The sequence below is a fragment of the Silurus meridionalis genome, chromosome 7 (genome assembly GCF_014805685.1).
Source record: "Silurus meridionalis isolate SWU-2019-XX chromosome 7, ASM1480568v1, whole genome shotgun sequence".
Classification (NCBI taxonomy): Eukaryota; Metazoa; Chordata; class Actinopteri; order Siluriformes; family Siluridae; genus Silurus; species Silurus meridionalis.
Genome location: NC_060890.1, coordinates 14009397 through 14131619, shown reverse-complemented (window position 1 = coordinate 14131619; position 122223 = coordinate 14009397). Strand labels below are relative to the sequence as shown.

At 37.2% G+C, this 122223-nt stretch overlaps 8 protein-coding genes across 12 annotated transcripts; 6 read left to right on the top strand and 2 right to left on the bottom strand.

Moving 5' to 3' along the window:
* Positions 1-936: 936 nt before the first annotated feature.
* On the top strand, positions 937-26155 carry sema4gb (sema domain, immunoglobulin domain (Ig), transmembrane domain (TM) and short cytoplasmic domain, (semaphorin) 4Gb). Its single transcript, XM_046854853.1, has 15 exons — positions 937-1080; positions 3923-4169; positions 15169-15320; positions 15421-15483; positions 15655-15753; positions 15862-15952; positions 16111-16224; positions 17207-17361; positions 22196-22371; positions 23348-23486; positions 23979-24201; positions 24312-24427; positions 24558-24712; positions 24913-24974; positions 25086-26155. Exons 2-15 carry the CDS (start codon positions 4031-4033, stop codon positions 26048-26050), a joined length of 2649 nt encoding a protein of 882 aa, XP_046710809.1. The 5' UTR covers positions 937-1080; positions 3923-4030; the 3' UTR covers positions 26051-26155.
* Positions 26156-28800: 2645 nt separating this feature from the next.
* Positions 28801-31895, bottom strand: mrpl43 (mitochondrial ribosomal protein L43). Of its 2 annotated transcripts, none has more exons than XM_046853891.1 (4): positions 31777-31895; positions 30759-30909; positions 29553-29659; positions 28801-29425 (listed from the first exon to the last, which is right to left on the bottom strand). In XM_046853891.1, exons 2-4 carry the CDS (start codon positions 30887-30889, stop codon positions 29217-29219), a joined length of 447 nt encoding a protein of 148 aa, XP_046709847.1. In that variant the 5' UTR covers positions 30890-30909; positions 31777-31895; the 3' UTR covers positions 28801-29216. The 2 variants fall into 2 exon arrangements, with proteins under 2 accessions (XP_046709847.1, XP_046709846.1); XM_046853890.1 differs by lacking the exon at positions 31777-31895 and adding an exon at positions 31197-31313.
* twnk (twinkle mtDNA helicase) lies at positions 31758-35355 on the top strand. The gene is made up of 5 exons (XM_046853905.1): positions 31758-33114; positions 33202-33442; positions 33574-33681; positions 33815-33956; positions 34102-35355. The coding sequence occupies exons 1-5, from the start codon at positions 31758-31760 to the stop codon at positions 34453-34455; spliced, it is 2202 nt and encodes a 733-aa protein (XP_046709861.1). The 3' UTR covers positions 34456-35355.
* Positions 35356-35479: 124 nt separating this feature from the next.
* On the top strand, positions 35480-38555 carry galk1 (galactokinase 1). The gene is made up of 8 exons (XM_046853887.1): positions 35480-35787; positions 36210-36399; positions 36704-36823; positions 36993-37128; positions 37268-37449; positions 37537-37687; positions 37936-38098; positions 38192-38555. Exons 1-8 carry the CDS (start codon positions 35620-35622, stop codon positions 38279-38281), a joined length of 1200 nt encoding a protein of 399 aa, XP_046709843.1. The 5' UTR covers positions 35480-35619; the 3' UTR covers positions 38282-38555.
* A 1953-nt stretch (positions 38556-40508) lies between these two features.
* On the top strand, positions 40509-58708 carry llgl2 (LLGL scribble cell polarity complex component 2). 2 transcript variants are annotated; one of them, XM_046853885.1, is made up of 26 exons: positions 40509-40766; positions 46822-46970; positions 47564-47661; positions 48183-48264; positions 48951-49066; positions 49452-49610; positions 50144-50306; positions 50569-50701; positions 50900-50954; positions 51538-51692; positions 51822-52033; positions 52348-52415; positions 52912-53065; positions 53164-53268; positions 53600-53892; positions 54354-54501; positions 54624-54774; positions 54900-55016; positions 55159-55325; positions 55709-55973; positions 56071-56233; positions 56382-56410; positions 57052-57099; positions 57443-57485; positions 57573-57646; positions 57740-58708. In XM_046853885.1, exons 2-25 carry the CDS (start codon positions 46896-46898, stop codon positions 57625-57627), a joined length of 3054 nt encoding a protein of 1017 aa, XP_046709841.1. In that variant the 5' UTR covers positions 40509-40766; positions 46822-46895; the 3' UTR covers positions 57628-57646; positions 57740-58708. The 2 variants fall into 2 exon arrangements, with proteins under 2 accessions (XP_046709841.1, XP_046709842.1); XM_046853886.1 differs by lacking the exon at positions 57052-57099.
* An 858-nt stretch (positions 58709-59566) lies between these two features.
* Positions 59567-61342, top strand: chac2 (ChaC, cation transport regulator homolog 2 (E. coli)). The gene is made up of 3 exons (XM_046853889.1): positions 59567-59868; positions 59998-60033; positions 60566-61342. The coding sequence occupies exons 1-3, from the start codon at positions 59734-59736 to the stop codon at positions 60938-60940; spliced, it is 546 nt and encodes a 181-aa protein (XP_046709845.1). The 5' UTR covers positions 59567-59733; the 3' UTR covers positions 60941-61342.
* A 43-nt stretch (positions 61343-61385) lies between these two features.
* Positions 61386-80255, bottom strand: psme4b (proteasome activator subunit 4b). 2 transcript variants are annotated; one of them, XM_046853883.1, is made up of 46 exons: positions 79769-80255; positions 78226-78366; positions 78003-78119; positions 77505-77558; positions 76317-76361; positions 75938-76087; positions 75677-75740; positions 75513-75587; positions 75312-75434; positions 75060-75152; positions 74306-74571; positions 73927-74113; positions 73563-73652; positions 73405-73469; positions 73129-73279; positions 72923-73021; positions 72765-72834; positions 72611-72678; positions 72305-72520; positions 71685-71842; positions 71383-71478; positions 71213-71268; positions 71016-71072; positions 69998-70053; positions 69786-69884; positions 69614-69676; positions 69290-69385; positions 69073-69204; positions 68420-68629; positions 68158-68294; positions 67998-68051; positions 67766-67895; positions 67584-67665; positions 67004-67157; positions 66823-66889; positions 66597-66722; positions 66334-66486; positions 66119-66223; positions 65928-66019; positions 65289-65420; positions 64680-64974; positions 64081-64209; positions 63771-63926; positions 63525-63687; positions 63303-63436; positions 61386-63219 (listed from the first exon to the last, which is right to left on the bottom strand). In XM_046853883.1, the coding sequence occupies exons 1-46, from the start codon at positions 79963-79965 to the stop codon at positions 63085-63087; spliced, it is 5538 nt and encodes a 1845-aa protein (XP_046709839.1). In that variant the 5' UTR covers positions 79966-80255; the 3' UTR covers positions 61386-63084. The 2 variants fall into 2 exon arrangements, with proteins under 2 accessions (XP_046709839.1, XP_046709840.1); XM_046853884.1 differs by lacking the exon at positions 77505-77558.
* Positions 80256-104447: 24192 nt separating this feature from the next.
* On the top strand, positions 104448-119144 carry thbs2b (thrombospondin 2b). 2 transcript variants are annotated; one of them, XM_046854492.1, is made up of 21 exons: positions 104448-104806; positions 105038-105109; positions 105350-105906; positions 106671-106755; positions 109610-109818; positions 110190-110424; positions 110519-110689; positions 110788-110964; positions 111823-111996; positions 112110-112237; positions 112337-112489; positions 112603-112821; positions 113391-113498; positions 113610-113769; positions 114011-114129; positions 114215-114449; positions 115300-115527; positions 115615-115886; positions 116216-116313; positions 116557-116696; positions 116789-119144. In XM_046854492.1, the coding sequence occupies exons 2-21, from the start codon at positions 105043-105045 to the stop codon at positions 116794-116796; spliced, it is 3543 nt and encodes a 1180-aa protein (XP_046710448.1). In that variant the 5' UTR covers positions 104448-104806; positions 105038-105042; the 3' UTR covers positions 116797-119144. The 2 variants fall into 2 exon arrangements, with proteins under 2 accessions (XP_046710448.1, XP_046710447.1); XM_046854491.1 differs by having other exon boundaries at positions 109607-109818.
* The last annotated feature ends 3079 nt before the right edge of the window (positions 119145-122223 follow it).

Here is a 122223-nt window from a genome sequence, read left to right as displayed (position 1 = left end):
GGTTGGGAAAGTGATGAGGTTAGAAGTTAGTTGGGGCTGGGAGTGAGGTGGGGCTGGGAGTGAGTTGGGGTTGGGAGAGGGATGGGAATGAGGTGGGGGCTGGGAGAGGTTTGGTAATGAAGTGGGGTTCGGAGTAAAATGGGTCTTGGATTGGGTTAGAAATGAGTTAGGGTTGGTATAGGGTTAGGAGTTAGTTATGTCTGGTACCAAGCATGATGCAAATCATCTGCAAAATTCCATAAATATAAATGTAAAAGATAAGAGTTATTATCTAAAAGGAAAATATAAATCTATTACTGGTTACCCAGACACGTGGTCGTATACAGAACATTACAAATATTCGTGACTGAATTCAGGACAGTTTAAATAGGTATTTTATCTAAAAGGAGTCAAAAAACAGATGACAGAAGTGGTAATAATGCTGCATCGCCTTTTGGTGGCGCCAGAGTCACGAATGGCACCTAAGTCTATATGTTGTATTCTATACTTCTTCCTCTTCTTCCGGCTTCTCCCATTAGGGGACGCCACAGCGGTTCATATGTTGTATGCAATACGAGAATTAAAAAAATATAATTTAATTGACGAATTGGCTACATGAAAAGTTCATACATGAATTTGCCCAGCATTTACTAAGCATTTAAATATCATTGCACAGCTCAAAATCGGTCCTTAATAGATTGCTGGACAAACTTATCCTTATTCAGGCAATAAAAGACTACATTAACATATACGACTTGGGGTATCCAAACTTATTTAAGTTCGGCTCTAAATAACAAAATACGTGTATATTTGTGGCGTTTTTGTTCGTCTGTGTGCCTCAAATGCTCCTGCAGATGCTTTTTCAGAAAATTAATGCACTGGGGGCGTGGTTTATGGCTGATGTAATGAATATTAACACGTAGGCGTGTCTTCACCTTGGACATTGAACCGCGCGCGTTTGCAGTGTGTGTTAAATCGCGCGCAGCTACTGTGGGTCACACATATACGCGCGCACACGCACACACGCACACACAAGAGCTCCGGGTTTCTACGGTAACGCACTGCATTGGCTATTTCTGTTCCGAGGATGCAGGCTGAGAGGTACAGTACCTGGAAACCTATTCTAGTCTTTTATTTGAAGTTGCACATTCTATTAAACTTGTATTAGACGCTACGAATCAATCTACATATGCAATCCCTTGCATATGTCAGTGCAGATGAAACAAGCAGGTGAAGGTGACTTTTAAAGTGTGCCAGAAGTGTCCTTTAAAAATGCCGCAGTGGTGTGCAATCATGCCTGTTCTCTGTGGAGTACTCATAAGGTATTTTACACGAGAGCCTTAAGTTGTTTTTATCTTGTAGATTCAGGTAAGCAGTAAGTGATGTACTGTATTTGAAATGTATTACAAATTCTACGTTATAACTGCACCACTGTTGAATAAAAAAACAATGTGTTGCCTATATGCAAATAAATGAGGGTGAGCAGTGCTCTGGATTCCTGTTTGTTCATTTGCTGATAGCATCTGATATGTCACTGTTAGAAAAACAAAAATGATAGCCAAGTAACTCACCTTGACCATTTGATCAATTCAGTTCTTTTAAAACTATCCATGTTCACCATCTCATAATCTCATCTCATCACTAGTCTACTACAGTAATGCATAGTGAACTTTTATGTGAGTTGAGTAGCCTGTGTTACTGGCTGTAATCTGTTTTATTTATTTTTTAATACAATCACCGAATGAGGCATCACCATTAATTATAGAGTCTCCTGTTTGGAGATTATGTGCATGCAATTTAGTAAACAATACTGATAAATTAGACCATGATTTAATCAGATTGTCTTTTATATACTGTATATTTTATAAGACTATATATAATTAAGTAAAATATTACAGCATCCACTAACAATAAATAAATCTTTACTTTATAAATATTAAAGTGTTTACATCATATATTTGTCTAAATTTATTTCCACATATAAATATTCCTGGCACTTAATAATTATGCATTTTAGGCAATTTATTATTAAGCATACTTATAAACCATTAATTATAACATGAATAAATATGTTTTTAGAGGGAAAGGCAGGATAAAATTGTGGTTTTATGAGTTTTATTTTTTACTTGGGATGCTAATGCTGAAATTAGGTTTTCTCATACTGATTGAGAAAAGGATTAAACATAAGACAGATTTAGAAATGATCAAAAGCATGCATGATGTATACTATATTGAAAGCTTGAACATTAAAAAAAAACTGCTTCTTTTATTTTGTTGCCAATAGACTTGTGTCTCTTGGCTTATTTGAATTGTGGGGGTGATGTTCTGCACTGGTGCATTTCTTCTAGAAAAATCCACTTGTGTCAGTTTACATAGAGCCTGTAACACATGAGATTATATTTTGGAATACCAGCATTTGGATTGTATTGACAACAGCCCACACTTGCGCTGGTATTATGTTGCACATGATATGGACTTGTTTCATTCCTGTTTTTCTTTGTACTTATGACAGCAAATCATAAGTGCATTAGTTCTGAAGTTTTATTCAGGGACTTGCAACCGTTTCATAAAGTGTTATATTTGTCCGGTCATTTTATATACTTAATCTCTATAGGATCAGTCAGAGGTCAGGATATACTGTTGACAGTAGCAATTAATTATGTATTTTACCAAATAAATTATATTCAGGAAATACTGGACAGTAAGGTTTATTTAAAATTTTCAGTTCAACAAATGTTTTGTTAATGATTAGTTATAGAAGCTCGATATGCTTAAAATTGTCATGCAGCCGTTTAGCACGTTTCAGGTAGATTACCAGGATTTAAACAGACAGCACATTAAAGCACAGATTTGGGTGATTTTATTGGATTTCAATGCCATCTGTGGAAATGTCAAACTAAATTTTAAGCATGGATTATAGATTGGCTGACAGATGGTCTTATCAGTAATGACTCCATTTCTAAGACCAATTTTAGCTATGGAAAAGGATTTGTAATTATTATTTTTTTTAATTTAAGGATAAATGTAGAATGCCAATAAATGTTATATGAACATAACAGCTCTAATATTGTACAATATACTTTTTTGTCAGTAATTGTCAATTCCTTTAAAAGGTTTTGAAGGAAATATTGGGACAGAGATTTCATAATGATATAATGATATGTGGGGCTGATGAGTCTCAATTGATAATAATAATCATTAATTTGCTATTCTAGATGTTTTTTATATTATACCTAAGATAACTGCAGAGAGTGTTCAATGCAGTACAAAATGAAAGAAGTGGAGCTTGTAACACAACATCCAACATCATCTACATGATAACAGTACATGGTCTGTGTCAGATATATTATAAATAATTTTCATGTACATCCTTTGTTATTTTACTTAAGTCAAAATGTTAAGCAGGGCCAATACGACTGAAATGAACCAGCTATGTACACATCTAAGTAAAGTAATTTGACTAACTTTCCACAATGAATTATCTATCTATCTATTTATGGGTTATTTAAAAAAAAAGTAATTAATCATTAGGAAATTGAGTATGATTTATACAATGTCCAAATTATAAGATTTAAGATTCAGGTAGATACAGTAGAGTGCTTCTCTGTTACTACTTGACCTAACAACATGGCATACGATGGATCACTAGATACTCACAAGGTCCTAAAAGTATTAAAATTATAAGCATAACTACATTTTATGACGTGCCACCTTTGAATAACCCTGATATTTGATTGTCTCTTTTTCTGCATTGTTATGTAATTGCTGAAGGTACCCCTTTGTGAGCTTTATGTACAGCAGGGAGCATATGACGTTCACTAATTTGATCCCTCTTGTATGCATGGAAAAAGTTTCAGTGACAGTAAATGCATGCAATATTAATTATTTTGCCTGTGAGAATATCTGACGGGGAAAGTCATTATTCTCTTATTTTTCTGTGCAGAGGGAAACTATTAACAGCAGGAGGATGAGTTAGGAATCTCTTAAGAGTCTAGACAAAGTGGTCTCTCAAGGATCTGGAAGGATTCTATCTGCCATCTGTACTAATATCATGTTGGTCATGACACATCCTAAGCTGCCTGCCATCACGCTGATGCTTCTCTGCAGCTCAGCATCCGTGCTGTGGGGCTTCCCATTCGGACCCGTGCTTGATCTGGATGTTATTCCTAGAACCACTGTGCCTTTTAATGGTAAGATTATTCTGATAAAATATTAAATTCATTAATGTCTGAAACAATTATTCTGAAAACTTACCAAACCTTGCCACATTAGTAATGCAACTTTTCTGTAACTCATGATTGAGTAATAAAAATGTTGCAGCAAATAATACTTACAGGAAAGAATTGATCAAATGTAAATTATACTCAATTAAAAGTGACATACAGTGGTGTGAAAAAGTGTTCCTGATTTCTTTTTTTTTTGCATGTTTGTCACAATTTAAAGTTGCAGATCATTAAACTAATTTAAATATTTGTAAAAGTTAACAAAAGTGAACACAACATTTAAATGAAGGTTTTTATTATTGAGGGTAAACAAAATCCAAACAGTATAGTGTTTTTTTTTTTTATCCAGAGCAACGTACAAAAGTGCTTTGAGTCTCTATTAATGAATAAATCAACACTGGTTCTTTAGATTACACACTTATATATATTAGCCTACAACTCAGGATTTTGTTAGGTTTTTTTTTTAAACAATGACAAAGCAAACCGGGAAAAGTGCTAGTTTAAGTGTTTTAGGAAGAGGTAGGTCTTTACCCATCACTTGAAGATAGCCAGTGACTCCGCTGACTTCTATGGGAAGTTTATTCCACCACCTCGGTCCCAGAACAGAGAAGAGCCTTGAAATATACTTGTCTCTCATCCTGAGAGAAGGTAGGACCACTCGAGCAACGCTAGAAGATCCCAGGCAGCATGGTGGAGTGTGAGGAGGGATGTGGTCTCTGAGGTAAGGAGGTGCTGGTCCATTTTTAGCTTTGTAGGCAAGCATCAGTGTTTTGAATCTAATGTGTGCAGCTACTGGAAGCCAGTGGAGGAAGCTCAGCAGTGGGGTGGGGTGGGAGAACTTGGGCAGGCTCAACACAAGTCACGCAGCTGCATTTTGAATTTGCACTGGACGAATAGCGTTCAGAGGTACAATAGACCTGCCAGCAGAGAGTTGCAGTAGTCCAGCCTCGAAATGACAAGAGACTGAAAAAGCACCTGAGCAGCCAAAGTGTATAGATATGGTCTAATCCTTCTGATGTTGTAGAGAAGGAACTGACAAGCGAATCACATTAGCAACATGTGAGGCATAGGACAGTGGATTGTTCATGGTTACCCCAGGGTTGCGAGCAGTGGCTGAAGGGGAGTTGTGTAGAGCTATTCTGAGATTCTGACTTAGAGATGAATCACTTGGGATGACCAACAGTTCAGTTTTGCTGGGGTTGAGTTTCAGGTGATGAGCACTCATCCATGAAGATATGTCTACCAGGCATGCTGTGGTATTTGAGGGAGGGAAGGAGAAGATGAGTTGAGTATCATCAGCATTCCTGTGGTAAAAAAAAAACAATATGAAAATATGACTTAACATGAGAGTGGGTAAGGGCTGTCAAAATTAACCAATTACAGTATCTCACAAAAGTGAGTAGACCCCTCACATTTATCTAGGGACAATACTATAGAAATAAAACTTGGATATATATTTTAGAGTAGTCAATGTGCAGCTTGTATAGCAGTACAGATTTACCTCTAGAAACAACTCAACATACAGCCCTTAGTGTCAAAATAGCTGTCAACAAAAGTGAGTACACCCCAAGTGAACATGTCAAAACTGTGTGCAAAGTGTCAATATTTTGTGTGAGCACCATTTTTATTTAGCACTGCCTAAATCCTTCCTTGTCATGGAATTCACCAGAGCTGTTGCTGGGATCCTCTTCCACTCCTCCAAAATAAAATCACAGAGCTGCTGGATGTAAGACACATGGTGCATCTCCACCTTCCGGTTGAGGATGCCCCACAGGTCCTTAATAGGGTTTAGACCTGGAGACATACTTGGCCACTCCATCATCTTCACCTTCAGCAATGAGTTGTCATCTTGGCTGTGTGTTTGGGGTCATTAATATTTTGGAAAACTGCTGTTTGGCCCTGTTTCTGAAGGAAGGGTGTCATGTTATGTTTCATAATGTCACAGTACATGTTGAAATCCATGCTTTCCTCAATGAACCGCTGCTCCCCAGTACCAGCAGCACTCATGCAGCCCTAAACCATGATGCTACCACCACCATGCTTGACTGTAGGCAAGGTTGTTGCCACACATCCTGGACACCATCTGAGCCAAAAGAGTTTATCTTAGTCTCATCAGACCACAGGACACTGTTCCAGAAATTCATGCTCTTGGACAGGTTGTCTTCATCAAACTGTTTGCGAGCTTTCTTGTGGGCCAGCCTCAGAAGAGGCTTCCTTCTGTGATGGTGGCCATGCAAACCGACTTGTTGCAGTGTTCGGCGTATGGTCTGACTACTAACAAGCGGACCTCCCGCTTCTGCAATCTCTAAAGCAATGCTGGCAGCACTCATGCAACTGTTGAGCACCTTTGTAATTGTGTACATAGATGATATATGAAAATATTCCAAGAATGTCATTATGTCTGCACCGTTCTCCACTGCCTGCTCCAGCACCAGCTAATTGTCAAGGGAGAGAAATGTGAATTTAACAACCACCTTCTTGGGATATGTCATTAGCTGCCAGGGGGTGGAAATGGACTCCGGAAAGGTGGAGGCGGTAACGGCCTGGCCCAAGCCATTGAGCATCAAAGAACTGCAACGATTCCTGCCATTCACTGTTTGGCCTGGTGGCCTGCTCTAGGAAGAGTCCCAGTGGTTCCAAACTTCTTCCATTTATGGATGTGCTCATTGGGACCTTCAATGCTGCAGAAATGTTTCTGTACCTTCACTAGATTTGTGCCTCGTAACAATCCTGTCTTGGAGGTCTACAGACAATTTCTTGGACTTCTTGGCATAGTTTGTGCTTTGACATGCACTGTTAACGATGGGGCCTTATATAGACAGATTTTCAAATTATGTCCAATTAACTGAATTTACCACAGGTAGACTCCAACCAAGTTGTAGAAACATCTCAAGGATGATTTAAAGTGTCATGGCAAAGGTTGTGAATTTTATTTAATTTTTTCATTTTTTTCAGACAAACTTGTTTTATGTTGTCATTATTGGGTATTGTTTGTAGAATTTTGAGTTGGGCAGTTACTGCAAAAGTGATAAGGGAGACAGCTAGGAATGTGTAGTGTGTAGTAGTGGAAGCCAGGCTGAGAGAAGAGGTGACAATCTGTGAGCAACAGTATGGTTTCATGCCCAGCAAGAGCCCTACAGATGCATTATTTGCATTGAGACTGTTGATGGAGAAGTATAGAAAAAGTCAGAAGGAGTTGCACTGTGTTTGTGGATTTAGAGAAAGCGTACGACAGGCTGTCGAGAGAGGAGTTGTGGTATTGTATAAGGAAGGTGTGTCAGAAAAGTATGTGAGGATGGTGCAGGACATGTATGAGGATATTACATGTCCTACATGTGAGGATATTGGCGATAGTAGGGAGCAGGTTAAGAAAAGCCTTGCAAGGTGGAGGTACGTGCTGCAGAGAAGGGGAATAAAAGTCAGTAGTAGTAAGACATACATGTGTGTGAATGAGAGGGAGGGCAGTGGAGTGGTGCGGTTGCAGGGAGAAGAGGTGGAGACGGGGTAGAAGTTTAGGTCACCTGGGGTTTAACAGTGCAAAGTAATGGTGATTGTGTTTGAGAAGTGAAGAAAAGAGTGCAGGCAGGGTGGAGTGGGTGGAGAAGAGTGACAGGAGTGATTTGTGATAGTAGGGTATCTGCAAGAGTGAAAGGGAAAGTTTATAAGACTGTGATGAGACCTGCGATGTTGTATGGATTAGAGACAGTGGCATTAAGTAAAAGACAGGAGGTGGAGCTGGAGGTAGTACAACTGAAGATGCTGAGATTTTCATTGGGAGTGACGAGGATGGACAGGATTAGAAATGAGCTTATTAGATGGACCGCACATGCAGGAGGTTTATGGATGTAGTGAAGGAAGACATGCATGTTGGTTTGAAAGAGGCAGGTGTAGAGGACAGGGGGGTATGGATATATATATATATATATATATATATATATATATATATATATATATATATATGAGAACAGTCAATCAGTTTATGCTATCAGCGTTAACGAGTAATTCTATACAGTTATTGTGGTTTTATGGTAATATTTAGTTCCATTTTTGTTTCATGGCTGAATATGTATAACATTTGCACAACAGTAAACTAATCTTTGGCACACACAAATGGCTGTACAGTTGAAATTTAGGCAAATAATGATTGCTCATAGCTTGGAATAAAGCCTACCGTTTTGCTGAATCACGTCACCCAAACCTTCTTTTTGAGCAGAGAACACTGCAAATAAAAACTTTAACAAAATTTATGCTGGGGGGAGAAATCCATGGGTAATTGTTTGTGTTTTAAATTATTATGCAGTCAGCTTGAGGCCAAAGGCAAAATACACACCACATGGCTCAGTGCAGTGCATATTATAGTGCAGCCATAGTGCATTATAAAAATATCTCCCACAATAGTAATGATTTGTAAAACATCATTCAGTAAAAATACAGAAATTAAAAAATATTTGATCAATGTTATTTATTATTTGTGGTTTTTGCAGTAAAAGTGCACATGGTTTTAAAAAAATCCAGGATGTTTGATGTTTTTTCTGAGCATGCCTGTGTTTTCAGATCATCTAATTTTCCTCCTTGCTTCAACTGTCCTTGACCTACATTTTTATTCTTCATGGGTGCGTGTGTATGTGTGTGTTAGTGCATGTGTGTCAGATCTCTGTTCTTGAGCTCTCTGGGTTTTATGGTCTTCTGTGAGCAGTTTTTCCTTCTGTAGGCATGATACACTTTAATTTCAGTGAAATATAACAGGGAGGTGAAAGGTACATGACAAGTCCAAGGAGATAAGCACATTGTATTTCTTTATTAATGAGAAATTCTTTCTTTTTATTGTTGCTGAATAAATGCTATATACACATTTAGACCATTACACTCATAATTAATCTAAACTGCTTTAGAATTTTTGTAGTGTCCAAATTGAAATATAATGGCAAATAACTTTTTCCTTTTGACTTTTCTAATTAAAATCTGCTTTACATATCATTAATATATAGTGTTAATAATGTTTTTAATATATTCTATACGTTGGCAATTAGCATTGCTATTGCAATTCTAGACAACTGCCTTTTCATCTGCAAAACTGATAATATATACTGATATATTCTGTTCATTCTCTGCTTTCTGTGCTTGTCACGATGTCATAAGCCTTCTCTGGGAATAGAAAGAATGTGGTCACAGAAGTAGAGATCTGTGTGTGGTGGTGGAAGGATCTGAGAAATGTACCATCTTCTGTCTTCTGGACTAAAATAGCAGCAGACCGTAGTTGTGGTTTTGGCTCCTAAATCTTTATACAGTCTTCTCCCCTTTGTTTAATTTGATTTTGGTTTTAATTTGAAGTATGTATTGCAAGTAACATTTTCATGTATAGACATTAGCTTAGCATAGAGAAAATAGTTCTAGTGTGAAGTACAATAATAGTGAAATGATTTGTTTACTTTTGCTTCCACATTTTTTTTTATCTGTAGTACATGTGCATTAATGATGTAGCTTGCTAACATCCTTCTGCTAGTTTACCTCTACACAGTACCAGTCTGTCTTTAATCCATACAACATCGCAGGTCTCACCACAGTCCTATAAACTTTCCATTTCATTTTGCAGATACCCTACTATCACAAATCACTCCTGTCACTCTTCTCCACCCACTCCACCCTGCCTGCACTCTTTTCTTCACTTCCCTAACACACTCCCCATTACTTTGCACTGTTGACCCCAGGTACCTAAACTCCACCTCTTCTTTTTGCAACCGCACCACTCCACTGCCCTTCCTCTCATTCACAAACATGTACTCTGTCTTACTCCTACTGACTTTCATTCCCCTTCTCTCCAGCGCATACCTCCACCTCTCCAGGCTCTTCTCAACCTGCTCACTACTCTCACCACAAATCACAATATCATCCGTAAACATCATAGTCTAGGGAGACTCCTGTCTGACCTCGTCCGTCAACCTGTCCATCACCACTGCAAACAGGAAAGGGCTCAGGGCCGATCCTTGATGCAGTCCAACCTTCACTTTGAAACAGTCTGTCGTTCCTACTGCACACTTCACTGCTGTCACACTGTCCTCATACATGTCCTGCACCACCCTCACATACTTCTCTGACACACCTGACTTCCTCATACAATACCACAACTCCTCTCTTGGCTTTCTGTCGTACGTTTTCTCTAAATCCACAAATACGCAATGCAATTCCTTCTGTCCTTCTCTATACTTCTCCATCAACATTCTCAAAGCAAATAATGCATCTGTGGTGCTCTTCCTTGGCATGAAACCATACTGCTGCTCACAGATGGTCACCTCTTCTCTCAGCCTGGCTTCCACTACTCTTTCCCATAACTTCATGGTGTGACTGATCAACTTAATTCCCCTGTAGTTACTGCAGGTCTGCACATCTCCCTTATTCTTAAAGATCGGTACCAGTACACCCCTTCTCCATTCCTCAGGCATCTTCTCACCTTCCAGAATCTTGTTAAACAATCTGGTTAAAAACTCCACTGCCATCTCTCCTAAACATCTCCATGCTTCTACCGGTATGTCATCTGGTCCAACCGACTTTCCACTCTTCATCCTCTTAATCGCTGCTCTTACTTCCTCCTTACTAATCCTATCCACTTCCTTCTTCACCATCTCAACACCATCCAACCTCTCTCTCTCTGATTTGCTTTATTCATCAGCTGCTCAAAATACTCCCTCCACCTTCTTAACACACCTTTCTCACTAGTCAACACATTTCCATCTCCATCCTTTATTGCTCTAACTTGCAGCACATCCTTCCCAGCTCGGTCCCTCTGCCTGGCCAATCGGTACAAATCCTTTTCTCCTTCCTTAATGTCTAACCTCTCATACAGCTCCTCATATGCCTTTTCCTTGGCTTTCGCCACATCCCTCTTTACCTGCTGCCGCATCTCCTTGTACTCCTGCCTACTTTTTTCATCTCTCTGTCGATCCCACTTCTGTTTTGCCAACCTCTTTCCCCTTATGGTCTCCTGCACTTCCTCATTCCACCACCACATCTCTTTGTCTACCTTTTTATCTCCAGATGTCACACCAAGTACTTTTCTAGCTGCCTCCCTCATCACTCCTGCAGTAGTTACCCAATCATCCAGCACCTATTCACCACCACAGAGCCCCTGTCTGACCTCTTCCCTGAACCTCACACTACAGTCTTCCTCCTTCAGTTTCCACCATCTTATTCTTATCTCGGTCCTCACTCTCCTCCTCTTCTTCATCACCTCCAAAACCATCCTACAGACCACCATCCGATGCTGTCTAGCTACACTGTCCCCTGCCAACTCTTTACAGTCTCCAATCTCCTTCAGGTTGCATCTCCTACATAGAACATAGTCCACCTGTGTGCACCTTCCTCCACTCTTATATGTCACCCTATGATCCTCCTTCTTCTTAAAATACGTATTCACCACTGCCATTTCCATCCTTTTAGCAAAAACCACACCTCCTTAAAACCATACCTACCCATCACTTCCTCATCACCTCTGTTCCCTTCACCTAAATGCCCATTAAAGTCTGCCCCAATCACTAATCGTTCATTCCTAGGTACACCATCTACCACTTCATCTAATTCACTCCAGAATCTTTCCTTCTCCTCCATCTCACAACCCACTTGTGGAGCATAGGCACTGATGACATTTATTATCACCCCTTCAACTTCCAGCTTCATGTTCATCACCCTATCAGAAACTCTCTTCACCTCCACTACACTCTTACTGTACTCTTTCTTCAGAGTCACCCCTACACCATTTCTCTTTCCATCCACACCATGATAGAACAGTTAATACCCCCCTCCAATGTTCCTGGCCTTACTCCCTTTCCACTTGGTCTCCTGAACACACAACATATCTACCTTTCTCCTCTCCATCATATCAGCTACCTCTCTCCATTTACCAGTCATAGTACCAACATTTAAAGTACCAACCCTAACCTCCACTCTCCTAAACTTCTCCTTTCCCTGCCGTCTCTGTAGACGTCTTCCTCCTCTCCTTCTCCTCCTTTGGCCAACAGTAGCCCAATTTCCACCGGTACCCTGTTGGCCAACGATACCTCGACCGATCCGGTATGAAATTCTTATTTGTGATCCGCATATTCGATTTGGCACGTTTTAGGCTGGATGCCCTTCCTAATGCAACCCTCCCCATTTATCCGGGCTTGGGAGCGGCACTAAGAGTGCACTGGCTTGTGCCTCCCTAATGGCTGGGTTAGTATTGCTAGCTTTCTTGCTTTTGCTATTTTAGCTTGCTTTGTTTGAAACAGGACCTTTGTTAGTTTTGTTGCTGTAGTTCCAGTAAGTAACCTAGCTAGCAAGTTAACCCTACAGATAACATCACAAACAGAATATAATGATTATTTATTCAGAAGAATGGCTTTGTTGGCCATTCATCTGTGACTTTATGAAATTGTACAAACTAACTTCACTGATTGCATTATTTGTTCATTAGAACTGAAGCTATATCCATATCATTTGCTGATGCATGCAACAAAGTTTTTAGATGTACTGTTTTTTTTAATTATTTTATTGTCATTACAGTTTTGGAGTTTTTTCCGTCCATAGGAAAAGCATCTGGTGCTGTTGTGTGCATATTTCTGGATCTGTGATGGACTGGTATTTGATACTTTGACCTAATACTAGTAATAATACTGTACCATTATTATAATACAATACAGTGTTTGATTACAAAATCTAGCAACTATACAGTTCACTCACTGGGAAGTGAAAGCATTAAACCTATTTGGAAGGAGTATATAAGTATAAGTATAAAATAAGAGTAGTAAGTTGCTAAAGTGAAAACTGACAACCACATAGTTTAGGGGTAAAATACTGCTTGGTACAACCAGAATATCTAACAATAAAATCTTTGATCTTTGGGTTTATAGAGTTCAGTTAATACTTTCATATCACTTTTTTTTTTTAATATGAGTGAACATACATAGCCAGAGATAGGTTTCCTTTGCTGTTGGTGAAGTGTCCGTGTGGTTATCTTATTTCAGCACCCATGTCACTAGTGTCCCTTTATATACACACGTGCCTACTCAGCCTGCTAGACACTGTTTTGACCAGAGGGAAAAAGTGAGTCAACATTGGCAGAACACACACACACACACACACACACACACACACACACACACACACACAGTATACCAAACAGAGTATTGTACACATTTTGCTTTTCTACATGATGGAACAAAGGTTATGTTTAAGCCTGAATGCTTGAGTCAACATTCAGTGTGAACTACACACACACATTTGATATCTGGGTTAACTTTGTCCATGCATTTTTAATGATGTGACATTCAGTGGTTTTACTCTTTTATTATTTCGCCTTAAAACAGTATTGTATTTGATAACACAAGCATTAAGATGTGCCAGTGTGTACTGTAGCAGTATTCCAGCACAGTGTGACTCCAAGCACATTCTGTGCAATTGCCTAGGGACAATCACTGGATAATAGAATTCAAGAGACTTTTTACGTTTATATCATAACTGCTGTATGGGCATGAGATATTTGCAAAACATACAGACACACACTGACATCAAGTGCCTTAAGACACTCTCTCTCTCTCTCTCTCTCTCTCTCTCTCTCTCTCTCTCTCTCACACACACACACACACACATGCACACTCACACACACACATGCACACTCACACACACACACACACACACACACACACACACACACACACACACACACACACACATCCTCAGGCCTGTTCTGACCTTTCTTGATTCACAGTGGTGGTCTGTTAGCTTTATTAGGGTGTTCCATGATTGGTTAATGCATGAAGATAATAAATGGAATGCTTTGGGGGAATTATATATGGTTCACACTGAGGCTCAATGCCTTTCTGGGACTTATGTCACTCATTTATATATGACACCACCAACTTTCTCACACACACCCACAATTCAGTTGCATTTCAGTTGTTCAACTGTTAAGCTTACATAGCAATGCATTCAATTTACATTCATGAATAAACTTATATGTTATACGATATATGTCCTATGATTTTCTTGTGAAAACTGTTTAGTTATTGTAATTTGGAATTTCTGATATGGCAGTCTGTGTAATAGTTTGGCAAGTTGGAGACATGAATGATGAATAAATAAGGTGTTGACAGAAAAGGGAAATAAGAGGATGTAGGGTGCCATTGTGTTTGAAAGGTAACTTGATCTTTTCAACACATATTAAAACAAGCACCCCCCTAAAAATGCAAGCAGGGAGAGGGTTTGTTTTTTAAAGTCAGCACACATTCAATGGCTGTAATTTAGGGGGAAAAGAGTCTCATGCTTTATGAATATTTCAGAGTAACTGCTGTTGGTCTCAGCACATTGCGTTCTATTCTGGTGGTAATAAAGAAATATATTTTAAGAAGTGGGAGTCAGTGGTAAATGATTTGTGACACTAAATATTCGTTTTATTACAAATTCTTCTCATATTAATCTTACAAAAATATATATCGCCAGATTTTTTATATTTTTAATAAAGGTGTATACTGTATATCAATCACTGAATATATCAAAATTCTCAACGTTTTTATTGTGGATCTTAGTGACTACATGCATTAATTGTTTGTTCTTATTATTCAAGTGGCACATGAAGTATGAGCATATAATTAACATATCGGATTCAGCTTTAAACAGTAAAGGTGCCTAAAAGATTTCAGGTTGCTCATGAGTCAGCTTAATGCAGATTAGTGCTCTTTTCTCTGCATTATCTCTTCTTCCACCCCTCCTGGTTATGCTTTTGGAGCAATGCCCAGCTTTTTCTTTCTTGGAGAATTCCATTTAATCCTCTTTCATGAATTCATTGTTTGATCAGCTGTAGCATCGATTGCAGTCCTTTTGTTCATTCTTGAGTTCTGACCACAGTCGATCGAGCTGATGCAACTATGCTAATGTGTTGATACTATGTGGCCATGCGTGTCCTTGTTTTTCTAATTGGGTCTCTGACTTTTTGCAGGGCTTCTAGGATGTAATCATTTTCATGGTCAGACTGTAAACTACAGTACTCTACTGCTAGAGGATGGATCTGGTGTGTTGTATGTAGGGGCCAGAGAGGCCCTTTATGCCCTGGACACAGCCAATATCTCAGCTATCCGCAATAACAGTTCTGTGAGTAGTTTCATCATTCACTCACATTATATACAGCTTCTTCAGTGGTCTTTGCTTCTTGGTTATGGCTTAATAAGGCTGTTTTTTTACTTCATAACAGATCGATTGGGCTGCATCTGCTGAGCAGAAGAAGCAGTGCTTAAGCAAAGGAAGAGACGATGAGGTATAACCTCTCTGACTCATGAAACTGTATTAAAGGCATTCTCTTGAGCCTGTACTTATTTTTTATTTTCTTACTTCTATAGTTTTGAGACTGATCGGCTTCATATGCTTCCCACTCACTGACTGCATTCTGTATTTGTTGAGTAATTGTGTCAATGTTGTTCTGCCACAGACAGAATGCTACAATTATGTTCGGTTTCTTGACCGTTATAATGAGACCCATCTCTACACCTGTGGGACACATGCCTTCCGACCTCGCTGTGCATACATAGTAAGGATCACAGCTCACCATTTTGTGCTGAAATTAACTTTGATTCTATTCAGCAGAATGGAACAACATATGATGTTTCAGCAGCATTTTCTATGATGTGCTTGACAGGATGTGGAACGATTCAGCTTTGTGCGTTTTGAGGAAGGCAAAGAAAAATGCCCCTATGACCCATTCAAAGGCTATACTGGGTTTATTGTGGGTAAGCACTAAATTATGGTCTACCTACAATATGCATCAAGAGAAACAGAATAAATACCTCATCCAGTCAAATACAGAATTTAAAGTCTAATCTAAATAAGAGGATACTGTATATATGTTACATCTTCTAAATAATGAGATATCTTTCTCTTTCTCTAGACAGTGAGATGTACTCTGCCTCACAGTATGATTTTCGTAGTTCCCCTGACATTCGTCGTAACTTTCCTTTCCCCAACCTGAGGACAGAAGAGGCTCCAACTAAATGGCTCCTGGGTATGTACAAGACTTATGATGACAGTGGGTGAAGGGATCCTTATTCCAGTAGAATTGTAAAGTGTATTTTGAAATACCCAACATATAGTACTGTGCAAAAAATACAAGTGTAAATAGTTTATTCTTATCAATTAACAAATTGGAAAGAAAATTAACAGAAGACAAATACAAATAAAATCAATATTTAGTGTAACTGCCCTTTTATTTGCAAAACACGACTTCTAGTTACAGTTTTAGAAGGAACTCAGCAGGTAGGTTGTTTCAAACATCTTGAAGAACTTAATTTAGTTGCAGAGTGTGGCTGTTCCTCACGAGATTTTTTAAGTCTCTTGCAGGTAATGACTTTGACTTTTCTGACTTGCAAAGTGTGCAAAAGTTAAAATTAAAAGCCAACGTGTGGTCACACCAAATATTGATTTGATTTAAATTTCTCTTCTGTACAGTTTTATTTTTGAAAGCATTCTCACTTTACAGCATTTTTTGACAACTGACAAAAGCTTTTGCCCAGTACTATATATCAACTCAGTTATTATTCAATGCCTCTTCTATGGAGAGTCCTACTGATGAAAGGTTTGTGGGTTTGTAGATGTGTAAATAAGAAATTATGATTAAATAGAACAACAGTCATATTTTGGTTTCATATTTAGAAGCAAACATGTTTTAAACACTATAGAAATTTGTAAACATAAAAGTATTTTAGAAATAAAAAAATCCTACTGAAAAAATACTATTGTTCCATTTGATGTAAAATTAAATATTTATGATTTAATAAATATTGTACAATTATAAAAAGAAATTTGAATGGCAGACCCGCTTCACAATTCTGCTTCTTACAATTTAAATGATCTTTTGAATTAGAAGCCTTCTTAAACACTTTCAACAGTTTCAGTGCTTTTGTCCTACAGATGCAGTAAATTTTCTTTAAGGCCCATAAGTTTTCCTTTATTGCCCATATGGTTGTTAAGATCACTGTTCTTTGCAGAGGCGGACTTTGTTGGCTCAGCACTATTGAGAGAGAGCATCAACAGCTCCATTGGGGATGATGACAAAGTTTACTTCTTTTTTACTGAGAGAAATCTGGAGCAGAAACCTTACTCAAGCCAGACCAGAGTGGCCAGAGTGGCCAGGGTCTGTAAGGTAAGGACAAAAATAACTATAACGGTAATTATAACTTTGCTTTTTTTTCCAGAATATTTTTTAAAGGTTATTAAGATAATTGTGGCAGTCATTCACAGTACTTCCACTTTACTAGGCCTTATTTTCTGTTTTTTAGTCTGCAAGCATTTAAACATCTACAGTGGTGTGAAAAAGTGTTTCAGTAGTCCTGATTTCTAATTTTTTTGCATGTTTGTCACACTTTAGATCATCCAACTAATTTCAATATTAGTAAAAGATAACAAGTGAACACAACATGCAGTTTTTAAATGAAGGTTTTTATTATTTTTTTTATTATCTTTCTCATTTGTTTCTGAATTTCTTTGGCTCTCTGACTGCTGTCCAGCTTTTGAGGATCTGTTGATCCACTTCACAGTTTCAGACCTATTAAGTCCTATTTAAGAGATTTCTTGATTGCGAACAGGTGTGACAGTAATCAGGCCTGGGTGTGGCTAGAGAAATTGAACTCAGGTGTGATAAACCAGGGGGGCAAACACTTTTTCACACAGGGCCATGTAGTTTTGGATTTTGTTTTCCCTCAATAATAAAAACCTTCATTTAAAAACTGCATGTTGTGTTCACTTGTGTTATATTTTACTAATATTCAAATGAGTTTGATGATCTGAAAGTTTGACAAACATAAAAAAATGAAATCAGAAAGAAGGCCATATAAATCATATTAATATAAGATATAAGTCAGTGCTCATAGGATTTTTAAAATGTGTTAAATCTTGCATGGTGTGATAAATACAAAGTTTGATTCTTTAAATGAAAGTGAGATGACTTTATTATTATTATTATTATTATTATTATTATTATTATTATTATTAAAGTTATATTGTTTGGAAATTGTGTAAGTGTACTTTTTCACAAGTGACAATCGACATACAAACATGGAGCTTCTAGACATTTTTAATTAAATATTATAAAGACTTAAAAAATATAGCCTTCAAAGAAATTCTGATTTATTTTGAAAATGTGGCACAGTGTGTAACTATGTGAGTAATTATGTGAGTAACCTTAACCTGACATTTGGGGGACTCAAAATTTTTCCACCATTATCCTCCTACTCTAGTGCTATTTAGCTATTTTACACTTAATCAGACTTCCTAATTCAGCAGCTTGATTTGCTCGGCCTGTGCTTTGTTAATGCATATAATTTCACATTTATACCCCCATTACTGTTTAGACTTCATATCTCAGGAAAGCAGGTCAGGTCCCTTACTGGCTGATTTGGCAAGTAAGGAGAACAGAGGAGCTCCAGAAAAGAAGTAGGCCACTCTATAGCTCTGATTTGTTTTACACTTTTCCGGTCAGTGAACTATGAAATGTATACAGTGGTGTGAAAAACTGTTTGTTGTGTTCACTTGTGTTATCTTTTACTAATATTTAAATTTGTTTGATGATCTGAAACATTAAAGTGTGACAAACATGCAAAGAAATAAGAAGGCAGGACACTTTGTCCAACACTTTGTCACACTGCTGTATTAGGTCGTAGCTTATATAGTTTTGTATTAACTATTATCCTAAAATTAGGTCAATTAGGAGTCCATGTTTTCAAACTATTAAATTCGTACTGTACACACACACACACACACACACACACACACACACACACACACACACATTTCCTCAATTAAATGAAGTTAATATAGGGGTTATTTTTTTCTCCTATGACTTTGTTAAACACTGCCAGTAGCAATAGTTAACAATAGCTAAACTATTTTAATAAATAAAAATGAAAGAGGTGTAAGTAAACACACTGAATCCACACTGAGTAAACAACTTCTATTTGTCTTATTTCTGCTTTTGAATTCTTCTTTTTACATCAAATTCACATCACGTGATGGTGTGAGTTCTCTTGAAGTAATACAATGTGAAAGATGGAGTGTTACACTCAAGTTTTTGGAGTAGACAGTTGTAGCTCATTTAGGACAGACCACTATAGATCCATAACTGTGCCATGTCGAGTATAATATTTAATTTAGAAGAACTTAACTTGGCAGGAGACCTACTTGGTGCTTTATGTTATTCATAGAGGATTATGTGTGAACTGTGGAAAAAGCTGATGGATGAGAAAAATGTGGTAGGGGGAGTAAATCTGGGAGTAAATTAAAATAAAAAACTGTTGCAGCAAGCTCCTTCCATGCACTGCTAATTAAGAAGACGACCTCAATATGTGAAAGCTGGTAGTAAATTCAAAACAAATGAAAGTGCATAAAATGTCTTATTTGTGGTTTTTGTTGTGTAAATATATAGTACGTTTAATATTATTTACTGGGAACGGACTGTAATGCGGTGAAGGAATTTCCCACTGGGAAGTGAAATGCAGGCAATCAAAATGATGGACTACTGGTGCAGTTTCTATTTACTTACATATTCTATTCTTTACATCAAACTTGCATTGTGTTTGTGTGGCAAAAAAGTAGAACGATTCACATATTTTAAAGAAATTACTATTCTGACCATTAATAGCAATAATAATAATAATAATAATAATAATAATAATAATGAGAATAATAATGTTTTATTATATGTGTGAAACATACAGACAAAAGAGGGGGTATTTGAGATGTTATCAAATGGATTTTTGTTTACAACAAAGCATGAAATGTCTGAGACATACTGAATTATCAACTGAAGCAGTGGAGTTTTATGCAGGTATTTATGCAGATTCTAGGATTTGTGATCAGCTAAAATGTGTTTGGATCTGGCTGGTTTTCCAGATCAATATTGTTATCCAAACCAACTTTGGGACCTGAAGTCAGCCTAACTGCATGAGCCCAGTGAGAGGCTAATGACACTTGCTCCTGATTATTCCCACTGCTACAATGCAACTGTGCTGATGGTGTCAAACTTCCTTTTTGGCATTAAATTCTAAATGAAAAACCTTCATCTGAAACTCAGCCATGACAAAAAAGAGAACTGATCCAGTTCCAGTAGTTAATAACTTTCCTACTAGGCATTTCAGTTACCATACACAACCAGGTGTCACTCCTCTGGCTTTTTGTTGCAGCTAAAATGAAATCGTATTTTAGGTGTCAGGTCAGATGTCTATACACCACATTATCGATGTACTCTGATTGAGAAATTCAGAGAGCATGGCATGCCCTTCTTCATCTGAAACTCAGATTTTTAGGGTTATAAGTGTGCATAAACGGCAAAGATCGCTGCTTAAGTGTTTTGGCATTTTAGCGATGCAATAAGCTTTTCCTCCACTTCCAAGTTTCTAGTGCTTTCGCATGAACTAAAGACTAGATTTTCTTAGACAATATCATACAGCTTCATTTAAAGTTTATTCTTATTAGTATTTATGCTGGAAACTTTTGTTGTTGTCTAATGTCTCATTTTGCAGTCTATAAATCTCTTTACAAGTTACTGTTGATAAGAGCCAGACAAAAATATTTAAATTAACTTCAAGGTCTATAGACAAATTTGACAAAAAAACCCAAAAAAAACCCCCTACACTTCTTATTAAGCCTAGAAAGCGATATGTTCAGAAAAATCGTGAAACTAGGTTAACAGTGAGTTTGGCTGATCAAAACCTATTGTAAGGGTGACAGAGCAATAATGTGTCAAATAACCATGTGGCAGAAGCTTTGTTTGAGGAGCATGAGCTGATAACCCGTTTGCCTAGCCATGTCCTCTCACAGCTGTGGGAGTATTGGACAGCTCAAATCAGCTATAAGACAGGCTTAGTCTTATGAAAATGTCCCAGATGGTATACTGTCATGACTACTGAAAGAACAGAGCCTGCCCACTTTCAGAAGCAGTCCACAGAGCTAATGCTGTAGGAGTTTACTGTGGTTTATTGTGGTTGGCAATGTGTAGTATTCCAGACAGAAACTTCAATATTCATCTCAATTACCTGGAATATTTTGATTGTAGTTTAAATAGTAGTAAAGCACTGTGCTTTCTGCACAAGCACAACTTTAGACAGTTTGTTGTATTAAATCTTCAGATTGCTCTTTACAGCTAAAATGATGAGGAAGATCATTGTGCACCCACTAAACACATATGCACTGAAATTATGTTAAAGTAAATGTTGTTTTTTGTTTAAAATACAAATAGGTGACAAATAATAATAAAAAGAAAACATTTGTGTCTCTTGGCATGAATTCTATTCTCTGAGAAAATACTAGAGGAATCAACTAAAGGCATTGTGTTTTGGTGATACTAGTGGAAAGTGCTGATGTTGCTTTAAAATGTCTAGGAAGAACAATGTTCTATTGGGTTGTTGTCTTGTTTTTGATTCATTAAACTGCTCAGTGAGCACTCTTGGTTGTCAGATGAGGAATTTATCATCCTGGATTAGATAGCAATTTAATAGAAATGTTTGATCATATGGTAAAATTGATCATTCACTATATTTGAAGTGATTTGCAGTGACGTTTCCCTCCAAGAATGCAAATTGATTGAAACCATGTGAGCAAGCTATCCACACTAAAGCAGACGCCTTTTTGTTTTTAATTTGTCATGTATCTGTATGTGCTATGTTCTCTATCCAGCTCCTGACCATAGATTATTTTTTTTTTTTTTTGTGGAGCAGGATGAGGCAGGACTTAAACAAAGCCTTAAACAAAATGAACAGAGAGGCTACACCACTTGTTATGTTTTCATCTTAACCACTAGGTGTAATAACTATTCTGTATAGAAGCTAAATTGTTTACACAACAATTTACTAAGAGTTTGGAATGTTAGCATTTTGTTAGCAGTATAATACCAATTCTGTATGTTTGTATGCATTTCTTTTAAGTAATGTATTTTGTAGGTTTTTTTTAATAATTTGCAAAACATTATTTTGTTTATATTTTAGGGTGACATTGGAGGTCAAAGGACTCTTCAGAGAAAGTGGACATCTTTTTTGAAGGCCCGACTTGTGTGTTCTTTTCCTGAGTATGAGTTGCAGTTTAACATCTTGCACGGTGTGTATGTTCTGGAAGGACCTAATGTTCAGGACAGCCTCATTTTTGCTATCTTCGGACTTGAATGGTGAGTGAAGTAATTCAAAAATATTGTATGGTAATAAAAATGAAAAGTTAAATTTTGAAAGTTCTTATTAAATCTTGTCAAAATCTCAGAAAAACTATTTTCAGCCAGATTCTGCATTCTGCATTAGGATATAGTCTAGATGTTTTTATGAAAGTGTTCCCTACTGTATTAAATCTTCTAAATGTGAATTAAACAGTAAGAATCATTAATTTGTTAGCATAAGACTCACTGTTGAATTTCAAACAAAGGTTATTTTAAATGGATTGAGGGAGACATTAGCTATGTGATTACTTTACTATGAAAAATCGCAGACAAACTGGATGGCAAAGGGCCAGGACTAAATCTACCAGGTGTGCATTTGAAAGAGGCAAGAATGAGCTCATGAAAATTCATGTTTTGTAGACTTGTACTATAAACCTCTAAATCAAACTCCATATAGCATTCTTTTATTTTCTTTACACATGTTGTCTATTAGACAGTAAACCAGTTAGATATTATACTTTTCTTATTTCACAGTGTTATCACAAGAAAATAAGTTGTCTGCCCAGAGTACACATTAATCATGTGGTCGAAACTCCTAAGACAAACCATATTATTGTGCTCTTTCAAGAATGGACAGTGTTGCTCTGTTGACTTGAGAAATTGAAAATGCCAGAGTCACTTTAGCTACAAAGTGGAGAAATCGTATGTAAAGGAAATTATAAAGTACAGGGTATTAAAATTTTTCCATCTTTAACATTCAATTTGAACTTCTTTTCACAAAAACACCTAAGCGAAAATATTGGCATTACTGTACATTTTAAATCAAATGATTTTGGTTCAATCACTCATGATTACATGAGTACATGAAAGATATTGAAAGAATTTGTTTACTGATAAATTAAAGTGTTTCTCTGAATACACTGTTACCCCCCTCTATCTATCTCTCTCTCTATCTCTCTCTCTATCTATCTATCTATCTATTGCTTTCTCTCAGGAAAAATGTTAAAACATCTGCAGTTTGTCAATACTCTATCAGAGATGTCCAAGCTGCATTTGATGGCCCGTACATGGAACTCCAAGACTCAAAATGGAGGGAATACACTGGAAAAAGTCCAGGCCTGAGGCCTGGCTCAGTAAGAATGATTTCTATTTGTGATATATCTTAATGATTATATTGCAAACTTTCAATCGGGAAATGTAAAGAGCACAGCACACTGTTCATTTTTTAAACATTGTTTCTTCATTCTGCCCATTTCTGTCAGGTATTTGCAGTATTTTAGTAGATATTTTTTAATTTGTTCCGTTCCCTCAATCTCTGCAGTTATATAAGATAATAAGATAACAAGCTCATACATTTTTATAGAAAATGGATGAGCTTCACTGGAAAAATAAATAAATAAAACATTATTCAGCTGAATTTGAAATTTGATGATAGTGGCACCAACAGTTATTGTGACAACCTGAAGGTGTTCACTGTTAAATGATTAATCACTTGCTTGCTACTCTGCCACCTACCCCTCTCTCTCTCCCTCCCTCTCTCTCTCTCTCTCTCTCTCTCCTTCTCTCTCTCTCTCTCTCCCTCTCTCTCTCTCTCTCTCTCTCTCTCTCTCTCTCTGCATCTCAAGTGCATAACTGATCAGCACCGGGCTCAGCTCATAAATTCATCACGGGATCTGCCAGATAACGTGCTCATGTTTGTTCGGAGACACCCTTTGATGGCCAGAGAAATCCAGCCAATAGGAGGGCGTCCCCTACTGTTCAAAAAAAACGCTGACTACACCAATATAGCTGTTCATAAGGTCACTGCCTTGGATGGGAATACCTATAACATGATCTTCACTGGAACAGGTACTTTCGCTAATTTTATTATTAGTCCTTATAAAAAGACATAAAAAAGGTCCAAATCTTAAAGTTACAGCTTCTGGAAAATATGTGTATGTGCATTGTTGCAAGAAAAGATGATGGATGGATGCATAAGGCTGTGCAGCTGGGAGATCGGGTACACATGATTGAGGAGCTACAATTGTTTAAGGAGTCACAGCCTATAAATAACATGGTTATTTCATATAAACAGGTACACTTTACCTTTATTGTCACCTGCCAGTTGTTGCATGTTTATTTTTTTTAGGTTTTAACTTTGCTTACAAATATCCTTAAAATGCATTTAGATGAACACATTAATGAATTTCTCTTGTAATAAACAGAAAAGTATATATGTAAGCGCCGCGTCTGGAGTGGTGCAAGTGCCCCTGTCTTCCTGTATGCGTTACACCTCATGTTATAGCTGTGTGTTTGCACGAGACCCTCTATGTGGCTGGGATGGGCGACAATGTGTTGATATATCAACATACCCTGTCAGGTAAGGGATAATTATTTTGACAAAATATGAACATAACTCATATCAAATAAGTCACTTAGAATACACAGCTTATTTCTAAAACTAGGTCATAGTTTCAGATATAGAGGTCATATTTTAAGAAAGCCATACATCTTTCACATACTCTGTACCTATTAAAAAAAAGAAGAAAAAAGCACAGTAACCACTGTACCCTTAATCAGGTCCAACTTAACTCAGGACATCCAGATGGGTAGCAGGGGGTGTGACAACATCACAGAGGATGGTGTGTAATTTCTTTAAAACATAGTCCATTTACATTATTTGACATAACATTTACCATACAGTTCATCTGCAAACATTTCTGCTTTCTTAATTTTAATGTTTTATGTGTCAGGTTTTGTGACCCATCGCACTCGGTCAGTGATGGTGGGACATGACTTGCTCTTGCTTTGTGAGCTTCGCTCTAATCTGGCAGTTCCACATTGGACCCTGAATGGTGAAGAGATGCAAGGTTACGCTGTGGACACTGGCTACCGAATTGGCACTGACGGTCTCCTTATAATCGGGGCTCAGACACGGCACGGTGGCCATTACAGCTGTTATGCTGTGGAGAACAATGTTTGGATTCCCATATGCAGCTACATGGTTAGGGTGCAGCCTGTTCCTCCACCTTCACCCCATCTACCCACAGATCCAACTGCCTTAGCAGAGAGGTTTTTCACCACTAGCACACTGTCTATTAGCCCCTCTAGTGAATCCAATGAGCAGCCCCTGTACCCACTACCCTCCAGGCCTGAGTTCCACACCAACCTTCACATGGAGGCTATGTATATTTCCATGGTGGCTGTTTTAGGTGGACTCTGTCTTGTGCTGACCGTGGTGCTGCTGTATGTAAGCTTTTGTGCACATAGTGCCCCTAGTCACAGGAAGTACACCCAGCAAGAGCTGTCCATTACCCCAACTACAGAGAGGAAACAAAGCTCTCATGTTGAGCTGAAGACAATCTCGAGCCACTGCAATGGGAGGACCGATGGGCTTTATGCAGCAGCATCAACAGATGAAGAATTCCTGCAAATTATTTCTGGTGATGGGCAGGTCAGTCCTAACAAGGAGCCTCCTCCAGCTCCTCCACTTCCGATGCCACCTCCACTACCAGCCACAGAGTACGCAAATGGCTTGTCGGCTTCGCTACCCACTGTTTTAAGAAAAATAAACGGGAACAGCTACATGCTCCTGAGTCAGATGGACTCAGATATGACCTCACCTCTTTACCATTCTTTCACAGAGGAGCTGAACAGGATCCTAGAGAAGAGAAAACACACACAGCTGGATATGCAGCCAGATGAAAGTTCAGTGTAGCCTGATCTCTTACTAATAAGGGTTGTGGCACCTATTGGAGGGAATCTTAACTGTTGTTAAAGCTGTATTTTATTACCTAAAATAAATGTGGTGTATTATGCTGTATTTGCACTGTATCCTGATGTACACCTCAAGTCCTTTAGATATTATGAACCGTGATTTAAATGTTCTTTTTGTTTTTGAGGACTTCGCATTAATAATAGTATTGTTTGATAGCATAGTGTTGTAAAACAAATATTTATTTTATCTGAAGTGATAAGGGAAAGACCAAATACAGATCATGTACTCAGAGGACTTTGAGAGCATAAACACGCAGAGGAAAGAACTACATAAAAAGGTATATACATTAACTGGGGTAAAAAAAAGTAAATTAAGTAAATACATGATCAGTGTATGTACATTATATTTGCTATAATTGCAAGCATTCTTGGCCTACAATCATTAAACCCCCAACCTTGCACACATTTACAAAATGCTAATACACTTGATCCAAGAAGAATCTTTAAACTGTCCTTAGCAGTTAAAGAAAAATTGCACCCACTGATATTTAATTGTAAAATTTAATCTCATTGATGGTAGTTATTTAAATTGAATTTAGAGCTTTTATAACAGCTTTTGTAAAAAAAGAGAGATAAATTCAGTGCAGGATCTAAGACAAAAGACAAAGCCTGGATGCTGAAGGTCAGAACAAACTTAGTAAATGGTAAACATGCTATGAACAAAGGAACCTATTGCAGTCTTGACAGTGCTTAAGCCTATTTTCACCACCCAATGAAATACATTGTATTTTCATTTATAGCATACACATATACTTATACATAAGTATATATATATATATATATATATATATATATATATATATATATATATATATATATATCCAAGTGTTGTCCAGAGGGGATAAAGCCAAGTTTGTTTCACACAGACTAACAAAAGAAATCAATGTTGTTAAAAGGAGTTGTTATTAGAATAGTGACAACACAGCAAAATGTAGAGAAACTGGGGGTTGCATTCAAATGCTCTCCAGAGGACATTGCAGCATTGTTAAAATGCGGCATCTTGGCCCTGAGCCACTTGAAGTGAAATTGTCATCATTATAACAAAATTTTCATTGATTAATGCATGATGCTCTTGGCAAAGTCAGTATCACTTTCCAGCTATTACAGTACTTGTTCAGATGAAGGATTAAAAATAAAAATATAAAAATACAGAGCTGCACTGACACATGACCCACATAACCTAGACATTATTAAATCTATTATTTTATATAATATCGTCCTCTCTTCTACCTTTAACAAAATGTTTGCTCACCTTGAGAGACGTATACACCAAAAACAAACATTTGCGAAATTAGGAACCGTATCAGTTTAAATTAAGGTCTAACTAATTGAATTTGTTTTTTATTAGATCAATGACTGAGCTTAAGTGGTGTTAACTGATGTGAATCATTTTTCTTTACATTAGCAGACTAGTCTGGAAGGCTGTAATATTTCTGAACATAATGTATAGTACAGTATGACCTTTGTATAACAGTGTTTGTACTGATCAGTGGCATAAAGCTTGGCCTTTCGTTACACTTGTCATTAATGGCTTTCTGCACTTGACTGGTGTTTTTGTCAATGAGCAGCTTACAAAAAACAGACAATTAAATAGATTGCTTATTCATCCCAGAGGGAATATCACAATAGTATCTGTGATGTTTTATTTATTTTTATCATAAAATAGAGTGCACCAGAGCATATTACTTTCCATTTTACCTTCAAACATTATGACTTTATGACAAAACTGACCGTCATACATCCATCATGCAAGTGAATTACAGTAAATTGCAATATAAATATAAATCACTTGCACTAGGAGTAATAACATACTGAAACACTTCCTGTGATAAACACATCACATGACTGATCTACTGTGTAAGTATTTTTATGATAAACATTTGGGTTATGTTTAAGTCTTGTACTAAACCTTATATTTATATATACATTTCCATTGTTCTCTGAAAGCTTTACCACCATTTGTTCACTGCAGAAAGCTCACTCCTGATATCTACTAATGAACATGCTGGAATCATGGACAGTAGATGAAGGGCTGAAAATGTGGGGGTCACTGTACAAAATTTTTCCCACATTAAGGAATTTACTGATATTTATTGCACTAATTTTCATACTCGGAAAATTCTCTTTCTACATGTTTGACAGAATTTGAGTATCTGTCAATTCTTTCCGTTTACAGAAAGTTGTGATTTTTGTGAACCTGTTTTTTAGTGAGAAAATATTATCTAATATAATAACATTAAAAGAAACAAAAGGCCCATTCTGTGCTGTTTTGCATCTGCAAATTCAATCAAGTGTATCAGGCCCATTTATATGTCCTATATGTAGCTGTCACCTAGCAACAGCGCCATATTTAGATCATGCTGTAATCCACAGAATAGGTCAAGCGAGTCTTCACAGAGGAAAGATAATGTGACTGGAGCACACTTGTCTAATCCAACTGTAATATGTTGAATGTATTAATAGATACACCACCACGAGGGAAAACTTTCAATCTTTAGCTGTGTTTTGTTTTATACCCCACATCACTAGTGTTTTCTCCTTCAACCCAAAGCCACTGTAAGGCACAGTGATTATTTTCTTTTATTCTAGTATATCAGAAAGGCTAGAGATAAGATTTTCCAAAGTGTTCATGTATCATTAGTGCCAGAATGGCTTGCTTTGATACAACTATTTAATATAAATACTAAACCATTTACATCGACAACATGGTTTATTTTGTTCGAAACTGTGTCCACTTTTCATTTTCACATTTTATGGGAAGAGACAGAATAATGAAAAACAATGTTTTATCACTTGCATATCTTTTCTCCCAGTCACTGTAAAGATTTTGGATTACCTATTTCCAATATTAAGCATGCAATGTACAATATTAATAGCGTGCTCTAATATCCAATGTTTCTTTTCCAATGTATCCAATAAATTAATTTTCTACAGTGGCCATATGTTTTTTTTTTATTATTATTTATTGCTTCAGTACATCATTTCAGAATACAATCTACACAATACAATGTTGATCCAATTTCCAAGAACAGGCTGATAGAAGAGTTAACCAGTCTATATTCAGTGCTCAGTAAAGTTTAGCAGAAGTAGAAATTGAGGTCAAGTGGTCATTGAGCCTGTGGTCCAACTGGTTTTGTGCTGGGAGGCCGGTTGGTGAACGGATGCCACTGGCCTTGGATACTTGGGCTGTCTGTGTGGAAAGGCTTTCGGATGCGAATGATGTCCAGGCCAGACTGGTTGGCCATTTTAGTAACCAACTCTGCAATCTGTTGTGACGTTTTATTGGTGACAAGCTCACTCTTCACATTGCCATTGACTGTGCAGACAAAATAGAAAAAGTAATTTAACTTTCTCCACATTATTTGTATTTGTTTTTTGTTAAGTACATTAATGTCAGTAATCTAATACTTACATTTTATAAGTAAAAATTAAAGCCTACTTACGATATTCAGCAACTATTTTTGGAATTCTGCATGACTGAGGAGAGGCATAGACGACAATTCCCGGGTTCTTTTTGGCAAAGTCAACCACACCTTCCTCAATGAACTCCCTGTCGAAAAAAAAAAAAACTGCAAGAACTTTTCGTATTTACACTTTATTAGAAAAAACCTACCAACCATGGGTTTATACTCAATGGCAGTTTTAATAGGTATATAATTATATTATAACTATATATTAACTATAGCCTATCTACTGCTATACACTAATTTTTAGTCCCTTTCTTACTGCTCATCAGAGGTAAAGAACCCTAAAGTAGCACCACTGACTACTAAAACACTAAAAGTGTATTAGATACAGCAGCAAATAAAATGTTTTAATTTACTGCTTTATTAGGTCTCTAGGTTTGGATGTAAAAAAATGATGTAGTTTGTTCTTTTTCTGTGTACATTTAGTATTAGCCAGGGGGTAGAGACGGGGACTTTTAATTTCTTAAAATCTATTGCAGTAGCGGTTATACAATCTATAAATGTAAACATTTTATATTCACTACTAAATTTTGGTTGGCTAATGACAGCTACATGACAGATATTCAGTAACTGTACACCTGCAATAGATAGATAGATAGATAAAACTTTATTGTCATTGCATAGTACAGGTACACTGCATGTACAGTGAAGCCTATAGCAGTGCAGAGATGTGTGGACATTGTCGAAAATTACAAGTAAATGGTTCTATGGCTATGGCATTGGAAAAGAAACGTGCAGACAGTGTTTTAAAGGAACAACAAGTAGAAGGTTATAAATTTATGGCATTGAAATAAATGTGCAAGCTGAATAAACAAGTCCACTATATCTATATCGAATGTGCAATATTAGGCAGAATGTACAGTAAGGTATATATAGATACACATGAAAATAGTAGTGCTGATGTATGTAAGGCACAATATGTGTAGACAATAATATGTACATTGTATGTATAATTGTACAGAAGTTATATACAGTGTTTATACAGTGATCTAACAGTGTAGAGTTCAGTAGGGTGAAGGTGGATGGAAAAAAGCTTTTCCCTGAACTTACTGGTTCTGGTGATTATGTTCCTGTATCTCCTTCAATATGCATCTATATTGTATGCGTGCCTAATATAACAGTCAGTGAGTATAGATACAGGGTGGAATAATCTGAATACACCGTTTGTATTAAATCACTTACCTGACCCCTAAGGAGCTCTGTCCGTTTTTAGAGAAAATAAGAGACACGCGTTTCAGCTGACACACGTACCGACCGACTCCGTTCTGCAGAACGCTTTGTAAAAAACGACTCGGAGTGCCTCGAGCTGTCATGACCGGCGTCTAATAAAACACTGAGCATTCAAAGATTAAACTCAGAAGCTTTATATGCAAAAAAATTATAGATTTCAGGTATATGGTTAGAACTGGTGTTCAGGACACCGTCAACAGACACACGAGCACTTTTGGTGCGCCGGTCCGACGGTTATTATCACCCGAGAAGAAATCGCACAATTGCCAATTCGTGGTTAAAATGTACGTTTTTAAATAGATTAAATATGACCTAAACAAAACACTATTTATAGCACAATTATATTACCTCTGCTACATCAATGTATCAAATACAAAGAGAGTAATTTACCATTGCATAAGAGGAACCCTAACGCCAGACGCCGAATATCACACGGACTTATTTTGGAACGTGAAGACCAAGGTCGTATGGAGGCGTCACTTTTTTGTCAACCCGTATTCTGTCCAAATCCCGCCTTCTGCGATAAGATTGGCTACTGACTTTTGGATGCGGCTTGAGTTCACCCAATGATCTCTGTGATGCTTGACCAAATTGAGCCTGGATTTGTGTGAATACGGGTGGGAAACGTGTAAAGTTCAGCAACGTGCGTCTGCGAAGCGTTTGGCGCGCGCCATGCAGTGCTTTACTTTAGTGTTGTTGTTGCAGGATTTTTTTTAACGTGAAGCGATTTAATGCTGTTTAACACAAGTATGTGTTACATTTTCTGCAATTATTTTTTTTTAAATTACTTGCATCTTTTAGTATTCCTGGAAGACTTTACTGGTCCGTTAATTAGCGGACTACAGGATAAACAGGTATGTTAGGAGTCTATCAGCACTGTATCATGCTCGTAGTGTTTCTCATGTCAAAAAGCACTTCTTCCGTTAGTCCGCTTTAGTGAAGTAGCAGTAAATGTGGGCAAGGCACTTACTGAGGAGGACAGCCTGCCTCTTAGGGCTGCCTCGTGGACTTCACCATCGTCCGGTCCTGAGATACATCACCGTTGCCCCGGTGAACAGCTCTCTGTTGCAGGATCCTGGTCAGAGATCTTCTTGGTGTCGCCTCCATGCAGGATCCAAACCTACAGCGCTGTTCAGTCCCTGCAGAACATTAAAAAGAGATGCGAAGTCTTCAATAGACGTTCCTGTCCACCCCATTACAGTGACGGACATTAAGCAGTACCTGCGGTCTAAGGGAATTTCCTTTCACGATGGTTATAGCTGTTTACATGCAAGCAGTATTTTTGTAGAGCCAAAATCACAATCACAGGAAGGAGCTGGGAAAGACAGCTATACAATGTTTATTGACAAAATGACTGGACAGTTTCTCTGTAAAGAGACTCTAGTAGAAGGAAGCTGGGAAGACCTGCAGGACTGTCTAGAGGTGATTCAAAAAGAGGGACAAGCTTCAATTAACCCGGAGGTTTTGTTGAGCTACTCCGAGAGCGTGGAGGAACAGGGGCAGAGGGAGATGGAACTGAAGGAGGTTCACAGGATTTGGAGCAGCTCCGTGGCATTCTCAGATCTCTTCGATGAGGAATTGCAGCTCATCAAAACTATGTTCCAGATCACTAAGCTTAACAACACAACTCTGAAGAAGTTTGGAGTGAGATTCTTTAAGCCGACTAAAAGTCTTGTTTTTCCCTGGTTTAGTGGAAGAGACTTGAGCCTGCGTGGCATAAAACTGTTATCTGCTGCTACTAAAGATAATGGCCAAGTGATGTATACAGAAGCTAGTATTCCTAAATTATCCAATTACTACAACCTTTTTGGCCTTCCATTGGTAGGACGGAAGGAAACAGAGATGGTCCTCACGGGAAGTGAGATCGACAGTATGGCAGTGAGTCAGGCCACTGGCCTGCCTGCTTTGGCCCTGCCACGTGGAGTCAGTTGTCTGCCACCGGTACTTCTTCCTTACCTTGAACAATTCAGGAAGATCACACTGTGGTTGGGTGGGGATATGCGGGCTTGGGAGGCTTCAAAGATCTTCTCAAAGAAACTAGGATTGAAGCGCTGTTCTCTTGTGCGGCCAGGCGACTTTCATCCATGTCCTAATTCGGCTCTGGTGCAAGGCAGGAACCTTGCACGTATAGTTAAGGCTTCCATTCCTGCTGCCCACAAGTCTATTGTGTCCTTCAAGCAGCTCAGGGACGATGTTTTTGGAGAGCTAGCTAACGTTGAGCAGGTGGCAGGTATAAAATGGGCCCGGTTTCCTGAGCTCAATCGAATCTTAAAAGGCCATCGGACAGGCGAGCTAACAGTGTTCACAGGTATGGCATCAAATTAATTACAATTGCAATTGATGTACAAAAATATAGTGTAAATAACCACATATTATTTTCTTTAAATATTTGCAGGTCCCACTGGCAGTGGGAAGACCACCTTCATCAGTGAATACGCTCTTGATTTGTGTATGCAAGGTGTGAACACATTGTGGGGCAGCTTTGAGATTAAGAACGTACGTTTGGCAAAAATCATCCTGACCCAGTTCGCTATGCAGAGACTGGAGGAAAACTTGGAGCAGTACGACTACTGGGCTGATAAGTTTGAGGAACTTCCACTTTACTTTATGACCTTCCATGGACAACAGAATCTTAAGTAAGTGAGTATTTGATTAAACAGAAATAATGATCCAAGTTTTCTGGAACATTAAATAACTGGTTTCTCTCATGGAAAGCTGCTCTTTTTACTGTTCACAATTTGAGCTGAATTCTGACATTCCACTATAGAACAGTGCTCGACACCATGCAGCATGCTGTTTACCTCTACGACATCAGTCATGTGATCATCGACAACTTACAGTTTATGATGGGGCAGGAGAACCTGTCTGTGGACAAGTGAGACAAATCAGTGAATCTCCTTATACATGTATAATGTGTAATAAAAATGTATTCTAATAGGCATTTATTAAAGCCATGACCTGTGCTTTAAGACAGTTTGTGATATTTATGTAATTTTTTACTTTACCAGGTTTGCAGTGCAGGACAACATTATTGCAGCTTTCAGAAAGTTTGCAACAAACAGTAGCTGTCATGTGACCATAATTATTCATCCTAGAAAAGAGGAAGATGACAAAGATCTTCAGACAGCATCCATTTTTGGCACAGCTAAGGTTAGTACATCAGCATGAATGTCCCTTTTATTACACAATATTGTCACTATTCTGTATTTCTATTAAACTTTAAAAGATTACATGCATAGATACGATGCTTTTTGATACATAATTGTGTTTTTTTTTTTTCTATTTCTACTCACAGGCCAGTCAGGAGGCTGATAACGTGCTTATCCTTCAGGAGAAAAAGCTTGTTACCTGTCCTGGACGCAGATCCCTACAGGTGGCCAAGAATCGCTTCGATGGGGATGTGGGGATTTTCCCTCTGGAGTTCAACAAGTCTTCACTTACCTTCTCTGCCCCAGTCAAGAGCAAGCAGAAACTGCGTAAGGTCAAAGGAGACAAGACTGAAAACTCAGAGACTGAGGTCAAGGAGAGAAATGAGAAAGACGCAAAGCCTGCAAAAGAGCCTAAAACTCCAAAGGTGCTGAAAGAGCCATTAACCAGAAAGATTGAAACTACACAAGAAGGAAGACGCAATAGTAAAGAGGATGGTTAAATATTTAGAGAAATTGAATGTTGCAACTCAAGAATTTTGCCATTTGGTGTAACTACAGGACATCAGGTAAAGTTTGCTTTTTTTTATATCGAATAAGTAAATTATTAAGTAAGTGAATTATGCATTATCCTCAGCATAGATCACTGTTAAAAATAAACAGTCATGTTTGTTATGATCTAACTATCAGAAAAGTAAATATTGAAACTGACATTCTACATGTGTAGAATATTAATATACGCTCTGTCCACTGTTAATGTAGATCATCTCTGCTTTGTCAGTTTTGCCAAATCAAAAATGCAATCTAAATTATTTCAAGAATCAGGTAGAAAATCTGATCTGATACCAGTCCAACATTTCATGTGTTTTAGTCATTAATTTATACAAGTATTATATCTGTGATAAAACATTCACAAAGGCACTGACCATATTTTTTTTTTATTAAATTCATTTTATTACATATGCAACTGATATTGAAATATTGTGTATAGTTTTTTTTTTTAAATAAAATATTTGTGTATGGTATTTTGAATCAATTTCTATTTAAATCCAGTTATTTTCAAGCCGTGTGTGTGTGTGTGTGTGTGTGTGTGTGTGTGTGTGTGTGGTAAACCTCCTTTAAATCAATCTAACAACCAAACAAGCCTTTTTTTTTTTTTTTTTTAAAGAATGCATCCATTTACAGCTTTCTGAGTTCCTCCTGATCTTGTCGGCGTTTTATTCAGGTGAAGCAAATACTCTGACCTGCTGTGCAGAATCTAAGGAGCACTGAATCTCTCCATTAAGGATGCAATCTATTCCTTAAAGTTTTAGACACAAATCCACCGGCTTTGCGTTTGTTTGACGTATGTAACAGTTACGAAATAACTAAAACCGTATTAAAAAAGGAACCTACAATCTTTTCATGTGGGAAAAGCTTTTTGTGTTTTTTTTGCTTAACACCACGTGATCTGTTTACACCAATCACTGAAATACAGGAAATAATGCAATCCATTGCATGTGACCTTACCCTTATTCTAAAGTGTCAGGAAGGCTTTGGGTGTGACGTCCTAGATGTATTCATGTAGTTGTGTGTTAATTGTAACCCTTACAGACTCTTAATCGTTAAATTCGTTTTGAAGTCGAGTTTGTCGTCTAACAGATTGCAGCCGGTGACGTGACCACGTCATGAGAGGAAGGAAGCGTGTTGAGAATGTCGGGGATTTGGTGGCCGAGGCGCGCCGTGTTTATCAACAAAACTTCGTCGAAGATCCAGAAGTAGCGGTGTGCGCTCCGGGTCGCGTCAATCTAATCGGAGAGCACACCGATTATAACCAAGGATATGTTCTGCCCATGGTGATGTTTAAACTGTTAGCAATGTTAACTTGGTTTAAGTCATTAAGACCATGTGCACAACTTAGGCAGTTGTTAAGAATAATTAGGTAAAAGACAACCAAAGAGTTGCACAACAATATTTTATTAAAATGAATAAATCTGCTTTTGAATTACTATTGATGGGGAAAGGGGGTCAGTGGTAAAGATGTTAGACTTCTCGATCTGTTGTGAGTTCAAATCCCAGCACCACCAAGTTACCACTGTTGGGCCCCTGAGCAAGGCCCTTAAACTTTAAGTGCTTGGTTGTATAAATAATATAATTGTGAGTCACTGTGTATGTGCTTCTCTCAAATGCCATAAATGTACAGTATAACTGTCTAGGTTAGCTATAAGGTCAAGATACTCAGCTCATCTGATCGTAAACATTTCTTCCTAATGATCAGGCTTTGCACCTGTCGACAGTAATGGTGGGCAGCAGAACCTCTGGCCAGAGCTGTTCTGTTGTAACCATTGCAGAATCTGCAGATGAGCCAAAGAAAGTGGACTTTGATATACCATCTGAGAGCATACCTCTGGCAGGAGGACAGCCCATGTGGGCCAATTATGTTAAAGGAGTAGTACAACACTACAGAGGTATCCGATCAGATTCTGTACAGCTTTGATAAACTCCACTGTGAAGGTGTAGCTAATTCGACATGTAATAATGCAAAAGCAATCATGCAACAAGGAATTCCTGAGGCATCATTTACTTTATCTCGTCTTCAGCCGTTGCATGAAGATCAATAGTTTTGTATTTCTTACTTTTTAGTCTGCAGTCATATTAATAACGCAGTGGAGTATTTAATTTTGCATTTCCTGACAAGTCAAGCCCTCTTTAAAGAAAAAGTTACTGCAAATCTAAAAGAAGCTTATCATGTGAGCATATCCTTGTGCACAGCTAAGCCCCTGCCTGCATTTAAAGCTGTAATAGCCAGCAGTGTGCCACTCGGGGGTGGACTATCCAGCTCAGCTTCACTTGAAGTGGCAGTGTACACCTTCCTCCAGCAGCTGTGTCCAGGTAAGAAGTTGTTATATTTGAGTGAGTTAAATGGCCGACACACACTAATAACGCATAATGGCTTTTAGAGTTTTGTTCATTAACACCAGATTTGTGCTTTTGGTTGAATGTAATGCGGATGCTACTTGTAGAAAAACTAATGCAAAACCTATTTTTTCTTCTCTAACAGATGATGGGGATAAGGTCGCAAAGGCACTGGCATGCCAGAAGGCAGAGCATACTCATGCTGGAGTGCCCTGTGGTATTATGGATCAGTTTATTTCAGTTCTAGGCAAAGAAGGCCATGCATTGCTTATTGACTGCAGGTAGATTTGTCCAGATGATGTTCTTTGTTTTAGTCAAAACAAAAAAATAGGCAATATTCAGTTTGTGTTAGCATTCGGATCCAGGTGTTTTATTTATTTATTAATATTTGATAAATGCATGGTTTGTGATCCATGTTAGATCATTGGAGGCCACTGCTGTCCCCTTGGTTGATCCTGGTCTGGTCATTCTTATTACAAATTCCAATGTGAAGCATGCACTGACAGGAAGTGAGTATCCCAGCAGGCGAAAACAATGTGAGGAGGCAGCAGCCGTTATGGGCAAGAGCAGTCTAAGAGATGCCACTATGCAAGATTTGGAGGGTAAGAATTATTGAGAGAGCCACAGAAGCTTAAATTTTCTCCTCAAGTTTGGTTTCAAAGGTTATCCACCTGTTTGCCTATTTGTAGATGCCAAAGACTGCCTAGACAGTGTAACCTATAGGCGAGTATGCCACGTGATTAATGAGATTGAACGTACAGCAAAGGCAGCTGAGGCTCTTAAAAGAGGAGATTATGAAGAGTTTGGAAAGCTAATGGTGGAGAGTCACAATTCACTTAGGTAAAGTAATGGCTAAGCACACATTAAAGTCTAACTACATATCAGTGAGAATGATTTCAGCTTAGTAACATGAATGCTCTTTTTCAAGAAAAATCATCTCTGATCTTTAATAGTTTACTTAGTAAAAATAATTTCTTTCCACTTTACTATAATTATAACACAGCAAACTTCTATTTGGTTTGAAAATACAGAACACAAATATTTAAACTCTACAGCATTGTTTGAATCAAAATAATGTCTCTTGCCAGAGATCTTTATGAAGTGAGCTGTCCAGAGCTAGATGTGCTGGTACTTGCAGCAATGGAGGTTGATGGAGTCTTTGGTAGTCGGATGACAGGTGGAGGATTTGGTGGATGTACAGTTTCACTGCTTCGGGCTGATGCCACTGAGAGAACTATGAAGCATATAAAGGTATATGTCAATTCAGATTGTATTTACAATATGACAATATCTTGTTTTGAAGTGACATCCTATTTTTTTTGACCAATTTCTTTCTTTTAACAGGAGCGATATAGTGGCTGCCCAACTTTTTACATAACTACCCCATCGGATGGAGCTCGCGTCCTCAGTGTATTTGAGGAGAATCAACAATGAAGGCAAAGGGCCATTTCAACATTTAGGCATGTGATTATGCAATGATATCTCTTAATCAGCGAATATTCCACATTAAAGTCCTGATTACTGTTCCAAAATGTAGGAAAAGCCTTCCAAAAAGGGTGGACATTATTAAGAAAAGATAAAACATTTTGTGTATTTCAAAGTCCGATTAAAGCAATGCAGACTGCAAAACACTCTGCAAAAACATGGGGAGCTGTCACATCTTTTTACTTAACAAATAATCTGAATAAAAAAAAACCCATCAAACTCAGTATAACTACTTTTATTGTGCTGTAGTCATTACATAGTATGATTATTAGGTAGAATATTTTAACTTCTATTCAACAGTTATTTTATTTAGTTGTGCTTGTGTTTAAGAGCAACAGAATTATTCAATTTAATATTATTTTTTGCTAAAAGATTCTGAAACAAGTTTTTGTACTAAATGCACATCACCATTTTCATGTATTGTATACAAAATATAGGATTTGTCCACAAGATGGAGACAAACACTGTGTAGACGAGGCAAAAAAAAAAAAAAAAGAATAAGGAAAAAAATACGTAACCACAGAAATGATAGATACATAGATAACTATCATATGGCCCAAGTGGCCACTTTCTCCAAGAAGATGCCGAGTATAATTTCATTTCATTTGCAATTTAAGCTTGAATCAAAATGACTTGCACAATTTAAAAACAGATACACACTGAAAATAAAAAGCCCATCTTCCTGGTACATCACAAAGGCACCAGGAAGAGGATACAAGAATAGTTCTGGCAGCTATAGTAATGATGCAGAATTAAAAATTATTATTATTAAAAACAGATATCTAGCAGATTAATCTAGAAAGAATATAACCTTAACTATTGTTACATTTTAGTAACCCTCATAATCTTAATCAGTGAACATCACATGGAGCAACATTAATTCCTTTATTTAAAATGAAAACACTGGCTAACCTGTGACTTGCATGCATTGAAATCAGACATTTTTAGTAGTTTCAAAACAATGCCTAACTCATGTTGATTGATGCCAACATATATATATTTTCTTTCTTTTTTTTTTTTCTTTTTTTTTTACTATTTTCATCTTTTCAGCCCTAGCCAATATAAATTACACATTTGCCCTAATCCCCAAACTCTTTAATAATAACTTTTATGCCAGTGGTTCTCTAAGTAAGCTCCATGGTCCCACAAGGGCCTGAAGCCTAACTAAAGAGATTGTAATTTTCAATTTTATCATCCAACCCTAACAAGTGTATATTTTATTGAGTTAATGTAATTAGCCTGTTTTAGAGCTTAAAATTATATGTCTGGAGAAAGTGTAGAATAAGAAACAATAAAAACATTTTAACACTTAATATTTCATATAGTTCATATGTAATCAAATTTAATATGTAAGAAGGTCCACTAAGTTTATTTTAAAGTAAAAGAGATTTCAGGCTTCAAAGTTTTATATTATATTACATTTTTCTTACCGGCTCGCCTTTTTTTACTTGCTCCCTTGCGCCCCCTGTTGGACACACTGGATAGCCCAAAACAAGACGCTACTGTTCAACATTTTGAATGTAATCTTGAAGGTCATTAAAGATTGTGAACCTCTTGGCGAGTCCTTGCTTTGGTTTAAAGACCTGCATAGACTTTTCAGTCCCGCTCCCGCCCGCAGGTAAAATGTACAAGAGGTTTATTTTTCAATTATTGCTTCTTCCCGCTACGCTGCTTGTGCCTGTAAATCGTAGTTTATTCGAGTGCAGGTCACTACTTTGAAACCTTTGAAATGAAGTTGGAAAAAGTAGCAGAATTAATATTTGTTAGGATCACTCGACGATGGCTTTATGACAGAAAGTGTCATCTTATAGGCAGAAATGAGCACAGTGTTTTTTCACACGATGCATATGCTGTTTCTACACCAGTCAAAATAAGATAGAAAGAGCTTCTGTACTCTATTACAGCTGAGTTACTATATTATACTATTATACTACTTATGGATTATACTATTATAGTATAGTGATGTATAATATCTATCTGGAAAGGAATGAAATGACAGTCCTGTACATAAATGTGATTATTTTCAGTGCTGGGTCTTTTCTGCACACTGGATTAGTGAGCTGAACAGCACAGTCAGTACACCTGCTCTGTTGTAGCAGCTCGCACTAAGCTTACTGTTTAGTAGAGTAGTGTGCATACTGGCATACTAGTGAGCGCCCTTTCCCGGAAGTAGAAGCTCTTCAGGGCGGAGCCAGAGGTGGAGGCAGTTAGCTGGCTGGCTTTGGCCGGAGCAGCGGTAGTTTGGTGAAATCTGGATGAACATTTCACTGTTGTGTTCTAACATCGGGGGAACTATCAGAGATTATAGCGTTAAATAACTGTTAACTAGTCTCCAAGACGCACTAAGTTTGTTGGCGAGTTTTTTTAAGAAGAGAAGCCTCTGGAAACTGGCTCGACATCCGTAAACAGTGGACATCGCCGGGACAGGAATCAGGTGAGTTGTGTATGGGGCCCGTACTGTTGCCTAGTTTAGCATGCTGTTAGCTAACTTGGCCCTGGATCTACAGGTGCTTCCTACCGCTGGAATGTTGATAGTTAACAGGGCGACGCGGTTGGCCATGCGCTTTTATGTATTGCTTTATAAAACTGAGCTTTACATCGAATTAGTTTTGGTGGAAATGTTTTTTTTCTGTGTTCTCTGATGATCCAGTCCATTCAGCCCATTCGTAGCTGCTAGCATATTTAGCTAACTTTCGGTAACGCTTTTATATAACACTGTCTATTTGAGCATATAGCTAGCTACTAGTTTAGCTGTCTGATCGAGCTTGTCATGGTTAGCCAAGTAATAGTGAGAACAACCTGGGGAAATATCAAATCCTCATTCTGATCTAGAAATCAGAGCTTCCTGACTGTACAGTTGCCCTGTTTCAGACAGCTACAGTAAATCACCCATGTGTGTGTATGGAAAGTTGTATTATTGCAAACTCCTTGATTCGTCATGTGGTTTGTTTGACATTAGCTAGCTCACTAGATTAGTGACACCTAGCAGTGGTGGGAATAGATAATTAGATTACTCATTTATGTGTAATTGGCATTATGGAGACACGCCGTTAGTCTGCGCCTACACAGTGTTAAATTGAGCAACAGTTCTGTGTAAACGAGGTGTGTCCTTGTCAGCAGGTGAATCTCCAGCAGTGTGAGTTACAAGCTCTGGCCGGTGTGTGTGTGTGGGTAGTGCAAGTGTGTGTGTGTGGGGATGGGGGCGGAGTACTGTGCTGTGTTTCTGTTCCACCGGTCGGTCAGGTTTTCAGCAAAGATGACGATCACATCCGCCTGCTCGTGTTACTTGGTGCCTTGTGGTCGCCCTTCGTTTTCTTATGGCTCGTTCGTTATGCAAACCAGAACACGTTGATCATACGATGGAGACATACGGAGTGGATTTAAATGCTGTGATATTACTCAGTCCCCTACACTGAGATATACCCGTGATTAAACACCATATATCTAGGGTTGATAGTCTTGACCTTACAGCTCTTATCTCCCAGTCATTTCAGTTTTGTAAACAAAGGGACATTCATATGTATGTAATCAAATCTACTTGTCCTTCATGCCAAGCTGGTGTTTAAGCCCAATCCAGTGATTGTGCACTGTATTACAAACCTCTGTGTAGGTACAATTAGACTGACCCCAGCTATGCAAGAATTGGACAACTTTGTGAAACCTGTTGTTGGGTAATATCTCAAATCACCTACTTATTTATTGTAACACAGGTAATTTACTTAGTTTGTTATTGACTGTGTCTAGTGAAGCCTTTGGAACTGTTTATTAATTCATTTACCAGATCCAAAAACAGTTCAGTTGTGTTAGAATATAGGCACATTTCTGTGAACATATTAACATCACTTTTTTGTTTTCTTTGGAAAGATTATCTGGTTAGAGATAATTTGACATAATCAATACATTTTAATCCTTTTATTCTCTTAAACCAGTAATTAAAACGATTTCAAATCTAAAACAGCTAAAACGTAATTGCTCAAAATACCGCTAAATTGAATGATTCTGTTTAGAGGTAAGCTATTTGTGTGTGTCTGTGTGTTAGTGTGTGTCTGTGTGTATGCCCTCACAGTTCACAAATCAAGTGACTGACTGCTGATATATAAACAAAACTAGACAGCTGCTCTACCTGAGTGAATACATCATTTGTACAGTGTGTTGTACAGTGTCAAATCTTAGGGCTTAATTATAACAATTATCCTAGTAGTTGATCTTTACCTCTGTTTATGCAGCTTCATTAAAGTTAGATAATGAGTATTTGTTAGGATCATTCGACAATGTCTTTAAGATAGAAGGTGTTGCAGCCATCATATAGGCAGAAATGAGCACAGAATGCTTTTTTCACACTCTGCATACGCTTTTTCTACACCAGTCAAAGCTAAATATGCCCCCTGAAAGCCCAGGCCAACTTAATGATGCCAGTAAGATCTGTTTTCTTTTTATTACATTTTAAAATATTTAGCCAGACGGTAATTAAATTGTTTTTATTATTATGTTTAGCCAAAAAAAACAAATTGCTAGCGTATGTTTCGTGCTAAGTCTATGCATAGAAATTTTTCAATCCTGGATGACTGTCATGTTTTAATAACACTTGATGTCTCCATATTTAGTTTGTAATATTTGTGTGGCTTCATGCATTTCATCTCATGTCTCTGTTAAGACAGGAAGGAGATGAGCCTGGGGACTGAAGGTCTTGGACCACACCCAGTGGTTGTTCATATTTTTGTTTATCTGAGAGGCGGATGTAAAGAGAGGAAGACAGGATAAACGAGGCATTTGCACTTCCACGGTTAGATGTTCTTCTGAACAGATTGCTATGTATGTGAAGGGAGTCCTCACTAAGAATAGCGTCTCATGCTGGCCTGTGAGAAATGGAGGAAGTTGCCTGCTTCCACAGTTCCACATCCCCTCCCCATGCCTTTGTTTAAGCAGTGTAAATTTTGTTAGTTCAGTCTGCCGCTGGTACTGTAATAAATCTAACCGTCCAGTGTTTAGTCCCCCATCGCCTGTGTCCTGAGGACAACATCTCGTTTGCTCGTTATTCTTGTCAAACCCGAAAAGCACACACCTCTCATTCAATAATCTTGCCTTTTTTGAGTTTTGTAAACAATCATCAGTAGGTAAATGCCTTGTTGTTAGAAAATTGGGAATCTCTTATTTGGCCAGGTATTTAAGACTTAAGTCTGTTTGTTCTCAGTCAGGACACTGCAAGCGGATTGCATTTCAAATATCCCAGACAATAATGCATCCCACCAGTTCCCATGGCGAAGGAGAGTGAATAATAATAATGAACAGCTTTACTATTAAGCATTAAATCATCATTAGCTTTGCTTTTTATTAACTTAAAGCTAATGTTTAGGGTTTCATGTAGTTATATATGTCTTAAAAATCTGTGTCTAAAATTACATTATTAAAAAAATTTATCCATAATTTGCTCTAGTGTCTTTAAGTAATGAGATCTTTAGTCTATCTGCAAATACATAGTTTAGATTATCTCTGTGGATCTACAAATATAAGGAAGTCATTGTGTTGACTAGTCTGTTCTATATTGTAGTTTATAAACAGCTAGAGAAGCAGTAAAGACTGGATGAGAAATTATTTTTATTATTTTAATTGTAGTTTTTGCTGTGGGAGTTTGTTTTTCTTTGTTGATAGTGGTGCATGAAGATTGTGCAGATTATACATTATAAAAAAATGCTTATGCAGGTCTTTTCATGAAAGTTGTCTGTGCTTTCACCAAAAATGTGGTTGACTTATGAATGTGAACCATTGAGGCAGGAAGAACCATTGAACAACAAATTGAGCAATAAATCTTGTAATGGGATTTGTAGACATTGATGATACTAACAGGTGAGATATGTGAAAATGTGGAGCTTCATGTGCATTTGGCGGAAGTAAAGTTTGAGGTTTGGAAAGACATCACTTTTCATGTTGTGACAGATTCAGTATTGTCCTTATATTAGATCAACGTTATTGTGAGCAATTCGCAGTTTATTTCCTTGTAGTGCTTCAGTGCTGTAGTATGCCAAGAATGCAGTGATGTCAGTATTGTAGGGGACAGTCAATACTTTGTAAGCCCTGTGAAGTAACACCTCTGTTCACATTAAAACACTTCCTTTAGTCACTCACAGTTTTATAAAATTCTATTATCTTGTCATACATTCAATATTTGATTCTGAATGTCAGGATTGCTCAGGTATTTTGTGTACCAGCAGCCCTGAATTGTAATGGAAACTGTATAACTAATAATAATAATAATCAGCAGTAATGGTTAGGTGGTCGTCTTTGGTCTTCACTAAATAAATAGGGCTTGTTTTTAGCACAAAGCAGTAAAGTTGGGATGGGTCTAGTTTACACAAAGTTCTTTTTTCTCCACATGGCTATGATTCATGTTTTGTGGATTAAAATATATAGAGAGTTATTTAAGGTCTTTCATTTGCTTGTTTTTAGTGTGTTTTGTAGTAAAATTATTTATAGAATAATTTATAGAATTATAAAAGTTATTTCACGGGTATAATTGCAGTCATGATATTTAGTTCTGTTTTTAAATGTTAAATTAATGTTTGACCAGTGTTTACCTTAGATCAGTTTAAATCTAAAATAAAGATGTATTGCCTTATCTGGGACATAAAGGCTGTGCATTTGCTTTTGGTAGTTCTCACTTCTGTTTAATGCCAATCTTATCTAAATGAGCTTTGACCTGTGAATTGTGCATCAGTCTTGTGAAAAACAAGAAGGCAGGACTGCGGTCTTCTGTTGTTGGTGAAAAAACGAAGTTTGTTTTTGTAAATTGGTGAACACCTTCAGATGCCTTTTTTTACAGTTGCTTGGCACACATCAGAAAATAAAGAAAGTTACCCCTATATTCTGTACAAAAGAACCAACAAACTGTAAATGCTGTGTAAGCATTTTCACTCATAGTCAGTTACAATTACAAACCTCCTTTTTATACTGGGCATGAAACCTCCTCTTTACTGACATATGATTAGTCTTTTCTGGTCAAATTCTGGGTTTTCTCCCTGCCTGCTTGTTTTTATTTTTTATTTATTTTTTGCTAAATAATGTTAGCACCCCTGTATGTGGCACAAACTTGAGTTTATTCAGCTACTGCTATACTAACATACCAAGTAATTAGTTTTCCCTGCATGGCTGAGATTGCTGCCACTGATTTAGCTTTCCTCCTACATGAATGCCAAGCATTAGTAAATACCTCCAGGCTTAGATGCAGTTATAAAGATGTACAGATAAGTGTACAGGTTTGGGAAATCCAATGCAGAGCTTTAATGATAAAAGAAGATTTTTGTCTTCAACAGTATGTTCTTTTATCCCAAGATTTAGTTTCTTTTTTTGTTGTTGTCCAGCTTCTGCTTTAGGTCTTTTACTCCATGCTTTATAAAATTCCTTTAGAGGCTGAGCTTATTCTTAAGTAGAAGACCTCCCACTCTGTCATTGTCTACCAAGGTTCATGAAGGCCCTTTATGCCTGGCTCGCTCTTTCAGGGCCCATCACCCACTTCTGATTCTGCCCCCAGTACTGAATGAGGATGTAGTGCAGGAACTAGGAGTAGACACATGCTTAAGGATGACTAAATGTGTTTAACTAATAATGCAAATAACTGTAAAATCATGTGGCTGAGCAGCTGAGTCACCTGGAAAAAAGAAGGTGTGGATAATGCTTCCTCTTTCCTAACTATCTGATCATTCTGCTCACCTTACAGGAATAACCATTTAATTTAGCCACATGGTTTGTATTGGTATCATTGGATGTATCATTGCTTATTTTAATAGAAGTACACAAAGCAACTCCAGGAAAATAGATTTTGTAAACAGCGTTATAATTTTTTGTTTTATAATTATATAGTCCGTTGCATAATTTGCTGCTTTTTGTTGTGATTTCAGGCAGGCTTTTTTTTAGTTTGGTACAATTAAAAAAAAAAATAGTAACATATAGTACTCAGAGTAAAAAGTCAATGTTCTGTTGACAAGTCCAAGTAACATTTTGTTTAGTCTCTGAATGATGGAATCAAAGGAAAAGCAGATGGGCCTAGTCTCTGCTTTCTTTAGAAACAGGCCTCTCTTCCAATGGTTTCAGTGCAACAGGTGTTTTCATCAGCTGCTGTTTGTATGGGAGGCGGTACTTCATGCCTCTGGAGAACAATAGGTGCTTCAGTTAAGACCGAAATGACCTCCAACCCCTCCTGTTCTGTGAGACTGAGCCGAGAGTGAGAGACTGAAAGGGGGTGGGTGGGTTTCAGTCAACAACCTGTGGCCCCTTCTGTGGAATTTCTGTCCCTCTTATAACCAACAAATGCCCTTTACTTTTGTTCGGTGCATAATATTTTTTTTCCCTTTTCTGCTCCAAATGCTAATAAAGGTCTAAAATTTATTTGGTAGTTACCTGAGTTTTTTTCTGTTAGGGGAAATCCGTGACGGTCATAGTATTTCCTATTAATTGTCTCATGTTGTTTCTGTGTTTCTCTATTCTGGTGTGTATAGGCAGCAGAGAGGAACACGGAGAGAGAGAAAGAGAGAGAGAGGGCAGTGTGAGGCCCTAGCTCGTCCCGGGGAGGATGAAGAGGTTCCGGCGACATGGGCATGACTCTCAGAGGGACAAACTCAAACAGGAGCTCTACCAGTTTAATAAGGTGATTAAGACAGATCTTCTTCTTTCGGCTACTCCTATTAGGGGTTGCTACAGCGGATCATCCTTCTCCATACCCCTCTGTCCTCTACATCTGCCTCTTTCAACCCAATTACCTGCATGTCTTCCCTCACCACATCCATAAACCTCCTCCGTGGTCTTCTTCTTTTCCTTCTTCCTGGTGACTCTATCCTCAGCATTCTCTTACCGATATACCCTATGTCCCTCCTCTGCACCTGTCCAAACCATCTCAATCTCGCCTCCCTCACCTTGTCTCCAAAACATACTATCTGCGTGGTCCCTCTAACAAACTTGTTTCTAATCCTGTCCATCCTCGACACTCCCAATGAAAATCTCAACTCCTGCCACCTCCGGCTCTGCCTCCTGTCTTTTTGTCAGTGCCTCTGTCTCTAAACCATACAATATATCTCACCACAGTCCCAGTAACTTTCTCTTTCACTCTTGCAGTTACTCTTTTATCACATATCAAATAAGGCGATAAGATTGAGACTGGCACACCAGACTTTGACACGATGTAGCTGTAAATATCAATTGAAAAATGTTTTTTTTTTTTTTCTTCCTTCCTACTGTGTCTAGACTGTAGAGCATGGCTTCCCCCACCAACCAAGTGCACTGGGCTTCAGTCCCAGCCTTGGACTCCTGGGCATTGGCACCAGATCCGGAGCCATCAAACTGTATCCTTAATACTAAATGGGAATAGGAAAGTGTTGTGAAGTTAGATCAGAGAAGAAAATATCAGGCTGTTATGCTTTACTGTGTCAGGTTTCCTCTTCCTGGAAACCTTGAAAAGTATGTTAAATAGAGGTTTTTATAATTTTTTGTCAACCATTTCTGTTTTCTCATCTCACGACACACCCATGATTGCTGTCTTCTTCAAAGGGGTGTGTATATGTATTCTTTCCACAGAATTGCGTAATGGTTGACTGTTATTGATCTGAAGCCAGGTTTATACATTTGCAAAATTGTAATTATTTTCCATTTAGTGTATCCCTTGTTTGTGTGCTTTTGCTTACCTATAAACACCAAGGTACATAATTGGTAATCTCAAATTGTTATTTTGTAGATTAAACCGACTTTCTTCAGCCTGTTTAAAAGCTTGCTGAATCCTTGTCTGTTTATTATTGTTTTAAGATCCCTAGCCTTCTGACATGGAGGTGCTTTGCTTAAGGATTTGTTTCCCTTAACTGTCACTCAGCTATGGAGCCCCAGGAGTTGAGTTTATGGGTCTGCATGATGAAAATGCTGCAGTTACACAGGTGCACTTTCTCCCACACCAGGTATGTTTGCAAATTATGTATTTCTTTCCAACTGACATGCACAGCAGAAGGGTGAATTTCACTGAGGAATGTCTGGGAAAGCACAGGGTTTGTGTGTGAAACATGTATCACTACCGAATTGTATTATAAATATTTGCATGTGAAATGTTAAGCCATAAAAGGCCATATCCATTGAAGGGGGGGGTGAGATCGAATAACAACATGCCCTAAAGTGTTTAATTTCTCACATTAGTCAAACTAGGTGTATTTTTTTTTTTTTAGCTCAGTGATTCACATGTAATTAGTCATGAAAAGAAGAAAACTTTCTGCACTGATAACTGTTTACACCACAGCAGTTTGAGAAGAATGACTGAATGATTTGTGATTCGGTTTCACTACTTAAATAGTAGCTATTTACATTTCTTTTGTTTTCCCATCTTTCTCAAATTGAACTTAATAAGGCACAAAAAAACAGCTTATTAGACTTAAATTATTGTGGCGTTTACTGGTCTGTTAACTGTTATTGTTAGAAATGACAATTGTTACAAAGAATACATTAAACCTGATTTAAACTACAGCCAGCTGTCAGCTACGACTGTCAACATTTTCAGAGAATTGAAAACTTCAGTGACCCCTCGCTATTCACAGGCAGGATATTTGTGTGTTTTGCTTTCAGTTACTCCAATACCACCTTCTTTTGTTTACAGGTTGAGCTGGTGACATTACTTGATGACAATAGTCTACACATGTGGACACTTCGAGCACACAAGGGCGTGTCAGAGCTGCTGGAAATTGGTCGTTTTACACTCACTGGCCCGCCTGGGTGAGTCAGTCTGGAATTCTTTATCATGTGGTGGTGATTTCTTTAAATATATATATATATTTGGTCTAAGTACACACTGACCTATGAGACATATATTTCTACATGAAATATACTAACTCATACACTCCTACATGTAATCTGCTGCTAGACTATATGGTCTCTGTGAACATAATTTCCTTTTAGTCAGACATAATGACTAACATGTTCTTTGTAATTGCATGTGATGCCGTGCCATCATGACTCATTACGCTATGTAACGGTTGTGGAGAAAATTATTAGTTACTAATGTATGTAAGATCACTTTAAGATATAAATTTGGTAAGTCTAAAGCTTAAAGTTTCAACAATGTACACTAATTTTGCTGTCTGTGCTGTTTTTATGGCAGCGCCATTCCTAGTGTAACACGGGTAACTGCCGTCCTGGCCCACTCTTCAGGTGAGCTGCTTTTGCTGGGCACTGAGGGAGGCCATGTATTTGTGGTGGAAGTACCTGGATTTAGGGAGCTGGAGGAGAACAATATCAGCATGGAGGACATTCAAAGCAGGTGGAGTACAACTTTGATTCCTAATTCCCTCTTATTTCTAACAGCTTGGTGAGTTTCTTGCTGTAACATTCCTACAAAATGCACTAATTTGCTGATTATTCTAATATGGTGAATATACCATATTTTGCTGTATTTGTTAGGATAATGCTGGAGTTACAGTTGTCTGCCTGGTGTAGGCCACTCTGCCTCGCAACCATTTAGGCGTGGTTGGGTCCTGGCCAGTGTAGTATTGGACGTTTCCTGGCATGCTGCTAGTTTGCTTTTGGGAATTTTTGGCCGTTTCCTGTGATGTTTTTTGTTTTCCAGATTTTTATATACTATTTATAAATTACTTACTAAAGCTTATCTTATACTGGGTTATTGGATCTTTTTATTTCGGAGTCTCCTGTCTTTGCTGTGTTTATGCTCTGATTTGACTTTGGCTGATACGTGACTGAGATTTTTAAAATAGTTTGCATACCTTACAATAAAAACCTGGTCTATTCATTGTGCTATCTTCATCAGTCACCTTTTTCTGTTGATGCTCTTTTTAGAGTTCCAGAAGAATATGTGGGCCGCAGAAACCTGGAGTGTGTAGAAGCCCTGCAGGAGAATCCTCTCAACCCACGTCAGGTGTTAATAGGCTACAGCCGAGGCCTGATGGTTCTGTGGGACCTGGATCGTCGATGTGCCATTCAACACTTCTTGGGCACACAGGTATTTCTTTATGCTGGTGTCAGAAATAGGAATTTGTTAATATATCCAGACAGAAATATACATTATTTCCTTGACCAGTCATGCTCAGTTCTAATAAAACACACTATGTTGTCACAGTATGTTTTGTAGTAGAAGTGTTTGTTTAAATTATTTTTCCTAAATACATCTACTGAGGAAAAGTGTATAATCAACTGCAGATTAGTAATGTGGTACTTTTTTAGAACTTCCTCACAATAGTTCTTCTTTTTTGTTCCCTCTGCAGCAGCTGGAAAGTGTGTGGTGGATGGAGGATGGAGGAATCATTCTAAGTTCCCATAATGATGGCAGTTATTGCCACTGGACAGTAACTGGCGAGGACCCACAGACTGAACCAGAAAAACAGGAAACACCATATGGTAACTGTTACTACAGAATTTGATAAAGTGATTTCAGCCTGAAATTTTGTGCTGTAATACCAAAAAATGCACACCTTCTGATCAGATTTGAGCATACAACCAGATTGTGGTATTCAGTATTATTTTGGGGTGTTTTAAGAATCTCATTGCCTGTTCTTGTCTCACCATGTACTGAGTTATTGTTTTTGCTGATTTTAGGATCCTTCCCATGCAAGGCGATTTCCAAAATTTTACAGCTATCCACAAGACAAGGGTCAGTATCTCTGTGTGTGTCTGTGTCCTTGAGGGGTTGGTGTGAAATTTTAGTGAACCTGGGACAGGTGTGTTTGCTTGCAATGTCATTAACCAGAATGTTCCAGTGTGACTCATCATTGCTGGTTAATTTTTAACCCGGTGCAGACATTTATATTTTGCCCTTTGAAATGAGTTACAAAGTAGGTCTAAATGGAAGAGTTTTTTGTATTATTGTTCTTTAGCCTATTTTTATTTACTCAGTTTTCAAAAGGTAATACCATATTTTTCAGGTGGGTTATTTTGTCATTCCTCTATGTACAGTTTATACAAAACATTGTTTGTCCAGGAACATGGTGCAATACAGGTGCAGTACACATGACTACTGTGAGACTAGTTCAGGACAATAAATACACAAGACAGTACTTGTTAACTCAATAGGATAACACCAGTGTTGTGTAAGAACACTAGTTCAGCAGAAAAATATTGTGTAATGTAGCAGCAATATGGTGAAGAGAACACCAAAGAGTCATATATTTAAGCCTAGATTTGTTGTTTATTATTTATTTTTATAGGTAGCATTTTCTTTTTTTTACTGCTCCCAGGCCCCCGTTCCTCATTTTTAGTGGTGGCATGCCAAGGGCCAGCTATGGAGATCGCCACTGCATCTCTGTCATCCACAGCAAGACTCATGTAGCCCTGGACTTCACCTCCCGTATTATCGACTTTTTTGTCATCAGAGAAGGAGAGCACCAAAAAGGCAGGGGCATGTTGTAACTGAGAGACACTTTGCACATATAATGCTAATACTCCCTAATATGTTTAAACATATTGACGTCAGAATTCGGTGTGTTTGTCTGTAACGCATGTGAATGTCTGTGTTCTGCAGGGGACCCAATTGCTTTGGTAGTGTTGGTGGAGGAGGAGCTGGTGGTGGTGGATCTGCTGACTGAGGGCTGGCCTGTGTTCCAGACCCCATATCTAGTGCCTCTGCATTGTTCAGCAATAACCTGCTCTCACCACGTCTCTTCAATTCCACTTAAACTGTGGGAGAGGGTGCACGCTGCTGGCAAACTGCAAAACACAAGCTATTCAAAAAAGGTATTTGGTTCACAAGACACTGGTATAACTACCTGCTACAACACTTTACTTCCAAACACAAACTATGCACTATATATAGTGCAGAAAGTATAAGTGGCTGTATTTACTTATAAATCAAAGAGTGGGTCAAAAGGTGTAGAGGCACACAGTATTTACAACACCCACTATATAAACATAGGCACAGTTCACTTCTATATAAAATGTTCGGTTTAGCATTGGCAAAAATGATCAAATTGCGTACATATTCTTTGTTTTAAGGTAGATAATTTAGTTTCACTTTTCATTGTAAAAATGTTCTATTTCTTTCTTTTTAGCCTTGGCCAATAAATGGAGGACAAAACCTTGCTCCAGACCCCCCACAGAGAGACCTTTTGCTGACTGGGTGAGTGACCACCAGGTCATATTTTTTGTCCTTTCTGCATTGTGCATTGCTGATATATTGCGTAAAATATGTTCTAAATGAACACATTCAGCATAAGCCTAGGAAATCCCATCCAGTTTTGACTTTTTGCTTCTATGAGATTCCAAAAACAAAAAGGTTCGCCTGCGCTCAGGTTTTCTTTACAGTGTGCAGAATTCTGTTACTGGCCAACAGAAAACCCATATTGATTAAAATTGGCAAAAAGATTTAAAACTTTGCAGTTTTTCTAATTTACATAAAAATTATTTGTCAGCAGACTTTTCTTTATTAACAGGACACTATTTTGTCTAACAAGTGTGCATCATTAAACTGTCAGATGGAGTAATTTTAAACTGCACACCACAATCAACACACTCGTCGTAAAATATTGAAGTATGAACAACTGACCAACATGTGAAATGTGTAGTGTACTGTGTGGAGCATGTTGAAATCTGGAGTTCTCTTTTCCTCTATGTAGGCATGAGGATGGAACGGTGCGTTTCTGGGATGCCTCAGGAGTCTGTCTCTACCCCATATACAAACTGAGCACAGCTGCAGTTTTCCACACTGATGCTGACCCCAATGACAACATGAACCAGGGCACTGAGGGCGAGTGGCCACCCTTTCGCAAGGTCTGCATCGAATGACTATATGTATTGTGTTGTGACCATTGTGTACAGTTTATGTATTGGTAACTTGACATAATAATTGTATATTTTATTCTTTTAAGGTGGGCTGCTTTGACCCATACAGTGATGACCCTCGACTTGGCATTCAGAAGATTCATCTGTGTAAATATAGTGGTTACCTGAATGTGGCAGGGACAGCAGGACAGGTAAGTTTTCATATAGGTGCAAAAATATTTATCTTTAGTTTTGACTATGTAGTTTACAGTTTGTTTTGGTTTAAATGTATTTTGTAGTACCAGTCTATTTGTTTGTTTATTTCATTTTATAAACAAACAGTAGAAGACATTGTGTGTACATTCACGTTACTCAAAATTGAACACATATATATATATATAATATCTATAATTGCCAAACAATACAAAGTCTTGTGCCCTGCCCATTTGAATATGGGATCTTTGGTACTCCTGATCAATACATTAATTTTGAGGTTTTATAATGATATGGCTCCTGTAACTTATGTAACTGATTTTGTTGTAGATTCTCGTGCTGGAGATGAATGATGAAGCAGCTGAACAGACAGTGGAGGCCACAGTAGTGGACCTGCTGCAGGGACAGGAAGGTTTCCGCTGGAAGGGCCAGGCACGTCTGGATCTCCGGGATGAACCAGTCATCTTTCCCCCAGGCTTCCAGCCCTTTGCACTGGTGCAGTGTCAACCACCTGCTGTGGTCACAGCAATCGCTTTGCATTCAGAGTGGAAGCTGGTGGCCTTTGGGACTAGCCATGGCTTTGGTGTCTATGACTACCAACAGAAGAATAATGTCCTGGTCAAGTAAGATATTTATATAGGTTTAAAGCTTTAGTATTCTTGAATTAGCCATGAGAAGTATTACAATAGATTATTGGAAACCTACTCTGTAATTATAATGTACAATTAATGCTTACTGCTTTTTAGCTACTTATATATGTAATAAATTCCAGGATATTGTGATTGTTAACCTTGGCTTGGCATTGCTTATTAGAAGTAAAAAAGGGTTTAGACAAATGTATTATTATTATGATACTGATTTATTGCAATCATTATACTGTTGTTTTTTACTTCTTATAGCAGCATAAAAAATATGTAATATAATATATAATATGTATAATAAATATTAGTACATATATATATATATATATATATATATATATATATATATATATATATATATATATATATATATATATATATATATATATAAATAAATAAATAAATATAATTTTTTTCATTGACATTCATATTTCTTTCTGTAGGTGCACTCTTAACCCCAGTGACCAGGTGGCCCTGGAAGGACCATTATCTAGAGTGAAATCTATTAAGAAGTCTCTGCGCCAATCTTTTCGCCGAATCCGACGCAGCCGAGTCTCCATGCACAAACATCACACTAACAACGCAGCCAAGGTAGCTTTCTCTGCCTGTTGTCTCTTTCAGCTTTATAGCTGTGCTGTTTAATTTTACCCAGTATATTTTGTTAACCCGTATTGTTACTTTTATAATTCCTGTTTGTGGCACATACAAATCAGTTGCAGGAAATAAATGCACGACTGGAAGCAGAAGCTTTGCATGAAATGGAACTGGCCCCAGTACAGAGGAAAATTGAAGCTCGCTCTGCTGACGACTCTTTCACTGGTCTTGTTAGAACTCTCTGTTTTGCCGACACATTCCTTAGTGACAGTAAGTGGGATGATAATGATGATCATAAAATTTTTTCTTTCTTTTTTTTTTTTTTTAATTGCAGTATGGTTTGAATTGAACTACTAAATCTTTTCCATATTTAGTAATGGCAATCTTTGTTACAGGTTCTCACAGCACACCCTCCCTATGGGCAGGAACCAATGGTGGTGCTGTCTTTGCCTATATGCTTCGGCTTCCTCCTGTAGAGCGGAGAATGGATGACCAAGTGATTGCTCATGCAGGTAAAACACACATACATTGCATTTGCACACATACAAATGCAATGATATTCTAGACATTTTTTAAATATTTCTCAATAAAAAGAAATATTTGGGAGTGATTGATCCTTCTCATTGAATATTTGTCTTGCATTTTCCTTTTTAGCTAAAGAGATCCAGCTGATGCATCGGGCTCCAGTTGTGGGCCTGGCGGTTTTGGACGGAAGGGGAGCCCCGTTACCTGAACCTCTAGAAGTTGCACATGATCTTTCCCGTAGCCCTGATATGCAGGGATCCCACCAACTTCTTGTCATCTCAGAGGAACAGTTAAAGGTCTGAATGGAGCTGATCATTTATGCTAAATACATTTATGTACCTTAACTCTTACCCTTAAATTGTTGATGCACATTTTTTTTGGAAGAAGAGCAAATAACATATATTTTTTAAGTATTCAAATGCTTCTGTGTGGACATTTTACTTTTTTTTTTTAATTACCAAAATTTTTTTAAAGATTTGAGCATTTAGAATCCTGCATGAAACTATTATTTAAATGATTTAAATTACTGTGTCATTTTTTTAATCAGTAAAAATTGCAGAAAAAACTGAAGGTGAACGCTACAGGTTCTGGCAGAAGCGTAATAATGCTTTAAATGGCCTGTTGTTTGTTTAATGTAAAAAAGAATGTATAGAATGTAACACTTTGTCTTTGTCTATAGCTATTCGCATTGCCTAAAGTGAGCAGTAAGGCGAAGCTTAAACTGACAGCAGTTGATGGTTCGCGGGTGCGTCGAGTAGGTGTGGCCTGGTTTGGCAGTAGCCGTGTGGAGGACTATGGTGAAAGCAGCTTGGTTGTGTTGACCAACCAGGGCGAGCTACATGTCATCTCTTTGCCATCAATCAAAATGCAGGTGCACTACCCCTGCATCCGAAAAGAGGATGTCAGCGGAATCGCATCTTGTGTCTTCACCAAGTATGGTCAGGGTAGGTTTTGGGCTCATACAGTAACGCACCAACGAACTAACAAATTATTTCTTGCGCTGTAAACTGCAAAACAACTGTTACTATATTGTTTTTTTAGGACTCTACCTGATCTCTCCATCCGAGTTTGAGCGTTTCTCCCTTTCTGCACGCTGGGTAGTGGAGCCACAGTGTTTGGTGGAGGCTCCTTCCCAAACAAGACCCACATCACAACCAAGTCAGTCTCACAGAGACCAGCCTGATGGAGCAAACACAGAACACAGGTAAATTGTTGACTCAACTAATATTGACATTGGCTCAATAACAAGCTGCAGAATCAGTTCAGCTTAACTCTTCATGAGACATAATTATAAATACCATGACTTCTTGGTTTTTGTTGTCAGCAATAATTTTTTGCATCTTTATTTCCAGAAACTATAGCAGGAATGGTGAAAAGTATGGTAAGAGTTCCAGGATCTAAACAATTTGAATGTTAATTCTAAAAAACATTGCATAAGATACTAAACATGCATGTGTCAGTGCCTCACTTACCTTTATTTGTTTCAGAAGTTTGTGTAATTCTTCTCTAACTCGTATCTTTTAACAAATCCAGTGATTTTGTAAAGTTGTACTTGTTTGGCTATAGATTTAGGCACAGCTGGAGTGATCGTGTTTCATCGTTTTTTCTTTTCTTTTCTGTGACCTCGTTTTTACCAAAGCTGAATTCAGCTTTTTGGTAGCAGCCAAGAAAGTGGCTTTTACATATAATCAGGTTTGATGCCTTAAGAAGGGATTTTGAATAGCATGAATGAATATATGAACAAAATATATTGTTTATATATTTGTTAAAGAATGGCAGTACAAATTACAAGCCTATGATTTCAGCATTGGCTAAATTTCTCACAGGAAAAAAAAGATCCATCACTCCAGTAGCCTTATCCTTAATGGATTAGTGTAAGCAAAATGATTGACATTTTCCCCTTAAATGGCATGCTTTCAAGAAAAAAGAAACCATAACCCCAAAATTGTCTTCCTTGCTTAAGTGTTTTCTCATATGCTGGCATGCTTTTGCTGAACTGACACAAATGCTTGTATATTCCAGAGAATTCCTCTAGACAAGTAATGGAGCATGCTTTGCTGAACGATGAGAGTGAGTACATCACTAACCAGTGGCCATATTAGTTCCTAGTAACTGGCAAAGATGGCCATGGAAATATTGGTTGCCCAGGATTAAATCAGCATTAGGAAAAAATTTCAGCTGGTTTCATGTTGCTTGCTGTATGTTTTTATAAAGTTTGATGTGCAATAATTATGCATTAGTGACCTCGTCATCCCTATGTCTGCAAAATCATAATGTGTGTGTGCATGATCCATAACAAACTTACATATGTCTGCAGAGTCCCAAAACTGTTACATACATGTTACATAAATGTTCAGTATATGGATTTCAGTAAGTGTTATGTGGTCATTATTGACGTTTGTGCCCATCACAGATGTACTTCAAGAGATCCAGAAGTCTCTAGAAGATGATCAGATGTGAGTGTATATAAGTGAGTGTTTGAGTCATACACTACATCGCGGTTTCACAGGACTCTTCCTAATTAATATTATTTTTTCTTACAGGGTGTTTTTGGAAAACAGTGTAAAGACCAAGTCAACACCAGGCAGGATGCTGTAAAAAAAAAAAAAAAAAAGAGGTAAGTGTCTGCTTGGTTTTAAACATGCTTTTTTGTTGTTGTAGTTTGTCACCTTTTTTTTTTTTTTCTTTTTTTTTTACCCCGTATGTACAGATCGATCTTTTGAAACCTGGTGCCTGAAATGTCCACGCTGGCCTTGTTGAAGACCTGAACACTACTGCTAGCATCACTACTGAACCATGTGAAGCCCTAAAGATAAATTGTTACAGGGTCCAGTTATGGGGTTTTGAGGGAGAGGGGAACCGCTTGTGCCTGCCAAGACCAACCACTGTATCCATAACAACCATAAACCTGCCCTCAGACTCCAGCTTTCAGCATGCCCCTTGCCTTCCTGTGAGCTGCAGCTGCATCATCCAATAGCCAAGGAGCAAAGGCATGGCGGCGGGGGCATTTTTCTTTCTCTCCGATTTTTTTAAATGTATTTTTATTTTGTGATTTTTTATATGTAATTGAAGACTTGGAAATCTAAAGCAATGATGTGTCACACAAGGGAAAACATGGCAGTAGATACTGGACATAACTTTGAATCCCTATGTTTGTAGTTAAGTGCTCAAATTATGCTGACAAAGTGCTGAAAAAAACGTGTTTATCAGATAAATTCAGAGTACTCTAAGCTTAGAAGTAATGCCTTTTCCCCTCCGTCCAGACAAAAAAAAAAGAACTATAGTCAATCTGTCGGTACTTTTTCACTACTGTGTAACACACATGCTGTCATTTCTGGGGGTTATGACTTTCTAAGGGGCTTGGTTTCTAATCTTTTTTTAATGTCAGTTTTTAAATAAAAAAAAAGCCAGTTATGCATTATGTAATTTAGGAATGTAATTTTAAAATATTGTAGTTAAATGTTTAATATATAATTGTATGAAGATCTGTACCTGTTTTAATGGCAGACTGTATTTTCTGACAAGGAAATATTTTGGTACTGTCTCTTAAATACTTCTAGCATTTTCTTCGGCATTTAGAGTATATTTTTGTAGTTAACTGATCATGCACAAGAACACTATCATTTGTAATTTGACACTACCATTGTTTGCTGAGTAAATTTTTTTACTATTTCCCCCACACCTTATGCTTGTTTCATACTTTTACTTTTAGTTGTTTATTTCGTTAGAAAGCAAATAGTACAATAATAAGAGCTAAAACAGAAGCTGTGTTGTTTTTAAAAACCTGTTTCTTTAGTTTTAGTAAAGAAATGTGTAGAGCAGGAAAAGAAAATTCTCTTTCACACATGGCTTGGAAGTGAAAATGTTGCTCTTTTTGCAGTAACAGACGCCAATGAAGCCATGTTAAATTATAACTTGGCAAGAAAAACGGGAATCTCCAGTGTTTTGCAGTCAGCATTCACTGTAATCAGGAAATAAAAATATTTTTCGCTATTTTTATGTAAACAGTTGTGCAAGAAATGTGCTATATCATTATGATTTGCGTTTTGACATCGACCAGCTTAATTGGCCAGTGATTTTAAGAACTGAATTATAAATAGCTGCTAATAATAATGAAAAATTATTTTTTTAACAAAACTGTAAAATCAATCCAGAATAATAAATTATTTCATAGACCAAACACTTTGAAACACTGGTCTAATGTATAGAGAACTGTGAAGATGTTGTGGTGGACAGACCATTTCAGGTAGAACCATGTCAACGTTCAGACGTAAAATTAACTAATAGACGCAGGTGGGTCTCCGACATACTGTAATGGATCGTGTGTGTGTGTGCTGTTCGGGAGTGTAGTTATGTAAGCAATATACTGATAGCTGATTTATAACGCTAGAGTGGGTGTGCTGTGTGTTTAGACTTTGAGTCTGCAGCTCGCCTTAAAACCAAATCGAAGACAAACAAAAACGCGTGTTTAATAAACAGCGCCCTCTTTTGGACAAAAGAAATATATACGTGTATAATTACACGGTATTGGTGACGCGTTCTGAAGACGTCACTTCCGTATTGAACGTCGGGTGACAATTTCGATTGCAGGACGCTTCAATTGTCACCGTTTTGATTTTCGGCAATAATCGTTTTATTTGATAAACTCCGGTTATTTACGCGGTTAAGTGCTGAGTTTAATGGAAACTGGCCGCTTTCACAGACATGTGGGTTTTCGGCTACGGCTCGCTCATCTGGAAAGTTGACTTTCCGTTCGAGGAGAAGCGAGTCGGTTATGTGAAAGGATTCAGTCGCCGCTTCTGGCAGGGCAGCACCGATCACCGCGGAGTTCCCGGAAATGTAACGTGCACCGTATCCTTCTCCGTATTAACTGTCATTTAAATTCACAATAAATAGCCGGATTAATCTTACTATTATAAAATAAGCGCTTTTTCTTGTTAAAACTGTTGTCCCCTTGTTGATTTTCAGCCTGGACGCGTGGTGACGTTAGTTGAAGACCCCCAGGTAAATACAATGTTCGACCAAAAGTATTAATATACTTATTATTAAACCCATAAATCCCTGTTAAAGATCCCAATTCAGATTTATTCCTTTTTTCCTGTGATGTCATCGTCCAGTAGTCTGGGAGGAAAGCGCCCAGTATAGCTCGTTCACTGGTTTGTAGTGTTTGGCTGTATGAACTTGTACTCATCGTCTCAAGAGTAAGGTCAGGGACTGATGTGTGACGATGAAGAATAAAGTCATATTTACACTTAATCTAAAAGGTATAGAGTTAAGGTCAAGCCTTTTTTTTTTTTGCAATACATCCTTAGCATGTCTCTATGCCATTTTACATTGTGCACAAGGGCATTGCTGTTAATGCATCTTCATGCTTTAATATACAATGATATTCTGCAGTTGTGCTTCCAACTTATGAAAAGTGTGTAAAATGCTTAAACATGGGTAGCCACATACTTTATTATAGCAAATGACCCAAGGACAATGTGGGAATTCTATACTTATACACAACATAAAGTCTTGTCATTGTTGCTGACAGGGCTGCGTCTGGGGTGTCGCTTACAAACTCCCCTCAGGGAAGGAGAACGAGGTGAAGGAGTATCTGGACTACAGAGAGAAAGGTGGATACCGTGTCAGGACAGTAACATTTTATCCCAAAGAAGAGGAGCATGAGCCCATCCAGGACACACTGCTATACATTGGCTCCAGTGACAACCCAAACTACCTCGGAGAAGCACCTCTAGAACATATTGCACGTCAGATCCTCAGGTCTGTTGGACCCAGTGGAAAAAACACAGAATACTTATTTGAGTTGGCTGACGCACTCAGGGAGCTGATGCCTGAAGATTCAGATGAACACTTGTTCTCCTTGGAGCACCGGGTCAAGGAACTTCTTCAGGAGGCTGCAGAGTGACCTGCTCATCCCTATAACTCTATGCAGTGTTTTCTTACACTGGAGGTTCATCCACATACGCACATGAGTAGCTTTTATATGAAGTCTCTCCAACATAAATGCAGATTCTTAAACCTGTAGATTTTATTGAATCTTAATGTTTCTCTGCTGGTACGTCAAATCACTAAGTAAATAAGTTATAGTCCCGCAAAAAGGAAACGTGTGTCAAGAATTTTACAGGTAATTGTGATATAGACCACTGTAGAAGTGTTTTGGTGGGGTTAGTTGAGGAAAAATGTTACAGCTTGAAGGATAAGACAGGAGATGCAAAGGATGTATATAAAAAGCATAAGAACATTACAAATGTACTGTACTTACAAAAGAGACCAAAACCCATAATATCTAATAAAACATCTAACAGCACTTATGGCATTGGGCATTAAAAAAAAAAAATACACCATTTTGCTTTTGTTAAAAACATTTATTGGCTTCGGTAAAACAAGCAAACCATACATCTAAAAAAAAAAAAAAGAAACAAATAAAAACCCAACTGCGGTTTTGGCACTAAGCTACACAGTGTTGCCAGTAAGGACATTCCATTATGCAGAACAGGACTATCTATGGTTCACTCCCATCTGGACTTAAAGGGGTGTAATGTAAAATCTGGTTTATGGCTGTGTATATGAACTGACCAGAGGACACTACAGCTTTTAGATCAGCCTGGCTTAGAGTACAGCATGGAACAAGAAAAAAGTGTGTGTATAAATGGAGAATGCTGTGAGGATCTCCAGTCAAGTGCCACTAAAATAACATCAAACTATGCACACGCACACACCAACATGCACTTAAAATGTTTTCACTCACTCATGACCAGCTCTTCGTTTTAATCTAGAAAAAAAAAAATTCCAGTAGACGTAACATGAAGATTATGCATAGATATGTGCATATGTAAAGTATTTATACACATACAATATATATACAAAAATAAGAAAAAAAAATAATGATGATGGCATGTGAACTGAGATTTATGCAAGAAATGTGAGTCAGATCCCCACAGATTGTATAGAGCTATATTACCAATTACACTACAGTAACACAAAATGCTATGTCAATTATGTGGTGATGCTGGTTTACAGAGTACCATATACTGAGGGATCTCAGAATCGCTCTCAGTGGCAACCTTCAGACTTCATTTAACCTTCGAAAAAGTATTCGTCTAAAGGCTGCTGATTGAAAGTGGACTGCATTCACACTGTTAGCTTAAGTGCACATTTTAGATTTGCCTTCCATCTAATGTTTCTTGACCACAATGTAGACTGCTACCCTAAATAATGCTCCCTAACTGATCAGTATATGGGGAAGAGTGACACTCCATCAGTACCAATCCCCTCCAACACTAGTAACTACAAACTTAAAACTGCTTTTGCCGTTAACGTCACCTACAAAACAAATCTCTGAATGAAAATGCACAACAGCGGCTCACAATATATATAAATTGCTTTCTGTGGAGTCACGGTGGCAACTTCAGTGGTAATAAATGTAATATACCTGCATATAAACTTCCTTCAGAGTACAAAGATGCTGAGAACGACTTCCTCAGTTAGTCATTTTCACAAAATTCTTAATGCTTGTCTCAAGTACCATGTACTATACACACTGACATCACAGTGCCACATGTTATAGATATTAAGGTTAAGCAGATTCACACTGTCTTAAGAAAATGTATGTATGATGTGTAAAGAAATGAATGACCACTTTGAGCTCTAGTGTGAACGTAGAATGGAAGTTATGGGAGATCAGATCCACAGGCAGTCAGTCCTTCATCACACATTCATGTCCACACATACAGGAAAAAAAAAATCTTTACAATATTATTACAGACTGCAGGCCATTCATCCCTGCACAGATAAACCTTAAATATTAAGTATAGTAAAAATGCAAAATGTGGGTAAATACATACAGTACATACACAAATAGCCCCTGCTCTGCATCTCCAAATTCAAGTTATTGCATCACTCAGGTTTTCCATGCTTATATTTGTTCTTATTGGATGTCCTCATAAAACCTGCTTTCTCAACCACAAACAGTGAAGTATACCCAAGTAAAAAAAAAAAAAAACCCAAAGCAAAATCACAAAACCTTCCAAAAAGACCCGTTTCACCTGTCTAGGCATAGTAGCATGGTGACACAAGTAGGTCTGTGAGCACCACTAGCTGGTCATCAGTGAATTGTTGTTTGTGTTCCAGCCAGTTGTCGTGGTGAGTCCGGCGAAAATTAGTCAAAGTCTTTTTCACAGTCAGCTAAAAGTTAAACACACAAAAAAGGATTAATAAATGCTAAGATAGCTTCAGAAAAAACAGGACAGAGTTATAATCTAGTTCACCTCAATAGGTTGTGTATCATTTAGGTGGGCACTGAGGTCCATGAGCAACTGGGGCATCCAGGTGGGCACATCATAAGGGCTGGACAAAATGCAGGCACTAAGACCCAGCACTCCGGCATGGCGTCGCACTAGATCTGGAAACATTCAACTTAATCTATACTTGTGTACACCACTTGTTTATAGGTATATTATAACTACAGTAGTATTAAACTTAGTGCTCACCAACTGAGGGTATAGTATCCACAACAGAGCCCAAGTCTCTCTTCCTCTTCTTAGGCAGTCTGGTTTTGCATAGAGCCTCAAAATGAGTCTGCATTGAGATGTCCATGGTTAAGAAGTTACACTGCAGAAAACCACTTAGCGTAGTGGCAGCCATCTCTCTCACCTAAGAAGATAGCAAATGGAAGTGGAATGAGTAAAGGATTTTATTAAGTGTTAACAGGCACAAGTAGCTCCAACTTTGTTTACCTCTAGCTGTTCATCCTCCAGTAGCCTGATGACAAGTTTTTGCACATTTTGGACTGCCTGTTCATTGCTCAGCATTGTGAACAGGTTGTAGAACACCATTATTTGTAGATAGGTGAGCACAGAATAGCGGGCATGCCATGAGCTGCTCCCTGCAATCTGAACATGTACAGCACTTAGTACAACCAGCTAAATGGTATCACCAAACAAGACTAAATAAATGTAGTGATTAACAAATATACATAAAAATGAACTAAAGTGAATAAATCAGCTGATGGCTCATGATGGCCCCCTGCATCAGCATAAAACTTACTTCGTTCAGCACTTTGAGTACCAGAGGAATCTGCTCTGGATAGAGGAGGCCCTGGGACATCAGAGACAAACAGGTCTTTGCATCCCTCTTTAGTTCATCATAGCTGTCATCATTCTCAACAGGAGCAATCTGTACACATTTATATACAAAAGGGGAACAAAATTACATAATAGGAACATGCAAGAGAAACAGTCAACAAGCACAGTAGGGCGTTCAGAGAGAAGATAATTTGCCTGTTTGATGTACTGTACTGTATTTTCAAGAAGCAAAATATTGTTTAAAATAATGTTGCTTTTGGTACTTGCAAATTAAGTTCCCACTTCATAGTAGACATTTTATTTGTTGCTTTGAGATAATTTAAAAACAGATCTTATGAGAAGTTAATGGTTAAACATGGCTTATTACTGCCACAACTTTGGATACACATTTTGTATAGCTTGTGAGCTGTTTCTCAAAACAACACTTTTTAATTAAACCCTGAGCAGAGCTGCTGCACTTAATTCAGTGCACCACCAAGATACAGTTACTCTACATTACATCTTTTTTGCTGATAGATGGATTAGAGTGAATATAAGGAAGAGTGATAGTATAAGACCAACCTTAAAAAGCAGAGGCAGTAGCTGCAGCTGCTGAACTACTGGAGTGGTGAAGGAGCGCCCAGCGCTGGCCATCAGCCATTTCAGTACAGTTTTGAGCAGTTTGATGGCCTGAGTTCTTTCGTCCTGTACACCCTCTCCATTTTCTTCCACTACATGGTTCTGGATCTCCTCCTCACCTTCCAGCAGTGGTCTCAAGCAAGCCATGATTCTTTCTGTAAACTCTGTGATGTGAGGGGACTTTGTGGGTAGCGTGTTTGGCAGACTGACATCAATCATGAAAATGTACGTCAGCACACTGCAAGACCAGAGGAATGATGGGTTGACATTTAAAAAGGAGAAAAATGGCATTAGACAAAAGAAAAGTTCAATAGTTCAACATGAGCACATGAGAGGAAGGAAATTTATTTTTTTTATTATTTCTTCTACAAGTTTTTGTTGTTGGCTTTTCCCCCCAACTTTCTCCCTATGTCAAGGGAGACCTGATTTGCAAAGGCTAATGTAGAACTGACACCAACAGCCAACTGCATCTTTTCAAACTGACATCAATTAATGTGTATCAAATATGTACATTGTGGACATGCATACTTAGAAAGTTGGTCTGCCTCTCACCTGCCAATACGCTCTCGTACGTTCTTATACACCTGAGTGAGTTTGGGCTCCAAATAAGCCAGAAGCCTGTGCAGCAGCTCTGGCACTCTCCACTCCTGTTGAGCCAGACCCCCCTGTAGCACATACAGATGACTGCACAGAAGGGAAAAACAACCAACTTTGTCAATAACCTTTTGCAGTCCTCAGGATTGTGTGAATCACTACATAATAATGTAAACGTTAGCATCTTGTACACATATAACATATTAAGGAATAAATAGGACATAAGCAAAAACTAATTTTGGCATTTCCACTGTTTCTGTCTATAAGCTACATTATGAATGTTGTAATAAGAATAATAGAAAATACCACATGTAGGTAACTATAGAAAAAGTTCATGGCATGCCAAAGTTATTTAAACACTGTGTTTTTGACATTGGAAAACATGTAAAGATAATCTTCTGTCTGCCAATGGGCTACAGGAGAAGGTTTGTAGTTTTGTCAAATGTCAGTCATATTTCCTCTTCTTCTTGGTTATATTCAGTGTGGAAAGAAGCAGACATTCATCTTTTTATCCTTATTCATAACAAATTTTTGAAATAGATAAGGTTTAATATAGTGCAGTTCAGAACTCTACTCAAAGTTCTGGTCCCTACTTACCAGGCATCTACAAAGGACCCCCCTTCTCCACTAAGAGGACATTCCATTAGCATCTCCAGCAGCCAGTGAAGCTTCCGTGGGTCCCTGCTTTCCTACAAGGCCAAAAAGCAGTCTGTTGGACTTTACTTCAACACTAAAAAGCCACCACACATCAAACATTAGGAAGTAGGTAATGAATAGGTACAACATACACATGCTGTAGCTACACATGTGCCCCAGTCAGCATAGGTCTCCACTGTGATGTTGGATAATGCTCTTCGCATCAAAGGAATCAGGAATTGCCACAGGGCCTCCACCTGTACTCAAGAAGAAGGAAATGAGAAAAACAAGAAAGAAAGGCATAACAGAAAACCAAAAAGAGTATTGCTTTTGCACAATGTTTTAATGTTATTCTTTAATTTCTCACCTTAGTAAAGCTCCAATGCTTGCTGCCTCTCACTAAGCCAGCAATGATCTCAGCCACACACCGCTGAGTACTCTCATGGGAATCACCAGCCAAACGTTCCATGTGAGGTTTAAGCACTGGCAGGAAGGCATCACTGTAATTCCTAAATAGACCCTGTTAAATGAATCACATAGCAATATGCTTAAACAGCCTATTATGACATTCTGACTTAATTGTATTTTTAATTGTCCATTTGGAAATGTGATCATCAAATAGACTTAAACCTTAAAGAGGCAGAAGCGACGTGGGTTGAATTTGTCTTTTCCTTTGCGGTCCTCGAGTGACAAGAATTCAATGAGCTGATTGATGAAGATGGGATTAGAGAAGTGGTCGTATATGATTTGTTCACTCTGAAAATGGAAAATAACATTTTTGTTAAGCTTGTGAACAGAGATGTACTCCTATTCTCCATTCGGAAATAGAGCTATCTGAAAGAAATAGTATGTGCACCTCATTCATCTCCTCTTGCTTGAGGTCATTTAGCTGTTGATCCAGAGGAGCATACAACATCAACTGCCTGCAGAATATAAAGTGAGGAAAAGAAAAGGTTAGGCTCAGGCTTACTGTAATAAAAAACTGTACCACAGATATACAGTTCATGATAAGATGTAGTTGGTGAGCTGTGCATTACTTAGGCCAACAGTAGTAACCCCAGTGAGTCTTCTCCACAAAGCGGAAATTGTCCCAGTCCTTCTGAGTGCGAGGTAAGCAGTCAGCATGATACTGAAGCCAGTCATTTCCTGGCCTGTCTCCAGCTACCAGTTCCTTTGGCTCAATCACTCCACCTATAGAAAAACACAAGCACCATTAGCCTAATTCCTGTATCTAATCAGAGCTAATAGATCAGCTCCTGGATAATCGGGCAGGGAACCTGGTCACCTCACAAAAGGATATGTGCCCAGGATATACATTTTGAATATTTGTCATTGTTCAGCCTGTAATCTGCTGAGGTAGTGGATTTTTCAAATATAATGAAGAAGATTGCTGCCTTGTAACCTTTGTAACTCCTAAACTTGCTTGTCAGTTGATAAACATTTTTGAACATTACATGTCCCTATCAAAAGAAACTGAGCTGTGCTAGAATATTAAATATTGTTCTATTGCCTTCTCTTGGGATAGCAAATAAATCTGTGTTTTGTACATATCTGTAAGAAATACATTGTATGTTACTGAGAGTAGTGGTTCTTCAATCATTGGCAATTCTCACTCACTGATGTCGCTGGGTGTGACTGCTACTTTGGCACGGGGCCTCTTCAGCTGCTTGAGTATTCCTGCTACAGCAGATATTGTCACCTGTAAGTGAAAGAGGAAAGTAGAAACAGATCAAATGCACTTAAACGCAACTACAGAAAAGTGATGAAAATAGTTTAAACTAGCTGCTGAGAACACCTACCTTGCGCACTACAAGCGCATCATGATTGAGACTCTGGACAAAGAAGCGCACAGCCGGGGCAGGAAGAGGATGATCATCTCTCAGTAGCAAAGACAGGAAGCCAGTGGCCATGTGCTCAAACTTCCATGGTCTTTAAAGAGATGTAGGAGACGTATTAAAACACATTCATCATGTGACTCCATGTAACATTATAACAATATAAGAGTAATAACTGGGACTCCATGGAACTTACAGGTCTCTGTCACTGAGGCATTCTAATAGATCGTGCACCAGCTTTTCATATTTTCTGCAGAGAATCAATAAGCACAAAAAAATAATAATTATGTACTCTAATTAAATGATGTGCATGTTTGTGTGTAAGTGATAGTTTGAGAGAAAGAGAGAGAACTAACCGCACAGCCTCCAGATTTCTGCCTTGCTCCAAGGCAAGTCCCTGCTCCAGCTCCTGTTCTGATGGAGGATCCATGTGAGTAACAGGGTTACCTGACTCCATGATCTTGCGGCCAAGTTCCAGCGTGCTCTGGGGTACCTGCAGACCCACCAACATAACACAGACATCTACAACTCAGACAGGGCAATTCACAAGACAACATTAGCAGAATTTTCTCAACTTTTTGCTTGTTTTAGAAAACTGAGTTGAGTGTAGCTGCTTACAGTAAAGTCAATTCCAATTGTCTCATACTGTCGAAGGACTTTATCTGCAAGGTCATCAAAGAGCCTGACAATAGAGGGTTTCTCCAGTGACATGGCAGAACTGAGGCCTGAGCGCACCATAGCTGGCCATGTCAAAGCAATGCAGTCCCAGTCATGCAGGTTTGCCAGACAAACACCTCCATGGTTCCCCAATAGGCAGTAGAGAGCACCCTGAAATTCCAGAGAAGCAAAAGCTATTTTTCCTCCATACATAATAAACTCTATATTTAATTTTAGAGTTTATTATTTATGTAGGACATTATCGTGTTTTTATCGTTGTAACACAGTCTAAGCAGTTCATTTCAAATTCTAAAAAAATAATTGTATTTGTTTTTAAACCTTTTAAAGGCTTAATGACTGAAACGTCCTTAAAGCTTAAATCACAAGAATAAAATGGCTGCCAGAACAATCTTCTACTTCTGCACTATTGGAAGACCAACCTATAAGTTTTAACAGTTGGAAACACATCCTAAGAATATTGCTAAATGGTCACTAAGTGTATGCCGATGCCATCGCAAATAAATCTGCACTACACAGAAATAAAGCAAATGTATTTTAAACAAACAAACAAACATAACCTCTGTAAAAATGTATAGTTCAAAGTTAACATGTACCTTGAACTGTTGCTGGGTGACACTGGTCTGGGCTGGCTCCAATAGCTTCAGCACTTGAGGAGTAATGTCTCGACAGCAGAAGTTATAAGTTCCCAGAGCAGTGAATAAAACACTTTGAGCTTTACTGCGGACCTGGTGGCAAACAATGTATTTAGAACTGTCATGTGGGATAAAGATGTAATTATTACAAACAGAATATTTATGGACTCTGGTATACTTGACTATAGGTGCTGGTAGACAGACGCAGGAGGTCTTTGAGAAGATCCTGGTGAACAGTTTTGTATTCACAGCCTTCCACTAAAAGTTTACGCATCTGCCAAAGGAAAATTCTAATTGACTCAACAATTGAAGCATTTTCTCAAGTTAGACAAAGTAGAGTTTTTTCCATAACACATTATTCAAATAGAAAACATGCATAATAAATGAATAGAAATGTAAAAAAAATATAAATTCAATTCAATACAAATAATATAAAAATAAGAAGTGAATCAAGAGTGCACAGCACAGAAATGCTTTTAGTTAATAGCTATTTAAAAAATACCTCATGTTGTAGAAGAACTCTGTCTATGAGTAGTGCTCGTATGTGTTGTTTTTTTCCATGCAGCTAGAATACAAAACAGTAGCAGCAATTTTAAAACACATCAAATTTAATTCTGCTGTGCTTGGAATTGGGAAGCATTTTTCTGTGCTATATAAAATGATCAATAACTCACTCTGTTCTCCATAGATTTCTTAACCAGATTGAAACTCTTCCAACGAGAGTCAAACTCATTCTTGTTGGAACCTTTAAAATGCATGAGGTCATTGATGATCTAAGAAACAAAATGGAAGAAAATAAATAGATAAATAAATATCTTTTCAATTGTTTACATAAGGTAAGTAAAATTAATAGGTACAATAGCCATGACAAATTGCTAATGGTCACCTTGATAATGGCAAAGAGAGACTTTGTATCATCCTCTGATTGTTCTAGAATGTAATCTAGGTGAAAAAATACAAATTGTTAAGTAGCATATTAGCAACGAAAGGTTGAGGAAGATAAATTACAAGTTTTTTTTACATACATTTTTTTTTTTAACCCTGTTAGAAAGATTGTTTGAACAAAAAATAATCCCTAATGTCAATTCTAGGACTGAGCCCTGGGTTTCACCTGTGAAGACTGCGTTTGTTTTAAAAAAAAAAAAAAAAAAAAAGGCCAAAAACAAGCCATTTAAAAGTTGCAAAAAGAGAGAAAATTAATCAGTTATTGCCCAAGCATTAGATATAGCCAATACAACAATCTGGTAAGTCCTAAAAAGAAAGAAACCACTGGTTTATTAAAAATCAGATATAAAACAAGTCAGCCATGGTAATTAACAGCAACTCATGAAGCAATTTAACTATAAACAAACAAACAAAAATTTCAGAATCTACAGAAACATGCAGGTGACAAATTAAGAAAGAAAGAAATCGATTTTAATTGGGAGGACCATCATCTGACAATAATCCAAATCCCAATGGCAACAACGACAAAAAAAAACTTTATTAAGAAAAGGGTTTTAGATTGGCCAAGTCGATCAGAAGACAGTTACCCATCTGAGCATGTATTTTACCTCCTAAAGAGGAGATTGAAATTAAAAACTGCTTAAGAAAACTTAGAGAAGCTGTGGTATAAGCCTGGATAACAATCACAAAAGAATATCAGTTTGTTGATGTCAGTGGCTCACAAGTTTGATGTGCCTATCGCAAGCAAGGAACATACTAATCAAATAAAGTGTTGGTTACTTAAAAACTATCTGTTCCCATATTTTCGCTTGCCTAAAAAAATTTGTCATCTGCCACCGAAAATGCTGTTATTATCTTTCTAAAAAAAAAATTGGCTTTGCTATTATAATTGGCTTATTTGGCCAATGAATTGGCTTTGCTGTTATTACATTCAGAAGGGAGTTGCAGAAAACACTCACGTAGTAGCTGTCTCATAACTTTACAGATAGCCTCTCTGTAGTTTTCTCTTGACCTATCTGTGGAAGAAACAGACTTGATTTAAACCCTTGTACTAAAGCACATTAACTTACTGATAAATAGTTGTCTACTGACAATCATAAAATTGTAGCTTAGACAGTTCAATGTTGAATTATAAAAAAGTATCATTATGGTTTACCATATTCCACCCCAACGTAGCACTTTATCTCCTGCAGACTAACCACGCTGTGAACTCTGTGATGGTAAAAACAATATAAATATATGTTTAAAACCTTACATTAACCAAACTTTTACATTCTATATAGCGCAAAGTGCTTTACAGTTCATGTAATATATGTATTTTCTTACAGGCCTGTAACAGGGGGTCCATCCAAAGGGGGCAACATGCAGCCAGCCCCCAGCAAGCAGTGCTGCACTATGGAAAGGCTCTGTAGAACATCATCCCTGTGAACAAAGGTGAGCATGTTCAAATCAAATATTTTACTTTATACAGACGTCAGCCATAATTTCTGAAGAAAACTGAATTGTCTAGTGCATGCTATTACATGCAACGACAACATCCCTCTATTCATTCTAATATTCACATGCATCTTTGCATTCCACAGGATTCTATGTATTAATTCACTGAATTTTGACCCATGGCCTCTGACCTGCTCATGTTTTGCTCGCCCTGGGCATATTTCTGCAGTCGCTGAAGCTCTGGCTGGAGCAGAAGATCTAAAAGGTAGAAGATAAAGGCTTTCTCTTCTGCACTGGCCACATGCCATTGGATCTGCAGGTTCCATAGGTCTCCTGGACGACCCCAGTCCTATAGAGAAAGGCAAGTTATTAAGGATGATAAAAACCATGGTTCTTTTATGTCCGTCCAGCAAACATTTCCCTATTCAGAGGTGGGATGTGCACTATTTAATAAATACACTAGGTTTATAATAAAATTTTTAAAAAGATTTCTTATTAAACTTAACATATTCTTGTAGTATGTCATGTTTGTCTTGGGTGGCATTTTGAAAACTTGATCCTTTTTGGAAATTTACTCTAGTTCTTACATACTATTTCTTACACTAATACAGAAATCAGACTCCCACATTCCAATTAGAGACATTGTGGACACCTGACTAATCAAACCAATATATTCGTCTTCCCCAAACTGTTGAGACGATTATTTAATTTAAAAACTACAAATATTCCACTGCTTCTTCTTGAGATATCAAACTAACAAGCATCTTGACAAATTAAAAACTTCTTATAACTACTAATGACTAATACTAACCTTAATAGGCAGATACTCGCTCAGTGGTTTGTTAAAGCCACCAGGCATGCTGCAGTAGTCTGTGGGGTAGGTCAGAGCCATGGAGCGCAGGATGTGATGCAGAAGATTGCAGGCCAGACTGTAGCCTTGCTTACAGCGCAGACGTAGAGTCAGCTGTAGGATCTTCACTAACTGTGTAACGTATGGCAGCAGCTTCTCTCCATCCACTCGAGTTACCTAGGAGAAGGGAAAAAAATCTATTTTTACATTTTTTCATTCTAACTTTGTCAAATTTATTATAGTTTTATAAACACCAGGCTTCCACACCTCAGAAAGCAGCTGGAGGTTCCACAGCAACTCCTTATCCAGCTCCTCTTCATTCAAAACATCCTCATCTGGAAAACAATAAACAATCTTAATGCACAGTTGCTGCTTCACGCCAGTATATGGAAGAATGCTCAGATTGATTTGCTGTACATACTAGCAGTGATGTGAGTAATAGCGTTGCAGCAGTGGGGCACAAACAGTCTCAGGGACTCAGCCGGATGACACTGAGTGAGTTGAAATAAAGGTGGAAAGAGTTAAACTGCTATTGTACACACAAATGACCTTATACTAGATACTGATCTTGAGTCTAACCTTCGCTGCTGCTCTGCACATATCTGCAACCATTCGACCTGCCACACGTGTCTCAAAGATGTTGGTAGTAGCAAAGTTATAAACTTTCTCAAGAGCCACCTTAAAAAAAAAAGTACCACCAAGAGACAACACAAAAGTTAGACGGTAATTAAAAGGAAATCAGGAAACACATCCATGTACAAGTTTAAAAGTGACTAAGCACAGACCTTAAATATTTCCATGGAGCATTGAGTAAGAATAGTGCTGAAGGTAGAAGACAAGCCGAGCTCCACTAGGCTCTCCAGGTGAGTCATTTTTTCTGTCTCAGTCTCTTCTCGTGTCTGCTCTAGAGTGCTGCTCTCAATCAGTGCAAAGCACCTGCATACACCAGGAAATGGCAAATATGGATCCACAGAAACACAACACACCATGACAGATTACTTACAGAAAAGTAAAAATCAGAAAAGGTTGCATTAAACCTTCCAACACAATTACTTATTCACCTATCCATAAACTGCAGGACGAAGTCCTCAAACTCAGCTGAGGCGGAACACAACTCCCTCTCCATCTATAGAAAGAAAATGCATTTAATACAATTAAAATTCATACTTTTTGTTAAACAGACCCGATTTAAAAAAATGCAACAAATAATGGCCCTTACCTCTGTCAAGTCATTCTGCTCATGTAGGGCAGACGAGCAGTCCACCAAAGGCACAAGGGTAGTAAAGGTAGCAATGAATTGGAATGTTATCTAAAATATAGAGAAAAGGGATAAAAGCAGTTAATTTGGTGATAACTCAGGAATATCAAAGGAACAAAGGTTTTAGTCAAAACTAACTTTAAAGATCTCACCTCCACCTGATACTTTCAAAACGTTACACACATCCTAGTCATACAAAACTAGCAGCTGTGACAATAGCTACATGACAAGCAATTAAAAAGCAGCTGCTGTTGCTATGAACTTCCAGCTGTTTTGAAATTTAGCTAGAAGGGCTATAAGTTAATTTTAGAATCTGAAAACACACCATGCATTTGCTGAAATCATTGGGGTCTACGCCAGGCAGGGCCCTCATTAACAGCGGCAGCACATGAGCAGGGCCTTCTGGGTAGCGTTGCCCACCACTGAGCAGGCTGCGAGCCATACCGATCATACAGCTGAGAGTAGCTGTAAGCTGGTGTGGTTCTGTCAGAGTCTCCATGGCAGGGTACGTCCTGCAGGGAGCAAACAAACATGCAAACAAACATATACGTCATGCTCTTGGCTAATCATTAATTTGGCTGCATGCTTACTAAGATTTTGAAAACATTTCTAAAAGCCTCTTTATCACTGAGAAGTAATTCCCAGGGGGCCACAGAGGAATAATGATGCCTTCACTGGAAGCCATTTCAAGATGAGGAACTTACTTTTCTAACACAGGTGGAATGACCAGTTCTGGTCTCATCAGAGCTAGATTCTGCAGTGCTTGGGCTGCGTCCATGCTGCCAGTCTTACTGAACATGGCCATCAGAATTGGTTGTTTCATGCTCTCCACAAACTCTGTGATGTTGTCATCAGTAAGACTATGACTGGAGGGTATTGGTGTGATCCAGCAAGGCTTCTTGTAACGTTCGCGATGTAGTCGTCTGACCACGCTTGCTGGCAAACGTTGCAGAAGCTTCATCAGCTTCACCTGCACTCAGAGCACAGAAATGCTTAGTCATGCATAGGTGTGATAGCAGATACAGACATACAGATAAGAAACAAAAACAATTAAAGTATGTTGTAACAAATAAAATAAGCAACAATGCAATTGTGTGTTGCATTTTAGAAGGCTATTGGAGTATGAAGCATTTAAACACACCATAAAACTTGCACCATTAATCATACCACTGTAAATTTAAAGACTAATATTTCTCTTATCACAATAATTGAAAGTCCAAAAAAAATTTTCTTTTATTTTACCTAAAAGCTAAATAAAACATACTGATATCTCTCACATCAATTAAAAATAGGTTTATTTGCACAAGTCTGTTTTGTTACACTGACTGACTATGACTAACGGTCCAGGGTATGTATACTGTTGACAGACAAAAAGCAAACATTCAGCTGACAGTGCACAGTAAAAAAAAAAAGCATTAGAATGAAGATGAAGTAGTGGACATTAAAGAGATTTCTTACCAGCCAGCGGCCATTGTTGGAAGGGTGGTAGAAGGAGGCGATGCTGTTGAAGAGGCCATTAAGCTGCTTCTGGGCCTGGTTCTGAACACCTCCCTAATACAGGGGCACACAGTGGGGAAAAAAAAGTTAAATATAAATATTGCTGTAAAATTTCAATACAAGATTATTTTTTTCCCCACAGACAATAAACATAAAAAGGTTACTAAAAAGCCTTTGGTCTGAACACAAGCACAATGCAATCCTGTAACTAACCAGCATGGCAGAGATCCAGAGAACGACATGCCCAATGTCATAAGAGTTGGTGAGGTACTTAGGAACCACCATCTGACTTGTGCCTACAGGCAAGTTGAAACTTCGCAGGATTCTGGTGAAGATCTGACCACAAAACACAAAACAACTTCACAATAACATAAGTCTTTAAATGTAAAAAAAATTGTATCTGAATTTTTATACCTTGGGGATATATGGGTCCCAGTTTATATAACCAATGTTGTCATTGGCCAAACGGGCAAAAAGGTTCACAAGATTCTGATAAAGAAGAAAATACACCAAAATTAAAGGTCACTCCTGAAGTTCATATGCAGTGTTGAAACAATATTTTAAATACAAATACTCACACCCTCCCAGCTAGGTAGATTTTGTACAGAGACCCACAGACCCATTAGTTCATCAAACCATAACCTAAACAACACACAAAAATACAAAAGGTTCAATACTCGAAACAATAATATGCTCACAGATTCTATATGGGGAGAAATTAATAGTTAACAAAAAAGTTACATTAACTTTTACTTATTTGATTTACTTGAGCATCACATGTAAATGCATTACCATCAATCTCAGAAAAAAAAAACCAAGAGACTGCAAAGGACTGTTACTTGAAGCCTTTGTGATGCTGCTCTGGAGGCATGATGGTGGGGAGAAACAGCTCAAAGTAGCTAATGGCTTTCTGCATAGTGACATCAAAAGGACACATAAGTGGGCGCCACTCTTCCAGCATCTCCTGCGTGGCTGACACCGGAAAATACCTACATTCACAAAAGATTCAAACCACATACAAATATATTACACATGCAAAAACACTTAATGTTTTATTTACTATTTCAAAACTCATCCAACAACGACTTGAAAACATTACTCGTTCAACAGCCGAAGGAATATCCAATTATCATTTTAAAAAGGTCAAACCATTTGTGGCCTTAAAAGGATAACATTACACTTTCAAAACAGTTAACAATGAATTTATATTTTACTCACAATCTGCAACTCTTGACCAACATCTTCAACACATTCTCAACAGAGCTACAGCGGAGAAAGGGAAGAAAAACAGGAAAATTATAAAATGTCAATGTAACACTTGGCTTGACACTTGACACTAAAACTACTGGTAAAATACATTACAATACTGACACAGGATGCAATAAGATTGCGTGCAAAGCAGCAACTATTGTATTCTGTTGGAGATGTAATTTAAAATTCAGCACAACAAACATAAAAATTTTAAGATTTTCCAAAATTAAGAGATTTAGATATATTTCTCCTTAAAAACAAAGGGTAAAAACAGACTAATCTGAACCTGATACTGGACTTTAAAATGGTTTTCCATTGCTAAAAAATACATTTACTGAATATCAGTTTCTTTAGTAAACTGTTTGGTAGAAAAAGAAAAAAGCAGATCTTCCGCTATTGAATGAATCAAAATCATTTAGTTACACAAACAGATTTTAAATATCTTATGTGCCTTAAAGCATGTGATTTAATAAGTAATTTAATCAGTATAGTTACTGGTGATATCCTTCCCAATACACACATTTTATCCCCATTCAAAAAAACACCAGCAGGCACACTCTGTCCACTCATAATTCCAGCATGAAGAGGTATGGGTTTAAAATAGAATGCTTACTGATACTAGACACCAAAGGGAAAAATGGCAAAACAAACATGGCCTTTTCCAACAAGGAGAGCAACAAGAAACGACAACAACCAGCATTTAGCAAAAACAAAAAACTTCCGTAGTGATTTTTGTGCCATTATCTCTCTTACCCAAGAGGATTAGTGAGCATACACAACATGGGTATATAAATGCTATCACTAATCATTCAGATATTTGGCATAAACCACATAAGAAAACAATGTGACAGAGGACCATTTAAATGAGCTCTTCAACATGAACACTGAAGTTGATCCAGGTTTCAGTTTGATATTAAAATAAAAAATTTTTAAAGTAACACTTTTGTCAGCCAAATTCACCTTTCATTGCAAGTGTTACAAAGGTGAAGTTATGTGTATGAGGACTACAAGTAATATGATTAAAAACAACATAAATGTAAGCTGTATTGGAATATTTCGTCTGAATTTGGTCTAAATTCCAAAAGCATGCAAGTAATTCCAGACGTTCGCATTAACAATACAATCCAACATGTAAAAAACACTGGCTGTGCTTACCGCTTGCGCACAAAATTAAGCATTTTTTGTTTAAGGGAGGCTTCTGCTTGATAACTGAATGTGAAAAAAGGAAAGAGGCATAAGCCAACACTAAACACAACATCAGCTGATATCTTACACAGCAATCACCATTTTATGGGACGTTCTAAAAATAGCTGTCAGGTGTTATGTTAATTTGATATTCTGACATTAAGAAGAATGTGATTGCTTAAAACGTCCGAAACTAAAATTTGAAACATCAACAAGCCACCATGTTTAAGCTGGTCCTGTGTCTTCTATGAAGCATGCACAGCATTTAGAAGCTTTTTCCCCCATGACTTCATTTTATCCAGCAGACTGACCCCGTTAAACAGTCAGCTCTAGCCCTGCCTCACTCTTACACATGTGCAGAACAAACAGAAACATTTGTCATAATGAATAACATCTTATAATGTATTTTCCACAGGGATAATCCATACTTTGCACACTGGACATCAAAAACCAGAATGAGGGACTTACTTTGGAAACCAGTTGAGACCAAGATGTTCAGTTTTAGAATAAAGGATCTTCTCATAGAGCTCATATAAAGGTCTCCAAGGCAACTCGAGGTCATCCTGTGTCAGCAGTTCTTTTTTTCTATTTGAAGAGAGACCAGATATAAAACACACTCACATTCAGAGAAGTAACATATATAGTTATATGCTCTTTTAAGAATGCAACATGGTGCATGCAGAGTGCATACTTGAGTAAGTTGATGAGAAGTCGAGCAAAGCCCTGCAACATGCTAATTTCCAGCTTAGGGATGGTGACAAGCTCATACAGAAGCTTAACGAAGAGCACATGGTCCTCTTTGCTGAACTTTCTCCCATTAAGACGGAGGTACCTGTCCGTATACAACAAGAGACAAGAGTCGTGTTAGTGTCCATAGTTAGTGTAACAGAGAGTACAATTCAGAAAATTGCGTTACACATACAGAACAAACCATCAATTACAATTCATAGAATAAGCAAGAATACTTGACAGGGCTGGCCTTTTACAGCTGAAGCGCAGTCTGAGAAACCTTGCTAATATAAATACATGTCTGCTAGAAGTGACTGAATTATAGAGGAGCAGGAGAAAATTTTAAAGTGCTGGAATAAAGAGGAGTCGATATCTAATGCACTTGTACCAGGCACATGGTAGTGGTGTAACCGGAGCAGACCCTCTGTCCAAACTAAATTCCAATAAAGCAAGCCAGAATAAACGTAACGCAGTATCCGTATCTACTAAACATGCATTGCTCATGAAGGCACTTAACCACATATTATCCAAATAGGATGTTTATTGGCACTGGTTCTCAGTAAACAAAGAGTGGAGATACTGATGAGAAGGCCAGACTGTGTCAGGTCAGCAAGTTGGGGATAAAGTAGCTGAATCGCTGATTAAGTTTATAATAATAACAACAAGTACAATTTAATAGTTTGTAGGCTGCATTTTACAAACAATGACACTTTTCACTACACCTAGTGTACATTATTAAAATATAGAACAAACTTTAAAATTTAACTAAAATTCAAAAGCAAAAAAAAAGGTATAAACACAAAGTGATCTTGACATTTTCGGCACTTAAAAGAAATGTTATAAATAAAAACAAAACAAAACACAAATGTCCACTGTGAGGGGGGTTGGTTTTAATATGTAGGTATGAGAAGTGGTTGAAAATGGTAGTAATGCGGTAACAAATTAATGCTAACTTCGACCACTCTCATTTATTGAAATAACTGCTCTCTCTTTATGAAGGCAGCTAAATATGAATAAAAAAGCTGCAAAAAAGTAAGAGCTTAAAAAAATAGCAACTTTGTGCTGGTTTGCTCCACATAACGGCTATTGCTCAAAACTCCTGACTGCTAACGGCTATTGACCATAAGTGGAATTAGCCATGACTGGCAGTCTCTCTGCTTGTAGCAACTGAAGCCAATTCACTGATTAGCTGATGCTTGACAACAAATACTAAATAAAAATGTATTAAATTGGGTTATTTTTCTAATATTCTTTGTTTTGCTTCCCTATAATGCAAGTCTCTTATTGTGCTAGGTGAATTAGCAGCTGAGTGACTCAGGAGTAGCATACTAGCCGTTACTAGCTAACTAACCTTAGCTTGCTAGCTAGGAGCAATCTTTCCCCGCTTCAGACAGAACCAGACACCACGTTTCTGATTATTTATTGCTGACAACGAACTACTTACTACGAGAGCTATTGAAGGACATTAGTGTTTTGGGGCGATAGTGTTTGCAGTTTATACTCACGTTGAGAGTTTTCTTGTCCAAAACAAAACTCCGGGCCATAACTCTTTGAGTTGGATGGCGCGACCCAAGTTCCCTTTAATTCTGGACAAAATGTCATTGGACTCATCGTCTAGTTTCTCAGCATAAGGAAGGAGTTTGTTGTAGACAATGTCTTTTTGAGGGACAAAACCTAATGTTTCAGACTGCTCCTTTTTCATATTACGATTCCCGAAAATGTCCCTTTCTTGTCTGGGTGTCTTAATCTTTAATCCTTGACCAGTTCCGTTGACAAAATCTTATTTACAGCTCCTCTCTGCTCGGTGTTTCATCAGGAAACTGCGCTGATGCCGATGAGAATCACACTTTCACAGACCGAACCGTTATTCCTCAGTTTTTCTAACCTCCCGATGTCAGACGTCCGCTTTAGTCACACACATATAGTCAGTTATCACACACTCGTGTACACATACATCCACACATAACGAGTCATGCGAACACAGTTCACCTCTGCAGCTACAGGGCGCCCTCCAGCGGACCCTTTTTGCCACTTCAAGCTTCTCAGCTGCAGAATGATGCACGTAGACAGATGTCCTGGAGTACCCAGTGTCCTGTACAGTTGATGTGGGTGGCTCCAACACAGTCTCACTGCATTTCGTCACGAAATTTCGATCAGAGCAGGGAAATCCCTCTAATGTGATGGGAAGGGATGGGAACTCATGCATAAACACCAAATGTATTTTCAAGGTTAAAACTGTAGTCTTGTCTAAAACAATGTACTTCTACAATAATGTCTGTATTAAAGCAACAACAGTGTGTGTATCATGAAAGGTAGCGCCTAATGTATTGTTTCTGAGTTGCCCTTTGTTTGAATTGACTATGCAGTTTTTACAAACTGAGGAATCCCATCGTTCATGTTACATACACTGAATAAGACACTCACTTGCAATTATTTACTGCTGAAATGTGAACTTTGTAAGAAGTACTTAACACAATCTATCTATCTATCTATCTATCTATCTATCTATCTATCTATCTATCTATCTATCTATCTATCTATCGATCTATCGATCTATCGATCGATTTATCTATTTTGTTGTTTATTATGGAGGTTAAGTGGAAGAGAAACACATCATAGAAACATCTCATATAGCACACACTGGGGGAAAGGGTTTGTATTAACTGTAATTAAGTGATATTTAATTTGAAATAAATGATTTATTCTTTGAACATATTAAGTCTTTATTTTCTTTAACTGGTTTATCAGTGCAAATTTTAATAAACTAACTTATGCATTGACCCAGTGCACTATTTATCATACTTGAATGGTCAGGACTGTCTAGTGAGTTTTTGCATTCAGTGTTAATAATTACTGTTAGTATGTCAAACCAAGCAGCATTTTTTATGATATTTAGAAATGCCCAGCTATATTTTTTCAAGGCCTCTTCATTTTCTTTCTCCCATTAGTATTAACAGTCCTTTCTCCAACGTACAAACAGGACTGCTCTGTTTCGAGGATCACATACATGAATGTGGGCACACTCAACTCTTTCCTGGAGTTAAGCCTTGTCTAATCTCATCAAATCAATCTCTTGCAGCCAATCAGAAATGTTACGTCATGGTACACCGATCAGATGTGCTGACCTATTACTGACTAACCAATCAGTCTGTTTGCTTGCAGGATCAGTTAGCTATTGGAAAGTAGATTTATTCTCCTGGATCATCAGCAGTGTTAATGAAATCCTGGATTAACAGCCTTCTGGTGCCAACAGAGCTCAAAGACATGTTCTGTCATTTGAAGTGCAAAATAGACCGTGATAGAAATTAATTAGAAAGACAATTATGTTTGCAACTTTTTGAACTCATCCATGCAATCATGCAGTTTTACAGTTGTTGAGACTATGATGTTTTGAGATTCAGGGTTTTTTTTTTTTTTATTGAAAGCCAAATGGTCCCTACAGTCAATAAGGAATGGGTACAAAACCATTCTGCCATCAGAAACAACATTAAATACTTATTTTACACTGGTTTCTATTGGCTATCACCTGGGTGACTATTGACCAGGACAATCACCTACAAAAATTTGACATGACTGCCATCTTGAGGGCAAATGAGTGCACTCCACACAATAGATGCAGCTTCATATTAGGTTTTTCCGACAATAAAACTGCTGCTGACCAATACTGAGCGACTTACTGAATAACACTCTGACCTTGAGAATTAACTTATGTCATGCAAAGACTGCTCATTTAAATGGGAGGCAGGAACTTGTTGGGTAAGAAACCAATTAGTTACCCATATACAAAAGCCTTTGTTTTGTAGTACTCACTTATCCACAGTAGGACTACACAACTTTTGTTCCAACATCTACAAAATATTCTGCAAAAAGTTTCACTTTAATTGTATAATTATATATCACCTACCATTGTCCTGTTAGAAGTGTTCTCTGCATTTGCTAAACAATTTGTGTTTCTAAACAATCTTGCCTGCGACTCAAAAAAAATAAAAATAAAATAAACTCCTAACACAACGAATTTATCATTTTACTACTGTCATAAGGTAAAAGGGAGTAAAGAGACCATAAATAATGGACTCCCGGCATGGTTCCAGGATGACTGATCCTTTATAAGCTTTCAAGCAGAGGCAATGTGCAACATATGTCAAAAATAATGGGAGTAGTGCTTAGTCTACTGGGATATGACCTCACCAATCGGATGTTTGGTGTTTAGTTTAGTTTGTGGCCATGGAACACAGTTGTTCTGAGTTTTGTTCAGAGTGTTTGGGAATCTGAGTGGAGGCCTCACCCTTTTGAAATTACAGTATGTGGAGCACTGGCTCTAAAACACACCTCAGGGAATGCAGAATCTTAAGAAAGTGCCGTCAGCAGAAAATCTCTCATTTCAGTTTACTGCACAAATATTCCAAAGTATGATGTGGCCTTCACTGATAACTGTAGTATGTTTTATAATCCATCTGGGGGCAGTAAAAGTTTTGTAGACGTAAGACAAGAGCAAGTTCACAGTCAAATTTTTAAAGCTAACACAGGAACAGAAACATAGGTCTGTAGATGTTTGGTAAAAGATTGTAATGCAATAGATTCTGTACATATATTATTTATTATTAACACTTGGTTAATTCTTTTTTAAACTTTATACCACAATGAATTAATCTTCTCAGTAAGAATTGAAACAAAAATAAACCTAATTTTTGGCTGAGCTATTTGCTTTACTTAATAAAAAAAATCTTTGTGTTTGTTAAAAAGAAAGCACCTTTATTTGACACATAAAAATACAACTAGATTATTTTTCTTCACATATCTCAGCTTGTTAGGAAGTTGGGGTCAAAGCACAGGGTCAGCCATAATACACCACTTCTGGAGAATAGAGGGTTAAGGGTCATGCTCTACAACCTAACAGCAGCAGAATTCCCAACCTCCTGGGCATTACCTCATAGCCTTAACCATTTAGCCACCACTGACTCAACATTCACATAGAACAGTAGAAGTCAGGAACTGTGCATTACATGCATTAAAACCCTGGTATATCTGGTCATATAAGCCCATATTTCCTGCTGACTGTCAGTTTAATAGAATAAAATGTGGTGAATAACATGATGGCAGTAATTTAAAATGAGACAGTTTGGAAGCTTTATGCCAAATATTAAGTTAGAAATGAATTCTGCCCTTTCAGTTTTTAACTTTTAGGAAAACACGAATAGTTCTACACCAATACATATTATTTTTAGATCAAAAAGAAAAAAAAGAGCATTTCAGAATCTTCTCAATATTCAAAGTGCAAGTATTGACCTGTAGATAGCACACACTTCAATTCTGGTTTCAACCTTAAAATCTCATGTCATGAAATATCCATTAATACCTAAATAGACACAGACATTGGGGCACTAGAAACTGATAGTTAAACTTGGCCTACATTTCTCTGTACAGCAGCAGTATAAAACAGCGAATGTAATAGCCAGGATTATGGATTTTGATTCCAGGGCAGGGTGACCTAAGTGTGAAAAAGGAAAGTGGTATGCCCAAGAATGGCTGTTGACAGGCTTCTGGGATTTCCTGTGATGTGAACTTTTCTTATGAGTTTTCACTGGACATGGTTCAGTTGGAAGTTGGCTTTCATAATGAGAGTAATTCATGCCCACATATAAATTTTTAACACACACTGTTTTTGCAACTTGTTTTTATGATCTGACATTTAGGACTAATTCGAAGACTGAGTGTTTTTACTTAAGCCCCGGCACAAATGCAGCCAAGTTCAAATATGCAAACTGCCCAGTCAGGATGGCAAACTGACAAAGCCACAGCTATATCCTGCTGAGTAAACAGACTTGTCCTGCATCTGAACACTCTCTCATGCAAAGGATTCCATAAGAAGAAATTCTACTAAGCCTTGGTCTTTCTAAACCTAATCTTTTCTTGAGTTATTTATAACTAGTGGAACTTTGCCGCTCATAAAAGTGGTATAAACGGTTTTGTGCGGTGACCTCGGTTCACATAGAGAAAAACCAATGACTGCCTTTTTACCGAACATATACTTAATTGTTAAACGATTTCTTTTGGCTTACTAGAATCTCAGAAATAGAAGCTTCTTCCAAAAATTCTGCTGGCCTATGCGGAGTGCATTTATAGCTTTGTTTCGTGTAGTGTATTCTCTCATGAGGTAATATAAGGCATTAGTCTGGGCAGTGAATATTGTGGAAAACAGATATCAGAAAGTGGTAAGATTTTCCACACTTTAGTGATTTGTTCTAAATTCCACATAGTTACATAAACCACAAGTGAAAACTCACTGGCATGTGGGTACTCCAACAGAGATAAAGTCTATTATAGATTGCAGCTGGTGTGAATTGATGTGGAATACATCTAATAATTTATTGCAAAAGATTGTATTTTAAACTTTGACAAAACAGAAGGAAAGAAAACTGTTAAATCCAATGAAGCATCCATCCAAATAGGGGGAAAAAAGAAGCATGTAATTTTTAGTCAGCCATTTGGTCTTTTATGTCTGTCTTAAACATAAGTCTACTTAGGCCACTATAAACTTATTGATTTATTTAGTAATGTGAAGATTATTTCTTGTTCTCAGCCTGCTTTACATGTATATATACTTTCTGATTGACAATAGTACTCTTTGGAAATGGAGTAATAGTTTCTTTGTTTGTTGTAATGTTAATCATGGGTTAATTTTCGGTATTGCTGTATGAATGGTTTATAAACAATTACATGCTTTGTGCAACAGAAAAGACATGGCACAGATCAATTACTTAATGCAGTTCAACATTTCTGAACCATAACTTACTCTATTTAGGCATATTTATAACCTTGGAAGGATGAATGATAAAAACAAGAAAGAGAGAGGGCTGTGTTCACAGATGGTAGTAGAAAATGAATGTGGGCTTTTACCATGGTGTCAGCACATTCTTTTTAACAGGCCATGTTTTTACAATATCAGCCATCCCTGTTTCCTCACTGGAGTCACGGACAAAAGTAGCCTCCGTGTGACTCCCTATTGTGACTGAGTTACATCCATCTGCCTGACACAGTGGGTTAGCTGTGGGTTGTAGTTGTCCTCAGTGGATAGCATAATTGGGCCCACATTAAGTAAGGCTTCACATTACCCACATTCCCCCATACCTCATTTTTTCCCCCTCATGTTTTACAGCATTTACAGTGCTCTCCGTCATCTGTAGTCAGCTTTATATTCTTCTCAGTCTGTGCCTATAGGTCTGTATATGTTTACCATCCTGAATGTTTCACTTGACAAGATTACCATCATCCCCCTTTTTTTATTTTCTCTGTTCATGATACCTAATGTTCTGTTTGTGATGTGCATAATGGAAACCAAAATAATATACCTCTGCCATGATGGCAACATTTGGTAAGCTGGTTAAATATATTTTATTACAGTTAATAAAAGCTATTCCTTCTTTCCCCTTTTAGCTTGGTTATGATTAGTACCACTGATGCGGTACTGCTGGCTGTGCACCAGCCTCACCCTGCAATTAGCTTACACTGTTGGATCTGTGAGACACTATAAGAGATGCTGTTTTCACCACACATACCAACCAGACAGTTCTGTCATCATTTTAACAAGCAACGGTAGAAATATTATAAAAACACATATATTTGTTTGGCTCTAAAACATACTTTGACATACTTGGCATGACATCAGATTCATTTAGAGGGGAGGTATATCAACTGCTTTTTAAAAACATTCTTCTCATGACAGAATTTTTACCAGAACCTCATAAAGGTTAAAAATGGAATCTTAAGGAAGCATATGTGCAGTCCCTCATAAGTAATTATGCATGAAGGAAATACCCTTTTTTTTCTCTATGAATGTATTAACACTCTCACACAGCATATCAAGGCTTTTCTAGTATTTTAGAGTAAAAAAACACAAACTTGAATTATTTTCTCCAGTTAGTGAAAATAGAACAAAATTACTTTTTTAGACTTTCTCATGTTTTTCTTTGTTTTTTTAAGATTGTATGCAATGATTTAGCACAGTCATGCAAATTGAGGACTACTTACAAGCAGGAAATCTGAACCGAGAAGTCTCAAATCAAGGCTCATGTAATGTTCCTGTTATTCCCATTTGCCAAAACCTGTGCAAAGATAATACTTTGCTAAGTTTTTGAAGTGTACTTCCTCCATTTGATTATTTCCAGATAACAGTTGCATTTTTACAAAATAATGTCCTTTTTACATACTATAAAAAGAAAGCAATGGGCAATTTTAAACAACATGTAGATATAAATGAGAGATTTTGCAGTTAAGGGAACCCCCTATATGGTCTATTTTGCACTAGCCAAATGCAAACTCACATATTTTAGCTGAACACATAGACATAGATGTGTTTTTTCTTTTTTTTCTGTTCAGAAAAATAAATTCACAAACTGTTTGAGTTTAAAGTAATCTAACTCCCTCTGGAGAAAGCAGTTTGGAGAAATATTATGAGATGATTTCTGTGAATCAACTTGATATAAACCAAACAAAAAGTGTGTGATAGTTTGTGAAGCTTGTAGGCAAAAGAAACAATTGCTTAAAATGGACCACAGAATCTGTTGGTTTGTTAAAAAGTGTGCTTCACATTGTTAGAGTAAACGTTTATCCTACTTTGCATTCAAGATGCATTTCTCTTTCTTTCCAACTTCCTTACTATCCCAGTGCTAAAAAAGGGAAAGGAACAAGTGGTGTACTTTTTAAGACTCATGAAATGATATATGGATAGAGCACTTATTAATTATGTGAGCTGCCAAGCAGTGGAACATCATCTCCAAACGTTCCACAGAGCATAGATTTTTTCCAGGAGTTACTGACAGCCTAATTTGAGGCTCCCAAAAGAGTACTTCCTAAGCTGGTCCAGTTTCACTCATCCTAGTATTCCGGGACACAATAGAAAACAAAGTGGTGCTCTTCTCTTTCCAGATAGTATGGTTTATAGTTAACTGCAATGTTGATTGGTGAAGTGTGACCACAGATGTCCATAGCTACTGCAACACTGAGTGGATGTAATGAATGTAATGTGTAAGGGTTAGCAGGTGACTTATGGTTGAGGACTCTAAGCACAAATAACTATGAAGAAATATGGTAGTTTATCACAAAACCAAATCAAGGCCACAGTGCTTGTGAGTGACAAAAAAATAAAGTAAGCATAACAAAAAAATCCCCACTAATGTGATCATATGTCTAATTTAACGCACCATTGCAATTTGTAATTTTGATAGTAGTGCTTTCACCACACATTATTACCTCTAATTAGTGACATTTGCCACTGTCTGTCTGTCTTAAATTGTAGCAACCTTAATACTCAGTAAGTACAGATGAGCAGCCCTGTAATGTTTGTCATATGTTATCCCAGTGTTTGGATCAGGGGAACCAAAATGGAAAACACCTGCCACAGTCTTGGTGATTCTCTGTCTGGTAGAAAAGGCCAAGCATCTGGTTTCATCTGTACTTAACACAGATGGTGGATTATTCTTTAAGCCCTGTCCATTTTTCTAGCACTCACTTGTGTCCCCCTGCTTCATCTTATTTTTTTCTTTATTTGAATATCATATGGAACATTCCTTTCCTACTCTCAGTAAAAACAGACAAAAACCCTGTCTGGATTCCTGCACAGCAGTAACAGCAGTGATTGATAGAGATGTAGCTGTTTTCATCTTAAAATTTTGGATAAAACAAACAGCAATAAATCTACTAGTGTTCTTAAGTACCAGGGGCCCAGGAAAAAAAACAGCAATTCAGTGAAAACTTTATGGCAGTGACAGTATTAATGACTTTGGATGGTTTCAGAGACTCAGTGGGAACCGACTCAACATGCTAATGCCAGAAAATGTCATTTATCTCCCATGATAATATGATCCTATATATGACTCGCAATTTTTGACAAATTGTCTGTTTAGTTTAGAATATAGGCAAATCATGTTGAAATCATTTGCTAGTATGGGCACATTTGTGATGTATGTTATAAAGTTAGCATATAATAAAGAAGAAAACATTTTCCCCTTCAATGTATTATTTTTGAACTTATGTTTAACCTTTGGCATTGTCTGCTGCCAATTCTAATGATGTTTAGTATATCAACATCTTTGTGGATACATCAAAATAAAATTGTCAGAAAAAAATTCAGTAATGCTTCCATTAATGTCAATGAGAAATAAAAATAGACATCCGTAGAGTTGGATATATTTGATATTTTATGCAGAAAGTAACAATTGGGAAAAAATTGGCAAATTTCTACACAATCCAGTAACAGCTAAAACATATTGAGTTGTAACTCATACTTAAAATTTACTTTCCCACACAAAGCAAAGCAATATGTATGTGAATCACTAGAGACCATAGGAATACACAGAATAGGGTTGATAGGTTTGTGCCGAAAAAGTAGTATTATTAGTAGCAGGGTAATTTGAGAAGTAATGGAAAATGTTTTTTACGGAGGGAAAAGTAAGTTTCTTGTATAATAAATATGTCTGCAGTTATCCTGCCACAGGTAAAGCAATAAGAGAAAACCAAGCTGTTCTTTTCAATACTGTATATATTTTAACAAATATATACACTGTCTTGGCTTTCACATATTTGCCAAATCAATATCATGTTTTATTTTTCTTTACTTTGTTTAAGTGGAAACCAGAATTCATGTAGCTAACTCTCTACAAGATCTCCCCCATCCTCTCCATATCACTGTGGAAGATTGACCGCTTTTATGGAGGCTTATGGTGCTGGTTTGATAGTTAGGATTATGAACTACTAATCCTTAACACCCATGTTCACCTACATGTCACTTTAGAAAAATACATCTGCCAAATTTACACCTTATTGAATAATCAGGCTTTGAGCTATTTTTCATTCAAAATCTATATGACCAAATACAAATGAAGGCCACTCAGCTCTTTTATACTTACCTTATCATGCTAGAAAATTTTTAGTAAAATTACAGCAAACAAAGACATTTTATACAATTGTGTGCCACTAAAATGTGTGGCAGGAGTTTCGAAAAAGTCAACATATAATGTAGGTGTGATGGTCAGGTGTCCATATATCTTTGGCCATGTAGTGTACAATGTTAAAATGTCTTTAAACGATCTTGCACTCCATGTTGATAACTTATGATGTGAATGTGTACGAAGGAAACACATAAGGAAAATGCCAGTTATTAAATCAAGTCCTAGTAGTTCTTGGTAGTCTCTCAGAGATTGTTAGAAAAGTTCTCTTTTTTATATTTTGTTCCATCAAAACTGACGCAAGCTATGTGGAAATGATTTGGCAAGAATATGTAAGGACTTTCATGATTACTTCATAAATCCTTGTCCAAAACAAGGAGTAAACAGATTTACAGTGATTTTAGCCAAAGCTCCTGGAGACAGAGCAGACAGAGCAGTACAATTCTTTCATCAAAGTCCATTCGTTGTTCCTACTCCAAGCTCAAGATAAACAAAAAAAATTCTAACATATATTTATTATAATATCTAGTATTAAACAAACGTATTTATTTAAAAAAACAGAATTGTTTTGTTCTGTTAAAAAAGACAAAAGTATTGGGACACCATATGTGTTTCTTCCCCAAATTGTTATCACAAATTTGGATGTACACAATTGTATAGGATGTTTTTGGAGAAGATAGATATTACATTATCCCTTAACAAGGAGACCAAAACCTTTTCCAGCATGCCAATGTCCCTGTGCATAAAGCGAGCTCCATGAAGATATAGTTTACATAGTTTGGAGTGAAAGATCTTGAGTGGCCTGCTATACAACTCTGACTTCAACCCTATTAAACACATTTGGGATAAATTGGAACACTGACTACAGGCCTCCTCACCCAACATAAATACCTGACTTTCATAATATCCCTGCAGCTGAATGAGCAAAATAAATATGGAAATGTGATTTTTAAAACCCTGAATCTTATGGTCAGGTCTCCATATAGTGTACATAAAGTTATATATCAAATAATTAGTGTCAAAACAGATAATTATGTACAGTCTGGACCTAGATCTCACAGCTTTTTTAAAATATGAAAATGGTTACTTGCCATGCACTCTCAATTTACAAGAAAGACCAAACATATTTAAAATAGATTATTTCAATATTGTACAAAGCAGCTTTATTACTATTAGATTAAATTAAACTTTATTGTCATTGTGCAAGGTACATGTACAGAGCTAATGAAATGCACTTATGCTTAAGTGCATACGTGGCCTATTTACAATTCAGAAAATAGAAGTGTGATAAATAAGGGGATTGCAGTCCATATGTACAGGGGTGAGGGTGAATAATGTACAAAAGGTGCAGTAGGTAATAATATATGTATATATAGTAATTAACAATATACTGTGCAAATATTGTGCATAAATGTCAGGAGATACATTCTCAAATGACAATATAATTATGAACAAGTATGAATGTTGTCTAATACTGTATATACCGAATAAAAATAAAGTGCAGTGATAAATAAGTTATGGATAAATGTTAGTTACCTAGTAGTAAATTACCAAATAATTTACAAAAACTACAGATTTGTAGCTTTTTCAACTACAACAATTTATACAGATGGGAAAAAACAGGTACAGATCATGAAAAACACAAATGCACACAAACATCTAAGCTCTATGCCTATTAGCATGGAAACCCTAATTAAAAACTGAGGCCATCAAAGCTACTGCTTCATAGCAATACTAGATCACCTTAGTGAGACTGAGCACTTTTGAGCACCTGGTGAATCACTGTGTCTTGGTGTTGGCTGACTTAGTCTGTGTTCTTGGTTCATGTTTAAAAGGGGTGCTGTTCACTGGGAACTTGGACATAGAGTATGTTAAAGTAATCATGCTTATGTCCAAGACCTGGCTAAAACCTGAAGTAGAGGAAGAGACTTTCTCTCCCTGAATGCTTCTCCTCGCGAACAGGATCAACGGCCGAAAAGCAGACTCCGCACAAGCATTGCAATTGTGCATGCCAACTGGAAAAAATGTCAGTAACTATATATTTCTGTAATTCACATTCTGGCAGTAATGTTAAGGTTGCAGTAATTGAAGAGGTATATTCAACAAATTGATGCAAATGAAATTAATATCATCTGAAAAATTACTGCTGTTGAATCTACAGCTTTGTGTTGCTTGCTCCCCAAATCAAATCAAGCTAAGTAAAAAAAAAAAAAAATAAATACATGCAAAATAAGTCTAATGCCTTCATGCCTAACTCCAGAGGTGCAGTATAGTTAGTTGTAATGATTTCTATTTAAGAATGTAATGACAGTATTCTGGTTGCAATTTGGTTTTAGTGTATGTAAAGAATTGCACAAATAAAACATTTAGTTAGTGGGTGTGTATGTATTGAAACCATGCTAAATAGCTACATATGGAAAGCATGTTCCATAAATAGGGCCGAAAAACAAAGCACAAAATCCCGTAATATTAGGCTGAGCTTCTTGAATAGCCTTGAAGAGCCTTATGCATGCTGATAAGACGAGATTTTCTGTTGGGAAAGCCATGACAGACTTTTGAAACCTTTACAAAAACAACAATCCAAATTTAGTCCAGACCAAATGGACAATTGCCCAAAATGATGTGCTCCTCTGTACACAAAGTGTTGCTCTGCTAGCAGTCAAGCATTATATTTTAATTATAGTTTGCTTTTATAAAGATGTTAGTTTTTTGCAATAACCAGTAGATATAGTGACCATCCCTTCAGTGTAATAAATAATGTATTAAAAAGTATGGAATTTTGTCAAATTGGTTTGTGCTAATTGCCAGGACTGTTGACTAATTGAATAAGTCTGTGTTATCTTCTGGCTCTCCCTTTTAGTTATGCTGCCATAGCCAATCTTGCTAGAGTCCCCTACTACACAGTGTCTTTAACTTTTATACAACAAAAAGGATACTGAATAACCCATATTTCTCTTTCCCTGTCACTCCTTGAAATGGGCTCGCTCTTGAGTCTGGTTTCTTTCAAGGTTCTTCTTTATGAAATCTCAGAGTTTTTCCTTGCCACAGTCGCCACTGGCTTGCCCATTAGAGACAACCTAACATTTATAAAAAATAATTTTAATTCATTCTTTAATAATGCATTACCTGTGTAAAGTTGCTTTGAAACAATGTGCTTTGTTTTAATACTATACAAATAAAAATTAATTGAACTGAATGCAGTGTAATTTTGTCTAATGAAAATGCATTACTCTAGTATTAATCTTTCACAACTCAATCATGTACAGACATCTGCTAGAAATCTGTGAATGTCTAAATGGCATTACTTATCAGTAAAAATGGGTTTGTGTGTCTAAACATGCCTGTCCCTACTTGCAAGGCATTTAAATGCTTCCAAATGTCTAATAAGAAGTCTTTTGTTTCCTGTTTTGCAAAGAGGAAAAGTTTAACGTTTTCAATTTTATGACGAAAATGGGCCTAATAATTTGTTATTCTTGAGGAAGCTTCAGTAAAAAAAAAAAAAAGTTCTGTGCTCATAAAAGCTAAATGACTTTATGCAAATGTTTCTTCTTTTTTAAAATATTATGTGCTTTGTCAAAAAGTACAATTTCAACGGCAAGTCAAAAGTGTAATTGACTTTTGATTTCAGGTGAAAGTATCCTGATTGCAAGGTTAAGATGGTGCCAAAAACATTGATATAAAGACAACTATATCCTATTAATCACATTTACTGTATGTTCTGTGCAAAGGTTTATTATATTGATTGGATCTGAGCTCTTTCCAGTCTATAATCATTTCTGATTGGTCTACGTCAAAAAATGCTTTGAGACAGCTGCAGTGCACTTTCCTATGAAAGTCTTTTTCCTTCATTTTTAATTCAAACATCTGGATGACCGGTTGAATAAATGTGATTTATGTGGACATCTATCTAATCATAGGGTGATTTCATCAACCATCATATTCAAAACAATTTTCCCAAGCTCCTTGGTTAAATAATATTCATGTTGTAGGTAAAATGAATTCTTCTATGTCAATTATGCATGGCACCAAAAAGAAATGAAGTTCAATTCAGAAGTGCTTCAGTCCTGTGAGCTCAACCAATTTGCACATGATTTAAGTTGAGTGTGTTGTAACGTTCTATTCAGTGCTATGATGGCTTCTTCCCATGCATTCTGTCTTTTAAGTCTTTAAAGATTCCTTTCAATTTAGCCTATGAACTTGAGCTAGATTTTGCTTTCAGACCCAAAGTCTGTACCCAAAGTACCCAAAGTCTCTAATTAAAACAACCAGAGATCATGTCAAATGTTATCTGATATACGTATTGTTCTGTAGATACACAAAGTCAGGTCTGTGAAACAGATAGGTCAAAACCAGTATGCAGCAGAGACAAAACAAATAGGTTTTAACTGTACATGGCAAGTCAAAAACTGAAGTGTCTCAAAGGCCAATTAAAAATGTGCAATACAGTGCAATGCATATGCATAATATATATTTTAAGTTTGCTTGAATTGCCAGCTTATAATATTATATTTCTAACAAATGGATGATTTATAGCTGTGCAAAATATATATTTTATATATAAATTCTAATGTGAGGTGTAGTTGGACTGCACAATGCCTTTTAATTACTTATTGATAGTGGTGCCAGTGGCAACTCATTTCTAATTATATTAATGTTATAGACCATTACTACTGAAAATGCTGAGTGAGAAAAGACTTCTATTAAACAAATATTGTAACTGTGCTTGCAATATCCGAATGAGATGGCAACATGACAGAGAACAATTTACTTATTACAGGACTTGACTCCATATATAATTATATATCATTGTTTTTAGATTAAAAAGGATTTATACACATGATATTGTGCAGCAAACTACAACTATTACTACTACTACTACTACTAATGCCAATATATAATAATAAGTAATTAATATTAAATGCCACCTTGTCAAACCTAGGCATGAGCCAAAACAAACAGGCTAAATGCTAATAAACACGATAAAAAAAAAGAGCAACGAAATTGCATGTGAATGTAAGTACTTGTTCTGCAGGATGTTACCCCTGAAACTCCCATTTTGGCTCTGAGCATTTGGAGCGATCAATTATGTAAAATTATGACCTGAATAAAAGATTTGTTCAGAATCCTACAGGGGATACCATTGCTTGTAGGAAATTCTTTGGAAATTATGTACTCTTACTCACTTTGTCATATAAACTCTTTGGAAAAGAAAGTAAAAAAAATATATATTATCACCATGAGCTCAGGTTTAAAAGAAAAATACCAAGATTTTGTCAGGAATTAACTAAAGATGTAACTGTTAATGAGGAGGAAAGGAGAACAGAGGATGATGCCATGTAGGCATACTTCATCTTTTTTTAATCTTTATGTAGGTTTCTCACACACATGCATGTGTGACACATGCATAGGGCAGTGAAGTCAGATAAAGTAGTGTTTTTAATTGCATATGTTAAGATGACAGTATTTATGATTAAATAAGAAGCCCTGCATATGATTTCTTCTTGTTTCTGCTATAAAGCCCAGGCTGGGCCAGGAAAAACAGCTGCACAAACCCAATCCTCATTCTTCTTCATTTCTTTCTCATTAAATCTGATTCTCATATGTTTGAAGTAAATTAAAGGTCTAGACTCCGCCAATCTATTTCTCTTTCAACCTTTACCCAAGTTGAATCATCTGCTTCAGGTATAAGCACACACTTATAACCTGTATATTGAGTTTTGAATTTAGATACTGATCGACATATATTGAAACAGTATGTCTCACTGTTGGAGAGTCTTTATACTCACCAAAGCATAACATCTTGGAGAGAGCTGTCAGTCATAGAAAGAAGAACTGGGCATCACCACAGGAAACATCTAATGTTTGGCTTGAGTAGATACACTTCAGGAATTTGTATTCCAAGCACTGCATTGAGAGACTGGAAGTACACTTCATTTTTTCCCCCTCTAGATTCTTAGTACGTGTATATGCACGTCAGCAGCCTTTGTACTATCAAATCAGTTTATGTAAGTTTGGCTGCATGATTTGTAGTGTAAATTTGAATAATTTTCCCCAGAAGTCATTTGTCATGCTCTGAGTAGTGCCTCTATCACAATTCTCAGTGTGGGTGAGTCAGGGTATGAAGCCTATGACTCACCATCTCCAGCCTTTCTCCACAGGAATGTTCCTTTGCCTCCCTGTAAATCAAACTTCACATCTGGCTGAGGTAATGCACCCAGTCTCCCTATCTTAGCACTGCAACAGTTTTAAATCCTGATATAATACAGAAGCTCTAATTTGGAGGATCACTGCAATTTCAGCATTGTACTATTTTATCAGTTCCTTAGGCAAATTATTTAGGTAATGGTTTTACATTAACTGTCTATTTAAAATGATTAAATTCACAGATTTTAATTTTGCAGCTTTCTAATTTAGATACTTTTACATATTTTTTCTTCTTTGAAAACCCACAACAAACATATGGAGAGATCCAACCATTTTACCTAAATCTCACTTATGTGAGCACATCAAGCAAACAATATTGTTTTAAGAATTAGGGGTTTTAATGGCAGTAGACTGCAAGCTGTGTTGATCAGATTCAACTTTTTGCTGTCCAAGATCACCACAGAGATCCAGAGATGATGGAAGAGCGTGCGAGGACTTGGACAACTGAAGGCTTAGCTCCAAGACCAATATAGAAAGTCATGTCTGGGTTCAGTTAGTACCAATTAACCCAATTTAAACAGTCTAAGAGAAGAGGATGAGGAAAATGGAAAGAGTCCAAGACAAATACTTTTACCAAGTGGTTTTTTTTTTTTTTTTGCTATGGCCAAGTATCACCAGCCTAACCCTGCAGGTAAAAGAAAGAGAAATAGCTTTTCTTACTGTGTAAAACATTTAAATCTCATATGAGACTTTTTTTTTCAAATCTCTAATTGTGTGAATTTATTTTGTAAACAGATGCAAAAATAAGGTTGAAACTTTCTTCAACCAATTATTAAACATTCATCATCTTGACATGATAGTATCAACAAAGATTTGGTCAGGTCAGGCTTAAGGTCATCCATTAACATTCCTCCAAAAAAGCTAAAATGGAATAATCTTATGGCTTCTTATTTGCTATCAGAATTTAACACACAAACAAAATACTGTAATATTATTGTGACCGCTGTTTCTTTCATTTCAACAAATACAATTGGGAATTGTGAAAAAAATTGGAATTATATATATCTGCTATTATATGGCAGAAATATATAATTTTAACAGAGTGAGGCTCACATGTGTGGGAATACACATTTTTTTTTTTTTTTTGCCAGAAGCTCTGGACAGGATAGAAAGCCTCTCAGATTGTGGTATCATCCCTGCCTGTAAAAAAACAATTTCAGTAAATTCTCTGGTGGGTATATTCTTGATTTTGCTTTTATTCTCAATTCCTTAAGCTAATAAGCTTGCCACTTTTCCTTGCTATTATTAAACTTTATTTAATTAGTTGTGTATCTATATGGTTTATTGTAAACTGGTGCACAATTATTAGTCAAATCAGCATGCATGTAATGCAACTCTTAACTATATAAACCTGATTGCTAACTAGTTATAAATATTTTAAAGTAAAGTGTAATTGTTTAATGAATAAGAATGTGACTTAATGACTAATGACTTAAATGCAAAACTATGACATGACCACCAGACAAACAAATTCTTTGTTTGCAGGGTAAAGAAAATGTGTGGAGAAACTGTGCAGCTGTTGGATGATCACTAAAGGGCAGAGAGTACCTGTTTGTAGTTTTGTAGGCCTGAGTATCGAGTGATAATGCTTTAGCATCATTAATGATTAGCTAGTTAGACATTTCTTGGTTGAAGACGGGCTGAAAATCAACACCCATCCCTAGAAGTTCTAGAAGTCCTAGTTCTAGAAGACTCTTTCTTTAAGATGTAGTTAGGAAGAAGTCAGCAACATATAAGAAGCTTATGATCTTTATGAAGAGCAATGTTCCATCACATACATCAAGCAACACCACTGTTTGACTAGCCAGCAAAGGCATCAAAGATGACAGAATGATGACTTGGCCCCCTTTCCTCACCTGACTTAAATCCGATTGAGAACTTCTGGGCCATTCTTAAGCATGAGATTTACAATAAGGGAAGGCAATTCACCTCTTTGAACAGCATTTGGGATGCTGTAAAGGCTACCTCAGCTCAGCTAAAACTGATGGTAAACAGATTAAGGCACTGGCAGATTCATTGAATTGAAAAGAAGGCATTGAAAGGTATTGCTATTGAAAAGAAGGCTGGATATAATCATCACTGGACGTCCTAAATAGTCCAAATGTTTTTGTACATTATTATATTTCTATTAAGTTGGATATTGTTAAATAATACCTTTTTGAGTAATAAGACTGATGAATGAACAAGAAATAAAAAAATAATAATTATGTGAAATAGATTTGTCTAACAATTGTGTGTAGTAAGGGTTTTCTAATAACTGTATAATAACTGCTCTTGAGATATGGTGTTTTAAAAGGAAAGTGATCTGAAATAAACACAGTGAGTAATAACTGTCAGAGATCAACTGACTCATAAAGCTTTGGAGTCAGTATCCTGGGGCTACATTGAAGACCCTGTAGCACCTTGAATTGAAAGTATTTAAAATAATTATTTTAGGAGCCAAAAGGCGGTGCCAGAAGCACACACACACACACACACACACACACACACACACACACACACACACACACACAAATTAGGAAATATCACAGCAGAGATATGTTTGCCAATCTTCAAGCCTTTGAGCTGTTGTGTCACATCTTATTCTATCCCTATTAAAAACAGTTATGCCTTCACCTTGAATAAACTTTAAAGTATCCACTTGTTTCTTGTTTCTTATCTATCAGGGTGGCATGCTTAGTTTTCCTGTTTCTAATCTGTTTTTACTAAATACATTAATACATGTTTCGTAATTTGCAAACAAGAATCTTGCCACTGCTTTTGTTGTGTTCCTCAGTGATCAGTTCTTTTTTAAATAAATTACCTGTTAATCTTGGCTCACATTATGTGGCATCATTTCAGTTTGAACTGATGATATCCAGGTTTGTAAGGTAAATAAGTACATAGTCCTCCACATTCATAACATTGTCTGTTTGAATACCACCCATTCACCATTTAAAACTTGACAGGGTCAATGTGGTTGGGGCGAGGGTAGCCTGAGTGATGACTGACAAATTATTGCCATCCTTTGTGCTGACAGAGGACTCTTAAATGGGGTCTGATAAAATGACAAGCTCTGTAGTCAGGTTTCTTAATATGTGGCCAAATAGCATGCATTTGTGGGTCTTCATGGTTAAGTGCCTATTATAGATTTTTAGTTTACCTGTATGAATCTGCAGTGTCTAAAGCAGAAATTTAACTGCTGTGATTCTAACACCCTTTTGTTAAGCATGTACAAGACATTATTTCCTTGTGGATTAAATGTACCCTTATTGCAAAATGTTGGTGGCAAGTTTAATTACCTAGTGATTATAGAATTATATCGCAAACTCGCAAAATTTAAAAAAATTCTAGAAAGGACCCCCCCCCCCCCTCTCTCTTTATCTCTCCCCCTTTCTCTCATTTTTGATGTAATAGCTACATCCACTGTCTTTTAATATACTTGAAAAGCCTGCTGTTTTGTGGGTTGATTTGACCCAAGAATGGCCTCACATTAAATAGAACCAAAGCTTACCAATGCAGTAAAAAATGCTCATGGAAAACATATATTCATAGCATATTCTCAAAGATTACTGGACATCTATAATATATTTTCCCTTAACTGAATGTTCAGCTTGGTCTGCCAGAGTGACAGGACTGTGAAAAGAAAATGAAACAAGAAACTATAAATGAATAAATTTTTATTTGATAAGATAATAATGCATTAGAAGTAGCACCTTTTAAAACGGTAATTATTGTAATTTGTAAGGTCAAAAAAAATTGGGTATATTTTAGGGCAAAGAGCTCTTATGCAGACTTTAGTTATTGGTTAATGCCAAGCTGGCTCGAGGATACAAACCGCCTGCTATGTGGGATACATTTCAGCAGTCAAGAATCTTGCTGTGCAACTTAGGACTATTGAAGACAATTACATAAGTGAGTGTGAATTCAGCCAACAGACTGAAAAGAATTCAAATTAGCTTGTCACAAGCTGACATAAACAAATTAAAGTAAAATTGCTTTCACTGTTATGCCATAGAGGTGATTTATTTTGCTGGCATGATGTTTGGCTAACATTGGTGTTACTGCAAATCACTAAAAATGTATTTTGGAACGATCTTCTGTATGCTATAATGAAAAATTGTTGAGTACTTTGTTTAGGATGACAGTATGTCATCCACAGGACATAGGGCCTTTTTGGTACAGATGAAAATTTTGCAACTGATATGGCCTACATGGTCATCAGGCACCAAACCAACTGAACACCTGTTGGATTGGAATATTAGACAGAACTGTGCATAACCATTATTCAAACACCAAATGAAGAAATATATTTTTGAAGAATGATGGTCAACCAATGACTACAGTTCCAGAAACATGTAAAATCTGTGCCAGGGAGCATAGAAACTGTTCTGGTAGTAGCCCAACACCCAAGCCCAAGTTCAAAACTGCCATATTAAAATATGGCAAGATATGTTAAAGGTAATCAAACCTATTTTCACCAAATGGGGAACCTTTTAGACAAAGCAGTCACTAGAGTCACTCAAAAGTACTCACTCAAATGTAACATAGACCAACTCCTTGGCTACATACCAGAGCCAGCCCAGCTGAATCTCTTGTGATTGGAAAGATTAGAACCACCAGTGCTCTGGAAACTATTTGGCCTAGATTTATCAACAAGAAAAGAATAAAAAAAAGGAAGTATGGCAAAAGAATGCAGCTGGAAAGAGAAAACAGGTTTACAACGTCATAGGGTAAGGCACTTATGAGTCTGTATCTGGGTGATGCTTTATTTACCAAGAAAGTGTTTGAGAAAGCCTGGGTTATTATTGCATTGATCTTTGAGAAAGTGTCAACCCAATGTCCTGCCTAATTAAAATGCATTAACGAGCCTGCCGCAAGGCAACTTTATAACTGTTAAGCAGTTGAACCGTCTACTCCTTACAAGTTTGTAAGCAACTTCTCCACAATTATGAATATTGACACAGACACATGGCCTTGCTTTCCTTTTATTGTCTCTCTTAGCTGCTCATAGTCATAGCTCAACCTCTGTCTCTGCTCATGCTAATAACTCAGTCACTGTTCGTTTTTGATGCTGTCTTCCTCTTTAATTATCTAGCTTCCTTCATGTCTAATCCTTTGTCTTAGTTCTTCATTCTGATCCATTTGTTTTAGCCACTGACTTTCTGTGTTGCTTAAGTTTATGGAACCTTCAGTGTTAATTTTAAGTTATTTAATCAGCCAATCATGTAAAATGCATGTAAAGCAACATGCGTAAAATATATAATGCATAAAATCATGCATATATGGGCTGGCATCTTCAGGTATTGTTCACATCAACTGTCTGACTTTTTTCTGCAGTAAGCAGCAGACTTTTATGGTCAGAAAAGCCTTGCTGATGAGAGAGTACAATGGAGAATGGCTTTCGAAACTCAGATAACCACTCTGTACAATTGTAGAGCGTGAAAAAGCATGTCATAATGAACATACTGAACCTTGAAGCAGGTTATAACAGCAGAAAACTACTTACGGTTCCATTCTGTCAGCCAATAACAGAAAGTAGAGTTTGCAGTAGACACAGTTTTACCAAAACTAAATAGCTGAAGATAGGAAAAAACATAGCTTGGTCTGACAAATCCCCATTTTTGCTGAGGCACACAGTTTTTTGAGAATTTGTTGCCTGTCCCTAGGACCACTTAGTTTTTGTTTAAATGCCACAGTGAATTTAAGTATTGTTATTGACCTTGTGCACCCCTTTAAGGTCACAATTTACAGATCTTCCAGCATGATAATGCCCCATGTAACAAAGCATTAGTCGATCTCTTTGTGGTTTCATGAACCTGAATGTGTTCCACTATCTACGTAAGCAAGGATTTGTTAAAAAGCCTGGTTTCCAACAAAACATAACATAAATAGACTGGATTGCTAACCCAGACATAATAATGGCCAAGTAATGACCAAAATAAAACTGTCACACTACAGTATTTGGGGCACCAGAAAATGACAAGAGAGATTTGTTTTTCTATCTGACTCTATGATATAAGAAATATGACTTTGTAAGTATTGTTTAATATTTTACTTTACTATAGTATTTATAATAGGCTGCCAAGGATCTCTGACCTTGGATGAAAACAACCCAAGAGATTGCTACCTTTTCATAACAACTCTAAATGATAAAAGCTGTGTATGAAAAAAAAATGGATATCTAGACATAGAATTGAAAAAAGGTATCACACAAATGTTTTATGTTAAGCAAAATGAAACGAATAATTAAGATAAAGTTTTCAGTAAGAATTTTGGAACTCATATAGCCCAATTACTTTCTAATGGATGATCCCTCATAAAAAACATATTTTTGCACTAAAAATATAAATAAATAAATACAAACAGTTTGCAGTTTTTATTGACAGAGAATAATATATAACAATAAAAAGTTTCTACAGATCCAAGACAATGGCACAGAACTGTAAATGACTGAGGTAATGAGAAATGTGTCATACCGCCCATATTCATGGTCAGCGCTTAGGGACTATATGCCAGTCTGGAAGCAATTAAGTGAAAGTGAGCTTTGTGAATTCTTTGCAGGTCAGCTTAAGGAAGAAGACAGGAAAGATATTTCTGCTTGTTATGGAACTTAATACATTTAAACCAGTAAAGAACAGACATAATTCATTTCAATAATGCCTTAAATGGAAATAAACGTCAATGGGAGCAAGGCTCCTAGAAAATATTGCCCATGATAAGCCATACCCATGAGGTGGCTTTACTGAAAGTGGAATTATGCAAAACCAGAAATAAGAACTGGAATATTAGTACACAAGAGAGGTAGACCATGAACACTCTCTAAAGCAACAAAAAACAGGATTTTTTTTGTCTGCCATGTACAGAAACTTGAATATCCACAAACACATACACATTCGCACCCAGACACACAAACACACGATTGACACAGTAGTCAGAGGTCTGTGGACAATAAAGAGCACAGGAGCACTTTTATTAAATCTTTACACATCTTTATTTTCTCAGCACATTTCTTAATATCCACTTTTCTGGAAAATATATTTTTAATGCCAAAAACAAATTTCATATTATAAGCATTTCTCTTACAAAGGCTAGATGCCCTCAAAGACAGGGGGACCACATAACCTGGGTCAGCTCACCTAAATTAATAGATTTATTTAAAAAATGGCAAACAGACAAGTCATTGTGCCTAGTTCAAGAAATCACAGTGACTAAGTCTCTGAAGTCTCATGACATCTATATAAATTTCTCTGTAACACTGAACTTGACCCAAGATCGTGCTTCATGCAAACTCTCTTTTTTTGTTCTGTACAACATGTTCTTTCTTAACTAGTTTACACACATTTCCCATAAACGATAATGTGATGATTAAAATTATAGCTTGATGTAATGGGTCAAAATACTCATTTACACAAATCAGACTCCTCTAATGTTGCGGAAATTAAAATGAATTAAAACAAATACTTTATTGATCTCTTTCTTGCACAAGATTGCAAAAAAATGATCTCACACCTGGGTTCATTAAAAGGACGACAATTTGGAGGGCATATAACTTTTGGAAACCTGCTTGTTCAGTACAAGTTAAACATCTGTAATGCATTTTAGTGAGCTATTTTCCACAGGGCTCAGAAATCTGCATATACACCCATATAACCACATGGAAAAGCTGTGTAAACTGGCAAACGTTTCTGCTGATTGCATATTACGTTACTAATAAATACATTTTAAAAGTAGTGGACAACTGGACATTTTAAATAAAATGCTGCTTGTACCAAACACCAGCAAATAAGGTAAAGTTGTATATCATTTCTGTTTAAAAAAGTTTTCAAGATGTATTATTGCAGTATTATATATTATCAAAGTAACAGAGGGACTTACCACACCTAATTAACTAGTGTGGTGTACTTGTAAATCTGAAAAGCATGTTCAGCAGTAGCCAGATCCAAGCACGGTGTATGAAGAGCTATAGAAAGTCATTACCAATATCCTCTTTGAGTTTTACAACAACTTGTAAGTCTGGACTTGGACAATAGAGGTTTGTAGATGAAAATCCTTACATTCATTACTTCTGACTAATAGGAAACAGATTTTTACCATGCAATGATATATCACTTGGAATTGTGCAATCTTCTAGAACTGTGCAATAAATCTGACATTTCTAGGAACAGAGCAATACTGTCAGTATTTTATTATATCGTTTCCAAGTATTTGTAATATATTTGACTATGTATAATAGAGCATTGCTGCTGTTATTTATTTTCCATATAGCAACTACTTTATTTTAATGATTTCATTTATTCCCTTCTAAGAAATTTATTCTATTTATCATTTTTATATTTAATATTTTAATTCAGCTCATTTGGTAGTCGTAACTGGAAAGTTTGGCCTATAGCATATTCCTTATTTCCTGGAGTTTAGTATTCCATTCATCTAATCATTCATTTAACTTCAGGGTATTTCCTTTCCTTTCCAAACAAAAAAAATCCAGGCACAAGCAGAACAGTGGATTACACAGAAGGCAAGAAGAGAAAACCTACAAAGAAATCTAATTGCATAATCCGAGACTAACAAACTGACTGCATAACCTTAAATATAATCTATAATGCAATGACCCATCTCCATTTATGGTTAAAATTATATACTGTTGCAATTTCCATTTAGGGTTAATAAAATACTCTGTCTGTCTGTCTGTCTGCCTGTCTGTCTGTCTATCTATCTATCTATCTATCTATCTATCTATCTATCTATCTATCTATCTATCTATCTATCTATCTATCTATCTATAATTTTGCTGCTAAATATATGAGGCACTGGCAGTAACAGTGCAAGGGCATACAGTATCTGATTCAGTGCTGTCTGATCTAACCTGGACCTCCTCTTGGCTAGGGGTAACCTCCAGTTGCGAGGTAGAGTCATCCTAAACCCTAAAACCTGGAGCAAATGTTCTTAATATGTTTTATGCTGAATAAAAATGTATAGACAAAAGAAGAGCCCCGATTCCGTCCGTACACTGCACACCCTTTTCTTGCCTTAAAACTCCTCCTTGCAAACTTTAGATACTCACTGACGATAAACCCCTGATCCAGCGCACTATGAAGGAGGAGTGCGCGAGCCTGGGATCACCGGTATCGATCAAATTTCAAGCTTTGGAGCGCACACACAGCACGACTACATCCCAACCCACGACCACAGAGTTTAAACAGGAGAAGTGATTGACGGTTTTCCTCGGAGTGAACACAAAGACCCTGCGCGCCGAGTGCGCTGGATCCGCCTTTTACGCACACAGTGACTGGATTTTGTTGGCGACTTTACCCCCTGCAGTACTGATTCATGACAATACCAGGAGTCCATTAACATTCTTTTGAGGAACCTGGCGTTTTAACCCCGTAAATCCAAGTTTTCCCATCTCTGGATCAGGTAGTACCGATGCACTTCGGACCTTTTTAAGCAATTATCCAGTTTATTGTTGGACTAATAAAAAAACAACTTTAGATGGTGCAAGATGTTTCCTGATAAGCAATGATTTTATTTTTATTTTCTAGACTGTGAAATCAGATATGCTTTGCTGTAACTGCGATTAATGTTTAGAGAATCTAAATGTATTTTGCGTTTTGATAATAGTTAAACATGATCTTATGCGTTGTTTAGGAATTATGATTCTCCGAAAATGCCACTTCGCTCTGCTCCTTTTATTTCTGTCCGCCTCTACCATCGATCCAGGTAATTTTCAGTTCAATACACACCAACACTTTCACAACGTACACATTTAGAAAACACAAAATCATTACGTTTCCTTAGGAGAAAGTTTAAAGGCTCAGGATCTAACAAATAAGTTTTAATTATCCATCCAACCATTTTAAAACTGTATTTACTGATATTATTATTATTATTAATGCATAATGATAACAGGGCTATTACATACAACATCCTAAATATTCCAACGGTGTGTGTGCCTTTTAGACGAGCCGGTGGAGGATCTGACCGTGTTTGACATGTTCGAAAGCAGCGGAATCACACAGAAGACCATCGGGGCGAAACTGTTCCGAGGCCCAAACCCCGAGTCTCCTGCATATCGTTTCATCCGCTTCGACCATCTTCCCCCAGTCAGACCGCAAGTTCTAGACCAACTCTTGCAGCAAATTCAGAACAACGAGGGTTTCACCCTGATTGCGACCCTGCGTCAGGACCGCGCGTCCCGCGGCACTTTGCTCTCCATCGAGGGTCCCGGTGAGCGGCGGCAGTTCGAAGTGCTTTCCGACGGCAGAGTGAACACGCTCGAGCTCGTGTACTGGTGGGCCGACGGCTCGCGCAACGTCATCGCGTTTGAGGATGTGGAGCTGGTGGACTCGCAGTGGAAAAACGTCACGTTGCACGTGCACGGCGAGACAGCCACGCTGTATGTAGGCTGCAGCCTCATCGACAGCTTCATTCTCGACGAACCTTTCTACGAGCACCTGCGCGCTCCGGGTGGACGGATGTACGTGGCCAAAGGATCCAGCCGCGAGACACATTTTAGGGTGAGAGTGCTGTCATTCACACAGGAGAAAAAATGACCTCATTCTTGTCATAGGTTTAAAGTTTTATTCCAATACACCTGATAATGTGCCTATCCAACCCTGGGGCACAGAGCAAAAAAGAAAAAAAAAAACTGGTTAGTGGGTCCTGAGAACACTTTTATAGCCAGACCAGTACACTAAGGCCTATTCGCAGGATTTTGAGTTGGGGTTTCAAAGTTATGTCACTGAAGCACATTAAATCCACTTACACAACAAGGTTGCTGTTGTTCTTTCGTGCAAATTCAACAGCCATTTAAAAGACTATGTATTCATATTTGTCCTATAGTTCTAAAACTTGTGGGATTTGCCAACAACATACAATGATTAAAATCAGTACGAGCTTGATATGTGCACTGTCTGTCAGAATTTCATAGGTGTACAAGAACTATTAGGGATGTAATTTAAGTAAATAGCAGGAAGTTAATTGCGGTAGCAAATATGATGACATCATATTTGCCAAACCATACGTCACCATCCTTGGTCTTCATATTTAATTTACAAAAAAAAATAAAAAATAAATGAATCTTAACTAACTAAACAAACACAATACTGATTTCACGCTACTGATAACTCATTAATTACTCAGGGTGAAATTGATATGGTCATTACAGGCTAGACATGGGAACTCATGCTCCTACCTTTTTTATTTTTTATTTTTAAATATCCAAACTGACAGGCTGTAGGATCCTTATATTTTATTCTCATTATTCTATGTTTGCGTTCAGGGGCTGATGCAGAATGTGCAGTTTATTTTCGACATCCCTCTGGAAGACGTCCTAGAGAGCCGAGGGTGTGAGCTGGCAAATACAGGTATAGTGTTTAATGCTTTATATATCTTCCACACATTTTAGACTCACTTCCAAAATAAAGTCTGTCATAGAAAAAAAATTACAGATAAGCAATGGTTTCTTTAATGTCTTCAATCTTGAATCTCTGGAGTGCTTAGAAGCATGGGTTGACAAGTAAGAGTTTTTAGTTTCAGTTCTGGAAGGCTGCAACATTCCGACACATAAATTTCAGCTTATCAGATTATCAAGTATTGAATTTAATAAGCGGTTTTGGATGCAGTCCAGAATAGGAAGATATGAGAGTGTGTTGTGGAGTTCCAGGAGAAGAAGTAAAGGATCTTTCAGTGGTGCTCTGGAAATATTCTGCAACAGTCCAGCAAACTGTCCCTTGTGACAGTCATTTGAGCTTTTTGTTTTAATCATTGCCTGAAGAAGGAAAGTAAAACATCCTGAGTGAGATGAACATTCTTACACTCATCCAGAACAGACACACTAGCCAGACAAAAGAAACAATTAGTAATTGGATAACTTGTATATGTGCTTGACTTTGTCAGTGCCATTTGATTGTAGACAGGCATGTTTGTTTAACTTTTGATTTTGATTCATATTTTGTAACTTACATATGATATATAAGCATATACAGCTAATTTGTAAGACATATCTGCTCAGACTTTACACAGAAGTGAATATTGGTTTGGTTTCATTTTGTAATAGGATATGTCCTGGACCTTAAGGGCTCATTGAGGTCATGTAATAAGAGGAGCAAAAGACACACACACACACACACACACACACACACACACACACACACACACACACACACACACATATACACACATATACACGCACGCACGCACACATTTTTTTCATACTATCCTTGTGAGGACCTTCCATTGACAATTATTAATGCAGTTTTTCCATGCTATAATATACTTAAATTAAGTCAAAAACGTTTAAAATTTAAACAAAAAAAGCACTAAATAAGTTTTCATCAAACAGTCAAAATTGTCAGACTGTAAAATTTGGTCCTCACTAAGATATAAAAACTTGCAGATGCCTATATAAAATATCTATAAAATATATACACACATATACACAAACACACACACACACACACACACACACACACACACACACATGCAGACACACTGAGTCTAACTGTCATTAGGGATTTGAATGAGTTCGGCAGACATGGGACTGAAGCGTGAAAAAATTTGCTGGCTCAAGAAATTGCAGTCAAGGCCAACAAGCTTTCTTGATTTAAAAATCTCCTGGGTGTCTGTATGACTAGCAGATATCTTATGTATACTGAGTCTACTTTCATGTATTTTATATTTGGGTCACTATCTTAAAGAGCTCTTTTGCAAGATGTAATCATGTTTCCTCAGAACCAGTGGATAATCAGTATTCTATTCATCAGCTGTTGAGAAATTCCATTTAAAGTTTTCAGTGAAAATGACAGATGCAATCAGTACATCGTAGTTGAAAAGGCTTTGTTTAGTTTTTGCTGCACATATGGGGCAGTGTTTTAAACAGAAAAAGCCAGTCTAAAAAAGGATAATTGGAAAATAAAATGCTGTTAGATAAAGAAAAATTACTTTTGACGTTGGCTTTCTTCTCTATTTCTCCTTAAGGAATCTGGTGTTTATGTTCAAGATTTATCAGTATCAGACATCAGGTATTTAGTCAGATGTCAGAGAGAAAGAAAGAGAGAGAGAGAGAGAGAGAGAGAGAGAGAGAGAGAGAGAGACAAGGAGATAAATGTAAAAACATGCAATATGCTGCATGTCTTATAGAAGTAGCTAAAGCAATCATCTACTATACATATGCCTGTTAAAAAAATGTATGCATGTTGGATTTAATTTATCAGTAGAGTCTATTTAACTTATGCATTGTAACAGCTTATGGAACATATTTATAGCATCATGCAGTAGGTGGCCTACCTCCCATGGTTTTATAGGCATCATGTCCTTTTTAAAGTCCTCAAAATAAGTATTCCTTGTTCAAAGGCTGGCTAACTCTCTGATAAGTCCATGTACTGTCTCAAAACAAGTATTTATGGTTGCAAATGTGTGATGTCACTATAGCAATGGAAGCCGTAATTTCACTTCTTGGAACAATCTTTACATATTTAATCCTTTCACATAATGAGGGTTTATTACAAACAGGATTAGACGACATGCCGAGGACCCCCTTCCAAGCTTTTTAACTCTGCTTCTGTTTCCATAATCACACACAGCCAAGCACATTCTGCAGGGTAGCATGGGAAACATGTCTGATTGCTATCCCATTCACATAGGCAACAGTACTGAAACTGACCTGGCCTCCCATGGACTCCCATGACTCTAAATTACTACTCCTCCTTATGGACACTTTTCCAGAACATCTTGGCTGTTCTGCAGATTCAATTCCCTGGATCTGAATTTTTTTTTTAAACTGAGCATTAGTGTAAGACAAGTTATAGGGGTTTTAATATAATTAACATTTATGGCATTTGGCTTATGCCCTTATACTGAGCAAATTACAACTAAGCAGCTGAAGGTTAAGAGCTATGCTCAATGGCCCAGCATTGACAGCTTGGCGGTGCTGTGGTTTGTGCTCACTACCTTCTGATCAGAAGTCCAAAGCCTTAACTACTAAACTACTACCCTTACAATTGTTCATTTTGAACCTAGAATCAGTCTAATACACATTTACATTATGTTTTTCCTCTGATTTTAGATTATGTTGAAACTGAATCTCATCATTATGCATTATTTAGTGTCTTAAAAATAAATCTGTCACATTTCTTTGCTTTGCTGAAGCCTTTATTTCAAACACTTTTGACAATAATTTATTTAATTAACATCTGTTTATTTACTCTTTGTGCACAGAAGACTTGAACACAGTAAGTGAGAGTGCTGAACTTGTGGATGTGGCTTCTTCTATCTCGACTAACTTGATCAGCCCGAACACAGACCCCCCAACGATGAGCCCCTCTGAGATGATGTGTGAGCGTTCATGTGAGGAATTGGCTAACCTTTTCCAAGAGCTCAAGGGTCTCCGTGTTGTTGTTAGCAACCTCATTGATGGTTTGCAGAAAGTGGTGAGTGTCTCAGAAAGTCTTTCTAATTTGATACAGGCATGCCATACTGATGGTTATGAGAATAGCCACAGTAAGAAAGTGAACAAGTTGGAAAGTCCACTGAAGCATTTTTCACTGTTTCCGTTCACTTAAACCGGGTAATTGGGTTATAATTGGTGTTACGTGTTGAAGTAATTCTAGTGGAGTAAAACACAGTGTTTTATGCACTTTTGTGGATGTGTGGAAATTTATGGATATTTGATGGCAGTGTGCTGTAACAACCATATGTTTCCATATACTTGGCTATGTGAAACCTTACTTGAAAAAAACAACCACTCTTTTTGGCTCATCAAGATCATGTGGAGGCTCATTTGTTTAGTATTGGATTTCAGACAGAGGAGAACACTGCCATGCGTGAGGCTCTGAATAAGATGCAGGATCCTGTGCAGCAGAGCATTTGCTGGCAGGATGGGCGACTGTTTGAGAATAAGGAGGACTGGATTGTGGACAGCTGCACCAAATGCACATGCCAAGATGGGAAAGTTGTGTGTCGTCAGCTCACTTGCCCACCAGTGTCTTGTGCTAATCCATCCTTCATTGAGGGAGAATGCTGTCCAGTATGCCTTCGTGAGTACCTCTCACAATTACTATACCTCCTTTTTCTTAAAGTTCCTACAGCCTAAAAATGATAATCACATTTTATGTCTATTTCGGGGTCCAGCAATGGACAGTGAGGATGGTTGGTCCCCATGGTCTGATTGGACTCAGTGTACAATCACCTGTGGCAGCGGTACGCAACAAAGAGGCAGATCATGTGACGACACCAGCAACACATGCTCTGGCCCCTCAATCCAGACTCGGAGGTGCAGCTTAGGAAAATGTGACCGCAGAGGTATGGAAACCATTTTCTTTGTGCCAGTCAAAATTCTCTGTGGGGCAAGTGGAAAAAGTGGGACAAATGGAGAAAACATTGAGTTCCTGTGTGTTTAGTTCGTCAGGATGGTGGTTGGAGTCTGTGGTCCCCCTGGTCTTCATGCTCTGTGACATGTGGGGAAGGGCTAATCACTCGCATTCGCCATTGCAACTCCCCTATTCCTCAGCGAGGAGGCAAAGACTGTGAAGGTGAAGGACGAGAGACAAAGAGCTGCCAAGCTACACCCTGCCCAAGTGAGTTTGAGCAATACACATACATGCTCATTTTAAACCCATCCTTTCCCTGCTGTCCAAAGCCAAGCTGAGAACGAGAGCGAGAAAGTGATGTCATTCTTTCCAAGGCTCATATTATCCTTAGAGTTTTGAGGATACACAGCTATAGGGCTGGCAACTCATACCACAAAGGATTATGGGTGAGAATTCCAAAACACACCCAATAAAGAGATTGTCCAGAGGAAAACAAGAGGCAACTGTACTCAGCTGGAAACACAGTAAGGATTTTATAAGCAGAATAATCAAGTATTTAAGATCTATCCAATTGCTCAGTGAACTAAATTAATGTTTTAACTGCTGAGGGGTTCAAGGGCAGGCAGTATGTACATTACTCTGCTTTAGCTATATATTAATAGTGTGTAGTAGTGAATATTTATGAAAAGGTATATACTATGATAAACGGTATGAACCTCTATGCTGTCCACTCACAATGTATGTGAATACTAATAACCTGATATTGATTTTGATTAATTTCACTGCTATTTTGAAGACAAACTGAATTATTGCTTTGTCATTGCTTTGTTTAATTGGTATAATTATGCATTTTTCCAATTACAAAGAGAACAAAGAGGACATAAATATAAAATAACAAGCAGGGCAAAACATCTGACCAAATAACAGATGTTATATCAAAGTAAATGTGTACACTAGAAGTCTAAAACAAAGCAAAATATTTCCATGACACAAACATTATTGTCATCATGCCACAATACATGCTTCCTGAACGCATTCGAGACTCGGGCTGATGTGTATTTTAAAGCTTGATTCATGTATTTAGTTTAGTTCATGTATACGTGTTCTATCTGTATGTTTCAACAGTTGATGGTGGTTGGGGGCCATGGTCACCCTGGGCAGCTTGCTCAGCAACATGTGGTGGGGGTCTGAAAAGTCGTGAGAGGGAGTGTAATAGCCCTGTTCCAGAGCATGGGGGCCGGAAATGTATGGGCGATTCTATTGACAATGAAGTATGCAACAAACAGGAGTGCCCTATTAGTAAGCAACCACATAATAGATATTTTTTGCCGTATTCCGAGGTTATTTAATTTCTATTTAATATTGAACAATGTGAATGAATAATAAAAATATTTCTCTGACGTTTCTGTAAGATGGTTGTCTTTCAAATCCATGCTATGGGGGAGTGGAGTGCAGCACTGCCTCTGATGGTGCTTGGGAATGTGGCCCTTGTCCACCAGGCTACCGTGGTAATGGAACCTTCTGTGAAGATGTGAATGAGGTATGTAATCTGAGCGCTAACTGATTACAACAAGAATATTATATACATTTTAACCTCAAAACAATTTCAAGCTTTATATCTCCCTGTCATCTTGTGCAGTGTGATATGGTGTCAGACGTGTGTCATAAAGTGGGTGGGTTTCAGCAGTGTGTGAACACAGACCCAGGATTCCACTGTCTGCCCTGCCCTCCACGTTACAAAGGCTCTCAGCCCTATGGTCTTGGAGTGGAGTCAGCTAAAACAAACAAACAGGTCAAACAGCACGCAAAGTGTATTTATTACCATAAATCCTACAAACATTCCTGTGTTGTTTTGAAGCTATAATTTCTATATCTTACTTTATCCTTTAAACTTTTCCTGAATAGGTGTGTGAACCTTACAACCCATGTAAAGACAATACCCACAGCTGCCATAAGAATGGCATGTGTATCTTTCTCAGCCACATAACTGAGCCCATGTACAAGTGCGAGTGCCGTATTGGTTATGCTGGAGATGGCATTGTGTGTGGAGAAGACTTCGACCTTGATGGTTGGCCCAATCAGGATCTGGTGTGTGGAGCCAATGCTACATACCATTGCAAAAAGGTAACACATAAATGACATTTATTAAATGAGAATGACCTGCAGATTTAAGATGCCATGTTCCAGCATCTCTCTGTTATATTCACTCACAGTTTACCATCGTGTGACATGGAAAAACTATATAGTTACAGATTTAGACAAACCCAGAAAATAATACTCATTTGGCCCGTATTGTCATGCAAGTTGAGAAAATGTATGAAGCAATATACCATTCCCTCAAATAAAATTTCACATGCACCAAAACCTTTGCATGTCTTTGATCTAGAGGATTTAAAAGGGGCAATAAATGCACAAGAATAAATCATTCTTCATGTCTGATGTATAATTGGCTGATTATGTAATAATGCTGCCCTGGAAAAAAAACAGAACTGCAATCTGCAAGTTGTTATGTAAAATTAGATGAGAACATAGAACATATGCACACAAAGAACAACAAATAGTAAACAAAGAACGGGCTAAAAAAAGCATAACATGGTCGACTGACTTTATGATTTCCCCTAAACTCCATTGTATAAATAGGGTTAAGTACTAGAACATTTATCACTGTGTTATTCATCTAATAATAATTTTAGGACAACTGCCCAACCCTTCCCAACTCTGGTCAAGAAGACCTTGACAATGATGGACAGGGAGATGCCTGTGACAAGGATGATGACAATGATGAAATTGTGGATGAACGGGTGAGTGTTTATTGCAGTTTGTTAATAACAAGCTAATTAACAGAACATGAAACGCTGCAGAATAATATCACAGTTCATGTAATTAAATGAAATTTACTAATTTATTTACAGGACAACTGTCCATTAATGTACAACCCTCGGCAGTATGACTACGATAAGGATGCTGTAGGGGATCGGTGTGATAACTGCCCCTATGAGCCCAACCCAGCTCAGACTGACACAGACAACAATGGCGAAGGAGATGCCTGTGCTATTGACATAGATGGAGATGGTACAAGACATGATCTGTCTCTAATATATTACTGACATGTCTTTTAGGTATTGCATTTGTGGCAGCGGCTCGAAAGTGGAGGGCAGAGCTGGACAAACCGAGCAGTAAGACTACACCCTGTAGCTGATGAGACTAATGAGCGCTCTGTTTCAGTGCCGCTCCTCACTCCACTCGCTGCCACATCATTAAAAAATAATCAGCTAATAGTGGCTAATATTTCTTCACTTTTCTTGATTTACAGAGATTCTAAACGAAAAAGACAACTGTCCCTTTGTTTACAATACTGACCAGAAAGACACAGATTTGGATGGTGTTGGGGACCAGTGTGATAACTGCCCACTGATCCACAACCCACAGCAGGTCCAGACATTTAAAATAACTGCAAATTACTTCTGAAAAATACATCTGAGAAAAAAATTCTCATTTCTAAAACTCTGTTTTGTAGACGGATGCAGATAATGATTTGATTGGAGACCAGTGTGATAATAACCAGGACATAGATGAGGATGGTCATCAGAATAATTTGGATAACTGTCCCTATATTCCCAATGCTAACCAAGCAGACCATGACAATGATGGTAAAGGAGATGTCTGTGACCATGACGATGACAATGATGGAATTCCTGATGATCGGGACAACTGCAGGCTTGTGCCTAATCCAGATCAGATGGATGTAAATGGTGAGGCAGCATAACTCTCAATTCAGTAGACAGTCTTTTCTCTTTAGATGCATTATCTCTAAGCTACTTTGTAAAATATTTAGTGATAACACAGCAGGGCAAGGGTTCAAACCTACCTCAGGGCTAATTCCTTTTCTACCAAGATAGGATTAGACTTGAAATGAAGCTAGAATGTTAATACCCAACGGCCACATTCATTAGTCCATATTTGGTTTTACTGAATAAAATGAATCAATTTAGTTTCTGGGGTTACATATGATAGGAATGCGTCTAGTGCCTTGGCCTGCAAAAAAGTGAGAGCTGTGGGTGAGTATTTGAGACAGGTAGGGGTTGCCTGGGGCAACAGCGATGTGTGATATGTTGAAAAGAAGGCTTGCAAATACTCTGCAGATCATCAGAGAACAGATCATCAGAGAGACATGAGACACATTTCTTCTGGAATGTTCCTTTGGGCCTCTCACATGTGTTTGGTTCAGTGAACAAGCCCCCTTTAAATTTTGTGGGGTTCAAGCTTTAATTATTATGACAATTGTTATGATTCCAAGGCCATGTCTCATAAAAACATGAAAAGCTAAATTGTGACATGAGAAGCAGTATCATCAATTTTATGTCACAAAAATAAATAATCTGTATCTGTAGATTTAATAAATATCTTCAGTTTTTATCAAATTAAATTCAGGTTAGTTATGATGGAATAGTCGGTGCACATTTAACGTTTCTAGATCAATATCGTTGCAATATTATTATTAATAATATATTTTTTATTATTTTATTTAAATATATAATATTTCTGTATTTGAAAAAATAAGTTTTTAGTTGCTGGTTCATAATTTGTTGGTGAATTTTGCAGGAGATGGCCGTGGTGATGCCTGTAAAGATGACTTTGACAACGACAACATTCCTGACCTTTTTGATGCTTGCCCAGAGAACAATGCCATCAGTGTTACGGACTTCAGGAAGTTTCAGATGGTGCATCTGGATCCCAAGGGAACCCTTCAGATTGACCCCCACTGGGTAGTGCGAAACCAGGGCAAAGAACTGGTTCAGACTGCTAACTCAGACCCTGGCATTGCAGTTGGTAAGCAGACATCTTGATACAGCCAACAAGAATTCACTTGTTGTCGTTTTAACTCAGCATTTATAGCAAATCTTCCTACAATAACAGGCTTCGATGAGTTCAGTGCCGTGGATTTCAGCGGAACTTTCTATGTAAACACGGACAGAGATGATGACTATGCAGGGTTTGTTTTTGGCTATCAGTCCAGCCGACGCTTCTATGTAGTCATGTGGAAACAGATAACACAAACCTACTGGGAAGACAAACCATCGAAAGCCTTTGGTATCTCTGGAGTATCACTCAAAGTTGTCAACTCCACCACTGGCACAGGAGAGTACCTGCGTAATGCCCTCTGGCACACAGGCAACACTAAAAACCAGGTGGGCTTGCACACTATATCAGGGTCCTTAAAGAACCTTTTAATATGTACATACACATATATTATGCACGGTGGGAGTGTGAAACGAGATATATAAAATAATTTAGAGTCACGGGACAGGAGTCTGCATTTCACACTCCTGTTATGCAAAATACATATCTATATGCTTAAGGGAATTACATTTTCTTTGTTACTGTCCACCACTGATTTAAATCACGTTTGTTAAACACAAAGCCATGCTGAGTTGTTAGGATTCATGCCTCACCAATGACTAACAGCATTCTAAAAATTAAAATGGAAACATGCTTGTTTTGTCCATGTAACACTCAGGTGCGAACACTTTGGCATGATCCAAAGAACATTGGTTGGAAAGACTACACTGCTTACCGCTGGCATCTTATTCACAGACCCAAGACTGGATTCATTAGGTAAAAACTCACTGCTGGTCCACATCCTTTTATTAAACAGCTGTAACAGTTAGTCTATAAACCTTAGTCATAGAAGAATCTGCTCAAAATATTCTTCTCATTACAACTGATATTTTTGTGCAAAGAAATCATTCTCTTTTACTTTGATTATTTTATGCACTGGTGCACAAATTGACTAAACATTCAGGCTTTAAGTTTTAAATGGGAGGTGTGATTTATATTCTGTTTCTTTTTTGCCTTCAGGGTTGTAGTGTATGAAGGCAAGCAGATCATGGCAGACTCAGGGCCTGTCTATGACAAGACATTTGCTGGTGGTAGATTAGGGTTGTTTGTCTTTTCTCAAGAGCTTGTCTTCTTCTCTGACCTCAAATATGAATGCAGAGGTAAGATGCAATGCTTGAGAATGGACAGTTAATATACTTATTTTGTCCAGCGTTTAATTTCTTCATTAATATGGTGTTTATTTTTTTAACAGACAACTGATTTTTTTTACTCTGCACCTCCTGCCACTGACTGGGATCCAAACTTACAATAAGAGTTTCAGACCAGTCTTCTGAGAACATCTGCATTGTTTCTCCACTTTATTAAAATGCACAAATTTATGAACTCCAGGGGCCTTCGACAGTGAGACTGACTCCATTTTGGACACCCAAGAAAAAGAGTTAAAGTTACCACATTCCAGTGTATTTCTTTAAATGCCTCTCTCAGCTTTGTTGCACATGTACCCATCATGAAACCAAAATAAGTCCTGTCTTCTTGAATAGAAACTTTAGGGTTTGAATATTATCGTTTTCTATGTAGCCATGTAGTCTTTTGAATGGGTTATTTTAGTCATTTTAAAAGAGTAGTTTCAAATTGGTTAAAAGTGTTGATTTGAGATGTATAATATTCAGAATAATACTGTTTCTGTTGTAACTTATTTTTCTGTTGTGCAAGTTTATGAATTAACACGTTGTTTTTGCCTTTGCCTAAAATTGTAAATACTTATTTATTAGTTTTCATCTAAAATTCATGGTGAAATGTTAAAATCGTATACATCTGTCTTTTAAATTTTATTTCCTACTAGATATTTTGGATCTGAGTTATAGTTATTAACAGAAGTGAACCATTAGACATGTTTGTGTTAGTTACAATGTTTTAGTCAAGCAGTCTTTAAATTCAGCATTTTTATGGCCAAGCAGTTCCCTCTCATTTCTCATGTGTTGGGATAGAATTAAACTTGAAATGAAAATAATTTCATTGGTTTGCAGTCAAAGAACTTAGATGTGTTTATTTAAGAGAATGAAAAGTCTGGCAAGTGCAAAGGAAGATATATAACATGTTTGTACTTGAAGCTAATGTAAATATATACAGATGAGTGACAAATGAAAGGAAAAAGCAACATAAATTGTCTTTCCTTTAATATGTTACCGGTCTCTATATGTGGTTGGAAGTGGTATTATTACCACTACAGTGTTCCAGTGATGAAGTGACATGAAGACAAATTAATGTTACACTTTGGTGTAGTTTCAAATTTGGAAATTGTACATGGCCAAATCACTTTTTCATCAGAAACATGAATATGAATAAAGGAAACTGAAGATGTATCCTGCCTGACCTTTAGCCAAACATATAAAGTCAATTCCCTCTCATTAAAATTTTTTTTTTGTATACAGTACTAGTAGACATTACAGGTAGTTCTTGCAAAAAAGGACCTCCAGTTGTTAAAAAAACAAAAAAAGATTACCTACTAGTAGGCCAAACCAAGTTCATGCTCAAATGTGAACGATATCCTAATATTTTTATGTTTAATTTAAATGTTTTTGGTTCTGTAAGTCATAGTACCATGTACCATGTTCTTTTTTAAATGAACGTTATTTCTCTCATTTAAAAAAAGAACTTGACTGACCCATTATCAGTGGGGATTTCTCTGAACTTTGCTGCATGTGTACCTACAATGCCTTAATCAGTTTAATATTTTTAGTTTGCATTTCAGTTCCTCTACATTGTAGAGCTAAATAATGTATATGGTATGAATATTAAAACTTGACATGTTTGAAATAAATACATTTATTACAAAAATGTATAAAAAAAAGAATATTCACTGTACTCTTTATTTACCTTTCCTTTGTAAAAGTGAGAGATGCAAAAGGTGCCAAACTGAGCAATACTTACGCAACAAATATCAATTCACCCCCAGCTTTATGTAACCCAAATTATGCTTATTATAATGAAGGCAGCATAATCATATGCTAATAATTATATTAATAATAATACAACATTCACATATCGTGAATACAAAATATCGCAAAACTACATATGCGGTTTGCATACAGATAACACTGTTAAAGGGCCTGTTTTTATACTCTTTCCTGATAATTTATGTACTAATGACAGCTAGAACATTCCAGAAAGTGTTTTCAAGACAGGTTATATACTATGTTAATATCACTTTTTGATGATCGTCTGAGCTGAAGGCATCAGCTTTGTGATAAAAAAGGCTCTAATGAAATCCCTCTGTGAATTTTGGCTGTACTAAATTCCACAGATATAAATCAACCGTAGCCATTGACTATATAGAAATAGCAGAGCAAAATGTGATGGCTGAAAGTATCTAACTGTGGATGATCTTTTCTGTTATTAAGTCATGTCTTAGAGTCAGCACAGAGTTTTAAATTGATTTAGTTTTTGATTATGATGGATTCTGCAGTGGGTGAATATAAAGTCTCTCAAAAATATACAGTTTATGCTTAGTAAGATTTTTTCTTTTTCATAACTTTTATGTGTACTTTGTGATATGGTAGTTTTTTGTTTGTCTATCTATCCAGCTGGCCCAGCAAAATAAATAAAGGTCTTATTCATGGTATATACTTTGTTAAGTTTAAGTGTCCTGTGATGTGTCAACAACCAATTTATATATTTTTTCTTTTTCTCCTACTCCTTCCTGCACATTCACACACAAATATGCACACCCTCAATAGTAAAAAAAATAATAGGTTTAATGTTAATGCACATGATCTTTAACTAAATCTGTATCTGGATTTCTGTAATGCTGTAATTATGTCATTGTTAAAAGCAATACAAACAAAATGGAATTAAGTGATTGTAAGCCAGTGATACAATCACACCCTCAAGGAAATTCTGAAGACTGATTGTTCAGTGTTATTATATACCCAGTATTTATTAGTGCAGCCACCCCAAGAATTTTAACAGTCATTTGAACAGTTTTCTGTGCAAAATGTAACTGGCTCTGATTTTGACTACTGTTAACTGCTACAAATATGTTATAACAATTGTACCGTATAAACTTGCCAGGTAACATTTTGGAGCCAATTTATACAAAACCAACTCTGGGTGCAAACTAAACCGGGCTTCTTGAGACTAATGCTGGATGTAAAAATGTAGTTGAATTTATTTATAATCCTATTTTACAGCAAAGTAACTGTGTGTTCAGCAGACACACAAAAAGAATTCAAATGAAAAGGAATTACATTTAAATTATTTTCCGGTTTTTGGAAAAAAACAGCTTACGTTTCCTCAATTTACTTGATTTGTGCCCCAGGATGACCAAATGGAAGGCCTGAGAGCCTTGAACAAGGTGTTCTTGATATTTGTGTGCTCTTGTATTAGCCAAGAACACTTAAGCTGCATCGAGTCTGATGTTAAAACAAGAACATCCAGACCACATCAGAAATCAGATTCACGTCATTTCAGCTGAGCGTAAGCGTTCATGTTTTTCTAAAATGCCCACCAAATATCTTCAAAAAGTAACCTGATCTCCTTTATGCCATTACATTATGTGCATAATTTTCTTTTTTTTTTTTATGTCTGATTGGGGAGATTAGGTGATCAATGGTATAGTGAATCAGAAAGTATTTCATCAACTTAGTCACTGAAAAGACCTCCATGGTATGTTCTGTTCAAAAACACATAAAAACACCATACTGTGTATAAAGGCCATTTACTTACATATTCCTTTTAATCTATTTGTTTGGCCACTGTGGAACAAGCCTTTGGAGGCCAAGTGGAAAAGAAAACTTTTTCCATTTCAATGAGCCTCCTCTGACCAGTATAGTAACACCAGATGGACGTCTCTGCTATAGCACGGTGGGGATATGAGGTCATGAAAATGGATTTTCCTGAAATGAAGGACAAAGTTTTAGGTTTATATGTTATAATATTATATGCTGTGACTCTAACACACCAAATGACATTTACTGCATTAATACTTGGTAAAAACAAACAAACAAAAAATAAAAGTGGAACCCCACTGGTTAAAATGTTGAACTTTAAATCAGATTGTGAGTTCATATTCCAACATCACCAACTTGCCATTCCCGGGCCCTTGACCAAGGCCCTTAACAATTATCTGTTCATTTGTAAGTCGCTCTGTATATGGTCATTTGCCAAATGCCATAAATGTAAGTAAGCAAGTTTTGTTTTGTAAGTTTTATACATACTATAAGATCCACCCTTGAAAGGCTAATGTACAAATATATTGAAAACATACCAAGAATGAAATCATCACAGGTATGCCATTTGCTATATACTATAACGTATGCTGCCATGTCACTGGCCAAGCACAAAACACTTTCATTTAAGAGAAAAGGACTTGTCAACAACATACCCAAAATGAGCAGACAGCCTCATAATCACTAACGCAGTCAGAAGTATGAACCTGCCCACTTGGCATCAGTTTCTCATTTATCACCCAGTCTACAGTCATTAAGTGATTAATCATTGCATCTTATTTGCTCACTTATCTGCATATTTGTAATACAGCCTGGGGCTATTAGAGCAACATCTGCGCATTTTCACATCCTCTCCAAAGCTAGACAGCTTAGTGACCCAGAAATGTCAAACGCTTTTGATGATCAACGGATACAAATGTGTGTTTTAAACCTCTTGCAAAAAATCAGAAAATAAAGGAACAATCATAGTTAATTATTACCATTAATCCCACTTTTACAGACTGTAGAACTAGGCCCTGGGACAGTTTATGGTTATGGAAAAGAATACGTGAAAAAAGGGGGAAAAAGTGGGGGATGGAATGAATGAGTATGATTATGTTCATTAATGTTCATCCAAGACACAAGACTGCTTTTCTATGCACAATGCTGCCTTTCAGAAAAATCCAACAAGTTAAAGAAAATATTTTTTTTTCTTGACATCTCTCACTGCATGGTTGATTTGAATTTTAATATTTTTTTGTTCTCATTTTTCCTCTATATAGCATGACATAAGCAGATTGTCAACAGCAACAGAACACATTAAAGTATAATAATCACAGACAGTTTAAATTTATTATACATATTAAGGTAATACTTGAATTTCACTAATGAAGGCGAGTGAATGGCATCAGTTCAACCAATGATCAACCAGTTCTCTAAAACAGGTAAAAGGTAAATCTTGTGAACCATCAATTGGCAACAAAAAAAAAAATACAGAATTACAATTTCTGAAAATTAATGAACAACCAAGAAACAAACAGACACTATTACAGAACAGTATAGAGATTAATGTTATTTGAGACTAACAGGAAATGTCTTAGTTGCCCTTTAAAGAGTTTAGTTCTGGTATTCAAATTTTATTGGTTGTCACTCAAATGAGTAACAGCTCATCTTTAAATGGCCTGTTTTGCCGTTAGTCTTATTAAGATTTGGGATAGTGTGCAACACAAATGTTTCAGATCATAAAGAAACAACCTATTCATCTGCACAATCATTTCCAAAAACATTTACCAAAAGAACGTTTAACAGACATTTAAGCATGACTGATCATGACAACTGGTTTAACCATTTTGCATTCAATGACTTATACAATGAACTGATGCTTAGATGTTTTGGGGTTTAAGACTATTTAGGTGAAACTAGTATATTATTTTTTGATCAAAAACATAAACAACTAATAATGTAGGAAACAGCAGACAAT

Coding starts and splice junctions, on each gene's coding strand:
- sema4gb (XM_046854853.1), top strand. CDS start 4,031: ATGTTGGTCATGACACATCCTAAGCTGCCTGCCATCACGCTGATGCTT. Junction 15,953..16,110: donor CTATACTGGGTTTATTGTGG/GTAAGCACTAAA, acceptor CTCTTTCTCTAG/ACAGTGAGATGTACTCTGCC. Junction 24,975..25,085: donor TGACAACATCACAGAGGATG/GTGTGTAATTTC, acceptor TTTATGTGTCAG/GTTTTGTGACCCATCGCACT.
- galk1 (XM_046853887.1), top strand. CDS start 35,620: ATGAGAGGAAGGAAGCGTGTTGAGAATGTCGGGGATTTGGTGGCCGAG. Junction 36,400..36,703: donor AGTAGTACAACACTACAGAG/GTATCCGATCAG, acceptor CCTTGTGCACAG/CTAAGCCCCTGCCTGCATTT. Junction 36,824..36,992: donor CCTCCAGCAGCTGTGTCCAG/GTAAGAAGTTGT, acceptor CTTCTCTAACAG/ATGATGGGGATAAGGTCGCA.
- psme4b (XM_046853883.1), bottom strand. CDS start 79,965: ATGAAAAAGGAGCAGTCTGAAACATTAGGTTTTGTCCCTCAAAAAGAC. Junction 75,588..75,676: donor ATCTACCTAGCTGGGAGGGT/GTGAGTATTTGT, acceptor CTTCTTTATCAG/AATCTTGTGAACCTTTTTGC. Junction 73,470..73,562: donor AGCAGAATGACTTGACAGAG/GTAAGGGCCATT, acceptor TTCTTTCTATAG/ATGGAGAGGGAGTTGTGTTC.
- twnk (XM_046853905.1), top strand. CDS start 31,758: ATGTGGGCAAGGCACTTACTGAGGAGGACAGCCTGCCTCTTAGGGCTG. Junction 33,115..33,201: donor CGAGCTAACAGTGTTCACAG/GTATGGCATCAA, acceptor AAATATTTGCAG/GTCCCACTGGCAGTGGGAAG. Junction 33,443..33,573: donor CATGGACAACAGAATCTTAA/GTAAGTGAGTAT, acceptor ATTCCACTATAG/AACAGTGCTCGACACCATGC.
- thbs2b (XM_046854491.1), top strand. CDS start 105,043: ATGATTCTCCGAAAATGCCACTTCGCTCTGCTCCTTTTATTTCTGTCC. Junction 112,490..112,602: donor CAGCTAAAACAAACAAACAG/GTCAAACAGCAC, acceptor TTTCCTGAATAG/GTGTGTGAACCTTACAACCC. Junction 114,130..114,214: donor TGATCCACAACCCACAGCAG/GTCCAGACATTT, acceptor TCTGTTTTGTAG/ACGGATGCAGATAATGATTT.
- mrpl43 (XM_046853891.1), bottom strand. CDS start 30,889: ATGACAGCTCGAGGCACTCCGAGTCGTTTTTTACAAAGCGTTCTGCAG. Junction 29,660..30,758: donor CAGAGCTCCTTAGGGGTCAG/GTAAGTGATTTA, acceptor TTTTTTCGACAG/GGAGTTCATTGAGGAAGGTG. Junction 29,426..29,552: donor AAAAATAGTTGCTGAATATC/GTAAGTAGGCTT, acceptor TTGTCTGCACAG/TCAATGGCAATGTGAAGAGT.
- chac2 (XM_046853889.1), top strand. CDS start 59,734: ATGTGGGTTTTCGGCTACGGCTCGCTCATCTGGAAAGTTGACTTTCCG. Junction 59,869..59,997: donor ACCGCGGAGTTCCCGGAAAT/GTAACGTGCACC, acceptor GTTGATTTTCAG/CCTGGACGCGTGGTGACGTT. Junction 60,034..60,565: donor CGTTAGTTGAAGACCCCCAG/GTAAATACAATG, acceptor TGTTGCTGACAG/GGCTGCGTCTGGGGTGTCGC.
- llgl2 (XM_046853885.1), top strand. CDS start 46,896: ATGAAGAGGTTCCGGCGACATGGGCATGACTCTCAGAGGGACAAACTC. Junction 46,971..47,563: donor AGCTCTACCAGTTTAATAAG/GTGATTAAGACA, acceptor TACTGTGTCTAG/ACTGTAGAGCATGGCTTCCC. Junction 53,893..54,353: donor AAGAATAATGTCCTGGTCAA/GTAAGATATTTA, acceptor TTCTTTCTGTAG/GTGCACTCTTAACCCCAGTG.